Source organism: Lucilia sericata, unplaced genomic scaffold, assembly GCF_015586225.1.
Source record: "Lucilia sericata isolate MDLA Ls3-8-SP2 unplaced genomic scaffold, ASM1558622v1 Contig001464F_arrow, whole genome shotgun sequence".
NCBI lineage: Eukaryota > Metazoa > Arthropoda > Insecta > Diptera > Calliphoridae > Lucilia > Lucilia sericata.
Window position 1 is genome coordinate 1 of NW_023995393.1, and position 116,849 is coordinate 116,849.

Sequence of the window (116,849 nt, forward strand, 5' to 3'; positions counted from 1 at the left end):
ATATAATCATAGGCTCTTCATACATAATTATGCCGATACAATATCAATAATTATACTCATGAAAATACATACATTCATTCATACATACGTACTTACGTACGTACATAAATGCATACCAAACATGAATATTAATTGAAATGCATTCTCCGTATTATTATTGCAAGATATTTAATTTTTTGTTTTACGTATTTTTTTCTTTAAAATGTACAATATTTATGCTTAAGTAATAATTGATATACAAAATTTTGCAACAAATATGAAAATAAACCAAAAAAATAAATTTATATAAATTTGTAATAAATCGAAATAATGATAACAAAAATTATACATACTCTATATTTACATAAAATAGCAAAAATCTATATCATTAAATAAACTAAAAAATAATTAAAAAAAAGAAATAAAATAAAAAATATGTATATTGTTATTATCTACAAACATGAAAAAAATCAAGGAAAATTAATATTTTTTATTTACGAAAATATAAAATAAAAACGCTTTAAATCTAAATATTTGCTACTTATTTATCAATTGATTGATCCCATCTTTGGTACACCTATACAAATGAATCCCTTTTACAGCGAGTTTAAATTTATATCAAGTTTCAATATTGGAATTTAAACGTTTTTTTGGTTTCGGGATTGTGACAGACCTGATAGACCCGTTATGCGTTCTTCATAAAAAATTATATATAAATCTCAGTAAATGATGATTTGTTTTCTCAAGCTTTATTTACACTGCAAATAATCCATGCCTAATTTTTTAAATATTTTTTTGTCGTACTATTTACGAAAACTTCGTATATAATACGAAATATTATTAAATAGAGTGTCCCGAGGAATAGCTTTAAAATTAAAAATTTTAATTCTGGTTCTAAGTACAATATGTTCAAAAAAATATATATGAAAATGGGTCTCAAAAATTATCCTATTTTAAGCTGAATACCGGAAAATTAATTTAAAAATTTTTGTTGAGTATTTTCGGTTCACAAAATTATTTTTAGTGAGCTTGAGAGGCATATTATTTCCGCTTTTTCTCGTAATAAGTATCAAAATTGTCGTAATTTTGACATTTTTCCTGCTATAAGCTAAAATTTACGGAATTTTTGAGACTCATTTCGAAGAGATTGCAGAAAATTTCAATCTTGTGTAAAGAACATTTAAAAATATATTTTTTTATACCCACCGTCGAAAAATTTGGAGGGGTATATTGTTTTTGTCATTCAAGTTGGAACACATCAAAATATTGGTCATAGACCCACAAAAGTATATACATATATATTCTTGGTCCTTATTAAATTCTAAGACGATCTAGACATGACCGTCCGTCTATCTGTTGAAGGCACTATAGAGTCCGAACGAGTAAAGCTAAGAAGCTGAAATTTTTCATAAATACTTTCTATTGATGCAGTTTGTTAGGTATTGAAAATGGTCCATATCGGTTTATGCTCTCGCATAGCCCTCATACTCATAGCTGGTTTAAAAACATCAGTATGTCAATGAAATTCCTAATAAAGAAGTTTTATATGAACCAAAATCTCTTTACCAAATTTTGTGAGAATCGGTCCATAATTGACCCTACCCCACATATAAGTGTCCCTCTCAGAAAACGACTGTTAAACTCATTACTTACTTCAAATTTTCGGGAGTTTAAAGCTCTCTGCCAAATTTTATGGAAATCGGCTCATAATAGATCCTACCCCCCCGTATAAGGTTCCTCTCAGAAAATTACTTTAAAGCTCATAACTTGCCGCAAAATTATAGTAAAGCAACAAAATTCGAGCTAAACAAGTTTCCGGGGAACTAAAACCTCTCTGCCAAATCGGCCCATAATTGTCCCTACCCCCCATATAAGGTTCCACAGAAAATTACTTTAAAGTTCATAATTTAAAATTCCAGTATATCAACGAAATTAAACTAAAATTTCCCTGCAAAATATTAAGAGGATCGGACCATAATTGACTCTAATCCCCTATATAGAGTCCCTCTCATAAAACGACTTTAAAGCTAATAACTATAACTTACTTCAATATTAAAAAATAGCAACTTAAACAACTTATTCAAAATTATAGTAAAGCAATGAAATTCGACATAAGCTAGTTTTATAGGAACATAATTCAAATTATTTTTTTTTAAGGATCGGTCCATAATTGACCTTATCCCCTATAAATGGGCTTTCTCATAGAATGATATTTATCGGGAACAAGTTCTCTAATTTCAAAGGAACACATTCCATTGCAGTATCGATAGAACAGTAAAATACACCCCACGTTGCGACGGTGCTGCAGTGAATCAATAGAGTTGGATACCCTAATAGCATCTATAAAACCGTGCAACAGTAATTTTCACACATGGAAAAATCTATGTGTGCAGGAAACTGTGGACCATTTGTATTCACTCTGTGTACTCAGTTTCTCATAGTCAGCTCTTTTGTCCCTGTAAAAGGACCTTAAAGTTGAAAGGACATACGATTTCAAAAGATAGAATTCCAAATTTATATAAAAAGTTTGGTATTAATATTAATATCAAATGAAGCTGAGAATCTCAAATAATACTATTTATTTCAATTCATCAAGATTAAAAAAGAAATGGAAGCTTAATGAAAATTTGTCACAAAAAGTATTTAAAATTTTTGTTTTCGAAAATGAGACCTTTTTTAAATTTAATGTATTTTTTGGTTTTTTGTCTAAGTGAATCAAATAAGTAATATTGATAGAATGTAGAGATTCTCAGCTTTCATTTGATACCAATATTAGTATAATACAACACAAACAAATATTTAAAATATTTGTTTGAAATTGTCAGTCATTTGAACTTTAAAGTCCATAAGAGCTGATTATAAAAAACGGAGCATAAAGAATTGCTATAAATTGACTCTAGTTTTACATGCATATCAACATTTCTATGTGTGAAACCTTTTTTTCAAAATTGGGTGTAACAACTCGCATAGTGCGATTTCTGAGAAAGCTCGAAATAAATCGAGAGAAGTTATTACCGACGGCAAATTCAATTAGTTTTGATACAAGTGCACAACGCCACACTCTATCAAACGCCTTAGAAGGCGTTTCCTTCTCCGAAAGGAAGGCCAGAAATTCTCCCGTCCTCTACGAAAGCCATACTGGTGGACGTTAAGTAAGTCTCTAAATACTTTACAAGATGGAAATTGACCATACTTTCCATAACTTAAGAAATTAGCCTCTCCCTTTTTAGGAATTGGCGCTACATTAGCAATCTTCCAGCATGCAGGAAATTTGCCGACATGGTATAGAATGCTGAAAAGATTAGCTAATGGACGAGCTAGCGTCGAAGAGCACTGCTTCAAGACTTGTACAGTATGCCATCTGGTCCAGAAGACTTGTTTATGTTGAGATCTGTTAAAACCCTTTTAACGGCACTCGCTCGAGAGAATATATTTCGCATAGTTACTGATACCCTTTCGAGCTTGGTTGATCGCTTACCGACACATGATTTGATGGTGGGTATATAAGATTCGACACATATAGCAATATAGCACTCTTACTTGTTTTATTTTTTCTGATATTTAGTATATCAATACTAATCGTTTGAGAGGTATTCCTCCTGGTCTTAACAACGATCATATCTATATTTTTGTTAATTTCTGTAATTTAAAGTCGGATCCATTATGTCGTTAAATTTTTAAGAGCAATTTTATCTGCCGACTAGATATACGGAATCTGTACAAGTTGTCTGATAAATGTCTTTTTTAATTTTGAACCAAATTAAACTTGATATAAATTTAGATATTATTTACATATATGATTAAATATTAACTACTACTTTTTATGTATCCAAAGATTCCCGATTAGAAAAAAATTCATGACAACACTTATTGCCTTAATCATAATAAATTTTCATACAAAATTTGTTTTATAAAGCTTTAATAAAGCTTTATTTCATACTTTAAATTCAGTCTTATGAAAGTATTAGTTAATATTAAAAGTTTAACTCGTATAAAAGGATTCATATAACTACTCTAAACTGAATTTCTACTTATGGTACAAGCTTTCTGTCAATCATACATTCATTAATCAAATCAACTCTCATCACAACTATCTCTCTCTCACTATCTTCATTAAATTCAAACGAGTAACATTTATAATTGCATTAATCCTATAAATTAATCATAACTCAGCTTAAAATCATAAAATGTATTTAATATTAAAAAAAGCTTATCAATTCATATTTACATACCTAAATATAATATTTGGGAACTATCATACAGCTGTATCACCTATTTACCTAATCTTCCGCACTTCTCACCTTCATATACAATCTGTTCCTAGATTTAGTCTTTACAATTCAGAAATTAATTTCATAATTAAAATATAATAATTTCTAACATTCAAACATCAAACATTACGAAGAAAAAGTAAATTCCTTTTAAAACATTTCAGTTCCCGCTAAAATCATCATTAGGAGAAGAAAGATAAAATGTATATTAAAATCATAAGTTTTTATATATAAAACTTTAATTTTTAAATAAAACTATTTTAATTAAGATCATAAATGTATTAATTACAAATCTAAAAACAAAACTCATTCGTGCATCATTAATTTTCAATTATTTTAATAAGAAATTATTTATTATTTTTAACAATTAACAATTCTAAGTTGTGTCATTTGTCATTACATGTACATCATTATTGAAAATAATTAGTTCTATGAACAATTATACAATTAACAAATAAATTAATATTAATTAATTAAGGATTTGCTTTATTAGATAATTACTGTATTTATTGTATGTAAAATCGAACCCACTTATTTCCGTAGTCCCGATTTTAGGTTTCAGATTTATTAGTTTACTTTGTATTTATTATTCATTAATTTAAAAAATTAGTTAAGTAAGCTGGTATAAAAGTACTTGTATTTAATTGTTTTATGTAATTTATTTTTTTGTTTGTCCTATGTTTTCTTTTTGGGTTTTTTTGTAAACATATTTGTTAAACATATTTTAAGATAAGTATGTAGTTAAAAAATTAATAATTTATATTGTTTGCAATATATGAAGAAAATCATTGAAATGGTTATAATTTAAGAATTATGAATAAACTAAAAATATTTGCAAATAAAAAAAATAAATTAATAATTAAGCAAATAAATCTTAATAAAATATTAAAAAACATTTTTTTATTTTTTTTACAAAGATATCAAAGGTAAGATATACAATATACAAATTAGGACAAAGTGTTGATGGCACTTTATTAATGTCCTTTTATATATATGTTAGCATTACCCGCTGTGCTTCGCTAACCTCATCATAAATAAATTAAACAAGTTAGAGTGCTATATTCGGCTGTGTCGAATCTTAAATACCTTCCACCATAAACAGGTTATATAAATCATCAGATTTTAACGATAGATTTCAATTCAACATAATATATCCTTCATTTTCATTACGCCTTAAAATATACCGTGTAGAACGGAACTAACACTTAACAGACACATGTATGGAAAAAATACTTTAAATAATTAATTGGATTCTCAAAATTTAAACACTATCTGCCGGTTTCTCTAATATTGTGAAACAGGCAGTATTTATTTAAACGTACATAGCTAAATCGACTCAAAATTTCATAAGGACCCACAATATTTATATGTCTATACCTTGTTGGGCCTGAGATTAATATTTCTCAGTGTTACATTCAGAATAACAAGCCTGCTCCAGTGATGGTGGTGGAGGTTATAATAATCGAATTTTGAAAAGTAACAGACGTTTTTCTTTCAGAAATCTAATTTCTTGAAGAGGAATTACAAAAGTACTTATAAATCTTTAGACAATTAATTTTGTTTCTGATAATATTTAAATATTTTTAATAAAAATACTGAGTTGACTTAGATTCGAACCACTTATGCTAAACTTCTCATTCCACTGTTCTACCCATAACACCAATGCCTTACGTTTCTCTTCAATAAATAATTGTTCAATTCACAATCGATGTTGTAGCGTTGTATGTCAGCAGCTGCTACAATAGTCATAACAATGTTGTTGGTATTTTCTATGCAAAAGCTCTATACAAATATTACGACAATTTTTCATATGTTTTTCGAATGTTGTAAGAAAGTTTAGTGTTGCCAATTGTTTATTTCAACATATAAACGAAAAATTCAAATAATTTTAGCATAAAAAGCGATGTAAAAAGTGGTAACACTGAAATCAAAAACAAACGGCAGTTTACCAAAACAAAAAAAATAAAATTTTATTAAAAACAGTTTATTTATTAGTTTAAAATGTGGAATAAAGAAAATAAAAGAATTGAAAATTCAAAGAAATTAATTGAGTTTATTTGATATGTTTATTAATTTAATATTTTTTGATTTTTTTTATCTTTTGACATTGTTATGTATATTTGTTTTGATTGTTTTTTTTTTTTTTTCATTGAGAACATAAACTTACGACTTGCTGCAAATATCTGTTCACAATCACTGTTACTACACTTTAGTAGGTACAATATACAACTTGATTGTGAATTGAACAATAGTTTTCTTATACATTTATAAGTACTACACACAGAAAACAGATCGTTTGAAAATCTGTCAGTATTACATTTATTTGGTTACTTTGAATAAAATTTTATTGCTACTATTTAAAAACTATAATGGTAGGCGATTTTTAATTATTCAAATGGAAAGAACGTAATTGTAATCGAAATGAAGCTATATCAATAGTTAAATTAGTTATGCCAAACAATATCAAACTTTCCCACATTTATTTCATCAATTCTTTATATACAACCAAATTTAATAAGGCATTATTCGATTCAACAGAAAATAATGGTAGTTGTAATTGAAAATTTATTAATACCAAACTAATTTATGGATAAACCTGATTTTCAGTTACTGTAACCGTATTATTGTTTGTAATTATAATGAATGTTCGGTAAATGTGAAAAACTTAATTCGGTTTTCCGAATCGAATGAAATCTAAAGATTTTACATTTGATTTTGACATTCTGTAAATATAAATAAAAATAAAAACTACAAATCTAAAAAAATTAAAATTATGAAAATAATACCACAAAAGAAGAATTTGCTTTTATGGCTTTTATGTTTCTTTGGAAATTAGCTTACAGAAAAAAACTCATGTTGGATCTTTTTGGAAGGCAAAACCAAACCTCCCGGGAAAAAAAGTATGGACTAAAAACATTTGCACAGAAAACATGATTTTTTTCCAAAATTTGTTTATTTATCTTTTCTTATTTCTTAAGAAATTGGCTGACATAGACAATAATGATAGATAGATTTGGCATTGATCCTCTACGTTAGAATTTCGCAACTAAAGATCCCGCCAAATCGGTACGCTTAAAAAGTGTCGACGTGGTGTCGATTGAAATCTTTTAGGAAATATGGTTAAAGTCAGGTTAGGAAAACACAAATAGTTCCTTCTCTATACTAGATCGTGTCAAGAAAAAAAAATTGATAGCGAAAATGCTTTGAAAGTAATCATCGTTTAGCATTCACTACTATTTTATTTCCTAAATTATGTATGTATTCAATTTCACTAACTTAATTTCAAATTTTAAATTGTATGGGAAATTACTTATGTGTAGTTTCCAGATAACGTGAGAGTACTTTGAGTAAAAATTTTAAATGTATTTTGTTTTTGTTACAATAACGAACTACAAATAAAATTTTAACTCAAAGTGCTCGCATGCTATCTAGAAACAGCACTTTAATTTCAAGTAATAATCTAATTTCATTCGGTCACATTACAATATCTGGGTACATAATATATATGACCACTATCTCGAAATCTTAGGGAAATAAGAGCTGCAGGAATGACATTTTCCATACATATTCTCAAAATGTCTACTGATTGTCTACTTTCATTTCTTTTTCTTGTTGCACAGTGTGATACATCTATTTAACCACCAAAAGTTCTAGACATTTAATGCTTTGTTTTTTGTTTGAGAATAAAGAGCTTCTTCTCTCGTTTCAAGTTATTTTCGAAAAAATTTAAAAAGTTTAAAAAGTTTTGAGTTTTTATTAAGTTGGTATAATTACATTAAATATCTCCAATTTTTTCCATGCATTATAAAGAAAAGCATTTTTTTCAAAAAAACAAAATTATCTTCTTATACCCTTATCACCTTCAAAGATGCGCATAAGTGTATCATTCCCTTTGCAATTTCCACTATATACTTTTCGAATATTATGGAAAGCGGAATCAATTAAAGTAAACTAAATTGATTTCCAGAGGCATACATATAGACAGACTGTGGAAATCAATTTACTGAAGATCCGTTTCCGAGAAGTTTTCTGTTTAAAGTCAGCGAAATCGATCTTTAAATAACAGTGATATGAGCAAAAAGAAACCTATGAAAAAAATTGTTGTTATTAAGTACATAGAAAAACACAATGAAACAACAACATGCAGCTTCATTGTTACATTTATGTTGTTATTCTATTAAGTTCTTATATCCAAGATTAGGTTCAACAACATCTCTTCTTTAAACATATTCAATTTGATTTCTTTCGCATTATCTCTTTAGAACTCATTTCACTTTCAAATTTCCACATCATGTGAATATTTAATTGTGAAAAAATACATGTTACTCATACGTTGCGAATGCCACAAATAAATTAGCGTTCTTACCTTAGTGCTGGAGTTATGAAAAATTAAAGAAAATAAAAATCCCATAATGACATCATTAAGCTTTCGGAAAGTTGCATTTTATGAAAAAGAGAAAGAGAATATTTAATTGAAAAAAGAAAAATGAACTGAAAAGCTTTTGAATTTTGTCTAGCAGTAACTTTTAGGTTTAAAATGCAACATATATTATTAATAGATGAAGACAAGTATAAAATATAAAAGTAATTTGTTTAAAAAATATGAAATTGAAATAATTAACTTTATTAAAAATTAATTTTTTGCTTTATTTTTCTATTTGCTATAAATTATGTTAAATTTTAGCTATAATTTCTATTTTTCACTTTTTCCATTTATATTTTGTTTATTTAAAAACAAAAATTATTTTCGCTTTGTTGCTTTTGTTTTTGCCATGCGGCAATTTATAAATATAAACAAACTTTTTATATTTTTTGACATGCTCTTTGCTAGTTTGTTTTGTTTTTATTTTTATTCTTTAGTTTATGTTTACATTTAAATACACATGCTGGTGGTGTCAACGTTGGTATGTGTGTATTTGGTTTTTTTTTTTTTTTTTTTTTTTTTTGACAAGTCTTTTTAATACAATGCGGCAGACTAGGCACATGTTAAGATACGAAAATCCCAAAACAAAACAATTCATTGAATACGCCAAAAAGCTTAAAGCTTTAAAAACACGAAAAAAAGCTTAACGCAGGGAAATTTTCGGTAACATTCCGAAAAAGCTACGACAATTTGCAGCAAAAAAGTACCTAAAAATGCGTGCTGCACTGTATGAAAAGAAAACTTGTTAATTTTTCGTTTCAGTTCGGGACGGGTTTGCAATTCAACAACACTTCAAAACGGAAAACCAACAAATTGTGAAAAAGAAGAAGAACCAAGAAGAAAAAAAAAACCAAAATCAGAAGAAAAAAGAATAGAAATATTATCATTATATGTTCTTTGGTGGCATATAGCATATATTATTTGAAATGAAAAAATTCAACTGATTTCTATAATAGATGCAGTAAATTTTCGAAAATAAATCACAGAAAATTTAAATAAATTCATAATAAAACCTAAAAAAAGTAATGAATTCCACAAGGAGAGAAATAAATTAAAACGAAAATTTAAAAAAATAACGAAAAAAATAATAATTAAAACGAGTGTTAATGAAATTTTAAAATAAGAAAAAAATAAAAATAAAGTTAATCGAAGTAGATGATGAGCTTCGGGCGGTTATGTAAAGTGTGAAAAGAACGAACTCCCTTTCTATCAAAAAAAAAGAAGATTCTACGACAAGAAAAAAACACATAAAAAAGGGAAAACTCTTCGTGAGCTAATTATTGACAAAAAATTGTAGTTTAATAAAAAAAGTGAAAAAAAAATTGAAATTAAGAAATTATATGTAAATTTATAAGTCTATGCAAGTGTAATTTGTGGGTTTTTTTTTTTCATTGTACATTTTGAAAATTGAATGAGAATTTTACAATTGTAAAATGCTAAAAATACATTTTTTGATTTAAAGAATTTGTGCCAAGGCTTTAATTAAAAATAATAACGAATTCTCTAACAACAAACAAATTGATCTATAATATAGTAATTTCAATTTTAGGAGTTCCCTACAACATCTCAAAGTATCAAAGTGTGAGTGTAAGTGTAAGAGTGTGTATGAGTAAATAATTTACTAGAACCAACAAAACAATCGAACAAGAACAAGACCAGCCAAAAACAGAGAAATCGAAAAAAAGAAAAAATACCAAAATAAAGGATTTTTTTCAGTAATTATGATTCACTAAAATAAAAATTATACGAATAATTTACCACTTTCACTAAACTAACACCATTTAAGATTGTTTCGTTTTATTGTCGCCGTTGTTGTTGTTGCTGCTGCTGCTGAAGTTGTTCTTGTGGCTGATGTCGCCGTCACCAACCATATTTGTGGCCACTCCAAACCATTTGAAACGAACTATGACACGTTTTTCAATTTTTTTTATAGTTCGCTTTCCTGCTTTTGTTTATTGTAGTTGTAGTTCCCTTTCGTTTAGGCCACGAGTCCTTTCACATTCACACGAATGTCTATTGTACACACAATCATATATTGACTCCATTTATTTTGTTGGTATTAAAGTTATAATATAAAGTTCTATATATATTTGGGTTTGTGTGTATAGATATGCAGCTCACTGCTGTAAGTATGTAGATGTTTGTTTATTAGATTTGTTATAGTTGTTGTTTTTGCTTTTGTATATATATTGAATATAAAGGAATAAGCGGTATCAAGGTTTCCTAGTCGCGACCCATATTTACTAAAAATTACGAATTACACGCAATACTAGTGCTGAAATGTCTACAAATGTATATGTGTATATATGTATGTATATTCGTACATGTATACAAAATGATTCTTACAAATAAAAATAACCCTAGACATGCCAATGCACAGTTCTGCATAGTTGAACTACAACATGCCTTTTTTTAATATTTACATGCCACACACAGTACAGCAACGACTACTACAAAGAAACTAACTAAAAATTTGCTTAGCGATTGTGTGCGATTGTTGTTGTTTTCTTTATTTCTTTCTCTTTATGGCCGAATCAGTTGTGGAATAGTTGTCACTATTGTACCTTTTGTTTTGGTACAATTCATACCTGAAAGGTACGTTGAAAACATCAATTGAGCCAAAAAAATTCAAACATTATTTCTTAAATATATTTTTCCAAATCATTGCAAATCACTGTGTCAAGTTGTCCTATTATCGAAAATATAAAGTTTACGATTTGTAAGAAAAATACAGAACTGAACGATTGTTACAACTACTAGTGCATTATGTATTGGTATGTATGTATCAGTTAAGGATTTTATATAAAGTGATTTTAGGATTAAGAAAATATGTGGACCAATCTCTTTAAAGGTTTATGAGTTAGGTATTTGAAGTGCAAGACTTACTTAAGTCCACAACAAATGTATGTATCAAATAGTGCAAGAATCATGACTATATAACTTTTTATTATATATATTTTATTATATATATATTATAAAAAAAACATAAAATGCTATTTTTTTCGGTGGAAAAAGCTGGCTTGGTAATGACTACATTTTCAATTACAATTACATTTGAAGTAATCATAATTGAAGCTTTACTAATTACAATTACTTGTAATTGAAGCCAATTACAATAACTTGTAATTGTATTTGAAGAATTTCCAATAATAATTACTTGTAATTGTGAATTTTGTTCCTTATAATTACATGTAATTTGTAATTAGTTATACGTAATTTCAATTACAAGTAATTTTCATTAGAAACTTCAATTATAATTACAAGTATATGTAATTGGCAAAAATTCATGTAATTGTAATTGTAAAAATTCATTTAATTGTAATTGGTTATTTGTCAATTACACATTACAAGTTATTGTAATAGGAAGAACTTTAGTTACAATTACAAGTAATAATTTTAGTAATAATAATAATAAATTTCAAAAATTCTTTTGTCCATGAAAAGGTCTATTAAACTGTAAAATTTTGTTAAAAAATTTACCAAAATTGCAATTTTATTTCAATTTTAAAATTTTTGTATTCTCAAAAATTCAACATAAAACTTTATATACCCGGTAAGTAGTAAGGTAATATTGGAGCAAAGTGTATGTACTTACTTTTTTGGTGAATAACTACTTATTTTTGTTGGGCAGTGACCAATAACTGGTTACAAATGTGCTTACTTGACTTGTCCGGATTTAAAACCGGTTTTACAGTTATTTTCTATGTTTAATGTAAAAATTAATATTACTTTAAAAAACTTCTAATATCGTCTAGGGTTAGATCCACTAACTAATTCCTTAATAGACATACACTATAGACAATTGTCTACAAACCCTACTCAAAAAAAAAAATTAATTAATGTTATTGATAACGACCACTCATTACCAAGTTATGTATGAAATAACTACATCACCTACAATACTCATAACCTAGAATACACAATTCACTTATAAACACTAGTATCACAATGAAATTTGGCACAAATAAGTTTTATATAAAGATAAATCCCGACATTAAATTTTATAATGATCGGACCGTAGCGCGCATACAACCGCCTCTACCGATTTGGGGTCTTTAGCTCATAACTACGTCAAATATTATACTATCTGTCCAAAAATTGGCACAACTAACTTTGATATATTTATAAATCCCCTTCAGATAATGACTTGAATGTGAACAATTCACTTATAACACTAGTATCACAATGAAATTGGGCACAAATAGATTTTATATAAACATAAATTTCGACTTTAAATTTTATAAGGATCGGACCAATTTTTGCCCTAACCCCCATACAACCGGACCTAGTGATTTGGGCCTTTTAGCTTATAACTACGACAAATATACTATTAACTTTCCAAAAATTGGCACAACTAAGTTTGATATAATTATAAATAACACTGTCAATTTTCTTCATGATCGGGCCTCATTAGACCGTAACCCCCATACAAAGTCCCCTTCAGAAAATGAGTTGAATACCTAAAATTCACTTATAAATACTAGTACCACGATGATATACCAGTCGCTTCAGAATCACTTTCTGCTATGATTAAGCTATGTCCGTCTTTGTGACCGTGTAAACGTTTTGTGCTCGCTACAGCTCGCAATTTTGAATATAATTTGTTAAAATGGGTCACATACTATTATCTGGATCCAATGATGAAGGCTGTTGAAAATGATTGAAATCGATGAACAGACATTATTTGGAACCTATATAAGATTCAACATAAATGCTTCATTATTGAAATGATTGAATTCGCAATTGGTGTAGGGTATCATATGGTCGGCCACGCCTGACTATAATTCTTACTTGTTTTACATGTAAAAAGGTAGTGTTGTTGTTAGTCGAAAAAAAGAAAAATGAGGAAAATCGGAAAATATTTATACTCGCTATTATCAAAAAATGTTTCAAAATTATGTTCAAAAATGGGAATATCTCCTAAGCTATAAGAGACATTGACAGTTGTTTATAGTGCTCCATAATTCTATATAAGCAAATTTTTTGAGTTCGGAATAAAAACGTAGATCTTATAAATGTAGTATTAATTTGCTGACCCCTGACAGCACCCTTGGGGGCCCAAGAGGTCCAAATATAAAACCGACAAATTGAACAACACTTCCTCTTCAATGATGTGAAATTTCATTAGAATAGGACAAACCGTTTAGAAGTTGCAGAATTAGTTTCCTTTTATTTTATTTCTATCCCAATGTGCAACGTAAAATCCACTTTATAAGAGACAATGGCTGAAAAAATCTGTTTAAAATGTTGCCATATTACTTTTGATAAGAAAATAAAATTCAGTTTATCTATTGATTAGTTATAGTACCATCGTACTAAATTTTCCATCCCAGATCAGATAACTCTTTAAAGGGTTTAGAAATATGTCCTTAATATTGGTAAAATATTCAATATATTTGAAAGTTTCACATTTGTTTCAAAGCTTTTTTTAAATATTTAATTCTTTGTGGGACATATTGACTATAATTCCTCAAAAAACTACCCAGAAAAAACTTTAATTGCCATGTAAGAAGTTAAAATACTAAAATTTACATACACAATAGCATCTTAAATCATTATTTTAGCATGGTGATATCATTGGATGCAAGTACTTACCACAATCGCTTACAAGTAATTAGATTAGTATACAGCTATGTATATCTTCACTGAGAAATTGACTAAGGCTGATGTCTGAGTGGGTGCTACAAGCGATGCGAAGCTTTGCGATACAAACCTTTCCTTGTGTTTTCCTATGTGTCAAGTCAGAGTGAAAGCGAAACTTGATGCGAGAAAACACAAGCAAAAGTTTGTAGCGCAAACCTTCGCATCGCTTGTAGCAGGCACTCTGACATCAGCCTAATGAATTAGAAAGTAATTATATAACATATTATTAAAACGACGTTACTAGACTACTTCTGTGTAATCCATAGTCATTGAAAAGTATGTTAATAGCTAAGTGGTTACAATTGCAAGTCATTATCAAGTTTTGCTGGGTAAAATTTTAAGAATTTTGAAACATTTCCAGCAAATACTAGGTAATGGCTTTCAATTGTAATTACTTACCTAACAACATTCTTTTCAATGACTATTACATATCGTCTGGATTACATAGAAGTAGTAGTATACGTTTTTTCATGCAATTTACAATGACTAATTTTTATAATTACTTGTAATGTTTTGTGGTAAGTACTTGCCACCAATGACATCATGACCGTGTTAAAATAGTGACTTAAAATGCTATTGTATAAGTAAATTTTAGCATTTTGATTCCTTATATGGGTACTTCACGGTAATAAATCCATAACAATCCTTATTAATCATCAAACAAATATTTCTGAAAAATGTATTTCAATCGATACTGGTCTTCAATATCGTTTTAACGATATATGTATGTCAATGCATTATAAATGGAATGACAAAGTCAATATACCACTTCCACCTCTTTTGAAAGTGGATATAATAGTCCAGAAATAAACAGCAACCACTCCATTGAAAGTAATTGTGGCTGCACTCATTGAATAGATACCAATCAAAAGTACTAATATTTCGTACAATTTGGTACAATTACATCCATATGTAGGTACATATAAGTTTCAATAATGTTTTTGTACAAATGTTGTGCATATTTTTGTATTCTTTTGCCAGACAGGGAACCTTTTCTACAACTACTCTCAAATATTCATACAAACATACATTTATTGTGAAAAATTAGCACACTCACACATGAGTTGATCTCACAAAGAGAACTCTATATACATATGTATGCACTAATAGACGGACGGACGGTCATGCATGTTGATTTCTATACTTAACGGCCACTTAATGGCAAGCAAGGTACGAAAATTTTGCATTTTTCGGTGGTTTTCTGTCGATGTGTGTTCGTTGTTTGTTGGCAACAGTTGCAAGAATCAGTAGCGTATGAGTTATTTTTATTATTGTTTTGGGATTTTGACCAAAAGAAAGAAATAAAAAATAAACAAAAAAAAAAAAAATTTAACACACTTTTGAATAAATATGAATGAAATTGTGCTATTTTTTCCTTTTCAACAATTCTTTCAAAGAAATTGTTTAATTTGGCTGCAAAATTACAATATTAAAGTCATTCCTTGGAGAGTTTTTTGTTGCCAAAAGAGATAGAGAGAGAGAGAGAGAAAATCAATTAAATTTCCATAAAAATTTAGTCATAACTATATAGTCTGTCTAGAACGAAAAAAATGACATAAAATGTCTAGAACGTAATCAAAAAGTTAAATTAAGGATTGTCTAAAAACACAAAACAAACATTTACATTTAAATATGTAAATTATAATGAAAAATAGTTGCGTATTTTTTTAAGATTATTACTTGTTTAATTTAAAATTAACTAATTTATTAGGTATTTATAGTTACAATTAAAAAAATGTATTCGTGTTGATAGATAAAAATTAAATTCAATTAATTAATTACTTATTAATATTTAATAAGAATATAAAGTATACTATATATAATATACTTACTTAATAGCTTAAAACATAACAATAGGGATACTACAATGCAGTTGGGCTGATGTTTTTAGTGACAAAAAAACTTTTTAAGTCCATGTTGTTAACTTAACATCACTTCTTCAGGTCTTTTTCAGTACTTTTAAACATGTTCATGTCGAATTTCATCGAGGTAATAAATTGTTTAAGCCAATTATAATTGCTAAACATATTTTCTTAATACGCGTTAATACCGAATTTCATCACGATACCGATGTTTTTAAGCCATTTATAAGCGTGATGGACTAGGGTTTTCACCAAACATTACACCATGATTTCTTAGTACACAGAAGTGATCCATGCTAAATTTGATCATTATTGTTGCATAATTACGATAATTATGTGTAAATAAGGGAAATTTGTATGTGGGCTAGACAAAATCACGGACCGTTTTGAACCAAAATCAGTTGGGTTTATTCTTGGGCCTAATTTATACTAACACTATCAAAAAATTCCAGCCATTAACTCAAAAAGCACTCCAAAATTTCCCATTGCCCCCATACAAACGCACATATTTTGGGTTTAACATTAATAACTTCGTCATAAAAATCGGTATCAATACGAAATTTTGCACATATGTATATAATATGAACAAAAGTCATATTACCAACGTAAATCTGTATCGGTCCATAAATGGTCATATCTCCCATATAAGGTCCACTTCCGAAAATCACTTAAATGCACATAGCTAATTAAGAAATAAAGATATAGGAATAATATTCGATATAAATATGTTTCGTGTATACATATATCACTCTGAAAAATATTTTTCGGATCGGTCCATAATTGGGCTTAGCTCCCATATAAGGCCTATTGCCGATAACCAACGTAAACGGATATATTTCATTACTCAATGAAGATATCGGTATACATTTCGTAATGAATGTGTTTAAAGTAGATATTAACTATCCTGAGAAAATTTTCCGGATCGGTCCATAATTGGTCAAGCTCCCATATAAGATCCACTTCCAAAAATAGCATATTTCATTGATAAATAAAGATAGCGGACTAAAATTCCTCATACATAAGTTTTTGATATATACAAATCATTCCTAAATTTTTTCTAGATGGACCCATAATTTATCTATCTACGGTCCACTTCTGAAAAATACTTGGAGCCGCACATATTTCATTGACAAAAAGAGATAGCGCTATAAAGGTTGACTTGAGTATTTTTTTGTATGTATAAATCATTCTGAAAAATGTTTGGATCAGTCCATAATTGGTCAATGCTTTCATATAAGATCCATTTCCTGTCCACTTCTGAAAAATACTTGGAGCCGCACATATTTCATTGACAAAAAGAGATAGCGCTATAAAGGTTGGCTTGAGTATTTTTTTGTATGTATAAATCATTCTGAAAAATGTTTGGATCAGTCCATTGGTCAATGCTTTCATATAAGATCCATTTCCTTAAGTCACTTTACCCCATATATTTCATCAACATACAAGTATATATTGACAAAATCCAAAATAGTATATTTTGTGTATCGATAAATCATTCTGCGAAATTTTGTTCGGATTGACCATATCTTCCATAGCAGGTTCATAAACTAGTTATAGACTTGATCAAAGTTAGCTCCATAGGTGTATAAAGCAACTACTAAATACATCACGGAAGTATTATTTCAATTTTCTCAATTTATTAAAACTCTAAAACCATTAAGATGGGTAACAAAAAACTTATAGGTGGAGGGTATTTAAGATTCGACATAGCCGAATATAGCACACGAACTTGTTTTTAATAAAATTTCTTATAAATATGTTATTAATAAATAAATCGGAATGTATAAGAATCGAGTATTTCCCAAACAAACTTAACTTGTTTAAAACAAACATTCTAGCACTGTATTTGTTGTTAAATTAATTGTTGATTTTTCATACATTCTCGTATGTTTAAATCAGATTTTTATAACAATTGAAGGAATACATCTAGGGGATGTGAAGGTCTATAAAATAAAGTTCTCTAAAAAACACGCACGGGCCACTTACAAAACAGTTAATTACTCTGATTTATTGATTTTTTTCTATTATTCCTTTTACTGTTGCTAATAGGACAACATTATATGTATATTATTAACAGGATAGTAAAACAACTGTCCCGTTTTACACACACGGATTGTGTCATGTCTACGCATTTCTGACATTAAATAATACATTTGGTTGATTTTTTTTCTTTTTTTTACAATTTGCTGTGCTAAATAATTTTTATTGAAGTGTTTGTCTTCAATGTTAAGGGTAAACTTTTTCACAAAGAAATAAAAAGAAACAATAACAAAAAAAAAAAACTTGCACACAATTGATAAAAATAATGAAGACAACCGAAAAAGTACACACTAAAGACCCACTAAAATAAACTTGAAAATACGAATAATAAAAAAAAATTCAAAAAGAAAATAAAAATTTCAGCGATACCATTAGGAGCGTAATAAATGGTCAAGACTAATAAAAAAATAGACTAGAAAACAAGAGAAGGAAAAATAGTGAATGAAAAACTTTAGACAAGGCACCACTCACTGCCACAGTTTTATTTGGCTAAGAACTTACAACAAATTTGAAAAACATAGACATGCTTTTGCATAAAATACTCACTCGCACTCAACAACATATTCTCACACTTATAAAAATTATTACAGTATAGATCAAAACATACATACATATATTTTATAGTACCTATCCTAGAATATTTTATACAAAATATTTACTAAAATTTAAAAATATTTACTTACAATCTAATTTTTCCTTAAATCTCTAATTTGAATAACTAGTATACTTTTTGAGTTATTCACTGTATTACCCACTTTAGTTTTGCTTACCCTAATACTCAAATCTTTTATTTGTTCACTAAAAACATACATTTTTTGTCATGATTTGACCGACACTGTACATACGACGGACTACTTTTATTTAGTATTTTTGTGTAAGTTCTAATTTTCTGTCGTTAGCAAATATTTTGTCATCAATTTTCCACACCCTCCCCAGGAAAGATCAGTACTACTATAAAATTATCATAGCGTGTATCGTGAACTCGGGCACTACGGTTGGTTGTGTGTGACTATTTCATTGTTTGTGGCAAAAGCAGCCACTTGTCGTTGTTGACGTTGCGGTGTCTGTCGTATAAAATTAAAATTTTGTTTTAAATATTCTTTTAGACAACTTGTTTCATTTTGCCAATTCTCCTAGAAAAAAATGTGCAAATATAAATAGAGGAAAAGGGAGACCAATGAAAATTTTGAATATACATTTTAATAAATTTGTTATATTTTTGTTATATTTTTCTTGCTCTCGATACAAATTATTTTTCAAATATGAAATTTATTATCATAAAAAGTAACCGTAATAATAGCAAAACAACAACAACAATAAAGATAAAATTTTATATATTATGGGTCATTTGATTTTATTAGAAACTTGGACAACAACGAGACCTAGTGTCAATGGGTCGAAGAAGGGTTGGAGAGTAAGGGAGAGAGTCATGAGAAAGGAGAACATTTATCGTTATGAATTGCTACTGAATTTATTTGAAAAAGACAAATACGAACAGTACAAATTTTTGTTTAACACTATAATTATAACACGGACACACTTTTCGAACTATATGGTGCATATAGTTAAATATATGTATAATACAATTGCAAATACCATACATATTAACAATATGTCAACAAATTCAGATACAAATGATATAAAAGGTACAAACAAATTAAAATTTAACACATGTACAAACAAATCGTTAAAATCGTACTAAAAAATATATATATTTTTATGTTATGATAAGACTGGATTTCATATAATTTGAGTCAAATAAAGTCACTAATAATCAAATTATATAAAGTTTGAAAAAACGGGATTTAAATATTTTAGCTACTTTATTTCACAAATATGTTCTGCCGTTTTAGGGTTCAATCTATTGGTTTAACATATCTAAGAAACAGCCTATTGTCCATTGTGCAATGTCTGTCTATCCATAATTTTTGATAGTATTTATTAAAATCAGACTTTAGGTTTAAATATTATGTGGGCATATTCATAACCACCATCGAAAAAATGGGGGTATATTGTTTTTGTCATACCATTTGTAACACATCGAAATATATATGGTTGGCTGGTTAACGTGATAATTCACTGCGCGTGAACAGTCAAGTAGAGTCGAAGAGACTCTGACCACTGGAGACTCCGACCGAAACCGGACCACTCCACTCGTCAGATATAGTATTGTATAGTATTAGCTGACATTATCGCGAATATTTCAGCCTGAAAGACACTACAGTTGTTGGGAAGACGGTAAGATATACTTATCCCAGCTTCTTCACAGAAGACACCAGAACCAACACCACAGTTCATTTTAGAACCATCTGTAAAGATTTTGGTGGTATATTCGCTCGGTAGGTTACCCCTATACCATTCGCTTCTGGAAGGAACTCTGACTTTGAAAACTCTATCAAAATCCGTGTGTGGGATAATATAATCCGATGATTGGTTCAAGATTGAAGGTAACAAACTTAAAATCTTATGTCCATATGTTTTTGATTTCCAACTTCCGGATGAGTTAAGCCTCGCTGCAAGCAGATATGGCCATAATATGCAGATCTATAGGTAGGATGTGCAATATAGTGTTCAGAGCTTCTGAAGGACTAGTTCTTAGAGCACCTGTTATCCCAATGCATGCTGATTTCTGAACTTTGCCCATACACATTTCTTCATGGTTTATAAATAAATTTATATTTTGCTAATTCGAAAATTCTGTCCATAATTGACCTAAGCCCTATTCCAAATATCACCCTGATGCTTATAGGAGAGCATTCCTTTTGCAGTATACAGTTTGATGGTTGATATATAAGATTCAGCATAGCCGAATATAATACTCTCACTTGTTGAATTTTGATAAAAGTAAAATGTTCAATGAAATTTAGTATAAATATTTTCTGTCCACTAAATTTCAGGCATGGGAGGTAATGATTTCACAAAGTAATTCATTACATCGTCAATTACAATTACTTGTAATGTGTAATTGAGCAACAACCCATTATAATTACTTATAATTGTAATTGAAGACTTCCCAATTAATGTGTAATTGATGTTTTGCCAATTACAATTACTTGTAGTTGTAATTGAAGTTTCCAATTTAAATTACTTGTAATTGTAATTTAGGTATTACTAATTACGAATTACATGAAATTATAAGTAAAAAATTCACAATTACAAATAATTGCAATTGGAAATTCTTCAATTACAATTACAATTGTAATTGAAGTTTCCAATTAAAATTACTTGTTCACCTAAAATTACTTGTAATTGTAATTTAGGTATGTATTACTAATTACAAATTACATGTAACAAATAACAAAATTCACAATTACAAGTAATTGTAATTGGAAATTCTTCATTTACAAGTAATTATAATTGACAAAAATCCAATTACAATTACATGTATTGTAATTGGCAAACCTTCAAACAAATAATTGTAATTGGCAAAACTTCAATTACAATTACAAGTAGCATCAATTACAATGGTAAAGCTTCAATTACAATTACTTCGAATGTAATTTTAATTGAAAATATAGTCAATACCCCCTAACCCTACACCTTCATAGTGGGGTGGGTATTATGCGTTTGTGCTGATGTTTGTAGCGCACAACAATATCGGTCCTACACCACAGGACCGATATTGTTGTGCGCAGGATACTATTCAAAATTTTCAAAATATTTTGATGAAATTTGGACCAAACCTTTTTTTTGGGCAAGGACGAAGCATATTGCAAATGGTAGAAATCGGTCCATTATTTCACCTAGGAGGACCTTCGAATTTGGGCTTTTTAGCTCATAACTACGGCAAAAATATAATGCATAGTCAGTCCTCAATTGACGTTAGTCCCCATACAAACTTCCCTTTAAAAAATGCCTTAAGCGTCTTATAACAATTAGTATGAAATTCGTCATAACTAACTTTTTTATAAAAATTAAATTTTCCTCCAAATTTTAGGAGGATCGGCCCATATTTGACTCTAACTCCCATATAAAGCCTTTTTTAGAAAATTAGTTTTTAAAGTCAATAAATTGCTTAAACATAATTTTAAAATGTATAAATTTAAATGTACTCATAACTGGTAGGGTATAATATGGCAGGCTATGCCCGAATATACTTTCCAATTATCAATTTAAAAATTAAAAAACAATATTTTATAAAATTTTAAATAAATATTAAAAAAATAAGCATTTAATGCGAAAGGGAAAAGAATTGTTAGAAAATATGAAAAAAAAACTTTAATTCCACAAATTAACTAATATAAAGGTATTTTAAATGCTTTGACAACATTTAAATCTATGAAATAAAAATTCAACTGTATACTGCATATTTACTTAAGTACAAATGTGTGTTTATGTATGTATTTCATTCTGTCTGTCTATCTATGTTTTCATGTACTTTTGCTGATATGTATGTATGTATGTATGTGCGTGTATGTGGTAAAATAGATGGTTTGGCAAATCATAAAATATTTTAATACGTTCGGGGAATTTATAAGTTGGTGGCAATATTTGACATCATTAGCACACAACATGTCATTTTGCATTTAGATATAAATATATATCTACTACTTAGTACTGCTATCGTTTATAATTTTGCATAGACATACGAAATACATACATATTTATATACGTACAAGTGTTCATACATATGTATCTATAAAATGTATACAGATATTTACACACTCGTACATACATATGTATATAAATATTTAAATAAATTCATATGCAAAACTGCTGCAATCGATTTGTATAAAAATATACACCCACACAAAGGTTATTTCTATTTCCATGGATGTATTTTATACATTTACTTAGTACGACAATAACGTATAATTTTTTTTTATAAATATTTAAATATTGGTTTAACAATTTGTATGAATTAATTATGATTGAAAACTGTTGTAGCTGTTGTAGTAGTTATTATTTTAGTTTTGGTTATTTGTAGTTTGTAGTACTTTCACAAAGTATTATTGATGTTTACAACGCAATACATGTCAAATATTTAATAATCCAATTAATATGGACATTTTTTGTTTCAACTAATTATTGCTTTATTCTATTAATTCTAAATAAAATCACTTTAGACTTTTCACATAGAGGAGGAATTTTTTGCGGTTGTCATTTAAATTTCAGACATTTGTGTCCTTGAAATGAATTTTCATGAAATCGTAAAAGTTCATTATACAATTTAATCTAGATGATATAGTCAAATTTAAATTTTATAAGTAATGTATAGGGTGCATCAGGTTTTGGTATATACATACATAATGTGAATAAACCTACTGTCGTTAGAATTGGTCAATTTATAATTGGCCTAATTATTATGATAACTGAATAACTTACAAGTTTATAAGCATTAATATATCGATTTAAATTAACTGTAATACACGTTTAGAAAATTTCTTCGAATTATCACTTTAATTGGTAGTTGAAATTTAAGTGGAAGAAATATGTTACTCTTACCACAAATCTTCTAATCTGATAATATTTTATATAAAAACGACCATTATTTACCAACAATAACGCATTTAATCAACTACCATTAATGATGTAGGGTTTATAAATGCTAGTGCAACACGTGCCGTTATTGAAGTCAAATATAAAAACTTTACTAATGGTACGTTCACATCTATCTAATATTTGACAAAAAATACGTGAAAAATATATTTTTTTACCTCCGTTAACTCCACCTCCGGTTACCGTTTAACCTGTAGATATTCTGCCGGTTAAAATATTTTTTGTATGAAAACTGTCAATTTAACCTTAGGATAAAATCTAACCAGACATTGAGATAATGAGGGTTAGAGTAATAAATATCAACATTAACGCATACCATTTAGAAATGCTATTCCAACACGTGGCGTTATTGAAATATATGTATAAACTTTGCTAAAGGTACATCTATCAAATATTTGACGAAAAAGACGTCAAACATATATTTTTGTAAATTTATTTTGATCTTACATGAATTAATTTTTTTTTGCTAAAAAGGTCGACGCAATAATTACTTAGTCTAGCTTCTAACCAACAACCTATTGCTTGCTAGACATAATCTCTAGACAATTGGTCTACAAACAATGCCAAATCAAATATTTGACGAAAAAGACGTCAAACATATATTTTTGTAAATTTATTTTGATCTTACATGAATTAATTTTTTTTTTGCTAAAAAGGTCGACGCAAGTAATAAATGCCTTCTGAAGTGATAACTACATTTTCGTCGAATATTTGATAGATGTGAACGTAAGATTTTGATTTTAATTTTGTCCTAGTTTTAGCAATATATGCATGTGAAATTCTAAAATTAGTATACATATTAATGTACAAATAAATGTATTGTTTAGTTAATATTAATAAACAAAAACTATTTGAATTAAAATACATAATGTATTTATAAAAAAATTATTAAAAATTTAAAAAAAAAACTTATTCTAACAAAAAAAGTTTAATAATTAGTGTATGTCAGAAATAATATTGGCTAGAGCCTTCGGAAATTTCGCCTAAATGCTAAGTGTTACTACCCAGCAAAAACTTCAAGTAATATTGGAGTACATAATCTTATTTTTGTAATGCGTCCAAGAAATAAATGGTTACAAATCTACTTACACATAAGTGATGTAATAGTTACATAGCTGGTATTTGAGCCTGACTACTCAATTGTTTTCTACATTACTTAGTCTAGCTTCTAACCAACAACCTATTGCTTGCTAGACATAAGCTCTAGACAATTGGTCTACAAACAATGCCAAATCAGTTGACTCTATACCCGTGAAAACCTTTTCCGCTAAATTAAATAATGTGTTCGTCAACGACTACTCATTACCAAGTAATGCACAAAATAACTTCTGACTAATAACAAAATTTGAAAATTTGTCATCAAGAATTTTCAAAATATTATTTAAAAATCAAAAAAATTAAAACTTTGATGATTTGATACGCGAGTTCGGATTACTAAGGCGAGTTAGAGTACAAAGGTGGGAAAAAATTTGTATTATTCTTTGGGATTGGTCGGCTTAATGGGACAAATAAATTTTTGATCATTCGTTATAAGTGAATATGAACAGTAATTCTAGTTCCTCAATTGCCATAATAGATTAGACGATTAACCGTCCTGATTAGATGGTTGCAAATAACTTTAATAGGGCAAATATAAATAGCAACTCATTTGTAAAATAATATAATTAAGGAATCAGCAGCGTCTGATATTCTGGGCTTGGGAATATATAAGCGGCCCGATAAAACTTTAAAAAATTGTTAACTGTCAAACGAACTGTCATACTGCGTCCCCATGGGGGCATGTTACCTTGGTGAAATCTCCTCCTTGGTGTTATTGCAATATCCCGGGGAAAAGAGGTGCTACCAATACCTCTAGTCTGTCGGGACTATAAACTGGTGATGATCAAATGTATCCTCGGCCTTCCCTTGGAATGATTTGACATGGGGTCTAACCAGACTACCATATAATCTGGCACTACGGGTGGCCAGTTGCCCGCAGGACTTTTCCTGGCTGGTCAGTTGGTTGAGGTTCCTTCGGGATCCACGTGGTGGCTGTGGTTTATACCCAAATTCGCGGGGGGAGAATGTTGGCCAAATATGTGACAGAGCAACTGGATTCCTGAACCCGTTAAGTATCTCTTACTCTTCGCGTAGTAGGGCGCCAGTATTTGTTGGCGAATTTTCAGGTTGAAACTTAGTAGTTGCCTCTCATTCAGTAGATCGGTCTTTATGGTCTGAGAATGGAACTGTTGTAATTGATGAACGATCGGGAAAGATTCCTCTGCCCGACAGGAGACTAGTACTGATTTAGTAGACCTTTTACTTCAGGGAAGTTCTCAACAGGATTCATATTGTTTCATGCTACACGACTTATGGTTGAGGTCCACCACTCAACTTATCGGGGCAATTATTGGGTCCTAATTGACTTTGGACATTTCTACATCCTTTGTCACATTATCCGACATACAGAGGGATCCTGATTTATTGGCTGGATATTTCGGACTACCAAATACGTCTCTAGGTGCTGTTGCCGAATCAAAATAGCCAGCTCAGTAGTGTGGTTGCGCGGGCTTTAAGAGGTTAAGGAATGCACTAGAATGGGTCATTAGTTAATGGGGATTGCTTTTTAAGTAATGCAATCTTTCATGACATCATAAGGGTGGTCACCTTCCGGTATAACGGAAGATTGATTTCACCTGATGTTAGGGTAGTCGCCCCTTCAATTGACTTTAGACCCCTTGTCGGTGTTTGCATTGGGTTTGATCCCATGCTGCCTGCCATTCCGCAACGGGGCTACTATGGCAAGAGATTAGATAGCTCGAGTTCTTCAGCAAAGTGTTTGTACATGGACCGGCTTAGCCATGTACAAAGATTGCCACCTGAGTTTTTCATACCCAGTGGATGAAAAAGACCACCGTGAAAAAAGGCCGTCAAAGCAGGTGTTCACGTTAAGCACTCGACATTCGTGTCATACTGCGTTAACTTTTTGTCATTGAAAAACAGTTCTCTGTCAAATCATCATGAATAGATTGACGCTTAATCGATTGATCCGATATTTTATCGCAAAATTGTGTTCAGCGATGTGGAAAACTTTTGGCTTAAGTGGTTTGTCAAGTTACAAAATTGCTGCATCGTTTCAGATTGTCGCATATTTTTAGATGTAAATATATTATTCTTCAGTAGTACTTATTTAGAACCAACCACCTGCAGAAACATTTCATTGTATTTTTAATGTAATGTTTAAATGAAGTTTCTTTGAGCTTTCCATCACTAATTTTACTTGTTCTAATACAGTGTACTGCATAAGTGGGGGCAATCCCCTGAGTGTTTGACCACTATAAAATTCGTTTAATAGATAAATTAAAAATCAAATTACCTTGACATAAATACACATACCAGTCAAACAATTATTTCACAGTTTTTTTTTAATGATAATTTCAATAGAAAAATCACAAAAACAATATTTAAATTTAAATTGCAAATTTATAAAAAACACGAGCGCAATTAAAGCTTTGAAAAGACTCATTCTGCTGTCGTTTGTATACATACATACATATAACTGTGTAATTATTTCCCTACACACTTACTCAAACATAAATAATTACATTCATAAGTGTGTCTTAATTTATGCCGCCTCAGAAGAACCGGAAAACAAAATAGCACTAAAGATTTTCTTTTCTTTTAAATTAAGGGAAACAAATTACAAGTACGTACGTAATTTATTTGTTTGATGTTTCATGTTTATTTTTTTTTTTTTATTTTGTTAATTTTACACCTTTTTGTGTAGAATTTCTTTTGTGTCGTTCTTACCTTATGCTGGCTTTCTGGTTTCTGTGACATTTGTACGTTTAGTTGGCCTCGGTGGCATTAACTTGAGTCTTCTTAAAACTCAAAGAATCTAAACAGTTTATTATTGTATCTTTAAACAAAAACCGTCTACAAAGTCTTTGGGAAAGAAATTATTATACACTTTGATTGTTGCATGTTGTTGTGGTAATCACAGCTTTGTTGCTGGTATTTTCATATTTCTGTCTTACATACATACATATTTCGTACAGGGAGATTTTATAACTACTATTATCTATGGATGACCTGTTGTGGACTCAAACGAAATTATTTGAAAAGTGGAAACAAGCATGCTTAAATGCAAAAAGCAACTTTAATACAGCAACAACAACGACGAAAGTGACATTTAAAACAAAACGACAAATAAACTCATCGTAATTCATCATCAAGTGAATTCATATTTATCAACAGTTCACAACTTGCAGCGGACCAACTGCAGCAAGAACATCATCATCGCCATAATCTAAAATATCATTATTACCTTCATCTATTATTTTTCACCCAGACTTACACACACTCACTCACATCTTCTCGCTTAGAAAAGGAAACATTTATATTTTTTCCTTTCTTTGTTTAGTGTAAAATAAATTGTTGCAGTGTATTTTTAACTGGTTCGTGGTGCTTTATGCAACAAATGCTCTTGTGTGCATTTATCTACTTTAAATTGTAGTTATTTACTTGCAAAATTGCCATTGTAAAGAAACGTACGAAAGTGTACAAGTATTTGTAAAATTGTACGTACATAAGTGTACGTGTTTATATGTGAATGTCTGTTTACATACATATGAGCCTGCGTATATTTGTTATGAACATTTAAGAAACCTTAGGCAATTTGGACAAACAATTGCTTTAAGGGTCTTTTGTAACAACTCAATTGCAGCAATTGTGTAAATAATATTACGACGACAACAACGACAACAACCACTACAATACAACATTTTTATATATGCATGTGTTAACTGGAGAACATTGTTAATTAGGTAAGTAGCACTACATACCAATTTTTTTATCCTCTATACAGTGAGAGAAATTTAATAAAAGCAAAGTTAAAATATGGAATTAATTTAAAAAAATATGTCATAACTTTGTATGATATACGAAATTTATCAGTTAAAATTGGTTCGATAACTTTTATACAAATGTCCTCGCATAATAATAAATAATTGCACATATATGTATAAGAGCGCCTAATATACATACATATGGGTCATTTCGTGTCAAGTGACCCAACTTTAAAAATCGATGTCTTCCGATTTTGATGAAATTTGAACCAAGGTTCTATTGGATAGCGCTACGACGCTTAGAGGGGGTCAAAGTTGGACATTTTGGTCATACAGGGTTTTATTCAAATGAGTGTAACTTTTCACCTATTGGTCTTAGCAAAAATTGTCCAAAGGAGTTCAGATAGCTATTTCTTGATTGTTTCCAAAAACAATTTTTTAAATTTTAAATTTTTTTAAAATAATTTTTGTACAATATTTCAAAACTTTCACCATTTCAGTTTATCTTATTTTAACATTCTATACTTCGTTTGAAAGGTGGCATGTCTACTATTGATAGCTCGCAAATCTTTTCGCCAAATCCTCAAATGTATGTAAAAGTTTGTCATGTAAAATTTCCCAAATGTTTGCATTAATGGCAACATTTTAGGATTCTAGCTCTAAAAGTTTAACAGATATACGAAATTTTGTTTTAAATTCGTATACATTTCAATGTTGTCCGTAAAAAATTTGAGGATTTTAGCTCTAACTTTTTCCCAGATATACTAATTTGTATGCAAGGTGTCACGACTGATATTGCTGATCTGAACATGTTTTCGTCTAATTATTCATATGCATTTCTTTGTGACCGTGCGAAATCTAACGATTCTACCTCTAATGGTTTCCCAGATATACAAATTTTTATACAATCGATTCAAAATTTCCCACAGCCCCCATAAAAAGGTACATATTTCCGGAAATGGATTTATCGTTAATAACTTCCTCAAATATATCGGTATCAACTTAAATAAATATAATATAAACAGATGTCATTCTACCAAGGTAGATTTACATCGGTCCACAATTGGTCATTGTTCCTATATAAGCCCCAAATCTCTTAAACACGCATATTTCATTGAAAAATTCTACATAAATATGTTTTGTGTATGTATCAATCACTCTACGAATGTTTTTCCGATTAGGTCCATAATTGGTCATAGCTGCCATATAAGGCCCACTACCGAAAATCATTTAAACGCTCATATTTCATCAACTAATAAAGCTATCGTGGTAAAATTCGACATTAATATGTTTTGTATATATGTAAAACAATCGGCGAAATTTTTTTCGAATCAGTTCATAATTGGTCATAGCTCTCATATAAGATCCACTTTTGAGAATCACTTAAACGCGCATATTTCAATAATAAATAAAGCTATCGAGACAAAATTCGGCTCGAATATGTTTTGTGTATGTATCTATCACTCTACGAATTTTTCTCCCGGATCGGTCCATAATTGGTGACAACTCCTATATAAGGATTATTTCCAAAAAAACCCATATGCGCAATTTTATTGACAATAAAAGTTATCGGGATAAAAATCAACTTGAATATGTTTTGTATATACATATATAAATCAGTATACGGATTTTTTTTTCAGAACGCTCTACAATTAGTCATAGCTCCCATAAAAGGTTCACTTCTGAAAATCACTTAATATCACATAATTCATTATTAAATGATTATATCGGGATAATATTCGACATGAGCATGTTCTGTGTATAGATAGATCATTCTGCTAAAATGTTTTCCAATTGGTCCATTATAGGAGGTAGCTCACATATAAGGCCAAGATCATTTCGAAAAATACTTAAAGGAATATAATTCATTAAAAATATCGACATCGAAGTAAAACTCGACAGAAATAGGGGTTGTATATATACAAATCATCCTTCTAGATTTTTTGGCATTTGCAAGATCAGCCCATAATAGGTTATAGCACCCGCAGAAACTCCATATACGAAAATTACTTAATATCAACTTTTTTTTGATCTAATCAAAATAAGTTCCATAAAGAAATTACTAAATGATAGTACCCTCACTACGGAAACAAAACTTATTCCAAGTTATCTAAAAACTAGATACATAGTTTAATAGCCTTTAATAAAAAAAGTAGTTTGCTGGTGGAGGGTATTTAAGATTCGGCATAGCCGAATATAGCACTCTAACATGATTCATTAAGAGTATAAAAGTGAACATGAAAGTTAGTTACTTCACTTTTAAAATTGTTCCAATGTGAATGGGCGTGGCATTGTGTCCATGATCTTCGACTAACGCACAAAGCTTAGTGTAAGAATGTAAGCTTACTAATGTACAATTTTGTCCTTGTATGTGAAACATTTGGCGGATGTTTTTAATTTGTTATATATTTTTGTATACGTTTTTCTGCGTAATTAAAATAAAATTAACCATTTAAGAGAAAACACTATTGTAGAAAATAGTTTAAGGTAAAATACTTACATACTCAAGTCTAACAATAATTATGTGATTTATTAAGCCTTGTTGTATAAACAATTCTTATAACAGCTTTACTTAATTGTGCAAATTCAGATTCTAGATTCTTATTAAAACTTGCGAAAACTAGCTTTAACTCTTCTTGAGAAATAATTATAAAAGTAGAAATTAAAAGAAAATACATTTTTGTTTAGAAATTTATTTACATGAGGCATAAAAACCCCTCCATACTCCTAGTTTCTTTCTCAACAAGAACATCTTGAAACTTTCTAAACAACTTTCTGTGTGTGTTTTTCTATAAATTTTCATCAGTTTTCTTTTACTCACTCATTAACAAAACTAAGAAGAATAAATTGTGTTGTTAAAGCTGTTTTATTTTAAGTTTTATTTTATTTTTTTTAATTTTTATACCCACCATCAAAAAAGATGGGGGGTATATTGTTTTTGTCATTCCGTTTGTAACACATTGAAATATTCGTCTAAGACCCATAAAAGTATATATATTCTGGGTCCTTATTAGATTCTAAGACGATCTAGCCATGTCCGTCCGTCTGTCCGTCTGTCCGTCTGTCTGTCTGTTGAAAACACGATAGAGTCCAAACGGAAGTAGCTAGCGAGCTGAAATTTTGCACAGATACTTATAGTTGATGCAGTTTGTTTGGTATTGAAAATGAGCAATATCGGTCCACGATTTCGCCTAGCCCCCATATAAGGCCCCCTTCAGAAAATGACTTTATCGCTCATAACTTGCTAAGGGAAGCATCAATAGCGGTGAAATTCGGCAAAAACATGTTTTATCGAAACCTCAATCTCTTTGTAAAATTGTATAAGAATCGGTCCATAATTGACCCTACCCCCCATATAAAGTCCCCTTTAGAAAATGACTTTATCGCCCATAACTGGCTAAGAGAAGCATCAATTGCGGTGAAATTCGGCACAAATATGTTTTATAGGAACCTAAAGCTCTTTGTAAAATTTTATAGGGATAGGCCCATAATTGACCCTACCCCCCATATAAAGTTCCCTTCAGAAAATGACTTTATCGCCCATAACTGGCTAAGAAAAGCATCAATTGCGGTGAAATTTGGCACAAACATGTTTAATGAGAACTTAAATCTCCTTGTAAAATTTTACAAGAATCGGTCCATAATTGACCCTACCCCCCATATAAAGTCCCCTTCAGAAAATGACTTTATCGCACATAACTGGCTAAGGGAAGCATCAATAGAGGTGAAATTCGGCACAAACATGTTTTATAAGAATTTAAATCTCTTCGTAAAATTTTATAAGGATCGGTTCATAATTGACCCTACCCCCCATATAATGACTTTAAGGCTTATTACTGACTCAAAAATGTGAGTACAGCAGTAAAATTCTACATAAACAAGTTTTGTCCAAGCCAAAAGTTCTTTATCAAATTTTATTAGGATCGATCCTTAATTAACCCTATCCCACTTGTAAAGTCCCCTTCAGAAAATGACTTTAAAGCTCATTACTAGCTTAAAACTGCGAGTACATCGATGAATTTCGACATAAACAATTTTCGTATTAGCTAAAATCTCCCACTAAATTTTATGAGAATCTGTAATTGACCCTACCCCCCTATAAGGTCCCCTTCAGATAATGACTTTAACGCTCATTACTGACTCAAAAATGCGATTACAGCAGTGAAAATCTACGTAAACAAGTTTTGTACTAGCCAAAAACTAAAAATCGTTTTAAATTTTAGAAGTATCGATCCATAATTGACTTATACGGGGGTGGGCGTATAATTCTCTCCAGAGAATCACTTTAACGCTCATGTATGGCTTAAAAGTTCTTCCAAATTACGGTAGTTTTATAGGAACTGGAAGTTTTCAACTGAATTTGATGAGGATAACTAATCAAACACCCATTTTCGGTTCCCTTCAGATAATTATTTTAAACCTCATGACTGAATTAAAGATACAAGTACAGCTACATTAGATACAAATAATTATTGTATAAACCGACAAGGATAGGTCCATAATTGACTCTACCCTCCATATAACCACTCTTACAAAAAAACAGTTTATGGTTATAAATATTGGATCAAACAAAATTAATATTTTTAATTCGGAAGAGTACGATCCATGCTTAAGCCCTTATTAAATTCCCTCTACCAAATATTTCCCTGATGTTCATATTAATATCGACATATGATTCAACATAGATCGATAATATCAAAGTTTATTTATAAGGATGATTTGATGGTGGGTATATAAGATTCGGCATGGCCGAATATAACACTCTTACTTGTTTACATTATGATCTCATAAATAAAGTTTGTTTTTAGAGAAAACGCATTCATAATGTATTTTTTACTGCGCGATTAAATTCAGGCGCAAAACAAATTATATTTTTATGCAAATAAAATGAGTAAAAATATAACTAAAGACGGAATGTAAGAAGAAAAACTTTAGTAGTACAAATACACACATTATTATAATTATGTATGAGATGGCTTCTTTTCTTTGTACTTTTTGTTTTACAAAAAGGAATAAATTAACACCAGAAAAAAGAAAGAATAATAAAAATAATAATTAAGTGTGAACAATGCATTAAACACTTTAAAATAACTGATAATAACACTTTCTAAGTTTAAACATTATTTAACAATTTGGTTTTCTTTACAAAAATATGCTTGCAATTGACGTCAATTCTTAAAGATTTTTTAAGATATTATGAGCCATGATTTCGACTCATTACTTGGTAGTAAACGACACACTGTGTAACATATTTTGAGCAGGCGGTAAATAATCTTTTTTTATTGTCAACGATTTTAAACTTACTTATTCAAACCCAGCAGTACGGGGGATAGTCCTGAACTAGTTATTTAACCTACTTGGTAAAAACAAAAACCTTACATGGTATTCCTTGAATGTATTAAAGTCCGATGTTCAGAAACTCGGTTTCCTGGACGTTATTCCTAAGAAAATTACAATCAGTGTTAGTGAAAGATATTATATACGAAATAATATCATATCAAGATATTTGAATCTAATTTCGGCGAAAACCCGACAATGACAAAGTGCTCCAAAGTTTCACATGTCCAATTTTGTATAGCTGTGCCCGTAACCCTGTGTCACCACTTAGACTAGCTCATTTTGAGGAGGACTCTCGACCTGCTCTCGTTAGGGACACCCCATTTCACAAACACTTACCATCTGCAGTACTCTGGTAATAACTTTCCCTTAATCTGATAAAGAAGTACTTTATTTTATTATGGAAAAACAAAACAACAAATAAAACTAACTTATTTTTTTGAATTTGATGGCATTGCATGACAAAAAGGATAATACCCTGCGATATCCTTGGACTTTTTCCATTCTTCATCAAAAATGATCAATATATGACAAAATTAAGTGTGTAGAGATGTCATATCCATAAAAAGTTCGTCAAATTAGTTGTATTTCCTAATACTACAATTTCACTTCCAAATTATTTCCAAAAAAAAAACAAGTAAGAAAGTATAGTCGGGCTTGGTCGACTCACAGTGGTATAGGAAAAAAAAAGAGGGAAATAATTCGGTAACTTCTAAACGGTTAATCCGATTTTGATGAAATTTGGTATGCACCAAGAGGGGGTGTTGTCGAGTTTAGGTTTTGAATTTGGACCTTATAGGCCAACCAGGGGCCCGGCGGGGGGTCCTCAAATTAGGACACCTTGGCTATGTTAAATTTTTAAAACAATCCTATTTCTTCATTTGAGTTCCGATTTAAAAAAAATTTCGTATATAGAATCTCGTAGCAGTAAATTATCTCTTATAGTTTAGGAGATATTCGCATTTGAAAATTAAAATTTTAAAATTTTTACCGTCCTTACTTTAGTTTTTTGATAATAGCGGGTCCAAATATTCCCGATTTTCGCCATTTTTAACAACAAGTTTATATATCAAGCAGTGAAAGAATTATGTAAAAATCATGACTGAGTCCAAAGTTATAGGCATTTTAATTTAAAAAATTAAAAAAAGGCGATTTTTTGTCATTTTTTTTTTTTTTTGGGGAAAAAAGTATCTTTTTCTTTTTAAGTTATCTAAAAAGTTTCTAAGAAGATGTATATAGAATTTATACTTTTTGGAAAGCTGACTTTACATAAAATACGATAAATGAAACAAAACCTAAAAATTTTTGATACCGAGGGGACCAGGTCCATCCAAAAAAACCCTATTTTTTATGGAAAATTCAATTTTGAGCAAAAATTCTCAAATCGCATAGTCGATATCAAATTATAGTGACCTGTTTTATATGACCCAATATGTTCTTAATCATTTTGTAACGGGTTTCGATAACCCCGAACCTGGTATGGATATAATAGGCAAAAAACCAAAAAATCCCATTTTTGGGATTTTTTGAAACTTTTTTGGGAATTCCGGGATTTTTAATAAGAAAATTCGAAATTTTTATTTAATTTTGGATTTTGAGTAAAAAAATCTACCTAACTGTAAAATTTCATCAAAAAATATTCATAAATAAAATTTTTATTGCAATTTGAATTTGTATCTTCGCAAAAACTGAATACAAAACATTTTTTAATTTTTTTTTTTAAAGTAAATTTTCTAAAAGATGTTGAGTTTTCCCTAATTAATTTGTTACTTAAAAAACATTAGTTAGGCATGTTATATATCACCTCCTCTTGGTGCATACCAAATTTCATCAAAATCGGATTAATCGTTTAGAAGTTACCGAATTATTTCCCTCTTTTTTTTCCTATACCACTGTGCGACTATATGATACCCTACACCAGTTATGAATATTTAATGTGATTTATTTTTATACCACCACCAAAAAAGATGGGGGTATATTGTTTTTGTCATTCCGTTTGTAACACATCGAAATATTCATCATAAAAGTATATATATTCTGGATCCTTATTAAATGTTAAGACAATCTAGCTATGTCCATGCAGTTTGTTTGGTATTGAAAATGGGCAATATCGGTCCACGAACTCGCCTAGCCCTCATATAAGGTCCCCTTCACAAAAAAAGAAAGCATATATAGTGATGAAATTCGACATAAAACCAAAATCGCTCTGTAAAAATTTATAAGGATCGGTCCATAATTGACCCTACCCCCCATATAAGGTCCCCTTCAGAAAACGACTTTAAGGCTCATAACTGCATTAAAGAAGCATCTATAGCGATGAAATACGACATGAGCATATTTTATAGGAACCTTAATATGATGGTAAAATTTTATAAGGATCGGTTAATAATTGACCCTATCCCCAATTGAGGTCCCCTTCAGAAAATGAACCTAACGCTCATAACTGACTAAAAGAGCGATGAAATTCGACATTAACATATTTGATAGGAACCTTAACACCTTCGTAAAATTTTATAAGGATCGGTCCATAATTGACCCTACCCCCATATAAGGTCTCCTTCAGAAAATGGCTTTAACACTCAAAACTGTCTAAAAGATGCATCTATAGCGACGAAATTCGACATGAACATATTTTATAGGAAACTTAATATCATTGTAATATTGTATAAGAAATTGACCCTATTCCCCATATAAGGACCCCTTCAGAAAATGACTTTAACGCTTATAACTGTCCAAGGAAGCATCTATAGCGATGTAATTCGACGTGAACATTTACAGGAACCTAAATCGTTTTGTATAATTTTATAAGGATCGGTTTATAATTGAGTCTACCCTCATATAAGGTCCCCTTCAGAAAATGGCTTTGACGCTCATAACCGCATCAATAGCGATGAAATTCGACATGAACATATTTTATAGGTTAGTGGTTAGTGTTCTAGTCTGGTAGACCGGAGGTGGTGGGTTCGATTCCGACCTGAGGCACTGGTTAAGGAGCGCACAACAGGCCCGATAGAGGCCCTGGTGTATTTCTTCGGATTTGATGTATATACATCACCTCCTTTCAAACTAACTAACTATATGGGGGATAGGAGCAAATGTGGACCGATCCCGATAAAAAGGGCTGGATATTTTTGTATTTATATAATATTTAAATAATATATATAATATTTGTCTGTGCTAAATTTCATTACAATAACTGTGCTAATAAATAGATTGCGGATATTCAAGTCACTTTCTGAAGGGGGCTTTGTGAGGGGGCTAGAATCAAATAAAGTCCGACCATTTCGAAATTCGGCAAGGTCATCAAGGCTTGTATAAAACGTAGTTGTGCGAACCTTCATCGAGATACATTTATATTATACATAATTATGAGCTCAAAAGCCCTTTTCGGGGGCTTCAGTTGTATGGGGGCTAGGTGAAATAATGGACCGATTTTAACCATTTTCAATAGGCTTCGTCCTTAGGTCAAAAGAAACATATGTTCCAAATTTCATCGAATTATCTTGAAAATTGCGACCTGTACTTTGATAACAACGTTTACATGGACACACGGACGGTCGGACGGACGGACATCGTTAAATCGACTCAGAAAGTGATTCTGAGTCGATCGGTATACTTTAAGGTGGGTATAGTACTAATATATTCATGCGTTATAAACATCAGCACAAACGCATAATACCCTTCCCACTATAGTGGTGTAGGTTATAAAAAACATAAAAATTACTTTCAGAAGTATTGAATTTGGAATCAAATAAAAAGGACATCCCTCCTATGACAAGCAAATTCTACTTCTTTTTCGCTTCTTTAGAAATTATACATACTATATACAGTATGCATTACTTAGAGTGAGTCTCGTAATATTTTACAAATAATATATTATGTAAGTACTTACTTTTCAGCCTTGACATATTGTTTTCGATCATTGTTTTTAACACAAATGAAAAAAAATATATTTTTTTGTGAAAACTAATAATACACTCATAGATATTTTTTTAGAAACAAAATACTTACTTAACTCCCTATTTCTAAGCGAGCTGGCTTCCAATGTCATCTCTATGTAAAAGTAATGATTTCAAATGCTATAGTTTAAGCAAATTTTAACTCCTTACTTTTAAATGTAAGTTTTTCCTGGGAAAGTATACGTTTTTAAATCCAGAATTCGAATCTGAATTCCGCTCAAAATTTCACATCACATCAGGATTTTGAGATACCGATAACTGCTTATGTCAACTAAAAGTTCAACCTGTGATTTTAAGTTCATTATTTTTCGAGATGTCTTAAAGATTAAAACAACCATAAAAATAATTTTTGGATTGTTTAAAATTATATTTTCTGAGAGATTTATCTTTGGCAGATTAGTTAAAAGACAGTAAACCACTTTCCCCTTATATTTATATAAGTAGCTATAACTACCAAGTAGAGTTTGGGAATTCCCGGACTTTTCAATTTCCCGGGAAACGGGAATGAAAAAAATCATTTAAACATATGCATCATCTCAATATTCGTGGCAACATAGGAATTTTTGTCGATATACAAGCGACAATTGTCTTACTAAACTCTTATTCTACCACTTCGCTATTAGTTAGACAATGCAAGAACGATCTGTGGGTATAGACGGAATAACCTAGACTTATGTAAAGGGTGCAAGTTATTGTGGAAGATATGTGGGTCTAAGCTTAATGATATCCTGAGCTTTTTCACTGCTACAGGCTGAATCTAATGCTATACAATACTACACCTGACGAGAGGTCTCTTCGATTCTATTTGGCTGTTCGCGCGCAGTGAACTACCACGTTAACCAACCAACCTTACACTTGTGTAAAGGGACTGGTCCAAAACTAATACAAATATAAAAAACATTATACATTTAACATTGTCATGTAGATGTAGGACCATGTAATCCAAACATGCATTACATCAGACTCATCCCAAAACTACTCTTTTACTAAAATTATGGGATTACATAATCCACTACATGTTCCTTGTATACCAGGTTTTTAAAAAATCAACATGATACATGTTTGTATACCATAGACTACTAAACATTTCCATATGCAGGGAAATAGCTAACAAAAAAAGAAACATATATAGTTCATTCATTCTTACTTCTTAGAATTAATTAAATATAAGAACAGATCAACTATTCCGTTATTTTGTTAATAAATTTCCAGCTATTTCCACAGACGTTGGCTTTAGAAATGCATTAAAGAGAATGTCAACATCTTTGGTTCTATTTGTACTTCCTTCATGTTAAGCTTTTACATAGATTTAATTTAGATTTTTTTCATTTCCTGTTGCATCATTAATCATGTTTTGTAATTTGCCTTTAAAAAAATCGCTAGTATATTATAAAATCACTAGTTTTTCCAAAATATGTTAAAAATACTTAAAAATTCCCGTTTTCCCGGGAATGATTAAAAAAATTTCCCGGGAAATCCCGACAAACTTTTCCCGAGAATTCCCGGACGGAATTTCCAGAACCCCAAACTCTACTACCCAGTAAAAACTTTCGTTACCATGTAAGGGGTTAAAATGCCATAATTTACTTACACAAAAGCATTTAAAATCATTACTTTAAGACGGTGATGTCATTAGAGGCAAGTATTTCCCACAAACGTAGATAATTAGAAAAAATAGTCATTGCAAATCACCTGAAAAAACTTATACAGCCTCTATGTATATCTTCACTGGCAAGATGACTAATGAATTAGAAAGTATTTATATAACACATTATTAGTAAGATCTTATTAGACTACTTATATGCAATCCAGACGATATGTAGTAGTCATTAAAAAGTATGTTGTTAGGTAAGTAATTACAATTGAAAGCCATTAAACAGTTTTTGCTGGGTAATATCTATATGATTCCAAATATTATATTATGTGAATACTGATTATTTTTTCCTTGATTTTTTTGAAGTAAAACGAAATAGGTTTTTTCATCAGGTTCATTGGAAATGGTTAACAGTATTTGTTTTTATTTTTGTAAATTTTATTATAGTTCTTAAAATTATGAAAAAATTCAGCAAAAAAGAAATAACTCCCAAAAGTCGTTTTAATAGACCTTGAATAATACAAATTTGTTGCAGTCGCATAATTTGGGTGTAAAAAATATTATACAAATAAGATTAAAATCCAACCGAGTTGTTTGACATGAAATGGTTCGAAAGTCTAGATGTATGTATATGTATAATATTTATACTGCAGTGCTATAAGTATATGAGTGAGTTATATTTTTTTAATTATATGTTAAAATTGTATATTATTTTCCAAATAAACTGGTATGAAATCATTTAAACATGCCACTATTAACTGCTGCAACTATTTTAATACTTACTTCATCTACTGATGACCTTAAAACTTAAAAAAAACTTAAATCCATATACCAACTTATAAATAAGTCTTATATAAATATTGCAGTTCATAATAATTGGTTGACAAGTAAGAGTTAATATAAAACATTTTAAGAATTTTATACTTTAACGAAAAAATTTATCTTATGCTTCAAGATAATTATTTTTTTTTTTTCAAGGAAAAATGAAATATATGTATACAAGTTAAATACTGTTAAAGCAGTACTCGCAATCATAGTAACTTTACATACAATTTGAGAAAAAAAAAATTCTTTTAAATTTAAAAAATTTCCAAGAATAATAAATTTTATAATCATTTATTGTTCGCTTTAATATTGTTGCTAATTAAATTTCTTTGAATTCTTTAATAAAAATGAAAACCAAAATACACATCTGAAAGATACACAAATATATTATGAAGTATATGTAGAAGTGTAGTTGCAGTATTATGTTACAGTACTTAGATAATTTAACTATAAATCCATTCATTGCTTTCGATGCACTGATTCGGTAAATTTGTGTCATTTATCATCCAATTATACAGGTCATATATTTTCATTATTTTCTTGTATTAATCATTCATGTGTGTAAAAATAATGAACAAACTATTCCACATTGGGGAAAATATTAAAATTAATTTTTAAATTTTTATTTTATTTCATAAAAAGACAGGAAAGGAATTTTTTGGAAATAAATCCGACATTTTTAAACGGCTAGTTCGGTCTGAATAAAATTTTACATGGACTTAGACAATTGTCTACTAATGAACAGTAAATTATGAAATTGACATAAAATTAAAAACAAGTAAGTAATTATAGTCGGGCGAGGCCGACCATATGATACCCAACACCTGTTACAAAAATAAAAGGTGATTTAGTTTCCATGATAAAGCATTTAAGTTGAATTGTACCTTGTCTCAGATATACTTAAGCGATTTATTGTTGAATAAAATTGTGAATATTTAAGTCAAATTTTGAAGGGGGCTTTGTATAAGGGGCTATGGTCAAATGAGACCCTATAATTATAAAATTAATGAGAGTCATTATGGCTAGAATTTGGTTTTGCAGCTTTTTGTTGAGATATGATTATATTAAACATAATTATGATCTTGAAAGCCCTATTCGTAAATAATGGACCGATGTTAACCATTTTCATAGAAGATTAAATATCATTGAATTATCATCAAAATTGCGACCTGTAGTTTGATTACAAGGTTTACAAGCCCTATTCAGGGGTTCAGTTGTACGGGGGCCAGGTATAATACTGAACCGATCTTAACCATTTTCAAAAGATGATTCTAAGCCGATTGGTATACTTTAAGGTGGGTATAGGACCGTTACAAACTTCAGCACAAACCCAATATACCCTCCCCACTAAAGTGGTGTAGGGTATAAATATGTTTTATTAAGTTTTTTAAGTTTAACAACCAAATATAGCGCACTTGCGATTTGTGTAAGAATTTTCTTTTTCCATTTTTGTATTAAACCATATGAAATGTGATGATAATATTTAAAACGCCTGACATTTTATATGTACAAAAGTCTGTTGCGGTTTCTCTCTATATATGAACAATTTGTCATGCCAAGCAAATGCATACAACTTCAACAAAAAAAAGAAAAGATAAATACTTTGATGAGTTTATTCCTTTCGATATTTCTTCCATTCTATACAGACAGTTGTGGTCAAAAAATGTACAATATGAATAAAAAAGTATAATAGTATAATATTTTGAAATAAATAAATCGCAAACTAAATTTTATATACAGGAGCTACTTAGAAAAAACTCGATAATGGGTTGTACTTCTATAACCACTTACTTTTCAATGACTACTACTTACTGTCTGCGTTACTTAGAAATACTCTAATAATGACTTTCTTATAATCTGATATAGATGTACTTTATTTTCGGCATTGTCATTTTGTTCGTATTCTAGCTGGCTCTTTTTATTATTAAAAATAAAACAACTTACTAAACAACTTCTTTGTAAGAGAAATTGCAAATATTTCTTTAACTCCCTATTTGTAAGCGAGCGTGGAAGTACTTGCCTCCAATGACATCACCGTATTAACATAATAACTTAAAATGCTAATGAACAAGTAGTGAAAAGAGGTTTTATTAGCTTTTTAACTCATTACTTTTCAATGTAAGTTTTTCCTGGGTATGTTTCTGTACTATAAATATTTACTAAAATGTAAGGGGGTTCGAGCAAAATATGAATTTTAAATTTTTACAATCCTACAAATACAACTTGAGTAGTTCTAAGAAAATATGATAAAAATTGCTTCTGTGACATTTTTTCATGTTCAACTGTTTGTGTAAGTATACATTTCTCCATCTTAGTTTAACTGATAGATTGTGAAATTTATGACATGCAATCAACCACACACATTTATCGGGGATCTTCATAAGTATTTTCTATTTTAAACAAGTATTAAACATGAGGATTCATATTTCTATAAACATACATATACATACATGTTCATTTCACAAACAATATTTGATGTTGTCTTTTGAAACAAAACCTAAGTACATACATACGTACGTATATGCTAAAATATGAAGTACATTTTCCAACAGTTCCAAATGTATGTATCAATCTAATGATTTTATCTATTTTTTTAAGGTTATCACTACACTGAAAATAATCCAAAAGGAGTTGATGAAATAATATTTCGTATTATACACGAAATTTTCGTGTAGTAGTTACGAAATGTTTTCCTAAAGTTAAGCATGGATTATTTTCAGTGTAGTTATAAAATTAGTTTACTTGCGTACATTTAAGTACACAGAGAGAAAAAAATATACACGCCTTGTACCAAATTGATACCAAATTTTTCAATAACATCCGTTGTCAAGTATATACATACATACAACAACAACATGTAATGTTGACCACGCAACGTTATCAACATTGCAACAATTCGTTGTCGCAATCTAAATTTTATGCACATTCGTTGTATAAAAGTTAACAAACGTAAGCTTCCTATTGACAACGGATTTTGAGCTTACCACGTTTGTTAACTTTTAGACAACGGATGTGCATAAACTTTAGATTGCGACAACGAATTGTTGCAATGTTGACAACGTTGCGTGGTCAAAATTACATGTTGTTGTTATTAACTTTTAGGGATATACAGACTTTATGTAGAACTGCAGGGTTGCTAGAGTTTTTTTTAGCATTTTTTATTTGAATTGTTTAACAACTAGTTTCTACACACAATTTAATGTTCTAAATTCTACGAATATGAGTATTGATCGAATGTAAAATGTCACGAGAAGTGAGTGACATGATTGCCTACAATATACATAAATAAAATATATGCACAATGATAGCTACATATTATATACTATGTATTTACATATATATGTACATGTATTTCTCTTTATATGCAGCAAATTAGGCCGGCTCAGCCAAAAAATATTAAAATGTTGAACAGATTATTTTTACAGTGAACGACCATGAGGGAGTTCAGTTTGCTATAAGATTAGTGCAGTGAAAAACACAATTACTTTAAGTCCATATTCATATCATTAAGTGTATATCGAAGTTAATCAAATTTGAAGAGTGACTGAAAATAGAGACTTCGAGCCATTTTAATAAACTATGTGTATAACATACATACATATAAACTACTACATATGTATGTACATTCACCTAAAATAGTATGAAATACTTTCTACACAAAGCAATCATTTTTGAAAAAAAAAGCTAATGAAAACAACTTCCTATAAATTCTCTTTGACACAAACGTCACAGAGAAAACAATCAAATATACCTTTTGCACAACAAGTTCAAGTGTTTGTGACAGACAGTGTTGTATATTTGCACGCGAAGTGTGTCAAATTTAGAAGAAAATTTCGATAGAAAAAAGAAAAAAAATAGTTTCCTTCTCTTTCATCAACATTTACATAAAAGCTTTCAACAACGTCCAAAGGGACGGTTGTATTTAAATGCAATGCAAAAGTTCAGCCATCATCACGACCACGAACATACCAAAATGTGTAAAGAACTATTTTTGTGAAAAAAGTGAAAAGAAAGTGAAAGATGAAGAATAAATTCACCAGAAAGAGAACAAAAAATTCTATCAAAACCAACAACACACTACAGCAACAATAATTACGTAAAGCGACCAAGTGAACTCAGGCAGTGTGCCTGTTGCGGTTTTTGTTGTTGCTTTTATAAAGCTTAAATCCTTCGTAAGCCTTCATTCACAGCAGGCATACAAAGGACAAAGTTTTATTTTAACACTAAAGTTCATAATAATCTGCATAACATTTAAAAAAGTGTGTAATTTATATGAAAAAATGCTTTGGAAATCACTTAGTTTTTTATCGATGTCGATATTTCCTAAAGTTATTTTGTGCAGCCTGTAGATTACAGTGTACATATAAAGCTTACAGACTTAATCGGTTAGACGATAAAGATATTATTTGGGGCCAGTAAGGCAGCTGCCAATGTCAGTGCTCTGCGAAACTCTGAATAATTTTCATAACGTGATTCAATCAACGAGTTACAATGGTAATTCTTATTATCTGCCAAATCCTTCTCCTATATGCCAATAGAGCCTCGAGTAACGCTTGGCTATCCAAGATTATAAATAATTGTAAACCCCTAATCTTCCTTTTCGCCTAAAAGATGGAGGATTATTGTTCTATGAAAATAGCCTTTTGGAAAATAAGACCACAAATGCCAGCTCCAGTTTAAACATTTGTTTGGACCTATCTGTGAACCTTATAAATTTCTACAGAATCGGTTCATTATATACGGAAACCAATAAAGGGGTCAATTTCACAAAATCATTATACTCTACACCACTTTAGTGGGGAGGGTATATTGGGTACGAAGCTTATTGGAAATGGTTAACATCGGTCCATTATTTCACCTAGCCCCCATACAACTGAACCCGACGAATAGAGCTTTCTCGACAAAAAGCTGCAAAACCAAGTTCTATACTAACCTTGATAACCCTCATGAATTTTATAATTATAGGGTCTCATTTGACCATAACCCCTATACAAAGCCCCCTTCAAACTTTGACTTAAATGTCCACAATTGTATTCAACAATAAATGGCTTAAGTGTATCTGAGGCAAGGTACAATTCACCTTAAATGCTTTATCATGAAAACTAAATCACATTTTATTTTTGTAACAGGTGGTCGGCCTCGCCCGACTATAGTTTCTTACTGATTTTAAATTTAATCATTGCTGGGGAAAAGCAACATATTAGACTATGGTCTAATTTATATTAATATCCCAAAATAAGTTGTTTGGCACAGGAGCAATTTAAATGTGTTAACGAAAAAAGCTTTGTGCATTTATCTATTATACAAAGGTCACAATGTACGATTTAAAATTGCAAAAATATATAACACCTGTACACTACATGTATGTACGTACAAAAGTTCACATCTATCAAACATTTGATGAAATCAATATTTTAATTTCCATTCAACATAAGTGTATTTACATATATAAATTTATAACTGATATATTTGCTTTAAAGAAAAAATATTGGTAGATCAAATAAATATATATTTTTTTAAATTTTTTGTTAAATATTTTCTATATGTGAATTTACCTTAACTTAAGTAATTTTGCCAATTGTTCTTATAAAACATTCTACAAAACAATTGATCGACATTATTTTGTTTTAATTATTTTTAAGAGAAATAATTTTATTTTAAAATAAAAATAAAACAATCTGAAAACTGATAACCTCTGATTATTTTTAGAAAGCACAACTAAAAATAGTTTAAATTAAAAGGTATCATTAAAAGGTGAATGTTCTTAAAATTAGAAACAATTAAAAATAATAGTTTTTTTTAAGTTCATACCAATTTTCTTTCTAGAAATACTAGACGATGTTTAAATTGCTTATTTGCAACGGGACAAAGTGTCATTACTACAAATTTGGTGTTTTTGAACTAAACTATTTTGCTCTGTACTGTAAAAACACATGATGTTTTAATGTAATTCATACATTTGCATTTACAACAGTTCATGTATTATTTAATACGTGACCATGCACACTGCAATCTCCATTATTACGTTGGTCCTTATTTCGAGGTATTTGAATAAAAATGTAATTTAGCAATATTAAATTTGAAAGTTATTAGGCATTAAGCATATTACATATATTATTTATTTAAGTTTAATTAGAATTTTATAGTAGAACTATTTGACACGAAAGTATTTTATGGAAATGGTAAAAAATATATGTATGTACATTTGGCAGCCAAAATCAAAAATATGCTCTAAAAAGTGATGTTTCATAAGAGTAAATGCCTTCATTGTCTCTTTCTACCAAATTCCTTAAGAGAATTCCGACAATCCGATATATACTACATCAGATCCGAAGGCGAAAGCTGATAATGACAAAGAAAGTGGTCCAGAGTTTCACTTTCGCCTACATGCTTTATATTCGTCTGAATCCGCACATCAAATTTTGTATAGCTGTGCCCGTAATTCTATGTGTCCAGAATACGTACCATCATACTAACCTGAGACTTGCTTATTTTGAGAATGTTTCTCGTCCTACTCTCATAGGACTTTTGTGTTACTACCCAACGTTTCATTATTTCAAAAGGCCGACTACTTCCGAATGGCCTGGTACCCATATAATGTAAATGTTACCTTCTGGAGAGTGTTCAGTTTGAGCTTTTTAAAACTCAATATGGATTTTAGATTAAACTTTATCATCTAATTGTCTTCTGGATGTACATAAATATGTTAAGGCCTTTGGGCGCCAAATTTATTTAAATCTAATTTATGAATTCCGTTATTGCTCGGACTTCTGCCTGGAAGCTACTGTTGTGCTTATTTATGTTTCTGGATCTTCATTGTAGAACCCCAGGCCCACTTTGTTCCCCAATTTAAAGCCATCCACGTAGATACTGGGTATTTTCTCCAATGTTCCGCTTGATCAAGACATTCTATTTGGGATCAGTGTTTCAAAGTTTCCGACATGTTATGTGTCTGGTATGCGATCGGGAACGTTCGATGTCTTTGTATAGCCTTCTAATGTGTCCAGTTTATATTGAAGACGTCTTCTATAATCACTTTAGGACAGTTCGCCTAATGTTATGAACCTTCATTATATCTTATATATGTTACAGTGAGATAGGTCTTAGGGGGGCAGGGGTAAATATGGGCCTACCTTATAAATCTTGGTAGAAGGATTTACGTCTATATTAAAGTTATTTATTCTGAATTAGAAATGTAGGGTATAATGAAGGGGAATTGGTATGGGGCTATAGTCAAATGAAAATCGGCAGTATCATTTAGGGTTATATAAAACTAAATTTTGCAGATATTTGTAGAGATACAAGAACATTTAATTATGAACTCAAAAGCCCTATTCGGGAGTACGGTTGTATGGGGATTAGACGAAATAACCATTTTCAATAGCATTCGTCCTTGGGTCCAAAGAATAGTATGTGCCAAATTCATCAAATTATCTTTAGAATTACGATCTGTAACACACAGACGGACACAGCTACATAGCTCAATTAGTGATTCTGAACCGATTGGTATACTTTAAGATGTAGGAACAACATTTTTGGTTGTTACAACATCAGCACGGATGCATAATACCAACCAACTATAGTGATATAGGGTATAAATAAGATAACATCTTGATGCCAAATTTTTCAAATTATCTGAAATAGGGGATATGAAACAAATGAGGCAATTGTCATTGCATTACATTTGTGGAATATTTGTGACAGTATATATTTGATGTTTTATATTTTGGATAAAAGTTGCTAGACATATTGGTGTTACTGTTGTATTAGCAGAATATTTTATAAAAATTTATAATTTTTATACCCACCATTATAAAAGGATATATATTCGTCTATTCTTATTAGATTCTAAGACGATTTGGCCATATCCGTCCGTCTGTCTGTTGAAAACACGATCGACTCCAAACGGGAAGATCGAAGGATCGGCCCATAATTAAACTTACCCGCCATATAAGGCCCCCTTCAGAAAATGAGTTTAACGCTCATAACTATCTAGAGGAAGCAAATATAGCGGTGAAATACGGCATAAACATGTTTTTTAGGAACATAAATCTGTTTGTTAAATTTTATAAGGATCTACCCATAATTTTCCCCTTCAGAAAATGACTTTAACGCTCATAACTGGCTAAAAGAAGCATATATAGCGGTGAAATTCGGCATAAACATGTTTTATAAAAACCTAAATATCCTTGTAAAATTGTATAAGGATCGGCGAATAATTGACCCGCCATATAAGGGCCCCTTCAGAAAATAACTTTAACCCTCATAACTGTATAACGGCCATAATTGGCTTAAAAATACCAGTATAGCGATAAAATTCGTCATGAACTAGTTTTATGGGATCTAAAATCTTTTTGTCAAATTTTATGAGCATCGAGCCATATTGGATTAAAGCCTTCATATAAGAATTAGAAAGCATTGATATTCGACATAACAAGTTTTATTGAATGCAAAATATTTATAGAATTTTAGGAGGATCGGTCCAAAATTGACCATAAGTAAATTTACAGGAAATCAAAACATTTAAAAATTATTAAATATGATAAAATAAGTGCTACCATCACCATAACTATATTAATATTCATGTATATATGATAAATCACTTGAGAAAAAATCCAATAAATGATTAAAATGTAGTAGTAAAAACATCGGTTGTTATTGTATAGGTCCACTTTCCGAAATTCGCCTGAAATTTAAGATATATGATTTGATGGTGGGTATATAAGATTCGGCACAGCCGAATATAGCACTCTTACTTGTTCTTATTTATTTATTTGTCTTATAATGTTGTTGGGACAATTATATGTAACCAATGCAATTTCATTGCATTTTCTTCACATTATTTCATAAATGTTTCTGAAATACAATTTGAAACAGTGTAAATGACTTATTTTAAAACTAATGCACGTATGTATAACAAAATTCAAGAAAAAATAAGCAAAATATATGTGATTGCAATTCTTTAAAAATTTTATTACGTTTAAGAGAAGGAAATGAAACAAAAATTCAAAAATATTTTAAAACTTGCAATAAAAGTGAAATGATGAAACATATACTAAAAAAATTGCAATAACATTTAAATATAATTTTGTACATGACTTTATGAAGCTGTAACGAATTGCAAATACCCTGAACACAAAATGTGAGAGAATAACACTACAAGTAGAAATAAACTTACATATTAACACTAGTTTCATTCTCTATGCAAACTAAAAGATGTTAAGAATTTTTATGGGCCATAGTATAAATTATTCAAAAAGCATACTTACATACATACGTACAGCATATAAATGAATGAACTCTATGTATGCATGTATTTTAATACTTCAGATCATGTCTTATGAGATGAGACTCCTAGAAATTGCAAAAGAAGAAGAAAAAACCTGAATGCAAACAAATAAAACAAGAAAAAATATTGGATAACGCATTCCCTGGTGTTGTGCAAATAGAAAACGAAAAGTTAACAATGCTGCAATTACTGCAAATAAAAGTTTCGAAACTTATTATTTGCCTTTGTTTGGATATTAAGCTTGAGTTAGTTCTTCAGCATTAAATTTTCTATGCACCAGATGCAGAGGTAACTGAAAGCAAAAATTAATTTTACATGTGTAACGTAGCAGAGGTGTTAATCAGGGTTGGTGTAGTGAAAACGTTTTTATTGTATATGTTTATTAGGGTGTTATTTTAGCTTTTTTACTCAAATTTTAAGAAGTTCATAAATAATTTATATGAAACAACTGTATTCTCTTTGGAATGTTTGGATGAATTTTAAAGAAATCTGTAGTAATATTAACATTTTTAAAATATGTATATTTGACTTAACAAAAAAAAAATCTAGTGCGTATAAGTGTTTTATTCTTTAAACAACTAGTAAAAAGTTTATAACTCATACGCTTTGTTATTAAAATATTTAATAAGGAGTGATGTTAATACAAAGTAATTTTAAAATTTTTTCTAAATTTTAGACAAATATGCTTAAATAGATTAAAGAAATTATTTGGCTTAACTAAAAGAATCTAGAGCGTAGAAGTGTTTTATTTTCTAAACAAGTAGTTTGTTACTCATACGCTACGTTTTTAAAGTATGTTAAAGGTGCTGTTATTATTTTAAAGTAATTTTTTTAATTTTTTCTAAATTTAAGAAAAATTTGCATAGTCGTTGAGTCATGATTAAACAAAATTTTAATTTTTTTTCAACCTTAACATGAGTCAAAAAACTCTCAAGAGTACGTCTCTATTTAATAACAAGAACACAAATAAAATATGTAAATTTAACAAGTTTAGTTTTTCTGGGAAAATATTTGTACAAATTCATGCATATGAAAAGCAAACGTATAACAAAAATCAATAAATTTAAAAAAATATATATTATTTGTGTCTTAATTTGTTGCCTTTAATTTGTTCGTAGTTTGATTTTATGTGTTTAGTTTGTTACCTTCTTCCTTTCGCTAGTTTGGCAAATATTTATATTCAACGGAAAATAAAAATATAAAATAACGAACACAAATAAAAGTATGTAGAAAACAAATATCAAATGAAGTATTATATTCGACTATGCCGAATCTTTTATACCCACCATCATAATTTGGCATATATGGATAATAATATGAGCATCTGAGTGACTTTCGTAAAAGCAAATATTATGGGTATTCGTTCAATACCCACCATGGAATTTGCCTTAATATGTTGATATTCAAAAGATTGTTTGCCCAAAAACATACTTTCTGTAGCGGCAATTATGGACCAATATGAAGTTTTTTAGAGAAATATTGGTTGAAAAAATAACACAATAATTTACGTGTTTTGAATTTCATTTCCATTTTTTGTCACTTATATAAAAATGAGCAGAATTGTAATAGTGGGCGTGGCACTATCTACAAAAATGAAAAGTTATTATTGAATATTTTTAAATGCTAAACTGTTAAATAGAGACTCTTTCTACAGGATTCAACCGTTTTGACTACATCTTCAGTAATAGAAATAAAAATGGGCGGAATATATAGTGGGTGTGGCGTTTAACTTGAAAATTAACTTTTTATACCCTCCACCACCATGAGTGGTGGGTATATATAACTTTGTCATTCCGTGTGTAACACCAAGAAATATCATCTGAGACCCAACAAAGTATACATATTCTTGGTCCGTATGAAATTCTAAATCGATTTAGCTATGTCCGACTGTCTGTCAGTCAGTCTGTCGTAAAAACGAAGTGAAATAAATTATTGAAATTTGGCAACAATATTCCCTATTATCCTAGGCAGTTTGGTATTCAAAATGAGAAAAATCGGTTCACATCGGAAAAAGTTATGAATTAAAGTTTAAAAAAACTCCTAAAAAAATAAGCATTTTTTACACATTATGATGTAATTTTCTCGAAAGCTTTGCAATATAATTACATGGAAATCATCACACATTTGTTTTTACACAAGAACTTTATTCTTGTTGAAAATTGTCGGTCAACAATTTCTTATACCTCCCATACAAAAATACACATTCCCGGAAAATGAGTTTATTGTTAATAACTTCGTCAGAATGTTGATATATTCACAAAATTTTACAAATTAAAATTCTATGTCAATTCATATGGAAAAAAATTGTCTAGATCGGTCCATAATTGGATATAGCTCCCATAGAAGGTCCCATCCCGAAAATCACTTAAACGCACATAACTCATTACTTAATTACGATATCCATATAAAATTTGGTACAAGTATTGCTCTTATATACAGAAATGTTACTGTGAAATGTTTTTCCGATCGGTCCATAATTGGACATAGCTCCGATACAAGGTCCCCTCCCAAAAATCACTTAAACGCGCATAACTCATTACTAAATTAAGATATCTATATAAAATTTGGTACAAGTATTGCTCTTATATACATCGGTCCATAATTGGTCACATGGAGATTTTCTTCAAATTTTCAAATTAGCTTAACAAAATTGCTAAAATTTGAAACTCGATATTTGAAACTGCCGTCTGAAGGGTTTCCCATTTATGACTATATCCCAAACACGGTTTACGCTGTGTAATGAAGATGAAAACTCACATTTAAGTTAATACGAATATATTTAATGTAATGACATAGTATTGTTAGAATATTTGTTAAAATTTTTGAAATATTTCTAATTTAAGTATTTTGTGACATTAAATGATCGGAAGAATTTGTAATAATTTATAAAATTTTTAACCGATTTTTGTGTTTCATATCTTATTGGAACGATAATTACATACACATTCCAATTGTTTGCTTAAAAAGGATAAATTTAGTGCTAAAGTTTTTGTAAAAATCGTTTTCCCTTTTAGAGCCATGGTGCCACTAGTTAATGTGGTCCTATAGCGCTAAATTTTTCCAGAGGCAAAGAGGGTTACTATTCGCAACTTCTGTAATATTACAGAATTTTACATTTGGGTCACAAGTATACAGTCAAAATGACTAAAAGATGAAAATGTGGAAAATTGGTGGGTGATACGACTTTTTTAATTCCATATTCGGAATCAGCACACCAAATAACACAGGGATTAGTGAACATTTTAAAACCTCTGCCAAAACAAAAAACAACTTTGCTACACATTATTAATCCAAAATCTTCGAATTTCAAAAAATTCAAATACCTGTTTTGCTCCTTTTATTATTCTAAAGTTTATGAGTCTAGGTTTACCCTTTTGGGTTGTGCGATGATGATTCAGTCACTCATTAACTCACTCAATTAATAGTATTTATATTATAGATTCACAAATTGTTGGATAGAAATTTGTATAATATGTTTTTCCTAGTTCTCATTAAATTTATAGTATATTTAATATGCTAGATAATAGGAAAAAATGTTTGACAGTTAACAAATAAAGAAAAATAAAAAACAAATAAATGTATTTGTCTATAGTTAGACATTTTACATTAATTTTTATATAGAGAAGATGTGGTAAAAACTGAATGCCTCTAAGTCTACCACACGACGAAGTTTATTATTATTTTTTTTTATTATATACATATTTGTATTTTATTATTTTCTTCTACAAGCAACAAAAAAAATACACACTTCCATCAAATAAATGACTGAATGAATGACAAATTGTATTAAATTTCAACAAAATTTTTATGTTGTTAAAACAGAACAGAAACTTTGTATGTTTGCAATGAAAATAAAGAACCAGAACAATGAAAAAATGTATAAAAATAAACTACATTCTGTACAAATATTGTTACACATACATACATATTTCTTATTTTTAAATATTATTGTTTGTTTAAGAAGGAAAATTGTAAATATTAAGATAGACATTGTATACACCTTAGCAAATTATTACATGAATTTTAGATTTATGAGCTAAAATACAAAAACAAATTAGAGAGGAATTTTCTAAAAAAAAAAAAAATAAAAAAAACTTATTGCTGTTGAATATTTATTTATAAGTGCATTTTAGTTTTTTGCAAATCAAATAAGAATTACTATTGAATGAATCATAAAAGGTGTATTTGAATGAAGAGCACTTGGTCATGGAATGTCATAAATTCACCTTTTCTTATATACATATTTTTACTATTATCCATATGTTTAAAACTTAACCCCTTACTTGTAACTAAAAGTTTTTGCTGGGACTTATTTAGCAAAATATTTTATTTATAAAGTTTTTATATTTATATTTGTTTTATTTTCGTATTGCATGTTTTCATCATATTTTAAGTTAAAAAGGACACTTGATATTATAACAAACTGCAGCCTGCAGGTGATGTAGTTGTATTTAATGGTTATTTGCTTATCAAGTACCCCAAACAATCAGTTGCATATTAAATTCTAAAATTATTTCTTTTTATATCCATGTAGTTATACGTATATTTCCTGATAACTCTGTTAAATGCATTTTTCAATTTATTAAATTTTTTCATAAAAATAAATTTCAAATGCACACGACTACTTACTTATATGTAGATACATACATACACATATATAAGCATAAAATGTTCATGTACATATTTATATGGGGAATTTCGTGTCAAGTGACTCAACTTTTAAAATCGATGTCTTTCGATTTGGATGAAATTTGCACCAAGGTTAGTACTATGGGATAGTAGGCCAGACCAAAATGTCCAAATTTGATCCCCTCTAAGTCCGACAGTTCTTGACCGATGGAACTGGAAATTTATGTCTGATCCAATAGTACTAACCTTGGTGCAAATTCGCCAAAATCGATTTTTTTAACACTTGACATGAAATTGCACATATACATAAATAAGTGCATTAGGGTGGCTCCGTTTGAATGGAGAAAATTTAAAGCTTGGTTCATTCTAAAATTCCATTTCTGAAAAAATTTGTCATGGGATCAATATTTAGTGCGCTGGATCAAAGAATAAAAGTTACTGACTGACTGATTCATCATCACACTGCATATCCGGTTGAAGCTAGAAAGTTCAAATTTGGACAGATCAAATGATCAGCTAAGACTAAGATTTTTGGAAATTCGAATATTTAGGGAGTGAATTTCAGCCGTTTCAGGAAGTAAGTAAGTACAACTTGTATTTTGGTAATATATTCACACCCCATGTATCTTTTAAATCAGTGAACAGAGAAATAAAATGTTTAATTCATTCGTTAATTATCGAAAAAAATAAGAATTTAATACTTTTTGGATATTCGAACGTTTAGGGAGTGAAAATTGTACCTTTTTTTGGGACTTTTTTCATATAATCCCAGTTGAGCATGGGACAAATCGTCAACGACTTTTTCGAACAAATGTCGCGAAATTCGTAGATGACTTAACGAGAGACAATGTCGCTTAGTTTGTCGTTCACGCAATAACAGTGAAAATTTCGGATGTATATATGTACTGACGACATTATAGAGGATTTAATCCATGAAAGACAATGTCCTCAGCTTTTTCGTTAACGAATATATAGAAGACAATGTCGTTTTATCTTTGTTCATATCGGAGTTATTTTCCGTTATTTTAAAATGTTTTTGCATTGTAACATAGCGCAGTTTAATATAAGAGAACATTCCAGTTATTGTCGCTTATCTTGTCATAATGTATGTTTGATAGAGAACAATATTGAAGATTATATCGCTCATATATGAGTGTCGTCAATAACTAAATTATATAACTACATTCAAGACATTGTCGTTTGCCTTGTCCGCATTTAAAATTAGTGGCGACAACGTTTAAGAATCAGTTTTGTCTTTAACATTGTCAGTAGCGGACAATATTTAAGATGTTATCATTCAACTTGTCTTTAACAGGGTTTAAGAGATGATAACCCTTAGGTCTTTGTCGCTAATCTTGTCGTTAACGAAGAATTCTTACACATATTCGTTTAGCCAATTTTAGCGATTGGGAACAAATTCAAAAATGTCTTTCATAAATCGTAAAAGACAATATCGTCTACAATTATTTTGCCAACTGAGACAGTCGGACCTTGAAGTATGAAATTAAATACAGATGTACTGCCTTATTCAAAACAATTTATCAAAGGTTTATAGAGCAAAATTTTTATGAAAATTTGTCTTATAAACCTACTAGCACACCATGGGTGCTTCGCTACCCTAACCAAAATTAAATATATACAAAATTTTGATTACTTTTATAGAAAATTAAAATTGATTAAAAATTATTTCAATGTTTCAGTTTTTTACGTTCAATTTACATTCAGTAAGAAGCTTGTCTTTTTGTTTCATTCGTTTAGTTTTCACATTATAGAAAATTTCGACAGTACTATTTGAAAAAAAAAGTACTATAAAATACGTCTTATAGATTCTCAATTAATCAAAAATTTTATGTTTCTGTATTCAATATTATATACAATTCAAAAAATATAATTTCAGTAGATTCTCATTCACTAAGGTTTTAAATTTTTTATTTCTATGTTCAATATCGTATTTAATAATAACCGTGTGTCATGTGTTCCGGTTAATCATTATAGAGAATCCAAAAGGTACCATTTGAAGAATTGAAAAGTACCAGAGTTACCACCTACAGAATATTTTTCAGTCAAGACCATGTTAAAATTTATATTCCTTGGTTGAATATTTTAGAAAGTTCAAAAACTATCATTTTTGAGATAAAAAGTACTAAAAAGTTCTCTCTTAAAGAATCTTATTCAATGAGGACCGTGTATGTTTAATAATACTGTGTTTTTTGTTCATATTATAGAACATACAAAGAGTATCATTTGAAGAAAGAAAAAGTACCAAAAGTGGAAAGAGAGTACAATTTTTCCCCTTTTCGCTTAGAAATATACTTTTTCGAGAATTAAGTTTACTAAATGTTCCGTGTTTAAATTTATATATCATAGATACAACTCAAACGTTTCAAATCTGTATTCATTTGTTCCAGAAAAATTGTACTTTCAAAAACAACCAAACAATTTACTCGAATTTGGTCCTGTATAGCCCATAGTACTCGAATTCCAAACTAATATACCAATAGCTTATTTGGTGTGAGTAAATAAACTACTTTTTCAAATTTTATAAAAATTGGCTCAATGAGTTTGAATAAAATTGAATTTCCCGTTTTTCCCTTTTTAGTACTTTTTCCCCCAGTGAAATAGCAAAAATTTTGTTTCAATAAATATTACAGAGATAGTACGTAATTTAATAGGAATACTTCAATAATTCGAAAAAGTTTTCTTAATGTGCTAAAAAAAAGTACCAAAAATACAATTTTGTCCCTTTTACACCCAAAAAAGACTGAATTTTAAAAAAGTACGAAAAAAGTGTCACCTAATTTTGGAAGATATATTCAAAATATTTACAAAAATCTTATTTTGTTTATTAATTTAAAAGTTATAAGGGGCCAAAAAGGTACCAAAATAACCTTTGTTACACATTTTCATTTTCAAAGTATGAATTTCAAAAAAGTACCAGACACCTATCTGATCATTTTAAAAGTAGATACTGGTGCATTTAAAATTTTTCTCGTGTCACTAATATTGGGTATTAGTGACACGATACCAAAAAAAAAACAAGGAAAACGTCCATTTTGAAGAAATAGGGGAGAGCCAAAAAAAAATTAAGTGCCAAATATTGAAAAATCTTATTCTTGAGTTAAAAAATATTTATATAGATATCCCGCTCGCACTAGTACTAACTTTGGAAGTCATCGATTTTTAAATTTAGGTCTCTTGACACGAAATGACCCACATATAGTTGGACATATAGGATCCTGATGGAATGAAAATCTATAACAGTGAACTTTTTGGTAATTTTTGTTCTTCAACAGATATTTTTTGAAACCTTTATAATATTTTACCTCGGAACGCAAATTTAAACACTTAACATACTGGCCTCCGGTAAGTAAGTGGTTAGTGTTCTAGTCATATAGTAGGGATATAGGCGAAACTGAAGGGGTTGTCAAACAAAATTTGTTATTCTCTTCACACAGACGAGTTCTGAGAGAATAAAACACACTTGAGAGAACTAAACTCACTCACAAAACTTCAAATTTTCTTCGCGAAATTGCGAGGATATTAGCACTTTATACTTTTTCTTATCACTTAAACTTAATATTTATTATTTTTTGCGACACTTTTATTGTATTTAAAACCCTGAAAATAATTTATATTTTACAAACGAAAAAAAAATATTTTTTATTCTTTGACATTTCATTTTAATTAAAACTGAAAAAAGAAAAGTTGTAAATTTTCGTATTGAAAATGATAAAAGTATTTCACATACTTTTTTTCTATTTCCATTAGTGCAGAAAAAAATAACAAAAAGACGTGTTTATAATATGATTTAAGATGAAATATCTTCTGAAAAAATTAATTAGCTAATATTTTGATTCACTAGTATATGAAATCCCAGTTATAACATACAAAATATAACGTATCAAAAATACATTTATTATGTAGTACCTTTTGAACAACTGTGTTTATTTTTGTGCTTCTACTAATACATTCTCACCAGTTAGGTTTTTGACAGGGGACTTAGGTCTTTGACAATCCCTTTCGCCTATATGCTACTATATGGCTCTAGTCAGGTAGACAGGAGGTGGTGGGTTCTGGTTAAGAAGCGCACAACAGGCCCGATAGTGTCCTAGGTGTATTTCTTCGAATTTGATGTACATATGGACATCCTCCTCTCAAACTAACTAACTAAAACATACTGATTGAATATAAATCTATAAAGAAGCTTATAATGGTTGAAATCGACCTATGATTCCAATATGATTTTTAAAAATTTCATATCAATCGAATCATCAAGACAAAACTGTAAATATAATTTTGTACTTTGTTCAACATATGATAAATTCAAATATTACATAACATTTAAAGGTGAAGTAATGAAATCTTCTTTGTTCTTCGTTTAATCTTTTGTAACTACAGAATCAAGTCAATGTAAGCAAATTAGCATTTTGACTCATTAAGTCATGCGTTTTTCCTTTCACTTTGCTATATATTGGTTGTGGGATATGGGAGTTTTATAAATCATAAATACATTAGAATGTGTGTTTATTCATTCAATGTACATACATATGTATGTAAGTTATTATGTTGTATGAAAATGAATGAGAATACAAGTAGTAAAGTACAAATGTGGCCACATACAAATTTGGTATTTATATCAATGTAAATGTAAATATTTGTGTGCATTTGCCTTTGTGTACATTTGCCAAAATGAAATTCTTAGACATTTACTAGTACCTATCTACCTACCTACCTCATTTACAGCAAAAACAAACATTACATGTAGATTCATATGGATGTATTTACGAAAGAAAAAAACAAATAAGAGTGCTATAGTCGGCTGTATTGAATCCTAAATACCCTTCACCATAGTATTTGACCTGGTACGCTTTGCATGCATTAATTAGGCATATAGGGCTCTATAAGTGAATATTTAAGTATGCTTTTATTCGTTTGGATATAATTGACCGAAAGTCAGAACTATGACTTGGATGCCGATGATATCTGGGGCCTTGAGAAAATTGTTTTGAGCTTTCATTCTATAAGGATTCAGGATATAGTACATAAATATATAAACAATTAAATTTTAAATATTACAAAAGCAATGACCAACTTATATACTTATGCCCGATGATGTAGGGTATAAAAAACATCTGAACACAAAATTTCTGTGTTTTGTAAAATGTGAGATGAGGGGGGACACAAGGAAAACACATAAAGCATCTTGTATTTTTGTATTTTTTTATTTTTGTAATTTATTTTTTTTAGTTTTTATACTACTTGTTCCTGTGTACTCGTATCTAATCTGTGAAACGATACTCCTCTTTAGGGTGTGAGTGTGTTTGTTTGTTATTTTATTCTCTTATATTAACATGATTTCATTTTTTGTTTTTAGTATATTTTTCGTGTTTTCTACAGTTAGTATATGTTTGTGTATGTATATTTTTATAATAAAATCTGGGTCAAGTTAGGATATATTTAAATATGTTTGTTTTTGTTGTACTTATTCATTTACATATATGTACAGTGTTGACTAAAACAAAATCACAATTACTTTAATCATTTTAGCATACAAAGCAAGAACACATTTTTTTTAATTGAACTTAGTTAGTTAGTTAGTTAGTTAGTTAGTTAGTTAGTTAGTTAGTTAGTTAGTTAGTTAGTTAGTTAGTTAGTTAGTTAGTTAGTTAGTTAGTTAGTTAGTTAGTTAGTTAGTTAGTTAGTTAGTTAGTTAGTTAGTTAATAGTTAGTTAGTTAGTTAGTTAGTTAGTAGTTAGTAGTTAGTTAGTTAGTAGTAGTTAGTAGTTAGTTAGTTAGTTAGTTAGTTAGTTAGTTAGTTAGTTAGTTAGTTAGTTAGTTAGTAGTTAGTTAGTTAGTTAGTTAGTTAGTTAGTTAGTTAGTTAGTTAGTTAGTTAGTTAGTTAGTTAGTTAGTTAGTTAGTTAGTTAGTAGTTAGTTAGTTAGTTAGTTAGTTAGTTAGTTAGTTAGTTAGTAGTTAGTTAGTTAGTTAGTTAGTTAGTTAGTTAGTTAGTTAGTTAGTTAGTTAGTTAGTTAGTTAGTTAGTTAGTTAGTTAGTTAGTAGTTAGTTAGTTAGTTAGTTAGTTAGTTAGTTAGTTAGTTAGTTAGTTAGTTAGTTAGTTAGTTAGTTAGTTAGTTAGTTAGTTAGTAGTTAGTTAGTTAGTTAGTTAGTTAGTTAGTTAGTTAGTTAGTTAGTTAGTTAGTTAGTTAGTTAGTTAGTTAGTTAGTTAGTTAGTTAGTTAGTTAGTTAGTTAGTTAGTTAGTTAGTTAGTTAGTTAGTTAGTTAGTTAGTTAGTTAGTTAGTTAGTTAGTTAGTTAGTTAGTTAGTTAGTTAGTTAGTTAGTTAGTTAGTTAGTTAGTTAGTTAGTTAGTTAGTTAGTTAGTTAGTTAGTTAGTTAGTTAGTTAGTTAGTTAGTTAGTTAGTTAGTTAGTTAGTTAGTTAGTTAGTTAGTTAGTTAGTTAGTTAGTTAGTTAGTTAGTTAGTTAGTTAGTTAGTTAGTTAGTTAGTTAGTTAGTTAGTTAGTTAGTTAGTTAGTTAGTTAGTTAGTTAGTTAGTTAGTTAGTTAGTTAGTTAGTTAGTTAGTTAGTTAGTTAGTTAGTTAGTTAGTTAGTTAGTAGTTAGTTAGTTAGTTAGTTAGTTAGTTAGTTAGTTAGTTAGTTAGTTAGTTAGTTAGTTAGTTAGTTAGTTAGTTAGTTAGTTAGTTAGTTAGTTAGTAGTTAGTTAGTTAGTTAGTTAGTTAGTTAGTTAGTAGTTAGTTAGTTAGTTAGTTAGTTAGTTAGTTAGTTAGTTAGTTAGTAGTTAGTTAGTTAGTTAGTTAGTTAGTTAGTTAGTTAGTTAGTTAGTTAGTTAGTTAGTTAGTTAGTTAGTTAGTTAGTTAGTTAATTAGTTAGTTAGCTTGAAAGGAGGATGTTTATACATCAAATCCAAAGAAATATACCCAGGCCTCTAACGGGCCAGTTATGCGCTCCTTAACCAGTGCCTCAGGTGGGAATCGAAACCACCACCTCCGGTCTACCAGATTAGAACACTAACCACTAACCTACCGGAGGCCACTTAATTCAACTTAGAGAAGAAATAATAAAAGAAATGTCTATGACAGTGCACTCCTTAACCAGTGCCTCAGGTGGGAATCGAAACCACCACCTCCCGTCTACCAGGCTAGAACACTAACCACTAACCTACCGGAGGCCAATTAATTCAACTTAGAGAAGAAAGAATATAAGAAATGTCTATGACAGTTAACTAAATATAAGTTTTCTTCTAATATTTATGTAATCCAGAATTTTTTTTTTTTGGATTGTCTAAAGGTGTTACCATGAAATATCCAAAATGACAGATTTTTTCCCTTGCAAAACTCTAGTATATACCGAAATTTTCTACTTGAATATATTGAATGAAAACACAAAATAAATATAAAATTTTGGTCATGTATTTTGGCCGACACTGTATATAGTTAACAGTACAAGGATTTACAAATGCTACTAACCAAATTAAAAAGTGGTATTTCTTAAGCATGTTTGTAAAGTTTGGCAAATAACATGAATCCAAGATCACGTACATTTTCTGATGATCACTAATCATATTTGAATCGTGTGGATTAGGGTGGCATCGAAATAAAAGTTGATGATTTTTGTTGTTGTGTCAATATTTCATGAGTTAAATCTAAAGATCTAAAGGTCCTTTTTTATTGTTTTTTTTTTTACAAAAATAAGCTAACTTGTTATCATATGAAAGGATTTTTAACGACGTACATACATATATTCTAAAATTCATTGCAAATAGAGCTGCTAAACAAAATCCAGTTAACAAGACCAACATAGCAATAATACGACCCGGTCATCTCCAAAAAAACTCCCTAACGATATACATATGTAAGAATATTTATTTACTGACGTAGTGTGTACATAAAATTGGTAGAATATTAGTTAGTATAAATGTATATGTGTAATATAAGTAAATAAATTATTGTTTGTATTCGTACATTTATCTTTCATGTACTTATGTACGATTGTATCTGTGAGTTTATTTGATTTCTTTAAGCGTGGGAATGTTGACCAGCAGTGTACTACTTGTGTAGTTTAACTCACTTACTTATCCTCTGTTATAATAATGCTATCCCTACTTATATTATATTCTAAGAAAAAAGCATATCACAACTGCTTTGTATTTATAAATGGACGTTGTCCATTTTCTTTCATGACACGCACATCATTTAATACTTCCGACAATACAGCACAAGAAAGATCTCATAATAAATCCTCATTTCTAAGGATACGAACAAATATAGCTAAACGGAATTAGTATAAAACAAACGAAAACAGTAATGATGCCCTAACTACACCTAAGCCTCAATAACGTACGCATTAAAATGACTTTAATAAATGATAACTTTAGGCAACTATAATAAAACAATAAATTAATAAAAAAAAACAATTGGCTTGTACACTTTAAATATTTGCAGGCAAATTAAATATTTTGTCAAAAATTGTCTATATCCAATTCAGTAATGACAACTGCTTACTTTTCAATATCTACTACATTACTTTTAGTAGCATATCCACTCGGAGACCATAAGGTCCATTGTGAGTATCTTCACAGAGTGAAGGTTAAAAAAAGTCAAAGAAATGACTAATTCCCTTGACAAAACCTAGTAGACTGCGAGGGTCAAGACCCACAATATCCCCCATTTCGCCATGGAATCTATTCCCCAGTTATTTCAGCCTGAGAAATCGATTCTATTTCCTTCTCATCTTCGCATAACCTGAAATAGTCAGGTATATATGTATTTCTGTCTCACTTACTGACTTAGGCCCTAACAGAGCAATGGCCCGTTAGCATCCCTATCTGAATTATTAGACTGCGTTCATCCAGTTCTATAAGTATTTTGGTAGCTCAAGTATCAAGTTTTGACCATAGGGACTTTGATACTTTGCAATCTAATTTACTATTCCAAGACCGGTTTATGATGTTACGGATTCTTTCGAATATCAGCCTATACTTAATACTGACAAATGGGTGGTTTTACCATCTGTCATCTATATCAAGGTTCGAACCTAATCTTGCAAGTTTGTCCGCAAACCCATTAGAATGCATATTAAAGTGGCCCGGCACCCAACACAATCTAAACGAAAACAAACAAGCCTATGCTCTAAAAGCAGCTTGACTATTAACATAAATTGTCACAATTGACCCCGGATCGATACGATTCCGTATCAATACCGTCGCTTTCCAAATCGCTATGATCTCTGCTTGGAAGACACTACATTCGTCAAGAAGTTTTTTTGGACCCATCAGTGAAAACTGCACACCCACCAAACATTCCATCGGATACAAGCCAATCATCTCTAGTTGGAAATTCCCCGAAGCCTAGAGTCGTAATATCGTAATCCGAAATTCCACGAGCGGAATTACCCTGATCAAGTAGACCTATGTATTTCGTACAGAATTTTTATGGTCGTCGCAGGAACGTTTGACTACTGAAGCAGATTCCTAGCCGCCACGCCTGCTACAAAATGTTCTATGGGTGACAGGTATAGACTTATGTCAAAGGCAGATTGTGGAGTGCTTCTAATGGTACCAGTAATGTCAATAGAGGCACATCTTTGAGCTTTATTGATCATTGTCCTGGTAGAAACCCCTGACGAATTTAATTATGCTGTCATGATTCAAATATATTTTTATTTTAGGAAGTTCTATTAATTTACTAAAAATCGTAGTCGAATATCACTAATAATACCAGGGTAAAGGGGGGAAAGAGACGAGCAAACAGAACATATCGAAGCCACGAGAAGCTAGAACGTAGCTTCTGAAACGAGCGACGAGCTAGCGAGCGAGAGGACACTATAGTAGATAGCGAGCGAGCTAGCCTAGCGAGAGCGAGCGAGCGAGCGAGCGAGCGAGCGAGCGAGCGAGCGAGCGAGCGAGCGAGCGAGGAGCGAGCGAGCGAGCGAGCGAGCGAGCGAGCGAGCGAGCGAGCGAGCGAGCGAGCGAGCGAGCGAGCGAGCGAGCGAGCGAGCGAGCGAGCGAGCGAGCGAGCGAGCGAGCGAGCGAGCGAGCGAGCGAGCGAGCGAGCGAGCGAGCGAGCGAGCGACGAGCGAGCGAGCGAGCGAGCGAGCGAGCGAGCAGCGAGCGAGCGAGCGAGCGAGCGAGCGAGCGAGCGAGCGAGCGAGCGAGCGAGCGAGCGAGCGAGCGAGCGAGCGAGCGAGCGAGCGAGCGAGCGAGCGAGCGAGCGAGCGAGCGAGAGAGCGAGCGAGCGAGCGAGCGAGCGAGCGAGAGCGAGCGAGCGCGAGCAGCGAGCGAGCGAGCGAGCGAGCGAGCGAGCGAGCGAGCGAGCGAGCGAGCGAGAGCGAGCGAGCGAGCGAGCGAGCGAGCGATCTATCTATCTATCTATCTATCTATCTATCTATCTATATCTATCTATCTATCTATCTACTATCTATCTATCTATCTATCTATCTATCTATCTATCTATCTATCTATCTATCTCTATCTATCTATCTATCTATCTATCTATCTATCTATCCATTTATCTACCTACCTACCTACCTATATATCTCTATATATAATAGCGTGATGTTTGTTCGTAAGGTAGCATATGATCGGCCACGCCCGACTATACTTTCTTACTCGTTGTCGTCTATTTTGTTTTCGTGAAACAAAACAACTTATTTAACTACCAATTTGTAAGCGATCGTGGTAATGACTTATTTACCTCCCGAGAGGATATCATCGCGAATAAATAAATAGCGTAAAGACGTTTTAATCGTTTTTTTAACTGATTACATTTCAATGCAAGTTTTTGCTTGGTTTGTAATATAAGTATATTACGCGTAATTATTTTATTATATTTGTAATGTAATAACGTTTTAATAATTGTGCTCATTATTTATAAGAGGCAGCAGATAGACATATAATTATAAGTAATTTATATCTAAATTTAATCTACCGAAAAATGGTTGTCAAAGCAAACCACAGACATTGGATAATCATTGTGACTTTAAAACCCGCCATTCGGAACTCTCTGGTGGAAAGCTACCAACTAGTATATTTTAATAATGTGGGTGGTAAATGGTGCTGTACTTACATTTAAAATTATCATGAGTGTATTTGTTTTAATTTTTTTATTTCTCATTTTATTCGTAGTTTTTTTTTTGTGGTTTTTCTTTTTTTTTAAATAAGTTTGTTTCATTTTTTATTATTATTACTCATACATGTAGTCACTTGTATGTATGTGATTGCAATATGTAATTATATAGGTATGTGTGTTTATTATTTTTTTTTCATTTACTTTTTTGTGGTTTTGCACAAGGTAATGTTGTATGTCCTTAGGTGTCCTTGTGATAATACCATTTTAACCATACACTACTCTCATGTTATTGTACAATATTGTATTAGTATAGACTGTTTTTTAGTTTGTGTGTTGTTATTTTTTATATTTAACAATAAAAACGATGGTGAATGTATTGATTTTGTCATATCATATGTAACACATCAAAATATTGGCTATAAACACACTAAAGTATATTCTGGATTATTTTAGATTTTAAGAGAAAAAGGAAATAGCTAGGCCCTTAAAATTCACAAATGTTATTTAAGGTTAGTTTTGTATTGAAAACTGGCCATATCGGTCTACGATTTCACATAGCTGCACATACAAATTACCCCCCAGAATACATTTTAGACATAATTATCGTAATGAAATTTCTTAACTATTTTAAAGAAGCCTTTTTGGAAAACATCCTGATGTTTAAAGTAATAAGTATGTTTGATTAAAAAAGCTTAAGAGACCATCCATATAGCCCTATATTTGCATATTGGGCCGACTTCAGAAATTCACTGTAAATTTAGAACACAAGCTTTGATGTTGGGTATATAAAGTTCGGCTTAGCCTAGCTATGTATATTTATTTACTAACCTCCCGTTAAAAATATGATTGTATATACAACATATGTATTTGTTTTAAATGGATTTTATTTGTAAGTGTGAGTGTAAAGAGTTTTTCCAATTCAAAGGTAAAAATCATTTTTTTCTACAAGTACATGGCGGTTTAAAAAGCACTTTAAGTTTGATTTCCATTATTTTTCTTGTATTTGTTTTTTGGACGAAAAAAAGAAAAAAGGAACCAAAAACTAAAATAGAAAATCTCGTTTTTTGTTTGTTTTTCTTTTTTTGTTATTTTTTTTTTTTTGGAAGTAGAATTTTAAATGAGTTTCTTCTGTACGATAAACTTGTCCTTGCTGTTGATTTTTTTTTTCTTTAAAATAAAACTACTATTTTATATGATGGTACGAGCACAAAACATTGTTATACCCTCTCATTATTGTGTTTTTATTTAAGTTTTATCGTAGAAGTTAAAATAATCGATGGTTTTGATTGTTTCATTTTACTGGCATTTTTCTTTAATTTGTTGCTAAAAGAATTTTGCATGTTGATGATGAAACAATTTACAGTGTTAAAAATCTCAGTTATTTTAAATTGGGCAATGAATGACTGAAGAAACAGAACAGGAGTTCGGAGTGAAGAAATTGTTTTTCAAAATTGAAATTTTATTTAAAAAGGTAGTTTTTGCTACAAGTCAAATAATTAATTTAAATGTTAAATATGACGTGACTGACAATGAGAGAACGATTATTAGAATGAGCAACCATTACACATAGGAAATTATGTATGTATATGTATACACAGACAAGGGTATATCAAATAAGAATAACTAATTTAGATCTAACAAGTGCACTAGATCCTTGATAAGTAAACTAATTTGTTTCTATTCATTTTCTAAATTTAGAACGCGAATAAATTGGAAATTGCAAATAAAAAGTTTTAAAGCCATCAATGGGTGAATCATTTGGGTTCAAGTTTAAAATAAGTTCTTCTTCAAAGATCGCAACAAAAATTAACAATTGCTTGATATGTTGTAATAACATGTTAAAACTTATTTAGCAACATCCAATAATATTAATGTTTAAAGTTATTTTGACATTTACATATAACATATGTATGTATAATTAATTTGATTTTCTTTTTTTATTAAATTTAATTTCAGAATGGTCCAATTTTAATAAAGGAACAAGAGTGATTTCGACACAATTCTGGATTATTTGACATTTAAAGGGTAAGTCATCTCATTAATTTTTGTTAAATAAATTCTGTCGAAGCCCCGCAATTGTTCAACTTTGTTCTAAAAATTATGTTTAAAAATCTCCAAACTTTATTTTATGGTTCTTTCGTTAAATCTCGGCTACCGTGAACAAAATATTTAATGGTCACACATTTTCTGTTAAATATTTTATGAATGCGAACGTAACTTAAGAGTATGAGATTGTTAACTGGCATTGGCATTGTAATAAAGAACTGAACATGGATATTTTAGTTATTATTGTAATAGTTACTTTTTACATGTACATGTATTGCATATAAATATTTTTAAATATACATACATATGTATGTATGGACATGTGTATATGAAAATACATATGTTTATATACGAAGTAATCAGCAATTATATATGACCTTAACACATTGAGTCATACCATCCAATCTCTCTATAAATATACTTTATATACTTGCATACTTATGTGCATGAATATTCTTGTGAATTTTACTTTCATGTATGCATGTGAGGATAGAGTGTCCCGAGTAACATCATTTAATATAATATCTTAGTAAATTTCTAAAATTTTCTTCTTTCTTCTGAAAAATAATGTTTCGATACCAAGATGGACATTTATATTAAAGTTTTTAACACAGAATTGATGTCACTTAAAATTTATTTAAGTGACATTAAGGATTATGCCAACACGTTTTCCGGAAGAATTGGATTGAACCAAATTTTGTAAACACATTAAGGAAGGTCCACTAGAATGAGAACTGACCATTTTATACTCTTCACCACCATCAGTGGTGATAGAGGGTGTCATTCCGTGTGCAACACCAAGAAATATTCCTCTGAGACCCAATAAAGTATATATATTCTTGATCATTATGAAATTCTGAGTCGATTTAGCTATGTCCGTATGTCTGTCTGTCAGGTTAAAACGAAGAAATATAAATTCACGAAATTCACCCAAAACATTTATTATCCCATACAGTTTGGTATTGAATATCAGTAAAATCGGTTCACGACGTAAAAAGTTATGAGTAAAAATTTCAGACTACCTCGAAAAAATAAAGTTTTTTTCCAATTCTTAAGAAGTTTTTTCAGAAACTACCAAAGATATTTCAGTGAATTTTGTCACACATTATTTTTTTACTACCAGGGATCAAGTATGTTCAAACTCATAACAATTGATCAAATATTTCCCACAGCCCCCATACAAATGTATATATTCCCAGAAATAAGTTTATCGTTAATAACTCCCTCAAATATATCGGTATCAAGACAAGACAATTTTGTACATGTAAATATAATATGAATGCAAATCATACTACCAACGTAGATCTCAGTCGGTCCACAATTGGTCATCCCACTTCCGAAAATCTCCTAAACGCACATATTTCATTGATAAATAAGGCTATTGTGATAAAATTCGAGCTGAATATGTTTTGTGTACATAAAAATCATTCTACAAAGTCACTTGAGTGAGATCATTTCTCGGTTTTGGTATCATAACTATCTCGGATATGATTTATCTATACCAGGTGATTTTCTTGCTTTTAGACCTTTGATTGTTTTTATAATTTTGAGTAAACACATTCTTCAAATGATTGGCGAATGCTTCAATATTTTCTGAGGTATTTCTTGCCCATTCACGATTCTGGAGGCGTATGGGTGACTCATACGCAGTAGGGCATTGCATATTTTTGACTGCTTTCCAGAGACTTTATTATGTTTTCTTTGTTGGGTCTAAGTTTTTGAGATAATTTTCAAGATTAGATTCCTTATTATATTTTAAGGTGATATGAAGTATTCTTTGGCACTGATTAAGTTTAACCTTTATGTTCGGAGATCGTGATTATTGCCATTGACGTCAAAGTATACCCATTTCTTTTATGAGAAATGTTTCTAGAATGTTTCGTATTTCTGTGGTCTCTCAAGGTGACTTTGACAGCATCTTGTAAAATATCTGTATATATATCGACAATGGATTGTATTTCAAGGTAATTTTTTAGTGAGATGTTTTGTGGCAAGTGTGAGCCAACATATTTTTTATACTTTAACTAGTTCGTCATCTTGTAAGGGAAATAAGAATAATAGTTTTCTATTTTATTTGGAGTTTCTAATAACGTTAAAACTGCAGGCGACTGGTTTGATGAGAGTTTCAGATCAAAGCAAAGTTCATTAGATCGGCGATCTTATTGAGGTCTGTAGGCCAATAAGTAGGTTAGCCACTAGATCTAGTCTGTTATGTGATATTGCTTCTAACAATTGCCTCCCTCTGGGAGTAATGAGACTATAGCCCCAAAATTTATGTTTTGCATTATAATTACCATATGTTTTTGTATCATAAGCGTAGTATCCCTTAAAATTAGCCGTATACTTAATATTTGTAATATCAATAAATCATTAACACGTATACGTACAGGTGTCGTCAGTAAAAGCAGTACAATTTCACAATGTAAAACTTTCCACTTGAAATAAAAGAATGAAGATGAAGTTTTTTTTTGATTTTATATGTTCACATTATTATATTTATAGTTTTTGTTTTATGCTAAATTAAAATACCCATTGGTATTGGACTACATATTGTTATTTTGTTCCACAAACATGTTCAAAATCTTTTACGAAATTTACACTTAAAACCTCAATTAAAATTTCTTGCAATTTCATTTGATTTAATTAATCTTTTTTCCTTTTTAATTCCTGCCAATTGCTTTAGTGTTTAATGTGATTTTATTGTATTTATAGTATTTTCTGCTTAATTAATTTTTGTTTTTCTTTCATTTATTTAAGTAGCAATAGCATCTGTTTCTTCCTGTTACATAGAAATTCCTTAAAAATTCAATGAAATTTGTAAACAAAACTCTTTACTTGTTTCACTAGGAAGGCACTTAAAATTGAGTTTTCTTTGGGGTTTCTTGTTTTTGCGAGAAGAATGATGATGATTCATTTATAATGTCAATGGTTATTTTTGTTATTTGTTACCCTCATTTTATATTTCCACATAAATGTATAGTTTTTGTTTATATTTTCGTTTATTTTTTTTTAGCATAGATTTAATGACGACAATATTTGTTGCAATTTGACTTTGGATTTGGCTTTTGCAACAACTATGTATTGTGTTGCACATAGAATGTAGTTGTTCTTTCTTGTATATTAAATTGTCGAGTGCAAATCTTTCTCTAAAAATAGTATGAAGGTTGATGGGTTAGTGGGTTTATTCTGTTGCTGCTGCTATGCTGCTGTTGTCAATGTTGCTGTTGCCTTATTTTTTTATATTTCACTTTAGTTTTTCATTTCCAACACCAACGGAATAAAACTAAACTCAACTTTACGTTGAGCTTGTGAAATCTATACAAAAGAAAGGCAAAATTCTATACCAAATTGTATTGTTTGGTATAGAATGGTTGATATTTTACCATTTTTTTATTTCTGGGTCAACATAGTTTATTTTACCAAATAAACTATGGGAAAATAACCAGCTAAACAAGATCTCATCATATAACCTATTCCAGCCATAAGTTTGGCCAGCATTGTTGCAGCTATTCTGATACACATTGCTATTAAATATTCGAAATGAGTAGCAAATCACTATTAGCTAAAATTTCCTTCTATTTTATTTCCTAGTTGTCTTTTGGTCTAGTCTCCTGATTCGAAGATATACACTGTAATACATATTTGTATCATTTAGCAAGTAGAACATTTGTAAATAAATAAATTAGAAAATTGAGTTTAGTTTTTGTGAAATAAAAAAGACTTCTTAGTTGCAATCTAACCCAGCAAACAAAAGATATCGGGTTTAAGAAAGGTTTTTTTAACCGAGTGTCTGAGGAATAAATGCAAAATATAATATCATATATTTCAACATAAAAACTGCGATATTAATTAATGACTTCGATTTAAACTATCAATTAGTTTCACTTTTTCTTATAACTAAATGTTCGCTGGATTTATTGTCAACAGAGCATAAATTAATAAGTGAAAAATAAATTTGATTTTAGGACAAGTGAAATAAACAAAATAATTTTTCAAGCGTGAAGAAAGATTTAGTTTTACCGCTGACATTTTATTACCCTTTTTATTCGCTTAAATTTATGAATATAGATATTTGTATGAAAGAATTATATCTATATTAATTTTGCTTTTATAAATTAAATTAATTAACCACTTTATCGTAGTCAGCAATCCTATTGTCTGTAAAAAGTATTTAAGTAGAGCGCTGCATGAGTGACTTAAACAATAAATTAAAACATTTGATTTTATTCAAGTACTGTGTTTGACTCACCCATTGTTATATGAGTGAAATGAATAGTATATTTGACAAAAGGAGTTATGCCCTGCAAAATGTGAGACTACTCCACACACGCGTGTAAAGAATACTCCTCATATGACTAGAACTGGTCCAAAACTAATCGAAATATATATATATTCGAAGATAATATGATATTGCCATCAACTGTACTTAACACTGCCTAATTTTTGTAGTATTAACATGTAGGGAAGTATAGTCGGGCATGGCCGACCATAGTATATTAAAAAAGTTATTTATTTTTCATAAAGAAACTTTTATGTTAAATTTTACCTTAATTCCGATGTATTTAAGGAATTTATTGATGAAAAATTTTTCTAAAAGAGACTTTATATGGAACTTAGGGTCAAATATGATCCAATCGTCAAAAATTGTGAGAAGAGATGTATTTTTATATAAAATTTAGTTATGCTGAATTTCATTGAAATATTTTAGAGTGGGGTTTTATAGGTCAAATAAGGACCGATCATAACAAAAATCGGCATGGTTATTTATACCTATACAAAACTTAGTACCATATTTAACATAGTTATGAGCTAAAAACTTAAAATAGAAAGGTTCAGTTGTATGGGAGCTAGGTGAAATAATGAGCCGATTGCAACCATTTTAAATGGTCCAAATTTTATCAAAGTATCTTGAAAATCGTACCTTGCGCACAAGTTTTACAATTTCTTTTAATCGACTCAAAAAGTGATTCTCCACCACCATCAGTGATGTCATTCCGTGTGTAACCCCAAGAAATATTCATCTGAGGTCCAACAAAGTATATATATATTCCGGGTTCTTATCAAATTCTGTGTCGATTTAGCTATGTTCGACAGTCCGTCCGTTCGTCTGTCTGTGTAAAACACGCTCATGTTAAAACTAAGTAAAGGAAATCAAACAAGTTTTCCGAATATATTTATTATTGGCCTGAGCAGTTTCGTATTGAATATCAGTAAAATCGGTTCACAACGTTAAAAGTTATAAGTAAAAATTTCAGACTACCTCGAAAAAAATTACTTTTTTCAAATTTTCGAGTAGTTTTTCTCAGAAACTACTGAGGATTATTCAATGAAGCCTATCACACGTTATTTATTTTGCTCAGGGATCAATTATATTCAAACTCAACACAATCCGTCCAAAATTTCCCATAGACCCCATACAAAGGTACATATTCTCGAAAATGGGTTTATCCTTAATAACTTCGTCAAAAATATCGGTATCACCAGTAATTTCTTCACATATGTATGTGTATAATATGAACAGAAATCATATTACTAACTTAAATCTGTATCGGTCCTTAAATGGTCATAGCTCTCATATAAGGTCCACTTCCGAAAATCACTTAAATCCACATAACTAATTAAGAAATAAAGATGTTGAAATAATATTCGACATAAATATTTTTTGTGTATACATATATCACTTAAAAAAGTTTTCTTCGGATCAGTCCATAATTGGGAATATCTCCCATATAAGGCCTATTGCCGATAACCACGTAAACGAATATATTTCATTACTGAATGGAAATATCGGTATAAAATTCATTATGAATGTTTTAAAACACCTTGCGAAATTTGTTCCGAATCGGTCCACATTTGGTCATAGCTCCCACATAAGGTCAACGCCGAAAACCACTTAAAAGCAAAGATATTGGAATAATATTCGACATAGGTAAATATGTTCGGTGTATACATGACTCTACTATGACTCTACTAAATTCTTTCCGGATCGGCCATTAATTGGTCATAGCTACCATATAATGGCCCACTTACCATAACTACGTAAATGGATATATTTCATTACTGAATGAAGATATCGGTATAAATTTCTTAACAAATGTGTTTAAAGTAGATGTAAAGTACTCAGAGAAATATTTTCCGGATCGGTTCATAATTGGTCATAGCTCCCATATAAGTTCCACTTCCAAAAATCGCATATTTCATTGATAAGTAAAGATACCGGACTAAAATTAGGTTTCAAATAGCATACAGAAGGAGGGTATTTAAGATTCGGCATAGCCGAAAATAGCACTCTAACTTGTGTCATAAAATTGTTGAATTTAATTTCGTTATAAATTTAATCGATTTATTAGCATTAAATTGAGGACGATGTATTCCAAATTTCTCTTCTCCTATAAGTTTCTATTCAACTATTTATAACACAAGCCAATAAAACTAATGTGTTTAAATATAATATGTGTAAAAGTTCGAGTCCATGTGGATTCAAGAACAATTATAATATTAAATTACACGCAAAACTTCTAATGCACGTTATTATTAGCATTAAGGTGTCACATGTTACACCACTGGACCAAGAAATTACTTGGGAATTATTTTTATAACTCAGCAATTTTCTAGCCTCGCATTTCCCCAGTGATGGGCTTAAGCCAAACTAAATGCATCATTTGATAAATGTGAATGTGGGGAATATAACTAAAATTATAATTTTCTTCATACTTTCAATGTACGTTCCATCACCTTAATAATTTCCCACAGTCAGCTGCAAAAAGAAAAGATATAAAGAAGGAATAGGGCATATGTACGTACATTCTTATACGTACAATATAGTTATATACATAATATGTATGTATATATGTATGTTTGTACGTAAAACACTTGTCACATTTGCCACATTAGTTGGCACAGTTAATTTGTCATGTGCTGCTGCTACTACCGCTGCCACCTTTAGGACTCGAAGACTACAAAAAAAAATGAAGCAAATTAACAATAACAAAAATAACAAGAATATAAAAGGACACAAGAAGACAGAGAAAGAGATTCATTTGTACAAGTACTAGTGAATAATAAGGACATCTTTGTTCTATGCATTCCCAGTTGAACTGTAAATTTTATTAGCCTAGTTTAGCTCCATTCTGTTACAACTACTACAACTTCTATGTAAGAATGTGTCCCTTTGAAAGTATTATTTGTCTGTTTGTTGGTAAGTATGTATTTTTAGCCTATAGGTTTAATTAAATCGTTTTAAAGAAAGAAACTAAAGAAAATACAATAAACGTTAGAATATAATAAAACAATAACATACATACAATGATATGTATGTATGTACCCTTAGATCTACACACATGCAAGTGTACATAAGTACATTTTACGTATACAACAATGTGTTCCATATACCTAAAAATAGAACAGTAATTAGGATTTAGAACTTTATCCAAACCCTTACCATTGTTACCACCACTAAATAAAGTTTTCTTTTCTGTTTCTTTTCTTAGTCATGGGAAATAAAAAAGTTTTCTATTTAGTAACAATAAAATGTGTAAAAAAGCATGATTGAAGGAATAAGGAAGTACAAATAAAATGGAAAAAAAAAAGAAAAAAAAACTTTCTAAGAAAGTTTATATTTAGGCCACAAATTCATTATAACACATGTTATATACGAATTATATATAATTTACAATTTCTATATCTTTCTTTTAATTTAATTACTCAAAATTTTGGTTCTACAAAGTACCCTTTGTACTCAAATCCCTCGATAGCTATAGCCTAATACCACTATAGTACTACTTCCACCTTAAATTATAGCAATCGGCTGAGAATAACTTAAGCGTAATTTTGAAATTGTCTAATAGAAAATGTCGAAGTATCTACAGTACCCAGCAAAAACATTGTACTTACCCAACAACTTGTTTTTCAAACTTCGTCCACGCACGGAACGTATCCTTGTAGTCTACTTTTTTAAGAAGATCAATATCAAAACCGATTTTCCTGACATTTTCACAGTATCTTCCTACAGTATGGGATAATATAAGCATACTAGTATTAGTGGGCGTGGCATCTCCCATATTAATAAAATACTCAAAATTATTCATATATCTAGAAAACTATAAATGAATGACAAATTTTGTACTATTTAGTAAAAGTATCAAAATGAATTTTTAAGGAAAAATGGGCTGTCTAGAATCAGTGGGCGTGGCATCCCTCATATTAATCAAATACTAAAATTTATATATCTGGGAAACTATATCAGCTATAGTCAACTTTGCCACGGCGTGGTATTTCTCATATAAAAAAGAAGGGAGAAGTACCAAATATCTGTGTATAACATCTAGAGTTACAACATTTTGTACAAGTAACTTTAATATCAAAATAAATATTTAATATCCAAATGGGCGCAACATTAAAGTTAAAAAATTATATTTAAATATTAGGTGTAAATTAAAATAGAACAAGTAAGAGTGTTATATTCGGTCATGCCAAATCTTATATACCCACCATCAAATCATTGCCGGTAAGGAATGCTTCATTATAAATAAACTTTGATATATACGAACCGATGCTTTTGTTATTATTGAAAAAAATTTGTAATTTATGAGATATATGTTGAATTTTCTCATCATATATCGATATTAATGTGAATATCAGGGTAATATTTGGAAGAGGCCCTTTATGAGGGCTTAAGTATGGACCGTGTTTTAAAAAGAAATCGTTTTTGTCCAATTTTTATAACCATAAACTGTTTTTTTTTTTTTTTTTTGTAAAAGGGGTTATATGCAGGATAGAGTTAATTATGAACCTATTCTCAACGGTTTAGACCATAATTATTTGTTCGAATTTCATCGCGGTACACGTATCTTTAATTCAGTTATGAGGTTTAAAGTAATTTTCTGAAGGAAACCGATAATGGGGGGTAGGGTCAGTTATCGACCGATGCTTATCAAATTCAGTTGAAAAATGTCAGTTCCTATAAAACTACCGTAATTTGTACGAACTTCTGAGTCATTATTGAGCGTTAAAGTCATTTTCTGAAGTGGACCTTATTAGAGCGATCTTCATAAACTTTTGTACATAAATTATGTTTCGTAAATAAGTTTCTTATTTCGAATTTCATCGCCTAACCCCCGTTAACACCAACTCCGGTTATCGTTTAACCGGTAGATATTCTGCCGGTTAAAATAATTTTTGTATGAAAACTGTCAATTTAACCTTACGACAAAATATAACATTTATATAATGGGGGTTAGTCGTATTTTTAAGTAACTAAAGGGAGTTAAAGCAATTTTCTGAAGTTGTCCTTAAATGGACCAAAAAATCAAAATCGGTAGAAAGATTTCCGTTCCCATAAAACTTGTTCATGTCGAATTTCATCGTTGTACTCGCTATTCTGTAGCAGTAATGAGCTTTAAAATAATTTTCTGAGGGGGGCCTTATATGGGCGGTAGTTTGTGAAGGGAACCTTTTATAGGGGGTAGGGTCAATTATGGATCGATCCACATAAAATGCGATAGAGAGATTTTTGTTTATATGAAACTTATTTATGTCGGATTTCATCGCTATAGTCGTATTTTTAAAACAATAATGAGAGTTAAAGCTGTTTTTCGGAGGTCCACTTATATGGTGGCTATCCAAAAACATGGACCGATATTACCCATTTTCAATACCAAACAAATCTTACCTGTAAGAAATATTTGTGCAAAATTTCAACCCTCTACCTCTTTCCGCTTGGCCTCTATCTTTTAACAGATAGACAGATGGACGGACGGACAGACATTTCTAGATCGCCTTAGAATTTAATAAGGACCCAGAATATTCATATATACTTTTGTGGAACTGTGGCCAATATTTCAATGTATTACAAACGGAATGACAAAATCAATATACCCCCCATCTTTTTTTATGGTGGGTATATTACATAAGAAATAAAAAATAACACGTTTTCACATAAAGTGAAGTGTTACAGTTTATACTAAAATTCAACTAAGTAAAAGCGAAAAAGTTAACTTTAACCCTCCATAACTATTTTTCTAATAGATCGATATCTAATTTTTATTTCAAGCCGGATTTAAAAATTCCAATCCAATCATAAGTTATGGATTTTTGATCGCCATCTTGTACAGTTTGTGAACAGGCATTTCCTGTTTATATAAAATTCTTGATATTGAAAATGAGACAAATCAATATAATAAAATATAATAAGTTCGCCATTCTTAAACCTAAAAAGAAATAAAATTTGGAATAATGCTTGTCAATATGATTTCATCCTATAGTAAAAAAATGTTAAGCAAATTGTTTAATATTTTTCAAAATATTTATGGAATTTTTGAGACCGGTTTCGAAAAGATGGCATATAAATTGTTTTAATATATTGCACTGAGATCAAGAATTTTAATCGCTGGTAGGTAATTGAAGCCCTTTTTATTTAGTATACTAATACACTTCGTTTGACCGGTATCCCTATTAAAAAGTGTTCCACTGAACACCGTAATGTTGAATATAACAACATTTTAAATGAAATAACAAATTTATTTCATATATTTCAGTCTTAACATTTTCCATTGTTTCATTTTAAGATTTTTGCAATCCTTAAAATATTATTAATTCTAGCTGAGTCATGTATGCAGAAAATTGTTAACAGTTTTATACCTACTTACTTATAATTATTAGGGTGGCAATAAGTATTTTCAATAACATTTACATTATTAAACAAATACTACTGAATTATTCGTACATTCGTAGCAGTTTTAGCTGAATTTATCAACCATTAATATTGGAATCAATATTAATTCATAAGGAAATTATACTACCCTATTAAACATACTTTAAAGTTACCACTCGTATAGTCGTAAAAACTGACATGAATTAATTCATCCATATTTAGATTTTTATGGATCGATAAAACGTGCACGCACTCATACACTTTTATTTCCAATGGATTTTGTTTCAATTTTATCGTATTAATACAGGTCGGCGTCCAGTTTATAGGTATGAACACATACACACATCTATGCTAAATTCATACATAAACATTTTATAACATACATATTATTTATATTAGGGTTGCCCCAAAATAGAAATTAGTTCATTCTAAGTTATTATTTTTCAAAATTTTTCCTCTGATATTTGGAGTATGGAAGTTTTCGTTGATATAAGTCCTTATGGTTTCATAAAACCACGAAAGCGACGGAAATAAGTGAGAAGCAACTGTCCTGTAGCAGCCTATCTGGAGTGACACAAAGTATTCACGAAGGAGTCATGGGTAGCATGAATGTCAAAGTGAGTTAAAGCAAATTTGAGCATGTCATGGACACTCACGGCGTTGGCACCGTGAATTACCAGTGGTACGCTATTTCCACATATAATTGAGAATAAAATAACTTGGGCCTTGGAATCTGGAACATGGTCCCTCTCTCAGTACACTTCACTAGAGTGCCAGTGGTCCCAAATGAAGAGTAATTTCATTTCTACAAGCGAAACCGTACTGGTCAAAATGAGGAGAACCTATAAAACGGATTTCTGATGAAACGTGGTAGAAAGTTGGTGATTGAGTATGGATTGAGAGGTATTGTTTGGCACGCTATAGACATGGAACATCTGAATGGTCTAACGTTCGAACGACATAGCATTGACTCCCTTCAATGGGAGAATCATATGTAAAGTAAAATAGATAGCTTAAGGTCAATCGCTGAAAAGTAACAATTGCGGATTAATGTGAGTAAGACTAAGTCCATGAAAGTAAACCCACTGCACTCTGGCAATCTGCTCCTTGTCTTCACGGTTTTTGAAGAAGTCAACAGGTTTACTTACCTTGGTAGCTAAATAACACCAGATGTCGCACAGTGGGGCAGAATGGAAATTTTTTGGAAATAAATGTGGCATTTCTAAACGGCTGATCCGATCGGGATAAAATTTGGCGTGAGCGTAGTCAAGGAGTATTCGAGTTTAAATTTTTAAACTCGTGCCATTTTTTTTGTTTTTCACCCAAATACAAAGATTTTTATATTTTGTGCGCTCGACGAGATCTTGAAAAAACATGCTTGGACATACTACTTATCTCTTATAATATCCGAGTTATAGGCATTTAAAAATTTAGTGATACAAAATTTACCATACCTTGGTGCGCCTTTTTTTGAATACCGGGCGTAATTTTGGACGAAATGGACTCAATTTTTTCTTGTTAGTTAGACAACAAAATTTCCAATAATATACAAAAAATTTCAGGTCAATATCATTTACAGATCCAAAAATATACGTTTTTTAATTTAAAAATTCAAAAAATTTTAGATTTTTGGCGTTTTTTTGCCAAAAATGTGTCTTAACTCTTTTATTAATAAAATAAAATTTTTATTAAGAACATATAACAATTTTATAGTTTTCTAAAAGGTATCTTTACGCAGAACGCTTTGGCGTAAAAAACTTGTCCTATTTTTTGAAAATGTTGCCACTGCGTCCTTCCGAATATGACCTATTTTTTATCAAAACTTCAACTTTGGGCGACATGTTCTAAAATCCCAAAGCTGGGATCAGAAAACTGAAAGCAGTTTTGGAAACCTCAATATGTTTTCTATTTACTCCAAAAGTATTTTCCCAGCCCTGAAAGAAATGTGGACCCTATGGGCAAAAAAGTAAAAAATCCCATTTTTGGGATTTTCATTCCTATTTTTGGGAATTGCGGGATGCCCTTTGACCTTTTCAATTTTTTTTGCATATTCTTATTTGAAATGACAAATTTAACAAGCGTTGAAAATTTCATTGAGTTTTGTTCATAAATAAAGATTTTGTCATATATTACATATTTGTTTAATTTCTAAAACTATGATTTATATCAAAATTTAATAGGAAAATTTAATAGGATCCATATTTATCCCTTAATATCATTTTTTAGTTAGATATGGAAATTCTCGACCCTTTACAAAAAATTTCAAGCCAATATCTCAATTACATTCAAAAATATGTTCATTTAAACTTGTGTCCTTTAATTTCATCTTTTTCATATTTTAGTATTAAGTATGACAGCACATATTTAAATCTTATATTTACCTATTTTCTATTTGTTTGCTTATCCTTATAATTGAAAGGTCCTATTATGCTTAAATTTTCAAAAATGTATAACTATTTTTTACCTAAATTTTTTCGACGATCATTTCGTTCTGTTTCGTTTATGATCATGTAGGTAAAAATATACAGGTAATGATAATTTCGATTCATTCACTAATAAGAAATATCAATGACTGAATTACAGGTTATAGTAATATAGTCCTAAATGTTAATAGGTAGACAATTCGTAATTTTTTACTTTGGAATACCTGTATCGGAAATGACAAGAATTGGTATATAAGTAAACTTCTCAGATTTTAAGTACCATATTTAATAAATCTACAATGAAGATTACATTAAAGTACGAAGAGTTGTGTTCCGTTTTATGGAGTGTGTCTTCAAAAGGGCCAGAAAGAATTGAAGACATTTCAAATTATATAAAAACTACATATAGTAGAAAAGTAGACAAAACAGGCATATCAAAAATTGAAAACTTTTTAAAACTTTTTGATGTAAAAAGTAAGTCTGTGGATGGAAATCAAAAGAAATTTCGATTAAAATTTTGTAGTTGGATGGAAATTACTACGGAAATCTCAACTTACAACACATCAACAGGAGCGCCTTGCAAGTCATACGAAGACTTATGTTCAAGGTAAAAAAAAAGAGGGTCACACAAAAACTTTTTTCAATCTCAAATGAGGAAATTGCTGATACATTTAACGAAATGCTGAAAAAGGAAAACCAACATATGGATGTCGTACATATTGCAACTATTCTTCCTAATGCATCACCAAAACGACTTAAGCGAATTGTGGAAAGTATACCAACTCCAACATCATAATCAAATTTTACTGAAGAGGAAGCAATAGCGCTTATGTTGGAACTGGGTCTCAGTCGAAATAAGTACTAAATATTAAGGAAAGCTCTGCATGAAAAAGGACACAATATATTACCATCATACAAGGCGATCCAGGACAAAAAACAAACTATCCTACTAAATCAACAAAAAATAATGAAGAATTGAAAGAGCTGAGAGCTGCGGAAAAAAGCAGAATCCAAGAAGAATTTAAAGTTCAGATGGGATTAAACATCGACAAACCACTTTCAAGTTGCGGTAGTACAAATGACGGTAATACGTCGAGAAGGTTTCTTCGTGATTTTGAAATTACTTCAAAAATAACTGGAATCGACAAGGAGTTGCTTCGAAGAGTTAAAACTATTTTAATGGCACTGAATAGTAAACATAAAATTAATGAAAATCGATTTGGTCAAATAATAATTGAATCGAATATTCTTCCACTTGGAGAGTTAACAGAAGAAGCCCAGGAAGCGAGGAATCGAGATTTTAAGCATGTTCAACTATTCAGCTCAAGAAAATGCTCCAGGCAATCACAGAATGAAGATATTTTTAATAGTTTACTTCTATCTTCTGATCCTGTTCTTTCAACTATGCGAAAAAGATGGATTTGTTATGAAACTCTATCATCTCAAAACAAGGAAGATTTAAAGGACTTATATTACCTTCTGGATATGTATACCGATATGACAGATTATTTTATAGAAAATAAGTAGTGTTAGGAATTAACTATATAAGTAGGTTGTAAGAATTAATTGTATTATGTTTAAGATAAACAGTTCAAATAAAAAAAGCTATTATACTAACTGATGATATTGTATTAAATTGTGTTTTATATTTCGGTGGGCGGGAAAGGTAATTTGTGTGGGGTGATTTAGGTGTTGTTGTGCGTGGCTCATAATAAAATTATAATTTTTTTTATTTTATATACAATATTATAATAAAATAATTAACTAAATAATTTTTAATAATTGTCCAAATATTTTATTCAACACCAAATGTATGTTCTGTCATACTTAATACTAAAATATGAAAAAGATGAAATTAAAGGACACAAGTTTAAATGAACATATTTTTGAATGTAATTGAGATATTGGCTTGAAATTTTTTGTAAAGGATCGAGAATTTCCATATCTAACTAAAAAATGATATTAAGGGATAAATATGGACTAAATTGTTGTAGCTATCTGCGATCCTATTAAAATTTTGATATAAATCATAGTTTTAGAAATTAAACAAATATGTAATATATGACAAAATCTTTATTTATGAACAAAACTCAATGAAATTTTCAACGCTTGTTAAATTTGTCATTTCAAATAAGAATATGCAAAAAAAATTGAAAAGGTCAAAGGGCATCCCGCAATTCCCAAAAATAGGAATGAAAATCCCAAAAATGGGATTTTTTACTTTTTTGCCCATAGGGTCCACATTTCTTTCAGGGCTGGGAAAATACTTTTGGAGTAAATAGAAAACATATTGAGGTTTCCAAAACTGCTTTCAGTTTTCTGATCCCAGCTTTGGGATTTTAGAACATGTCGCCCAAAGTTGAAGTTTTGATAAAAAATAGGTCATATTCGGAAGGACGCAGTGGCAACATTTTCAAAAAATAGGACAAGTTTTTTACGCCAAAGCGTTCTGCGTAAAGATACCTTTTAGAAAACTATAAAATTGTTATATGTTCTTAATAAAAATTTTATTTTATTAATAAAAGAGTTAAGACACATTTTTGGCAAAAAAACGCCAAAAATCTAAAATTTTTTGAATTTTTAAATTAAAAAACGTATATTTTTGGATCTGTAAATGATATTGATCTGAAATTTTTTGTATATTATTGGAAATTTTGTTGTCTAACTAACAAGAAAAAATTGAGTCCATTTGGTCCAAAATTACGCCCGGTATTCAAAAAAAGGCGCACCAAGGTATGGTAAATTTTGTATCACTAAATTTTTAAATGCCTATAACTCGGATATTATAAGAGATAAGTAGTATGTCCAAGCATGTTTTTTCAAGATCTCGTCGAGCGCACAAAATATAAAAATCTTTGTATTTGGGTGAAAAACAAAAAAAATGGCACGAGTTTAAAAATTTAAACTCGAATACTCCTTGGCTACGCTCACGCCAAATTTTATCCCGATCGGATCAGCCGTTTAGAAATGCCAGATTTATTTCCAAAAAATTTCCATTCTGCCCCACTGTGATGTCGTTCTATGTCAGGCTCTCCAAAGCAAAATCAGCATTTCCAAAGCTACGCAAAATATGCGGTAGCGGCAGTTATCAAACGCAACGAAAATTATAATTTTCAACTCCCCAACTTGCCTGAGCATCTAGCGGGGCAAAAAGTCATAAACAGCTGTTTGAGAAACATTCTGGTGGCACCACAACTGGATCTCTAACTCTGAACTATATAGAAGGCGCAAACAAATACCAATTGAAAAGGATTTGCCTGCAGGAAGTGGATTGAAAAGAAGTTTGACTGCAGGAAATGGATTAGACACACGTTATGGAAACCCTTCCCCCCGGGGCATGTTTCCTTGATGAAAGACCATCATCTTGGTGTATTGCAATCCCGGGGTAAAGAGGTGCTACCAGTACCTCTAGTCTGCCGGGACTATAAACTAGCTAGTCCTTGGTATGATTTGACATAGGGTCAAACCAGAGAATCACATAATATGCTACAACGGTTGGCCAGTTGCCCGCAGGAATTTTCCTGGCTGGTTTGTTGGTTGAGGTTCCTTAGGGATCCACGTAGTGGATGTGATTTAAACCCAAATTCGCGGGAAGAGTGAGTTGCGGTTAAGTTAACAGAGGTCATTCCATCTGCGTGGTTGTAAACGGAAGTGATGTTTTGAATCTCGGAATTTAGGCAACGGAGTAGCAATGGTCAAAGTGCACGTATACTGGACCGGGAATTCCATATACGTAAATTGCCACTAACGTGTAAGAAGCACAATAGGGCGGTGGTGAGTCGTTGCCAAAGCTCACCCAGTGGTTGAAAAAGACCACCGTGAAATAAGGCCTTCAGGGCAGGAGTTCACGTAAAGCACTTCGACATTCGTTATGGAAACCCTTAAATAATATCGCCAGAGAAGCTCTAGACTAAAACCCGCAAGGAGCTCAGTAGATCCAGAGGCTCATGGCATAGAAGTTTGACGAGTGAATTAAAGTTTGTTAACGCTGATATTACCTGGTCACAAATTAATGTGTATCAAGAGATCGTAATAAATTTAAGGAATTTTGTAAATAAATAATATAATAGTAATAATGGTTTCATTGGATTATAGTTAAACAATAATCCAGAATTCAGAGCAATCCTAATATACAAATGAATAAACTTACTAATTTATGACAATAATTTGTACCGTTTTACACTACAACAAGTAAATATAAATTGTAAAATTGTATGTGAGTATTGAACATGTCCAGCAATTTAAATGTATTTTTAAAATGTGTACCTACTTGTTACTACTTGTACGATATCTACATATGTATGTATATGCAGGGTTAATTGTCCATTCCTAATCGATTGAAATGTATTTGTAGGGTCAATTGACATTCAAAAATACATACATACATATTAAAGAAAAATTACTCACATAGTTAATATTGCGACAAGGCGTAATCGTTGTGGACTGTGCAAAGATATAGAAATGTTTTCTCTTGACCAGAAAAGCTTAGTGTTGAAAATAGCCGATATCAGTCTACAATTTCTACTAGCCCACTACAAGTGACCTTTGGAATACAGCGTAAATAATAATTAACGTATTATTTATCCCGCAATAGTGATAAAATTTTGCACAAATTAGTTCTAAGCACCAAAAAGAGATAAGAACCAAAATCTATTAGTTTTCATGAGAATCAGCAATACTTGGTTTAAGAAGGGGACCATAGCGATAAAATTCGACATAGACCAATGTTGTAGAAGAGAGGCGATTTGAGGGATAAATATGCTGTCCTATATTCTCAAATAAAATCAATTGTAACGGATTTATTTTTCTATGTTTGGCGTTCTAAAAGCGCCAAATGTCTCAATGTGCTTATTTTACATGGAAACGATATTAGATTACATGGAAACGATATTTTAGTCTCAGCATGAATGAATTTGAATCAGTCACGTGACAATGCTTTAGCAAAAACTGACTAACTTACACGCAAATTGTAATATGCCGAATTCATGGGTTCTATTTAATATTGAATTGTTGTAAAATCACTCTTTTGTAATACTTGCCCCCTTCATCTCTCATATTTTATTTCTTCGAATTCATATTTCCTTTATCTACTTGTCAGTATTATTTATGATTTTTGCTTTTATTTTCTTATCCCTTCAGTTTCCATGAGTTTGAAAGTTTTATTAGTTTGTCGTCAGTAAAATATCAAGTATATTATCAATAAATTATAAACAATTTGCAATTCGATTATTTAACTCAAGCTGACATTTAGCGTTCTTCTTCGTTTCTTTAAGTAACAAAAGTAAAATCAAAACAAACTTTTCGAAAAGCTGCTTTTATTACAATTATTTCGAATTGAACAAAAACAAAATAATTTAATAAATAAGCTACATTTTGGCTTACATTGCAATAACGGAATAGAAAAGAAAGATGATAACCAAATAGAGCCACGTAAAAACTGTTGAAAAAGCAGAAAAAAATTTGAATTTCCAATAAAGTTTCGGTTTAATTTTTTGGTGGTTTTAGAAAAAGAAAAATTTAGACAAGAACAACTTTGTAAGAAAATTTCTTTAGCTAAAAAATATTTATACTTACATACTTATAGTGGAGAGGGTATTTTCCATTAGAACTGCTGTTTGTAATTGTAATTATACCCTTCAACCTCGTAAGAAGGGTATATATAAGATTTCATTTAGTTTGAAATGTCTATAATATAACTTTCCGACTCTATATAGTATATATGTATATTCTGGATCCTTATAGTTTCGGAGTCGATTTAGCTATATCCGTCTGTCTGTCCCTGTGTATGTTAAAATCAGACCCCAGATATCTGCTAGATCCGAATATTCAATAATTCTATCAGACATACGGATATGAGCAAAAATTTGAGACTACCTCTGAAAATTTCATCAAAAATTTAGATTTTTCGTTCATGCACAGACGGAAATAATAAACAAAGAGCCCGGATTAAGTGAGAACATATAAAAGGGGCCTTTTTGGTACCTTTTCGTTCTACAGAAGGTACTTTTTGAATTTTCTATAATATTGAATTTTCTATAATAAGAAAAATGAAATTAAGTATATAGAGCCCGGATTAAGTGATAACACATAAAAGGGGACTTTTTGGTACCTTTTCGTTGTAGAAAATTTACTTTTTGAATTTTCGATAATATTGAACCTGAAAACATGAAATAAGCATGTACAGCCCCGGTTAAGTGAGAACACATAAAAGGTCCCCTTTAGGTACTTTTTCGTTCTACAAAAAGTACTTTTTGAATTTTCTATAATATTGAACCTAGAAACATGAAGTTAGTCATGTAGAGCCCGGGTTAAGTAAGAACCTATAAAAGGGAATTTTTTTGATACTTTTTCGTTCTTCAAAAGGTATTTTTTTAATTTTCTATAATATTGAACCTAGAAACACGAAATTAGTCATGCAGATCCCGGAGTATGTGAGAACCTATAAAAGGGGATTTTTTGATATTTTTTCGTTCTTTAAAATTTACTTCTTGAATTTTCTATAATATTAAATATTGGAGTAAGAGAGAACATAAAAAGGTGATTTTTTGTACTTTTTAGGTCTTCTAAATGTACTTTTAATAATATTGAATTGTGTACATTTAAGACAAATTTTGAAGGAGGCTTTTTATAGGGGCTAGGGTCAAATTAGGCCCTATAATTATAAAATTCATGAGGGTTATTAAGGCTAGTATAGAACTTGATTTTACAGCTTTTTATCGAGATAAGAGTATATTAAACATAATTATGAACTTAAGAGGCCTATTCGGCCGGTTCAGTTGTATGGGGGCTAGGTGAAATAATGGACCGATGTTAACTATTTTCAATAGGCTTCGGTACCATAGAAGATCATCTACCAAATTTCATTGAATTATCTCCAAAATTGCGGCCTGTAATTTGATTATAAGGTTTACAAGCCCTATTCGGGGGTTCAGTTGTATAGGGGCTAGGTGAAATAATGGACCAATTTTAACCATTTTGAATAAGTTTCGTTCCTGGAAGAATAGAAGATCATGTACCAAATTTCATTGAATTATCTTAAAAATTGCGACCTGTAGTTTGATTACAAGGTTTATATGGACGGTCGGACAGACAGAAAATTATTATAAGCCGATTGGTATACTTTAAGGTGGGTATAGGACCAATATTATTGTGCGTTACAAACATCAGCACAAACCCAATATACCCTCCCCACTAAAGTGGTTTAGGGTATAAATATTGATAATATAGAGTTTATATTACCAAGAATGTATAATCGCCTCATTCAACATTCAATAAGTTTTGGTTTAAATCCTTAGTCATACTTTGGCCTAAGGCATGAATATTTTTAAATTAATAAATAGTAATAGAAAATTTAAATAACATATTTAATTAAAACTTTTACCTAATATATTCTAAGGTAAAAAAAGTTTTTTTTTGTATATTGCATGCAATAGCAAAAGGTCAAAACTTGTTGAAATTTCCATAGATGCATGCGTGTGCATTAAATATTTTTAGCATTGTACAAACAATATACTAGAGAGTAAATTATCTTATACGTAACTAAGTGTTGCCGAGATAATTTTATAAATTTCCATTCGCTGTTTACAAAAAATCCATAAATTTTAGTATGTCCTCAAAATTGAAGCTCACCTGCGTGAAATTAAGGATACAAATGTGACTTAACAGATGATACTTTACTACTAAATAAAAATTGAAAAAATCGTTGCTTTTGGCAACACTGATCAAGTATAAAAAATACATACATTTTCATATACATAAATAATTTTTATTACAATTAACCTAAAGGCATTTTTTCAATGGTTGTACCTAAATGGACAATTTATGTAGTGGTTTGTAAACAGTTTGTAAAATATTTCATCATCCAAGACAAATCGATGGTGAGAGTATGTGAGACAGTATGAGTTGAACTATCACCATTGAGCCGCAAATTGACCATTTTGAGGTTGTTGAAATTGCCATAATATTGAAATGACTTACTTTAAACGTACATACATTATATCTATTATTGTGATCCAAATTCAATTTATATCAGTACTAAGAAACAAAAGTGAAAATATTTGCACTGCACTGGACCTAATTCTGACAATAACTGATATGCAATCTTCAGTACTTTTTCAATAATCCCAGACTATTGAAATTTACTAGAGATAATTCAAATAACATTCGCTTGCATAATATAATATCTAAATTGGTGAGCCTTCCTAATGAATGGAAATATGTAAAATATGAATTCATGAGTTTTCATCTGTTCAAATTTGCTTAAGGGCCTGTGATCATACATTTATAGTAGAACATATACATATGCTATTCGTGAGTAAATAAATATTTATGCAAATATAGCTTTAAGAAATGAATTCCTGTTAGTAAACACTTTTATTATATTCCTCACTATTACTTCACTTAAAAAAAAAAATCCAAAAAAAGTCCTATGATTTACCCAATTTTACACTTTTCACTAGGTTCATGTACTCCTAGTGGTCCCTCCGTCTGTCCGTCCGTCCGTCCATCCGTCCAAGTAAACCTTGTAATCAAACTACAGGTCGCAATATTGAAGATTATTCAATGAAATTTGGTACATGATCTTCTATTGTCACAGGGACGAAGTCTGTTGAAAATGTTCAACATCGGTCGATTATTTCACCTAGCCCCATACAACTGATCCCGCCGAATAGCTCTCTTAAGTTCATCATTATGTCTAATATACTCGTATCTCGACAAAAATCTGCAAAACCAAGTTCTATACTAGCCTTAATGACCCTCATGAATTTTATAATTATAGGGCCTCATTGGACCATAGCCCATATACAAAGACCCCTTCAAAATCTGATTTAAATGTCCACAATTTTATTCAACAATAAATGGCTTAAGTATATCTGAGGCAAGGTACAATTCAATTTAAATGCTTTATTATGAAAACTAAATGACATTTTATTTTTGTAACAGGTGTAGGGTATTATATGGTCGGCCTCGCCCAACTATAATTTCTTACTTGTTTTTAAATATTAAAATTTACACAATAATGTCAATTTATTTTCACAATAACGATTTAAATTATAAGATATGTATGTATGTATTTATTTAATTTAAAATGCTTAACAATTTCCATAAAGTAGAACAAATAAATATATAAATAAAAATATCGATTGGTGGAGAATTTTACCATTTCGAATATTATGGAAATTAGTTCTTCTTTTTGCAGGTGCTATTGTTTGAAACATTTACGAGTAGTTACTCTATGTTTTTTAGCCATCTGCTTTAAATTTCTTATAAATAGTTTATCAATACTCCTACTATATATTTGTACGTCATATAATTACATTGATTTTTATGCATCTACTTCTGCCTTCTATTTTTCTATAATTTATAAAAGTTAATACAGTAAGTATGTGTGTATGCTAGAGTGTCCCGTAAAATAAAGTTTTATATAAAACCTAAAAGTCCTAATGTAGTAATTAACACATTAATACGGGAAAATAAGAATTACTTATTCAGTAGTATATTACCGCAATTCAGTAATTTTCTAACGACAAAATTTTGTCGTTAAATAGTCAAATTCGTAGGTTAAAGATAATTGTCGTTAAGAGGTTATCTGAATTAATTTTACCAATATTTTTGTTTAACGAAAAATAATCGGCAAATAAGAAGTTCACGTTATTAGTTTAATTAATTTTCAGGCTAATAACACTATGCGATAAAAATAAATACCTGGGAATTGATACTATTTTTCTGAAAGGTAGATGTGAGTAGAACAAGAATCTATTTTTGAAATTTGCCAAACACCTCCAAAATCTTGAGATACGGATAAAAAACCGGGTTTTCGTACTTAAGCTCTTATATGTAAGTCAGTAACTTAGTTGAATTTCAATCGATTTTAAGTTTCTCAACGGATTTAAAAAAAGATGCTGGGACCATTATAATGACATATATGAGTTTTAAATAACCTGGATAAATATGTGTGTCTTCATCAAATTCTGAAAGATGCTTTATATAGGGGATAGGGTTAGATGAGGGCCGATCCTCATAAATTTTTTTAGAACTTATTTTTTTTAGAAGTTATTTATGCTGAATTTTATTTTTTTATATCTGTCTGTCTCTCTGTCTGTCCGTCCATGTAAACCTTGTAATCATACTAGAGGTAGCAATTTTGAAGATAATTCAATGAAATTTGGCACATGATCTTCTATTGTCCCAGGGACAAACAATTGAAAATGGTTAAGATCGGTCCATTATTTCACCTAGCCCCCATACAACTGAACCCCCGAATAGGGCTTGTAAACCTTGTAATCAAAATACAGGTCGCAATTTTGAAGATAATTCAATGAAATTTGGCACATGATCTTCTATGGTGCCGGAGACGAAGCCTATTGAAAATGGTTAATATTGGTCCATTATCTCACCCAGCCCCCATATAATTGAACCCCCGAATAGGGCTTTGTAAATCTTGTGATCAAACTACAGGTCGCAATTTTGAAGGTAATTCAATGAAATTTGGCACATGATCATTTATGGTGCTTATTGAAAATGGTTCACATCGGTCTATTATTTCACCTAGCCCCCATACAACTGAACCCGACGAAAAGGGCTTTTAAGTTCATAATTATGTTTAATATATTCGTATCTCGACAAAAAGCTGCAATACCAAGTTCTATACTAGCCTTGATGAGCCTCATGAATTTTATAATTATAGGGTCTCATTTGAATATAGCCCCTATTCAAAGCCCCCTTCAAAATCTGACTTAAATGTCCACAATTTTATTGAACAATAAATGGCACCTAGCTCCCATACAACAGAATTTCCCGAATAGAGCTTTTGAGCTAAAAATTATATTTACTAAGTTTTACACTTCAGAAAATAAGTTAAATATTCATAATTCTCTTAAAAAGGGTAATATATTTATACCCTACACCACTTTAGTGGGGAGATTATATTAGGTTTGTGCTGATGTTTGTAACGCACAATAATACGGGTCCAATACCGACCTTAAAGTATACCAATCGGGTTGGAATCATTTTCTGAGTTGATTAAGCTATGTCCGTCCGTCTGTCCATGTAAACCTTGTAATCAAACTATAGGTCGCAATTTTCAAGATAATTCAATGAAATTTAGCACATGAACTTTCATAGTACTAGAGACGAAGCCTATTCAAAATGGTTAATATCGGTCCATTATTTCACCTAGCCCCCATACAACTGAACCCAAGAATAGGGCTTTTAAATTCATTGTAATGTTTAATATACTCGTATCTCTACAAAAAGCTGCAAAACCAAGTTCTATACTAGCCTTGATGACCCTCATGAATTTTATAATTATAGGGCCTCATTTGACCCTAGCCCCTATACAAAGCCCCTACAAAATTTGACTTAAATGTCCACAATTTTATTCAACAATAAATGGCTTAAGTATATCTGAGACAAGGTACAATTCAACTTAAATGCTTTATTATGAACACTACATCATTTTATTTTTATAACTGGTGTAGAGTATTATATGGTCGGATTTGAGAAAAACCTGTTTCTACAGAAAATTCTCAAAAACACATGGGAAACTCTAAAGTACATTAATACTTAAAATCAAACTGCAAGTAAAATCTATTTGCAAATTGTTAAGTTTTCAATTTGTTGTAAAATATTTGGACAAGTTTATTTCTACTTTCTATACTTAATATGAGAGACTTTTTAAACTGACAATCTTCATATAAATATAATTAGCGCTATTATTGTTAGTCAAACATGGACAGGGCTTCGTCTTAAGATTTGAAATATTAAATTTACAACAAATTTTCTGTAAATACCGTTTACGATAAGCGAATTGTTAAAGGTCAAAGGGTTCATAAATAAAGTTTTATTTATAATTTTTTTTTTAAAAAGACTCTGCTACTTTCCTTCTCTATTTATAATCATGTAGTGCTTCCCTTTATTGAAATCATCAGACCATTAGTAGTGCGCCTAATGTTTCGATGTAGCGTTTAAAACAAAATTTTATAACATTTACTGGATATAGAGAAAGTACTAAATAAATTTCTTAAAGTATAATAAGGTAAAACTCATTCCTGCTTCCAAAACAAAATAATTTTATTGTTCATTCTAATAAGTGCTTGAAGAAGTTTTTGCAAATGGATATTTAAAATCTTATTCAAAGAGCAATTTGCATCATTATAAATTAAATGTCAAACATTATTTTTGTGACACTATTTTCCTAATTAACACTTTATATAAAAAATTAAGTAAAATATGTATTTAAACAAAAACATCCAATCATGTTTCATTAAACTTTATGTCACTAACTAAATTGTGAAAGAACTATGTACGTACCAAAAAATATAAAAATAATAATAATAAAAAATTAAATTAAATTATGTCAAGCTGACATTTTTTCAACTACTTACAACAAGCTGCAGGACATATTAAAAATTGTTATTATTGTAGCTACGCGAATTTATGAACAAGAAAAAAACACACAAAAAATATGTGTAAAAAAATAATATTAGAACGGCTGATGGCTGATGGCAACAAGAAAAATACATAAAGTATGTTTGTTTTTTTTTTTTTTTGGATTTAAAAAGTTGTTACTACGGTCAAATTAAAAGTTGAAAGATGACATTGCCACAGGGACATCAAACAGTTGTTACACGAACATTGTCAACACAATTGTACAATGTTGCTGGTAAATAATGTCTAATCGTAAAAACTTAACTAAACTTTTACAACACTAGTCAAAAATGTTTACCAATCAAGCAGATTACTACATGTATGAGAAGCAATGTTCCTTTCGAGTTTCCAATGAAAAAGTACAAGAGTTTGACTAAAAAAAAACAAATTGTGACAATTTTCTAATATCATGTAATTACGTTAAGTTCATAATTATCTATATGATTTTATTTGTACGTGCTAAACAAAAATTTTATTTTTTTTAACTTATAGTAAAAGTCCTTAAGGCAATATCACCACTGATTTACTAATCAATATGACGTACTTTTACAAATAACTAAACATTAGCTGCTTGAACGTACTAAAATTGCTAAAAACTGTTTAAAAATTCAAGGAGCTTTTGTCTAAACATTATTTTCCACCAATAATTATAGATTTCCTCGAGGATTTGTATCAATGATGAATTAAATTTCTTACCGTAGAGCAATTTCATGGGACTAGGTGACAGAATATACATATGACCTTAATACCCAAAAAGTGCGCCTCTACCTTAGATGCGAAATTGCTTCTTGCTAGTCTCTGATTGTCCTCCACCGCTATAATTTTCGTCTCAATATTAATAATTGATTTCACAGGCCAACAAAATTTGAAAAAAATCGAAACCCTGCTACTAAGTTATACTTTTCTAAAGGATTGAGCTGAATCTGATCTCTATCACATCTGGGATTTGAGATATCGTGTCCTGAAGTTTGTAAAAACGCTTTTTACCCCTTTTGAAGACATTATGAGGCCAGATTCGGATTCAGCGCTGCTTAATCCGTTAGAAAAGTATATTGTAGTCTCTGAGTTAAAAATTTTTATTGATCCATCAATCGTTATTATTTATAACAATTGATACAGACTCACTCTCATCTAAGACGATTAATTCATGTCGATCCATCTGTATGTGATTCAATAGGGCAAACTCTACTGAAACAAGTTGAAATCTATTTTTTCGCCTATTTTCCACATAACTGTACTCCTAAAACTTGATATATCGATAATCGTGAGATTAGCCTAGTCTTGCTATATAATAATAACCTATGATAGCTGAACAAATGTTCGATCATTTTCTTTTCATACTTATATCAAGTGACAACTTCTAAAGTATTGACTTAAGAAAGCTTCAATGTCATAGAATATAGACAATTCCCCATAAGTGAGAGCCTCATCAAGAACAGCGAACTTCAATCCCCACAAAGTCACCGAGTCTTAATTTACGCAGTATTTCAAGAGCAAAAATCAAAAAAAAATCATCTATGCAATATTATTATCAGACACTTGGGACCAAATTCTGGCATTTGAAAGCGATCGGTATATCTAATAAAATTCTTTTTAATTCTATGGAAGCTTCGATCGCTTTCAAATGTCAGAAATTGCTCTCAAGTGTCTTACCCTCGAGCAGTTATGGGATATATTTTCAAAATGTTGATACATATTTCACTCGCATTCCACTAAGCGATTAAAAAGCTCTTAAAGGAAAATATCTAATAGGACTAATATTGGTGCAAATTCCGATCATTCCGATAGGAAGATAAAAAATGGATCGCCTGACATCCAATTTTGTTTTTGTCATTCTGTTTGTAACACTTCGATATCTGGTTCCGATTTAGCCACGTCCGTACGTTCGTCCGTCTGTCTGCTGAAAACAGACCAAACGGGACGTGTTAGATAGCTGAATTTTTGTACAGATATTTTTAATTGATCGGTCCACAAATTCACCTAGCCCCCATATAAAGTCCTCTTCAGAAAATTACTATAATGCAGATAACTGGCTTAAAAAAGCATTTATACCAATGTCAAATTTTATGAGGTTCCCCCCTTATAACGCCCCCTCAAAAAATTAATTTAACTTTCATAACTTCCTTCAAACTGCCAGTAAAGCAAGAAAAATCGTCATAAACATGTTTTATCGGAACTTAAATCATTCTGTCAAATTTTAAAGGATCAGTCTATAATTGACCTTACCCCCATATAAGGTCCCCATCAGAGACTGACTATAACGCTCATAACTTGTTTCAAAATGTCAGCTTAGCAACGAAACTCTACATAAATAAGTTTTATGGGAACTAAAATGTTAATTTTGTACTTATAGGACCACTTTCCAAAATTCACTTGAAATATGTATGTAAATATGTATATGGCATATGATTTGATGGCGAATATAACACTCTTACTTGTTATAACCACCATCAAAAAAGATGGGGGCATATTGATTTTATCATTCCGTTTGTAACACATAGAAATATTGGCCATAGACCCATAAAAGTATATATATTCTTGTGCCTTATTAAATTCTAAGACGATCTAGCCATGTCCGTCCGTTTATCTGTCTATTGAAAGCACGATAGAGTCCGAAAGGAATGATCTAGAGCAGCGGTTCCCACCGGTTTTTACTTCGCGGACCCCTTGAGGAACTTATTTAATTTCGCGGACCTCCATACATATTTTGATATCTTATTGTTCTAAATAATTGTTCGTCCGAAAATTGACCTAGTCCATAAATCTCTAGGTCAAATAAATGTAGAGATGTCATATCTATAAAATATTCCCGATAGGTTTTTAATTGCATGGTTTTGAAGATAGAAAGACTTCTTTGTTGAAATGTTAACATGATGTTTAATTTTATGATCGTGAGATCTTTCATGTTCATTTTTCTTCAAGGTAACAAAAAGGTTTCTTTATCAAATATTGTCGGCATGTGCTTAAGGAGTCACGTTTCAAAAATTTATTGCGATTGCAGAGGGGTAAAGTGAGCTAAGTTTTCGGGAAAATAATATAAGAAAGTTGGACTTCATCCATGTTGTTGTGGAATGCATTATCCGCATAATATATGACATGAACACTTTTACTGCATGGTTTTGCCTACATATTTACGCGAAACGCTATGGATTTTCTGATGTTAATTTAATAATATTGGTCGATAAAATCAAGTTAAAATCTTTGTATCACGTCGGAAGGAAATATTTATATTTAAAATTAACTAAATTAACGTATTGAAGGTGCATAAAGAGTCAGCTCAGTTTTTGAAATATATAATTTTAGTCCTTACAAACAAGAACAATTTTGCTTACAATTTGACAAACTTAAATATGGTATAAGCTTGTCTTTGAATTATGAAATGTGATCTAACTTCATAGTCCGGAATACCAGTATCCCTTATTTAATTGTAAGACAGATCATTATCCGTCTGAAATAAAAAACATTGTTTCACTACATATACAGGAAATAAAAATTACATATCAGGCAATATCTTACTCTATATACAATATAGAGTAAGATATTGCCTGATACAATAAATTTGTAGGGCCTAGCTTCTTCCTGATAAACAACCGAAAAAATAAAATTCAAAAAGTTACCAAAAAATCTGGGATTATTACATAAAAGCAGAATATTGTTTGTCTTCGCGGACCCCCTAGGATTTTACTACGGACCACTAGGGGTCCACGGACCCCCATTTGGGAACCGTTGATCTAGAGGGTTGAAATTTTCCACAAATATTCTCTATAGGGTTTGTTTGGTATTGAAAACAGCTTTAACAAGCACATCTGAGCCAAAATTTCCCTACCAAATTTTATGAGGATCGGTCCATATGGTCTCCTTCAGAAAATGACTTTAACGATAATTACTGTCTTAAAAATACGAGTACAGCGGTGAAATTCGACACACATAAGCTCCATGCGATCTAAAATCTATCTGTCAAATTTTATGTGGATCGGTCCATGAGCGAAATCCTCTCTACCAAATTTTATGTGGATCGTTTCATAATTGACCCTACCCCCCTTCAGATAATTACTTTAAGGCTCATTGCTGGTTACGAGTTAAAATCTCTCTACCAAATTTGTTGAGGATCGGTCCATAATTTATCCTTCCCGCGTATAGGGTCCTCTTCAGAAAATTACTTTAGCGATCATTGTTGACTTAAAATTACGTGTACAGTTATGAAATTTGATATAAGAAACTTTTATAGGAACCGAATTTCATGCGGAAAGTGTAGGGAAGTCGAGAAGTAAACATATTTCATATAAACCAAAATCGGTCTAAAAAAATTTATAAACCATTTTATGAAAAACGGTCAATAATTAACCCTACCCCTCATATAAGATGCTCTTCAGTTAATTTGATGAGTAATGTTTATAGGGGAGCATTACTTTTACCGCATATCGTTCGATGGTGGGTATTTAAGATTCGGCGTAGCGGAATATAAACTCTTACTTGTTATATTTAAATTATTGTCAACGCTAAGTGGCGGCAAGAATTTACAACAAAATTTTAAGTTGTCAATTAAGAGACTTTCATGAATGTACTTAAAATGTTTGTTCTTAAAATCTCTGTTATGTAAAATTTTTAATTCCTACATATTATACCCATTATCTATCACTAAATTTCTAAACATACATTCTTATTGTAAGAAATATTCATGACATGGGTTTATTTACTGAAAAGCGAAACCATTTAATTGTTTAAATCCTTTGATGTGAAGAGAAAATATTTGTATATTATGATTGTGGGGCTGTCTGAGAATTTTTAAGATAACTCATTAAAGAATATTTAGATTACATATTTGTGGTTTTAAGCCTTTAAGCAATGTCCTAATTATACATACTACACAAAAAAATTGTAGTGGTTTAAATTAAATACTTGAAAAGAAACACAGAAAATTGTAATTTTTAGATTAAATAAACAACATAAAATTTTTCACCAAAATAATCTTATACTGACAGCTTGACATTTGAATTACATATGTATGTATTTATGAAAACATACATACAACTGTATCCATGTATGTAACAATTTGTATTTGTATTTTAATTGTTTAAAACTTTTTTTCCTTTTAATACGTTTTTTACATTTGAAAATTTCTATCTTTGTTTTAAAAAACGTATTATTATCCTTTAGCTCGTAGACATGAAAATTATTATGCAGCCTGCGTTTATGAGTATTTTTTTTAATATGTGTGCATGTATTTATGGAAATGTGTTTGTATGTATGCAAATATAAGCTAAAACATACATACATATAGATTTGAATTATTTATGACATTTATTTACATAAAGATTATCTCTTAACCAACATTGCAACGATATAAAATATTTAGGTTAAATATCGTTTGAACTAGCTCGCATTCATTTAGATAGACATGGACTTTTAGACGAATTAAATGCAATAAAATATTTATTTAGTTATTGAAGTTTATAAAAAGCATTTAAATAAATAAATAAAAATGCTTTAAAGAGTTTGTACAGAACGGTTAAAATAAAAATTGTTTATTTTTCATAATTGTGTACTATGATTTTTAAATAAATTCCGTAATGCCAAAGGCGAACTATTTAGTATTGAAATGAAATCAAAAGAAATTTGATTAGATGTGAAGTGGATTTGTAATTATAACCTGCACCTCTTAAGTGGTTTAAAACATGATAATGAATCGTACTTACAAAACAACTTACTTTTCAATGACTACTACTTATTGTCAGCATTACTTTTTAAGTACTCTACTAATAACTTAAATATAATTATATAAGTAAGGGAATTATTTTAGGTTTAAGGGGCTTAGGTTAGTATTCTGTGTGAGTATTTCTTTGTGCGTAAAACAAAACAACTTTTTAACTCTCTGTTTTAAAGTACTTATTTAAGTAGTTATTGATCAGTGACCGTGGTAGGGAATTTACATTCAATGTAATCACGTGTTAAGACCAATCTATCGACCTTATAATAAAAATAAATGCAAAAGGTTTATTAAATAATACAAATATCTGATTATTTATCTAATCATAATACATAATTCCAATACTAATCCACAAATATTTATACTTGTCTAATTATAGGCCACAACAATAACATGGGCTGTTCCTATGAAGCAGCCAAACATACAAATCGAATAAATGAAACATCAACAACAAAAACAATAGCCACAAGCTATAGAACAAAAAATTGTAACATCAAAACGGGAAAGCAACTCCTGCAACATAACACATACAGTAGTAGTAAATTGAATCAATACTTTACAAAGAATCACACTAACGAGGACTGCCAACTTGTACGAGTACAACAAAAACAACAACAAAAGCTACCAACTACTAATACTACAATAACAACTAAAGCCAATAAGACTTTTTCTTCAACTGCAACAGTTAGTAAAATTTACAACAATAGCAAAATTGAGGACTACAACAAGAACTGCAAGAAAGAAGAAAATAAAAACAAAAGTAACTTTTATAGTTTAGAAACGAAAGAATACATAAACCGGAGCAATTACAAAGTTCCGCAAGAAACGCTCAATTTCGAAAAAGCGGAAGACAACACTGTTCTAGGCCTACAAAAATCTTGCATCAATTGTTATCCTCTTGCCTGCCACAATAGATTTTGCTGTGAGCAGCAACAACCAGAACTAGCTGGCGACGAAATTGCAAATCATACAAGACAAAGTCCAAAGCCCTTAAATTATATCAACGCCAACAACTACAGCAAGAACAACAACAGTAGCAGCAACAAGAACTGCAACACTTGTTCCAGTAGAAGCAACTGTAGCAACAATAATTACTGCCGCTGTCATTTATCTTTTTTCTATCCAAAACACACAGAAAACACGTTACGCAATGGACAACAATGCGAAACACATTTGTGTAACTGCAACTGTGTTGCCACTCAAACCAATGACTTTGCCACATTTGCTAACACACGCAGTGCAACCGGCCATTGTTTGCAAAAGACAATTTCACATGCCAGAACCGCCTTAGCATCGAATGCCCTCGATTTAAAAAACAATTTAATGGAGGTGATGGCCAATTGTGCAACAGTGGCAGAGTCTTTGATGGGCATTAATACACTGTTTATAAAAAATTGCCTAAACGATGGCATCGTCAGCAACCGGGAGAGTAGCTGTAACAACGGCATCATCAATACAAACAGCAGCAGCAAGAACAACAACCATAATAAGTCTGAACCATATAGAGGCTATTGTCAGCGAAAGCATCATTTACTAAATAAATCCAATTACACCAACACCACCTCATCATCTTACACTATTTCTACAACTTCGCCCTCAACTACTACTAGTACTACTGGTACTAATTCCTCTTCTACTTCTATTTCCAATTCATGCTCCCTCCACGATGCCATTAGCTCAAACAGTCGATGTAATAACAATAACCATGATATGAATATGAACATTAACATGAATAACACTAGCAATACTAGTAGTAGTTGTAGCAATAACAACAATAGGAAAGGTTTTAATAAAACTTGCAGTAGCAGCAACAACAACCACAACTACAATTGTCAGGCATCTTCTTCTGCTCATACGGCTGCCTTCAATTATATTGGTCAAAATTATTATAGTTTTCTACGCAACACGATCAATTTCTATACCGCCTCCAGTGTTATTCTGGTTTTATGTTATTTGACATCAACCACATCCGCTGCAACCACCAAATCAGACACCACATCCGTAGATAAACATCCCATGTAAGTTGTTGTTGCACTTGTTTTTTTTTCTTCACACCTCGCATCTATCAATCACACTTGAGACTCGATCATTTTGCAAACCAATAATCGAATCTGAAAAACAAACATATTTACATAATTAATTAACCGCAACGTAAGATTTAATTACATATTAATTTTTTTAATATGTAATTTAATTTATTACTTTCAATTTATTTTAATAAAAGTTCAATTTCAAGCATGATTAATGTAACTTTCCTTCTAGTCTCCTTTTTGAATTTAGTTTATTCAAATCTCTTCCCGTTTATATTTATATATTTTTTTATCATTTTAAGAGCACTTTTAGCAATACAATTTAATGTTATATTAAGTTTAATTATTATTTTTTTTATCCATCCTACACTATTTAAAAATTGTATTTTTTTATATTTTTTTAAATCAATTTCAGTAAAGGCATCGATTGGTCGAAGTAAGTGCACACTCTTCAAATTATTTCTAAATTTTCAATCCATTTAATTTTAGTTTTTTTTTTGTGATTGGCTGTAAATTTAAATGCATGTCGTTTTATTTATTTCCTTTTATTCTTTGTTGTTTATTTTTCTTTTCCAAATACATTTTCAATTTAAGAGTGAAAGCAGACCGATGTTTTTCTAATGGTCATATTTGTACATAATATTTAAATCTTTTTCTGAAAATAATAAAAATGGAAAGTTCTGAATTTGTCATTCAAATATAAAATGAACTCTTTCTGTATATATAAACTTTGGTCATTATAAGCTGATCGTCTCGAAAATTTAGAATGTTTCAATTTTAGACCAACTTCACAAATTTTATTGCCCATTTGTATAAATTAATAGACTAGACTATAGACTAGACTATTAGACTAGACTATAGACTAGACTATAGACTAGACTATAGGACTAGACTAATAGACTAGACTATAGACTAGACTATAGACTAGACTATAGACTGACTATAGACTAGACTATAGACTAGACTATAGACTAGACATACTAGACTAGACTATAGACTAGATAGACTAGACTATAGACTAGACTATAGACTAGACTATAGACTAGACTATAGCCTAGACTATAGACTAGACTATAGACTAGACTATAGACCTAGACTATAGACTAGACTATAGACTAGACTATAGGACTAGACTGCATAGCAGACTAGACTAGACTATAGACTAGACTATAGACTAGACTATAGACTAGACTATAGACTAGACTATAGACTAGACTATAGACTAGACTATAGACTAGACTATAGACTAGACTATAGACTAGACTATAGACTAGACTATAGACTAGACTATAGACTAGACTATAGACTAGACTATAGACTAGACTATAGACTAGACTATAGACTAGACTATAGACTAGACTATAGACTAGACTATAGACTAGACTATAGACTAGACTATAGACTAGACTATAGACTAGACTATAGACTAGACTATAGACTAGACTATAGACTAGACTATAGACAAGACTATAGACTAGACTATAGACTAGACTATAGACTAGACTATAGACTAGACTATAGACTAGACTATAGACTAGACTATAGACTAGACTATAGACTAGACTATAGACTAGACTATAGACTAGACTATAGACTAGACTATAGACTAGACTATAGACTAGACTATAGACTAGACTATAGACTAGACTATAGACTAGACTATAGACTAGACTATAGACTAGACTATAGACTAGACTATAGACTAGACTATAGACTAGACTATAGACTAGACTATAGACTAGACTATAGACTAGACTATAGACTAGACTATAGACTAGACTATAGACTAGACTATAGACTAGACTATAGACTAGACTATAGACTAGACTATAGACTAGACTATAGACTAGACTATAGACTAGACTATAGACTAGACTATAGACTAGACTATAGACTAGACTATAGACTAGACTATAGACTAGACTATAGACTAGACTATAGACTAGACTATAGACTAGACTATAGACTAGACTATAGACTAGACTATAGACTAGACTATAGACTAGACTATAGACTAGACTATAGACTAGACTATAGACTAGACTATAGACTAGACTATAGACTAGACTATAGACTAGACTATAGACTAGACTATAGACTAGACTATAGACTAGACTATAGACTAGACTATAGACTAGACTATAGACTAGACTATAGACTAGACTATAGAACTAGACTATAGACTAGACTATAGACTAGACTATAGACTAGACTAGACTATAGACTAGACTATAGACTAGACTATAGACTAGACTATAGACTAGACTATAGACTAGACTATAGACTAGACTATAGACTAGACTATAGACTAGACTATAGACTAGACTATAGACTAGACTATAGACTAGACTATAGACTAGACTATAGACTAGACTATAGACTATACTATAAGCTAGACTTTAAGCTAGACTATAAGCTAGACTATAGACTAGACAATATCAGTAAGTTCTAAAGTACTGAATTTTCCATGCCTGATCTGGTAGCCTAACGGACAGTGTTAAGTTCACTCTAGACTACACAAAGACATGGTTAGCTAAATAATTCTTAGTGATGCCAACTACTGGAGATCAAAAGTGGGAAAATGGTACGTACCAATTAACAGCTCCATAACTTTTCAGGAATTGGTTCCAAGGTCCAAAAATTACTTGGTAGTCAGTAAAATCGACTCATCGGGTTTGGATCATGGTAATGCGTTTGTAAGGGAAAGAGAAAATTTTTTCCTAATCAATCAGTCTGATAAGACCTACAGAAATCATTTAAAATGTAATCGAAATTCAGGAGGTTTGCACATAGAACTTGACAATACAATATTAGTTTTTAATTTAATGTAGGGAAAGTTATAAAATCAATGGCAATTTTTCATTATCAATATTTTTCTATTTTATGTATTTCCAATCATTAATTTTAAATTTATTTATTTTTTATTTACCTAAACACATTTTATATCACTAAACTTGATTTTGCATTCACACAATAATTTGTATGTAACTTCTATGGATAAATCGGAGTATAAAGATGTCCAGATGTAGTAATATTTTTTATAAATTAGGTGGAGTCGCCTTTATCGAACCGGAAAATGCTCATTCTTAATTGATATTAAGACTAATGTAAATTTAGAATAAATAAATTTCGTAAATGTCATCATGTTTATTCTAAATTTACACTATTCAATTTTTGTTATATAAAAAATATCCTAAAATTATTTAGCATTATACTAAAATATTTCATATATATTACAAAACATTTTTGTCAAAACCACGAAACATTTCGTACAATGTACGACATTTATCATATATATTAGTTATGGATTATGTTCAGTGTAGCTGCAGTTATGTAAAAAATCCAAAAGGGACTATTCTCTAGCCTGCTATTTAAACTTTTTTACCGCATAATTTAAAGAATTCTACATCTGGCCACCTGAAACTACTTGCATTTTTTACCAATTTCTGTTGTCATATCTTTTTCTCGACTAACACTTTAATTGTTCAATTGTTAAGCTTTGAAATTTATGATTTTTTTGTTTCGTCACTAACAATGGAACGATATTTTTTCTTTTGCCATTGCCTTTCAATGATTCATTTGCAGATTTGACGAGTCAAGTTCAGACAAAGAAATTTTGGATTTATTGTTGGAGAAAAAGCGTTACGATAAACGATTGTTGCCGCCAGTAAATGGTAAGTTAATATTGTGTATGTCTGCATAGTTATCTATTTTTAAATCTTAAATTTGTATGTGTGTACATGCACACAGCTGTGGGCAAAATAATATGTTCAAATAGTCTTTGCACTAGGACCGGATCATAACGGGAAAACCGTTGAAAGAAATTTTGTTTTCTCTATAGTTTTCTAACAATATCAAAAAAGATACATTTTACAACCTAAATTTAAATTGACTTGACGAAATTAAAAAATCCAGTCTCAGTTAATTTTTTATTAAGTCTATAACCTAACAATTTTTTTAGTGTTATCTGTGATATTTCTCTTATGTGCAGGACCTAGTTTCGCCTGTTACTATATTTTTGTACATAACTGTATATAAACACGAATGTCTGAGTGTATGTATGAAAAAATATTCCTATTGAAATGTGAAGAAGACAATTAATTCAAAAGAATTAATTGAGGGGCAAAGTGTTGCCGTATAGATGACAGACATCATCTTCAACGCTATTGATGTCAGTGTCTATTGTTTGTATTTTAGGAAAAAATTATTGAAAAATTTCATTTACTAAAGTACTTGTCATTTTCATTATGATATTCTCTAAACACTGTTCAAGTTGAAAGTGTCCCTGTCTATTTGTATCCATTCCTATGGTATTTTTATAGTAATGTTAACAAATACAAGCCGTAGACCAATGATATGACGGCATCCATAATGGTTGCATTAAAATAAATTGACCGGATATATTGTTATTTCCGGTTTCATGAGTTTTACATTTAAAATGCATACATATGTATCTAAAATGTTTGTAAAAATCTACAAGAACCATGTACTCATGTTTCAAATTAAAACAAATAAAATAAATAACAAGAAATAGAAAATATAAATGGTGGTTTTTACTAGTTTAAGTAATTATTATATTAAATTCATTTGCGGATTACAGTACCAACTGGGATATGATTTTCTTTAGAATAAGGTATACGTAATTGAATTGATTCTTTATTGGCCTCAAAAGATGACCAGTTTTATTTGGATCGGAATCCATATATTGCCAAAAAGAAGGGAAAAATTATAGTGAAGAAGGCAAATACTTTGAATACATTTTTATTGCAGAAATAAAAGCTAAACATCTGTAAAACATAGCATTTACATACCCTACCTACCCTATCTACAACGATATAATTGGAAGGGCATTATGCGCTTGTCTTGATATTTGTAACGCATAGAAATATTGGCCCTACACTCACGTTAATCTACTTCGAATAATTAATTATGTTAAATATACTAATATCTCTGCAACGAATTTTTATATAAAGTTAAATAACACTATGTGTAAATGTCATGCAAATATAACCATATACGGACACCACTATGTGATAAAGAGTAAAAAATTAACCGAATCTTCCAGCTATGCCCAAAGTCAACCACCTTGTTTTTATGGCCCCCAAGATCTGGGGCCTCTGTATCATTTTTGCAAAGAAGTGATAATTTTCTCATGGTCAAAAAATTGTGAACATATAAAACTTCAAAAAAACTTCGTCTTCATTTTTATACCCTCCACCACCATCAGTGGTGATAGAGGGTATATATAACTTTGTCATTCCGTGTGTAACACCAAGAAATATTCATCTGAGACCCAACAAAGTATATATATTCTGGGTCCTTATGAAATTCTGAGTCGATTTAGCTATGTCCGTCTGTCCGTCCGTCCGTCCGTCCGTCCGTCCGTCCGTCTGTCTGTCTGTCTGTGTAAAACACGCTCACGTTAAACGAAGCAATATAATTTAACCAAATTCACCCAAAGTATTCATTATTATCCGGTACAGTTTGGTATTGAAAATGAGCAATATCGGTTCACGTCGGGAAAAGTTATGAATCAAAATTTAAAACAACCTCGAAAAAAAATAAGCATTTTTTTCACATTCTAATGCAATTTTCTCCAAAACTATGCAAGATAATTCCATGAAAATCACCATACATTCGTTTCTACACAAGATCTTGATCCGTGCAGAAAATTGCCAGAATCGGTCCACAATTTCATATACCTCCCATAGAAAAGTACATACTCCCGGAATATGGGTTTTTCGTTAATAACTTCCATCACAATGTTGATATCTTCACAAAATTTTACAAATTAAAATCTTATGTCAATAGAATTCATTCAGAGAAAAATTTTCTGGATCGGTCTATAATTGGACATAGCTCCCATACAAGGTCCCCTCCCGAAAATCACTTAAACGCGCATAACTCATTACTAAATTAAGATATCCATACAAAATTTGGTATAAGTATTGCCCATATGCATAGAAATATTACTGTGAAAGTGTTTTCCGATCGGTCCATAATTGGTCATAGCTCCCATACAAGGTCCCCTCCCGAAAATCACATAAACGCGCATAACTCATTACTAAATTAAGATATCCATATAAAATTTGGTATAAGTATTGCCCATATGCACAGAAATATTACTGTGAAAGTTTTTTCCGATCGGTCCAAAATTGGTCATAGCTCCCATACAAGGTCCCATCCCGAAAATCACTTAAACGCGCATAAATCATTACTTAATTAAGATATCCATATAAAATTTGGTATGAAAATTGCCCACATGCATAGAAATATAACTGTGAAATTTTTTTTGGATCGGTTCAAAATTGGTCATAGCTCCCATACAAAGTCCCCTCCCGAAAATCACTTAAACGCGCATATCTCATTACTAAATTAAGATATCCATACAAAATTTGGTATAAGTATTGCCCATATGCATAGAAATATTACTGTGAAAATTTTTTCCGATCGGTTCAAATTGGTCATAGCTCCCATACAAGGTCCCCTCCCGAAAATCACTTAAACGCGCATAACTCATTACTAAATCAAGATATCCATACAAAATTTGGTATAAGTATTGCACATATGAATAGAAATATTACTGTGAAAGTTTTTCCGATCGGTTCAAAATTGGTCATAGCTCCCATACAAGGTCCCCTCCCGAAAAAAACATAAACGCGCATAATTCATTACTAAATTAAGATATCCATATAAAATTTGGTATAAGTATTGCCAATATGCATAGAAATATTACTGTGAAAGTGTTTTCCGATCCGTCCATAATTGATCATAGCTCCCATACAAGGTCCCTCCCGAAAATCACATAAACGCACATAACTCATTACTAAATTAAGATATCCATATAAAATTTGGTATAAGTATTGCCCATATGCACAGAAATATTACTGTGAAAGTTTTTTCCGATCGGTCCAAAATTGGTCATAGCTCCCATACAAGGTCCCATCCCGAAAATCACTTAACGCGCATAATCATTACTTAATTAAGATATCCATATAAAATTTGGTATGAAAATTGCCCACATGCATAGAAATATAACTGTGAAATTTTTTTTTGGATCGGTTCAAAATTGGTCATAGCTCCCATACAAGGTCCCCTCCCGAAAATCACTTAAACGCGCATAACTCATTACTAAATTAAGATATCCATACAAATTTGGTATAAGTATTGCCCATATGCATAGAAATATTACTGTGAAAGTGTTTTCCGATCCGTCCTTAATTGGTCATAGTCCCATACAAGGTCCCCTTCCGAATATCACATAAACGCACATAACTCATTACTAAATTAAGATATCCATATAAAATTTGGTATAAGTATTGCACATATGAATAGAAATATTACTGTGAAAGTTTTTTCCGATCGGTCCATAATGGTCATAGCTCCCATACAAGGTCCCCTCCCGAAAATCACTTAAACGCGCATAAATCATTACTTAATTAAGATATCCATATAAAATTTGGTACAAGTATTGCACATATGCGCGGAAATATTACTGTGAAAGTGTTTCCGATTCCGTCCTTAATTGGTCATAGCTCCCATACAAGGTCCCCTTCCGAATATCACATAAACGCACATAACTCATTACTAAATTAAGATATCCATACAAAATTTGGTATAAGTATTGCCCATATGCATAGAAATATTACTGTGAAAGTGTTTTCCGATCCGTCCTTAATTGGTCATAGCTCCCATACAAGGTCCCCTCCCGAAAATCACTTAAACGCGCATAAATCATTACTTAATTAAGATATCCATATAAATTTGGTACAAGTATTGCACATATGCGCGGAAATATTACTGTGAAATTGTTTTCCGATCGGTCCATAATTGGTCATAGCTCCCATACAAGGTCCCCTCCCGAAAATCACTTAAACGCTCATAACTCATTACTAACTATAAAGTTTGGCAGAAGTATTGCTCATATACAGAGAAATATTACTGTGAAATTGTTTTCCTATCGGTCCATAGTTGATCATAGCTGCTATACAAGGTGCCTTTCAGAAAACACTTAAAGGCACATAACTCATTAGGAAATAGTGATACCCATAAAAGATTTGGCATTGATACTTTTTTTGTACACATAAATGTTATTTCAAAATTTTTTCACGATTAGTCCAACCTTGGTCAAAGCTCCCATATAAGGTTCCCTCCCGAAAATCACTTAAACGCACATAATTCATTACCAAATAATGATATAGATACAGAATTTTGAAATTTTGTTTTTATATATAATTCGTCATAGCTCTCATACAAGGTCCTTTTACGAAAATCTCTTAAACGCACATTACTCATTACCAAATAAAGCTATTGATACAAAATTTGCCACAAATATAAGTTTTGTATACAAAAATTCTATTTCAAGATTTCTCACGATCGGCTCATAACATGGGTGCGGTCGGTCCCATACAAGGTTCCCTTCCGAAAATCACTTAAACACACATTACTTATTACTAAATTACGATATAGATATAAAATTTGACTGAAATATAGCTTTTATGTACAGAAATTTAGCTTAAAGAATTTTTTACGATCGGACTATAATTGGTCATATCTAGGTCCTGCCCCTGAAAGCACTTTAACCGTATTTAACTAGTTGCATTATCAATTTGTGTAGATTATATATATGTATTTTGAAAATCCTTTAATTTTCACACACATGCATGCATACATGCAAATTACTAAATATCGCTAAGCGCTATAAAAATATAAATGTTTGTAATGTTCAATAAATCTTGGAATTGTAATAGATTTAAGCTGTTTAAATCTTGGGATTTTTCAAATTAAGACATGAGATAACTTATTTCTATAAATATTTGACCAATTAGAAAAGTCTTAATATAAAAGTAGCTGGTGGAGGGTATTTAAGATTCGGCTCAGCCGAATTTAGCACTCTAACTTGTTTAATTTCAAGTGGAAAGTTTTACATTGTGAAATTACACTGTTTTTACAAATTGACACCTGTACGTATAAGTGTTAATGGTTTATTGATATTACAAATATTAAGTATAGGCCTTATTTATTGAAGTACTTGAAATTTTTTTTTTAACACCTAAAAAATCGAATTTAAAATTTTTATTTTTTTTTTGCGCAAAAATAACACCGAGGCGCCAAAATCTTGGGCGGCCCATAAAGAGATACATTACTTTGGGCAAAACTGCGAGACGGGTCTTTTTTTGATCTTTTATCACACAGTAGTGTCTGTATGTGGTTTGTTTTATCTTGTTGCACTGTGTAATACGTTACATTTTCGTAAAGATCAGACATTCTTTTTAACATAAAAACAAATCTCTCCACAAAATTTAATAAGTATTTGAACCCAGTCTAGTCTATAGTCTAGTCTATAATCTAGTCTATAGTCTAGTCTATAGTCTAGTCTATAGTCTAGTCTATAGTCTAGTCTATAGTCTAGTCTATAGTCTAGTCTATAGTCTAGTCTATAGTCTAGTCTATAGTCTAGTCTATAGTCTAGTCTATAGTCTAGTCTATAGTCTAGTCTATAGTCTAGTCTATAGTCTAGTCTATAGTCTAGTCTATAGTCTAGTCTATAGTCTAGTCTATAGTCTAGTCTATAGTCTAGTCTATAGTCTAGTCTATAGTCTAGTCTATAGTCTAGTCTATAGTCTAGTCTATAGTCTAGTCTATAGTCTAGTCTATAGTCTAGTCTATAGTCTAGTCTATAGTCTAGTCTATAGTCTAGTCTATAGTCTAGTCTATAGTCTAGTCTATAGTCTAGTCTATAGTCTAGTCTATAGTCTAGTCTATAGTCTAGTCTATAGTCTAGTCTATAGTCTAGTCTATAGTCTAGTCTATAGTCTAGTCTATAGTCTAGTCTATAGTCTAGTCTATAGTCTAGTCTATAGTCTAGTCTATAGTCTAGTCTAAAGTCTAGTCTATAGTCTAGTCTATAGTCTAGTCTATAGTCTAGTCTATAGTCTAGTCTATAGTCTAGTCTATAGTCTAGTCTATAGTCTAGTCTATAGTCTAGTCTATAGTCTAGTCTATAGTCTAGTCTATAGTCTAGTCTATAGTCTAGTCTATAGTCTAGTCTATAGTCTAGTCTATAGTCTAGTCTATAGTCTAGTCTATAGTCTAGTCTATAGTCTAGTCTATAGTCTAGTCTATAGTCTAGTCTATAGTCTATAGTCTAGTCTATAGTCTAGTCTATAGTCTAGTCTATAGTCTATAGTCTAGTCTATAGTCTAGTCTATAGTCTAGTCTATAGTCTAGTCTATAGTCTAGTCTATAGTCTAGTCTATAGTCTAGTCTATAGTCTAGTCTATAGTCTAGTCTATAGTCTAGTCTATAGTCTAGTCTATAGTCTAGTCTATAGTCTAGTCTATAGTCTAGTCTATAGACTAGTCTATAGTCTAGTCTATAGTCTAGTCTATAGTCTAGTCTATAGTCTAGTCTATAGTCTAGTCTATAGTCTAGTCTATAGTCTAGTCTATAGTCTAGTCTATAGTCTAGTCTATAGTCTAGTCTATAGTCTAGTCTATAGTCTAGTCTATAGTCTAGTCTATAGTCTAGTCTATAGTCTAGTCTATAGTCTAGTCTATAGTCTAGTCTATAGTCTAGTCTATAGTCTAGTCTTGACTATAGTCTAGTCTTGACTATAGTCTAGTCTTGACTATAGTCTAGTCTTGACTATAGTCTAGTCTTGACTATAGTCTAGTCTTGACTATAGTCTAGTCTTGACTATAGTCTAGTCTTGACTATAGTCTAGTCTTGACTATAGTCTAGTCTTGACTATAGTCTAGTCTTGACTATAGTCTAGTCTTGACTATAGTCTAGTCTTGACTATAGTCTAGTCTTGACTATAGTCTAGTCTTGACTATAGTCTAGTCTTGACTATAGTCTAGTCTTGACTATAGTCTAGTCTGGACTATAGTCTAGTCTTGACTATAGTCTAGTCTTGACTATAGTCTAGTCTTGACTATAGTCTAGTCTTGACTATAGTCTAGTCTTGACTATAGTCTAGTCTTGACTATAGTTTAGTCTTGACTATAGTCTAGTCTTGACTATAGTCTAGTCTTGACTATAGTCTAGTCTTGACTATAGTCTAGTCTTGACTATAGTCTAGTCTTGACTATAGTCTAGTCTTGACTATAGTCTAGTCTAGTCTAGTCTATAGTCTAGTCTATAGTCTAGTCTATAGTCTAGTCTATAGTCTAGTCTATAGTCTAGTCTATAGTCTAGTCTATAGTCTAGTCTATAGTCTAGTCTATAGTCTAGTCTATAGTCTAGTCTATAGTCTAGTCTATAGTCTAGTCTATAGTCTAGTCTATAGTCTAGTCTATAGTCTAGTCTATAGTCTAGTCTATAGTCTAGTCTATAGTCTAGTCTATAGTCTAGTCTATAGTCTAGTCTATAGTCTAGTCTATAGTCTAGTCTATAGTCTAGTCTATAGTCTAGTCTATAGTCTAGTCTATAGTCTAGTCTATAGTCTAGTCTATAGTCTAGTCTATAGTCTAGTCTATAGTCTAGTCTATAGTCTAGTCTATAGTCTAGTCTATAGTCTAGTCTATAGTCTAGTCTATAGTCTAGTCTATAGTCTAGTCTATAGTCTAGTCTATAGTCTAGTCTATAGTCTAGTCTATAGTCTAGTCTATAGTCTAGTCTATAGTCTAGTCTATAGTCTAGTCTATAGTCTAGTCTATAGTCTAGTCTATAGTCTAGTCTATAGTCTAGTCTATAGTCTAGTCTATAGTCTAGTCTATAGTCTAGTCTATAGTCTAGTCTATAGTCTAGTCTATAGTCTAGTCTATAGTCTAGTCTATAGTCTAGTCTATAGTCTAGTCTATAGTCTAGTCTATAGTCTAGTCTATAGTCTAGTCTATAGTCTAGTCTATAGTCTAGTCTATAGTCTAGTCTATAGTCTAGTCTATAGTCTAGTCTATAGTCTAGTCTATAGTCTAGTCTATAGTCTAGTCTATAGTCTAGTCTATAGTCTAGTCTAGTCTAGTCTATAGTCTAGTCTATAGTCTAGTCTATAGTCTAGTCTATAGTCTAGTCTATAGTCTAGTCTATAGTCTAGTCTATAGTCTAGTCTATAGTCTAGTCTATAGTCTAGTCTATAGTCTAGTCTATAGTCTAGTCTATAGTCTAGTCTATAGTCTAGTCTATAGTCTAGTCTATAGTCTAGTCTATAGTCTAGTCTATAGTCTAGTCTATAGTCTAGTCTATAGTCTAGTCTATAGTCTAGTCTATAGTCTAGTCTATAGTCTAGTCTATAGTCTAGTCTATAGTCTAGTCTATAGTCTAGTCTATAGTCTAGTCCATAGTCTAGTCTATAGTCTAGTCTATAGTCTAGTCTATAGTCCAGTCTATAGTCTATAGTCTAGTCTATAGTCTACTCTATTGTAGTCTACAGTTTATTCTATAGTCTAGTCTATAGTCAAGTCTATAGTCAATTCTATAGTCCGGTCTATAGTATACTCTGTAGTCTACCCTATAGGCTAGTCTATAGTCTAGTGTATAGTCTAGTCTATAGTTAGTCTATTGTATATTCTGTAGTCTAGACTATAGTCTACTCTATAGTCTACCCTACAGTCTAGTCTATAGTTGGAATTTAAATTTTGCAATTTTCATGGTTTTTCCTAATATTTGCAGATCGATATGTAATACATTGAATAGTTTTTTATCTTAAATAAGAAAAAGTAAAATCGATTTTAAATAAGTTAAATTTTACAGATGAAGACTTTTGCTGTGGATTGTCATCACCAGATATGGCTACAGAACTAAATTCAAGGAGACCACATAGACGCGGTTTGTTTATTTTATGATTGACTTAAAATCTTAATTAATCTATATTAGAGACTTACAAATATGTCAATTTAATAGTTTTGTCATTTGAATTTGATTTTATGACACCTTTTTAACACATTAAACAAATATTAAAATTTTAATTATATTTTAAAGTAATTTAAAGTTCCGCTAAACACAAATGATAATTGCGGCAATAAATCTTTTAATTAATTTTTTTCTTTGTAATATTATGTTTAACATTATTTTGTTTAATTGCGTTTCTTTTTGATTTAAGTTTTGTGGCAATCCACGGCAATCAATTTTATTACTTGTGTTTTTTTTTTCATAAATAATCATTAATCTTTTATCTTTAATTTATGTACCACTTTCGTATGTATTTGTTAGATGATTAAATTATTTTTGTACTTTGACCAAACATTCGTTTTAGTACATTGTGTTCACATGTGTATTTTTGTTCTTTTAACGTTAGTTTCTTTAGAAAGAAATTCTTTGAAATTATTATTAAAATTATATTAATTGATTAATTGTTATTTATATATTTTTTCTATTTGTTATAATATGAATTATTAACCTCAATGCCAACAACTACAACAAACAGGTACTCTTACGGTAAATGTGAACGTTTTACTACTTAGTTTAGCATCGCCTGATGAGAGTAGTCTGGTAACTATATAATTTTAATATTAATATTTTGAATTTATAATTTCATTTGTTTTTTTTTTCTATTGTATCGTATTTTGCATATTAATAAAATAAATTTGAATTCGTTTAGAAATATGAAGTGGAATTTCTGTTGAATCAACAGTGGAATGATCCTCGTTTACAATATGGCAACAAGTCACATTATGATTTTCTAAATGCATTGCATCATCACGATAGCATTTGGACGCCGGACACTTATTTCATTATGCACGGCGACTTTAAGGATCCCATTATACCCATGCATTTTGCTTTAAGAATTTACCGGAACGGGACCATTACGTACGCAATGAGGTGTGTATAAAATAAACTTTTCTTGTTATTTTATCTTAAGTATATATGATATGTATTATATTCATATTTTCTCTTGTTTAAAATTATGAATATGTATTTATTTATTATACACGTATATACTTACATATGTACATACATACATACATATGTACATCTGCTACTGCCAACATTGTTACTAAGTACTACGTACAATTGCTAGAAAATATTAGGTAGGTAGGTTGATAGGAGGATTGTATACTACATCAAATCCAAAGAAATACACCTAGGCCAGTATCGGGCCTGTTGTGCGCTCCTTATCATAAAAAAAAGGGAACTGAATGAATTATTTTACAGTGTTCATAAACTCAGTTTCCTGAACGTAATTCCTAAGAATCTTCCAATCAGTGTTAGTCAGGAATGTTATTTCCGCAATAACATCACTTCCAAAATACTTGGATCTAACTTCGACGAATGCCTGGCAGTGGCAAAGAAAGGGCTCCAGAGTTTCACTGTCCTCTCCACATGCTCTACATTCGTCTGAATCCGCACGTCCAATTTTGCATAGATGTGCTCATACTAACTTCAGACTTGCTCATTTTGAGGAGATTTTTCATCTTGCTCTCATCAGAGTCACCCCATAGGATCTTCGTGGTTCTTCCCACTGTTTCATTATTCTAAGAGGCCTTATGGGATTCTCTCACCCATATTTTTAGTTCAGCTACATGTCCTATAACCGATTTTGAACAGTTCGCCTAAAGTAAAGAGCCGTTCGACTGTACGGTTCCTATATAAAATACTTTGGAAAAACACCTCCAAACTTTAAAAACGGTGCAAAACTAAAATTAAAAATATGTTTGCCAATGAAATGCACACATATTTTTCTAGGCGTCATGAAATAACTCCCCAAAACAAAAATGAAATAACTCCCTAAATTTGGGGACTTATTTCATTATGAAATAATTCCCCAATTTAAGAATGAAAAAAAGCCCCAACGAAATGAAATAACTTCCTAAATTAAAATGAAATAACACCCCATTTTTGGGGATTTATTTCATATGAAACAAATCCATAATTTTAAAATGAAATAAGTTACCATTTAAAAATAACAAAGTGACATTTCTAAAAATAGTAGGTCGCTCATACTTTCGAGTGGGGCTTCAAAGTTTAATACATTTCAGTTTAATCGCTTAATAAAGATTCCCTTAATAGCCGGCCTGCGGCCGTGCGCAAGAACTTTCTACTCCAACAACGGCTTCGCTTAATAAATATTTCCTAAATAGCCGGCCTACGGCCGGATGCAAGGATTTACCACTCTATAATATGACCAACACCGGCTTCGCTTAATAAAGATTTCCTAAATAGCCATCCTAAGGCCGAACACTTTTGATACAAGAAGAGTGTATTCTTAGCGAAGCCGGTGTTCAATGTACCCCAGAGGATAAAACCTTTGCGCCCGGCCGAAGGCCGGCTATCAGCCATATATTTTTTATTTCGGGTGTTAAAATTAATATAATGAAATAAATCCCCAAAAATATTTTTAGAGATTTATTTCATTTTTGAGTTTTGAGGAATTATTTCATAATGAAATAACTCCCGATTTTAAATGTGAAATAATGCCCCAAAAAACGAATCAAATCCCCAAATTTCGTTGTTTTTGCTTTCTGAACAAATTTTTAGGGAATTATTTCATTTTTGTTTTGGGGAGTTATTTTGTGGGGAGTTATTTCATGACGCCATTTTTCTAGGTTACTTAAACATCATATATGTCATTACAAAGGCCTCAGCCTCTGTTTTCATAAACTTAAAATCGGTTGAGATTCAACTAAGTTACTGACTTTTAAGTGCTTAAAGATATGAAAAACCGGTTATTTACCCGTATCTCAAGAATTTGGAGGTGATTGGGAAATTTCAAAAACAGTTTTATGTTCTACTCGGATCAACCTTTCAGAAAAATAGTATCACTTCCCAGGTATTTCGATTTTCGATTATTTTGTCTCACTGTATAATCTTATCAGTGAAAATCTGCCATCAATTTTATATTATTGAAATTTAAAGTCTGACATTATAATTATAAATATGAAGAAATACGAATTAAGTAATCTAACTTCAACTTCAACATGACATCATCAAGCTTTTCGATCTTTGACCGCGTCATTTTCAGAAACTTATATAAAATAATGCTTTTATTTCAATATTACAAATAATTTAGTTTGAAAATTTTTAGCCGATTTTTATAAAGTACATTAACTTATAAGTAGTACTTATAAAATTATCTACTCTGATGTGATTAGTACCAATTGAAGAACAACAAGTTAGTGTGCTATATTCGGCTATGCCGAATCTTAAATACCCTCCACTAGCAAGCTACTTCTTATTAAAATGGGTTTTAATAAAAATCTATATCTAATTTTTAAATAACTTGGCAAAATTTATGTTTCCGTATTGAGTGTACTAACATTTATGCATATGTCAAACTAATTTTAATTAGGTCGAGAAAAATGTATATTAATAGGCCAGTTTGAAAACATTTTGATATAATGATTTATGCCAAAAAAATTCAAGTC

The 116,849-nt window shown here is 30.6% G+C and overlaps 1 protein-coding gene across 1 annotated transcript; it reads left to right on the forward strand.

Annotated features, from left to right (window-relative positions):
- Positions 1 to 9,441: 9,441 nt before the first annotated feature.
- On the forward strand, positions 9,442 to 114,306 carry LOC119611491 (putative uncharacterized protein DDB_G0282133; the record flags this gene model as incomplete). The annotated part of the gene is made up of 9 exons (XM_037967082.1): positions 9,442 to 10,388; positions 28,120 to 28,522; positions 67,216 to 67,284; positions 98,895 to 100,533; positions 100,961 to 100,981; positions 104,131 to 104,219; positions 113,239 to 113,313; positions 113,912 to 113,976; positions 114,086 to 114,306. Coding segments are annotated over exons 4-9 (2,096 nt in total), but the record flags the coding sequence as incomplete, so codon positions are not given.
- Between the last annotated feature and the right edge of the window lie 2,543 nt (positions 114,307 to 116,849).